The sequence below is a fragment of the Pholis gunnellus genome, assembly GCF_910591455.1.
Source record: "Pholis gunnellus genome assembly, chromosome: 15".
Classification (NCBI taxonomy): domain Eukaryota; kingdom Metazoa; phylum Chordata; class Actinopteri; order Perciformes; family Pholidae; genus Pholis; species Pholis gunnellus.
In genome coordinates this window covers 12,330,349-12,473,304 of record NC_136542.1, presented here as the reverse complement: position 1 = coordinate 12,473,304, position 142,956 = coordinate 12,330,349, and the positions used below count along the sequence as shown (strand labels likewise).

At 44.1% G+C, this 142,956-nt stretch overlaps 8 protein-coding genes across 19 annotated transcripts; 3 read left to right on the top strand and 5 right to left on the bottom strand.

The window, feature by feature from the left end:
* Positions 1-11,569: 11,569 nt before the first annotated feature.
* Positions 11,570-13,651, top strand: otx2b (orthodenticle homeobox 2b; the record flags this gene model as incomplete). 2 transcript variants are annotated; one of them, XM_079175339.1, is made up of 3 exons in its annotated part: positions 11,570-11,666; positions 12,249-12,400; positions 13,025-13,651. In XM_079175339.1, the coding sequence occupies 3 exons, from the start codon at positions 11,570-11,572 to the stop codon at positions 13,649-13,651; spliced, it is 876 nt and encodes a 291-aa protein (XP_079031465.1). The 2 variants fall into 2 exon arrangements, with proteins under 2 accessions (XP_079031465.1, XP_079031464.1); XM_079175338.1 differs by having other exon boundaries at positions 11,570-11,678.
* Positions 13,652-32,859: 19,208 nt separating this feature from the next.
* tmem260 (transmembrane protein 260) lies at positions 32,860-56,923 on the bottom strand. The gene is made up of 16 exons (XM_079175146.1): positions 56,570-56,923; positions 53,527-53,558; positions 51,844-51,995; positions 43,483-43,660; positions 43,246-43,359; positions 42,806-42,985; positions 42,623-42,663; positions 41,298-41,384; positions 40,068-40,176; positions 39,576-39,748; positions 37,792-37,963; positions 36,972-37,111; positions 36,218-36,394; positions 34,963-35,016; positions 34,610-34,694; positions 32,860-34,454 (listed from the first exon to the last, which is right to left on the bottom strand). The coding sequence occupies exons 1-16, from the start codon at positions 56,676-56,678 to the stop codon at positions 34,194-34,196; spliced, it is 2,064 nt and encodes a 687-aa protein (XP_079031272.1). The 5' UTR covers positions 56,679-56,923; the 3' UTR covers positions 32,860-34,193.
* Positions 56,924-62,903: 5,980 nt separating this feature from the next.
* Positions 62,904-74,001, bottom strand: peli2 (pellino E3 ubiquitin protein ligase family member 2). Its single transcript, XM_079174937.1, has 6 exons — positions 73,712-74,001; positions 69,366-69,495; positions 67,047-67,148; positions 66,169-66,366; positions 65,839-66,027; positions 62,904-65,671 (listed from the first exon to the last, which is right to left on the bottom strand). Exons 1-6 carry the CDS (start codon positions 73,813-73,815, stop codon positions 65,093-65,095), a joined length of 1,302 nt encoding a protein of 433 aa, XP_079031063.1. The 5' UTR covers positions 73,816-74,001; the 3' UTR covers positions 62,904-65,092.
* Positions 74,002-77,234: 3,233 nt separating this feature from the next.
* ktn1 (kinectin 1) lies at positions 77,235-94,948 on the bottom strand. Of its 6 annotated transcripts, none has more exons than XM_079174489.1 (36): positions 94,811-94,948; positions 89,963-90,654; positions 89,699-89,869; positions 89,491-89,607; positions 89,248-89,378; positions 89,070-89,174; positions 88,806-88,946; positions 88,566-88,672; positions 88,081-88,225; positions 87,257-87,353; positions 86,961-87,145; positions 86,785-86,874; positions 86,644-86,681; positions 86,457-86,547; positions 86,086-86,154; positions 85,942-85,979; positions 85,700-85,790; positions 85,489-85,557; positions 85,353-85,390; positions 84,860-84,950; positions 84,637-84,743; positions 84,456-84,552; positions 84,176-84,216; positions 83,967-84,057; positions 83,111-83,197; positions 81,544-81,633; positions 81,351-81,437; positions 81,169-81,258; positions 80,994-81,086; positions 80,819-80,887; positions 80,429-80,512; positions 79,964-80,047; positions 78,780-78,863; positions 78,577-78,672; positions 78,351-78,461; positions 77,235-78,242 (listed from the first exon to the last, which is right to left on the bottom strand). In XM_079174489.1, exons 2-36 carry the CDS (start codon positions 90,651-90,653, stop codon positions 78,219-78,221), a joined length of 3,840 nt encoding a protein of 1,279 aa, XP_079030615.1. In that variant the 5' UTR covers position 90,654; positions 94,811-94,948; the 3' UTR covers positions 77,235-78,218. The 6 variants fall into 6 exon arrangements, with proteins under 6 accessions (XP_079030615.1, XP_079030616.1, XP_079030617.1 ...); XM_079174490.1 differs by having other exon boundaries at positions 89,491-89,604; XM_079174491.1 differs by having other exon boundaries at positions 89,699-89,863.
* A 490-nt stretch (positions 94,949-95,438) lies between these two features.
* Positions 95,439-100,563, bottom strand: msh4 (mutS homolog 4; the record flags this gene model as incomplete). The annotated part of the gene is made up of 18 exons (XM_079174121.1): positions 100,477-100,563; positions 100,235-100,345; positions 99,927-100,042; positions 99,664-99,837; positions 99,416-99,588; positions 99,255-99,322; positions 99,017-99,091; positions 98,820-98,884; positions 98,556-98,725; positions 98,337-98,473; positions 98,105-98,208; positions 97,663-97,787; positions 96,797-96,997; positions 96,568-96,686; positions 96,331-96,459; positions 95,952-96,126; positions 95,779-95,867; positions 95,439-95,636 (listed from the first exon to the last, which is right to left on the bottom strand). Exons 1-18 carry the CDS (start codon positions 100,546-100,548, stop codon positions 95,439-95,441), a joined length of 2,301 nt encoding a protein of 766 aa, XP_079030247.1. The 5' UTR covers positions 100,549-100,563.
* Positions 100,564-102,861: 2,298 nt separating this feature from the next.
* On the top strand, positions 102,862-104,368 carry vcpkmt (valosin containing protein lysine (K) methyltransferase). The gene is made up of 5 exons (XM_079174220.1): positions 102,862-103,120; positions 103,339-103,452; positions 103,543-103,615; positions 103,754-103,873; positions 103,998-104,368. The coding sequence occupies exons 1-5, from the start codon at positions 102,864-102,866 to the stop codon at positions 104,100-104,102; spliced, it is 669 nt and encodes a 222-aa protein (XP_079030346.1). The 5' UTR covers positions 102,862-102,863; the 3' UTR covers positions 104,103-104,368.
* Positions 104,369-111,731: 7,363 nt separating this feature from the next.
* On the bottom strand, positions 111,732-114,245 carry arf6b (ADP-ribosylation factor 6b). The gene is made up of 2 exons (XM_079174512.1): positions 114,148-114,245; positions 111,732-113,891 (listed from the first exon to the last, which is right to left on the bottom strand). The coding sequence occupies exon 2, from the start codon at positions 113,251-113,253 to the stop codon at positions 112,726-112,728; it is 528 nt and encodes a 175-aa protein (XP_079030638.1). The 5' UTR covers positions 113,254-113,891; positions 114,148-114,245; the 3' UTR covers positions 111,732-112,725.
* Positions 114,246-116,684: 2,439 nt separating this feature from the next.
* Positions 116,685-130,824, top strand: aspg (asparaginase homolog). 6 transcript variants are annotated; one of them, XM_079175434.1, is made up of 19 exons: positions 116,685-116,835; positions 116,932-117,258; positions 118,598-118,724; positions 118,899-118,934; positions 121,040-121,151; positions 121,355-121,480; positions 121,590-121,673; positions 122,513-122,639; positions 122,741-122,853; positions 124,173-124,358; positions 124,479-124,592; positions 124,725-124,844; positions 125,352-125,447; positions 126,354-126,517; positions 127,797-127,883; positions 128,393-128,492; positions 128,588-128,653; positions 128,804-128,863; positions 129,701-130,824. In XM_079175434.1, the coding sequence occupies exons 2-19, from the start codon at positions 117,006-117,008 to the stop codon at positions 129,740-129,742; spliced, it is 2,013 nt and encodes a 670-aa protein (XP_079031560.1). In that variant the 5' UTR covers positions 116,685-116,835; positions 116,932-117,005; the 3' UTR covers positions 129,743-130,824. The 6 variants fall into 6 exon arrangements, with proteins under 6 accessions (XP_079031560.1, XP_079031559.1, XP_079031561.1 ...); XM_079175433.1 differs by having other exon boundaries at positions 116,685-116,857; XM_079175435.1 differs by adding an exon at positions 129,277-129,293 and having other exon boundaries at positions 116,685-117,258.
* The last annotated feature ends 12,132 nt before the right edge of the window (positions 130,825-142,956 follow it).

Genomic DNA, 142,956 nt, shown 5'->3' with positions numbered 1-142,956 from the left:
TGTCACTTTCCACCTCACCTTAGTGCCAGACTCATGCCAGCCTCATCCACATGGGTGGCACATCCAGACCAATCCTTGTGTTTCTAAGAGGAGTAATAACCGGTGCGACTGAGAATACACTTCAAATCAAGTGTTCCTGGTTTTGTGTTCATCAATTATCCTTCTTAATGCAATCTTAAATTACCAAACTAAAACCACCAGCAACCCCAAAAACACATGAATCACAACGTGTATTGTCCTCACAGTGAATAAAATGAGGACGCGCTACATTGAGGAATTTATGAAAATCCCTCGGCTAATTTTGCTGATCAATACCTCAAAAACAGATCAGTTTCATAATAATAAACACACTAAGGACATCTACAAAACAGCATTCCTTTAGCTTGATAAATGGATGTCAAAGTGAACTTAATGCAATTTGACATGCATTTGAAGTTGTGATCCAAAAAGGGGCCCACAGTTAATGCCTAATTAGCGTCCCTAAATAATAAAGCAACTTAGACTAATAATTATTGCATGTACCCATTCTACCAGTTGCACTGACAATTAACCTTTCTCAACTGGTGATTCGCAATTTGAGTAAATCCTGTTATCAGCAAATATAACACATGGCACACACACACACATACGCGTTTCAAACACCACTCAAGGAAATCTATGCAGTGTTTACGGTCGGAAAGCAGAACAACAAAACAAACAGCAGATATCCACTTTCAGTAAACACCACCCAACCACTTATGCAGTATCTTCCCAGTGGCTTAGAGTGGGTGGGGAATCAACTTTAGGTGGCTGCTGTGAATGTCATTGAACTACTTGTGTTTACCCAGGCTTAATATTGGCATGACAAGGTCTCTTTAAGCACACAACGACTGCTTCAGAATGTTTTGGGTCAATTCTGCTCCAGGGCCTAGTTTTATAAATGCCTGGCAAAAGAAATTGACAATTTGAATTTTAGAGCCTAAAGAGTGGTGGAAGAATTTAAGTAATATGGAGCAGTGGTGGAGAAGTCACAAAAGAAAGCGTGGTTGTCTCTGCTGCCCACTGTTCAAATAACACATGCTGTCCAAGTCTCTGATATTAGATCAGTGGAGCCAAAAACATGATTACTCGGAGACAAAATAAAGGTGAAAAGATTCAGGGTTGAGCATTATCCCAAAATGTCTCTCCCTCATCCCAATTTGGCAGCACTTGGCTTGTAGCCCACTCACATTGTGTGGACGGCCCTGCCACTGTTGCCATGGGGATGTGTGGACCTGCGCAGGCCCTGAAGGCAGAATGGCCTGGTGGTGAGGTGGGGGTTATCATCAGCAGCAGACTCCGCTGGGCCCTCATCCAGAGGCCTGGGTGCATGAGGAGCACCCCCCCCCCCCCCCCCCAACATCTCTGCAGGCCTCTGTCCCGGTGGACACTGCTGCCGATTGAAACCCAGTAGAGGCTCTGAGATGCGACGCAGTAGTGCAGGGCTCCGGCCTGTCCACTGGGGGTCGGCTGCCTGACTCCCGTAAGCCTGGGCCAGACGGGGTGGGCTGGGGTGGGTAGGGGCCAGGCGAGGCGAGCTGGACTGCGGCCCAGTGCGGTGACTGCCTGTCTGCCCAGGCGCTGGGCCACGCTGCCACTCCTCCCTGGGCTCGTGCCCCTGCACTTGGATTTCAAAGGGATGTGACAGGGGGACTGGCTTTCCCTCTCCATTGCAGGATGCCTGCCCCACCAACTTCTCCAAAGCCCCCCCTCAAACAGCTTTCAGCCCCCACTCTCCCCCAGCCCCCAAATGCCCCACCAACAGCTTTTCTGTTTCAGCCATGAACCCAGGCTCCCTCTCACACTGTGCCATTCCCACCACTGCTGCCTCACATTTGGGAGGGGAAGGGGGAGGTTGTGCTGCTACACTGCACCCATCTGCCCCATGTCTTTCCATGCTGTGGACCATGATGCTGCAGCATGGCTCTCTGGGCGCCGTAAAGACTTTGGCAAGTACACTAGGCCTTCAAGCACCCCTCCCGTCGTACTCTCCCTGTCCGCCACATGCACACACTGATGCACACCATCTGATTTAAAATGTACTTACACAAAAACTAGTGCATGTGATCATGCTCATGTCTTGGCGAGACAGATGGTGGTTAATACAGATGGATGATTTACACTGAAACTGTAAAACAATATGTTTAAAATGCACTGACTTTACTTCAAGCTACCTCAGTTACGCCCACTGAACCCCAAGCCATCTGCAAAGGATCTAAGTCGGATGCGGTGCCACTGTGTCTGTGTGGCAACCAGCTCATTCAGCAACTGGCCCGTCATCAGTAAGCATCCTACAAAACTGAAATGACACTGACAGGCTGTGTTCAATTGGCTGAGATCGGCTTTTCTCCTCTCTCCCTCTCTATCTAGGTTTCTCTCTTCATCGCTCCCTGCATGGCATTTCTCTGGCAGGTCCTCCAGTAAAATTCCTCCCCTCCTGGTCTCGGCATTCCCGCAGCCAGCCTCCCTGCCTGGGCAGAGCGGAGTGGCAGGGGCTGGGTGGGATGGCGCTTCCCCCGAGCTGGTCCCAAGCTACGGCTACAACTCCAGCCCACAACACATTCCTCCAGCCGCTGACCAGTCCCCCCAGCAACCAGGAGAGAGGTGAAGAGAGGAGGGACGGAGGCTTAGTGGAGGTTTTTATCTGCTGGGGTGCTACATGGGAATAATACGCATGTGCATGAAGTACCTTGCAGGAAACAGCTTCCACTCATCAACATGCTCATCGCTGTACATGTTCTGATCTGCATAGCTCTCTGATCATCTGGAGTGATCAGTTTCTTTGTAGTTTCTCTACAAAGATTCAGTTCAATGACGAGCCTTCTCAGAGGTTCACTGATGCTCAACAAGGTACAAATGGAAATGTGATGTTTCTCAGCATGTGAACAGACTACGCTCCCCTCCACATCTCAGAGATGTGATGGGGAGTGTAGTCCAAAGTTGCTCCTGGACAGCTCAAGTAGCAGTAGGACAGGAGCCGGACGGTCCCCTCCTCCGTTCCCTCCTACTTCTCCCCCAAGCCGAGCCAGGCGCTGTGTTTACTCTCCTAATTACAGGGGAGGGGCCGGCTGACAGGCGAGCCATCACAGATTCCCCACAGGCCTGGGGCTGGGAACGCTACAAACACCCGCCACTGTCTCCCAAATGTGAGGGCGATGTCCAACTGTCACAGGGGAGCCTTCACTGGCAGAACCCAAGGGCCCAAAGAGAGATATTAAAGACATGAGAGGAATTGGCAGAGTTGGCACTAACAGGGGGTATGCTTGAGAAGTCGAAGTGGGGAGCTGGGGGCATCGCCAAAGTGTCATTCAAAGCAAAGTGGGGTTTGGACAGGGCATAAACACTGATTTACACACACACACGCACACGCACACGCACACAACACTGCTCTCGCTCTTATCGAACTAAGGCGGGAGAGTTACATGTACCAGACAAGAAATCCAAGCAGGGAAGCCATCAAATGATTCACTCCTTCTGGACCATCTAAAACACCGTGCCGCATTTAAAGCCCCCCTCCAGTCGTAAAATACGTTTGGTTATTGATACTTCACTTGGATGGTTTACCTTCACTGTGCAGAATGATGCATGTACAGAGTTTGGCACTACAAAGCTGTTTTCTAATTAATTTGCTAAAGGAGAAACGTTTCTCCATGCTCACCTTGAGTGTAAGTTCAAGATTGTGTGACATCACAACGAGTCTGGATGTCAAACACACAAAGTGTGATGTGGAAACTTGAAACGTGCAGCGATCGAACACTGAGAATGGATTGTTGCACAAAGTAGGAGACAACTTCTGTCCAGCAGTTCAACTTTTGAAATTAAAAATGTTTTTAATAGACTCTGAATGCTGAAGTTTTCTACTTCACTGTATTAATGCAAAGTATGAAGCACACACACTTTAATAAACTGTACCCTCAGTGTGTGTGTGTGTGTGTGTGTGTGTGTGTGTGTGTGTGTGTTTGTGTACACTAACCCTCCTACCAGGGAGGTATAATCCACTAGACTAGAGGTTGTAGTAATGCACCAGTGCTGTTGGGGGGTCTTTGAGAATCCCTCTGGAGGCACGGTGGCTGACCCTATCACATATTCAGGTCCAGAAAAAGAAAAGTGTTGAGAGAAAGGTTAAAACGCAGGAATCGTCTCCTCAGCGGCTCTCCCGTCCGACGGACGAGATCTTCCCGTTCCCTGCCGGCAACACACACACCTCACCCCCGAGAGGCAAGACAAGAAAACCATTTGATAAATCATGAATAGTCACAGTTGTGCAAGTGCTGTGACCATTTCTAAAATGTATTATGGGGATTACACACAAAATCACACAATGTAACATTTTCAAATGTGTTATGAATGCCTCCCAGAATCCAATTCAAATCCTAGGTTACCAAATAAGCCTGAACAAATCCCCCACATTGAGTTCCTACTCCTTTGAAGACTTGAGAGGTCCGGTCTGCAGGGCAGGTTTTACTCGACATGTAGACACCTCAGCACACAGAGGAGAAGGCTACTGAGGGCTAAGGTTGAGAGGGAGAGAGTAAGAGAGCAGGGTGGTGGTTTGGCAATGATAGTCTTTATTTGCAAATTAGTTTTTTAATTACTTTCGAGACATTGTGGAGGCAGAGAATACACAGAACAAACACTTTTTTTTCGCAAATACAGTTACAAAATATAACATCAACTAAGAGTTTACAGGGTGTTTAATTCAAAAACAGCAGTGATGTGTGTTTGTAGAAGAAGAAAGAACTTTCCAGATTGCGTGAAGTCGAGTTCTTAACACAGTTCAAGTTTAACCTTGAGGAGGCCGAGTCTTCTTCCCTCTTACATTTGTCCTTGTTGGTTTTTCTACCAGTCTTGACTTTGCCTCCTCATTGATGATCTGAAGGCGAGTGTTTAATTGCATCCGTTTGTTTGTTGGCGAACTCCTGCACAAACAGAACACAAACAATTATGGCACTAATTAAAAGGCATGACATATTAATGGAAAGAGCACACTTGGCAAACACACACACAGCCACGGCTTTATTGAGGCACCACGTTTGAATTGACGGAGAAAATGTGTGTTTGGAAAATAAACCCAATATTTTCAGGATCAGCACATCTTTTTCATTACAGAGGCACAGCACTAAAAACTAGATTACAGACTCATTCAACAGCATTCTCTATAATCGTTTTAAGCACAACTTCGAGCCAAATCTAAATTTGTAACATTGTGAACGATTTTATAGAGATAAAATCCCAGATGCAGAGTGCTGCCTGGTGAATCTGTCTGTGTGCCTCTGTGTCAGTAAACTCTCTCCAAACTGACACTGAATGGGGTTTCTCCCTCTTTAATCCCTGGGGAGGAGACTGAATGTGTTTTGATGACCTTTAGGGTCAGTTACATGTTACATTACACAAAGGTTTAGCTCCTTTGTGATAAGAAAACAGTGTGGGGAAAGCCCTGTTTAGAGACCTTTCTCACTACGCACTGCACCTTTTTTGCAAAGCAGCAGCAGCAGTGGCAACGTATCTATCAAACCTGCCAGGCTAATTAAAATACAGCTTGTGATTATCCTACTTCAGCTTCTCTCTCTCTCTCTCTGTCACCCACACACGCACACAACCAAACACACACACACACACGCTGCATATCTATCCACAATAATACCTTCTACAGCCAGGTTTTAAAAAAGATACGTACACATGACCCAATAAATTGAATTAAAATAATTTGAAAAACATTAGAACAGCATTTAAATGTCAGTTTTTCAGTCACAATAATGACTGAGATATGTCAATCTGTAAAGATTAGTTTAAAGGTGTGCATAACTAAAGGAGGGTTTCACCGTAAGGTATAAATTATAACTTTCTTGTTTTAATAACAAAAAAAGAAAGAAGGTAAAAAAAAATATTGATAAAATCAACTCTAAAATAACCTATTGTTTTAAAGTCAAATAGCAGTATCAGGTACATTTAAATCCCAAATGCCGAAGGAAAAGCTTTGTCTTGTCATTACAGATTGTCATAATTTCTATATGAATAGCCTTTCTTGGATTTAATTCCCTTTTTTCTGGTTCTTTTTTTTTTTAGCTCAGAATTAATACCACCAACACATTCCTCATATTCAGCCATGCGGATATCAAACAAGGAGGAGAAAAAGCAGAGGAGAGTAAAGCTGCCTAGATAGTTAGAGGATATATATATGTGGTAAATATGCATATATTCTTTAAATTCACATAACTCACAATCTGGCTGGGATTTATTTAGGAAAAGAGACGAAATTTAAATGTTAATGTTGTTGTGTCTCTATTTGTTCTATTACATCTTTAGAACATGCATTTATCCATTCTATGATTTGTTGATTATTTCTTTTTATGCCTGCATGAGGCGCAGAGCAGGGGGGGAGAAGGGGCCTGCCTGCTCGGTAATTATCCAATCTTGACAAAAGATTTTTCTTTTCAAAGCTATCAAACAAGGGTCAAACATCCGTGCCTGTGCAATGCATTAGTAAAGATGCATAGGCTACGCATTAACTGGTAGAAATCACAGGTTGGAGCCGGCCTGGTGAAATCCTCGCCCTCAGGTTGAGTGTAGCAGAGGCGGAGATAAAAGCCGTCGTCGTCAATTAGCCGGGAGTCAGTGGGAGCGCTGCTCGCCAGAGGCGTTTAACTCCTTCTCCCTTTAAACGTCCTTTTAAGATACAAAGTCCCTGCGGAGGGCCTGGCTTTACACTTTAATAAATTATTTAGCAATTTAAACGGTGAGATCCAGCAGATAACTGCATCAGACGTCACAATTTTGCACGCAGCCGTTTGAAAGTCTCGCGTTAGGGTACATTACCATGCAGCTGCTAAAATATTAGCAGCTTAAATTCACGTTTTTTTAGCTGCAAGCTGACTACTCTGAAATCTCAGGCTATAAAGTATAGTAAAAGTAAGGGGAAGAATATAAAACATTTTATGTCTCTATAGCATCTCAATATAAACTTTGCACCCCGCGATAAATATGGGGATTTTTGGCTGGAGTCTGTAGGAGTCTGTTGCAGTAAAAATGTGGGAAGGCTGACCTTTGTGATGGTCATAAGACAAACAGCAACATAATTAAAATACCCAAAGAGTTGATCTTTCCACCCGTGTGAAGCTGCTCTCTGTGATAGGCTCGATGACATGAATTTGAAATCAACATAAGCAGGTAAGTTCATGTGGTTTTATTCCACTTTTTTCATCTCGTTAGCTGACAAAATACATGTGTATTATCCATCAGTAAAAACAAAAATAAAAATAAATAAATAAACAAACAGGGATACCTGATTGTGTTGCAGTTCCTCGTCTCCTAACAGACTCACAGCAAAACCTCCCCTTCTGCAGATTGGTTGTTAAAAGAAATCCGGGGTTATGATCCATTCAGCGGCTTCTTCTGATCGAAATCTGTCAAAAGAGATGTCACTGAGTTGGTAAAGTTGATAAATGTTGTACCAGTTTGTGTGAGCCCCAGCAGGCTGCAGCTCAGAGTGGAAACCAGTTCTCCCAGCAGCTGTCACTGCACCTTTGACTCATGGCCTTCCACACGAGCCACAGAGAGAGGCAAAATGACGATTCATAAAACCCACGGTCTGCCTGTGTTTATAAATCTAAATCAATATTCAAATCTGTTTGAAGTGAGCGGGTGTGTCCGTGCAAGCGCGCAGTGTGTGTGTGTGTGTGTTTGTGTGTGTCTGTATGTGCGCGCACGTGTGTGTGTGTGTGAGAGAGAAAGAGAGTGTGTAGGTGTTCCGCAAAGCCTCTTAAGAAGATACATTTACCAAGCCGTGACAAAAACCTTCGGCATATTATTTTGAGATGGGCACGCAGGTTCAAAATTCAAGTGACATAGAGGATGCTTGTTTGTCCCTTGTAGCTTTTCCTCCGGTAATTATGAAATACGATGCATCCTGAGCTAAACGTCATCATAACATCACGTTTTTAAAAACGACACATTAATATTATTTGCTTGCTATTTCAATGTTGCAACATACAACTTTAACGTTTTTTTTCATAAATTAAATAAAACAGTCCTACCTTCATATTTTTACATCTTCCTCTTGCAGAACGCGTGTCACGTGAAATAAGTGAAAATGTCCCCATCAGTAGAACCGGCCTGTATCTACCTTTCCCCACTTCATTTCTCCTCATCTCTGCACACTGCAGCTCCAGTGCTGCATGCAAGTCATCGGCTGCTTGGTGTCTCTCGGTGGAAACTCCCATGTAAATATTGTCGGTGAATTTTGGTGCAGGCCCGTATCAGGCTGATGGGAGCTGACTGACTGGCTCTGTGGATGGGAGGACAGTTTTAAGGAAATAAGTCGCTCTAAATCCCCTTTTTTTTTGCGACGCGCTGGAATGTGAGAGGACGGTGCAGCCTTCGAGCACTGCTTCAGTCCAGGCGATTTTTTTTCCCCTGCATGTCTTTTTGTCACATATTTCATTTTATACGAATACACAGACCTATAAACAGCAAACATTTGTTTTGTTTCGGGTTCATCCGCAAATTCATGTTAAGATGCTTTTATATTCCTCGATTGTCTGAAACTTTTAAAATGTGAATACATCTGAAAACAGAATTGACATTATTGGATGACACTCGAACTATACAAAAAATATGTATATGAGTAGGCTATGCATTCATACCACTAATAAACTGGACATACATTATGCGTTTAACTCTTTATTTGCGCACTTATCGCCGAACCAGCCGTCATGTAACTTTCCTCAGGTCAATGCATCCACTGGATAACAGCAATGTCGAATATAAAATGTAATAAAAATGTGACTAAACTGACTTTTCCTCGATTTAAACTCCACTTCTCGACATCCACCGGCATACCGTTTATTTATTGTCATTGTACCCTCTCTGCGGAGGGATGGGGATGTTGTCAGTCGCCCTCTCGCTGCCATTGGCTGAGGACTGTGCGTCAAAAAAGTAGCTGGAGACATTTGTTTCCCAGGAAAAAAAAAAAAAAGAAGAAAAAAAACCCTCATCCTCCCCACCGGTGTGAGAGACGGAGACAGAGACAGACCTCAGCTCAGTCCTGCGGCTCCCATTGGCTGGCAGTTTGTACAAAATCCAACTCGAACCACTTCACTCACAACACACCAACAAATCCTAAAGGCGTACATGCAGTCTCCTCCATCACTCTACCGCTGTCGCACCGCTTCTAAACCGGATGCAGACGCTCAACCTTTAACTTTTATCCTTTTATTTTAGCTGTTCTTCTGCCACTAAAGAAGACGACTGCCTCTGCTTCTACTTGGTTTTCTATTGTTTTACGCGCCAGGACGCCGTTTATCAGCACCGAGTTGTATTTTTTTCTCCAGGAGGAAACCAAGTAGACAAAGAACTTTACTGTCGTCGATACCAGGGTAAGTTTTACTTGTATTACTAGTAGTAGTATTATTTAAACTGTCGTTATTATTATCGTTATCATCATTATTATTATCAGCCTATTTTTTTAAATTATGATCCTATTTCAAAATAAGTAATCGCGAAAGAGTCAAAGAAGTAAAAATAATTAGAAGCTGAATTACACCTAGAAAAGCACATTTTAAAAGCTTTCAAAAGCATTTCTTTAAACGAGGGAATGCAGCGTTTCCACAGTGCTGGTGCTGAAATAAAACACACTCAAAAGAAATGCCATGCCAGGAAGGCTAAACCCTATCTTATAAACTCAGCCTTTTATGGGCACAGAGAAGTGAGTGTGTCTGTCACCAAACCCTTTTAGATCAACACAAATCGAAGTAAATGATGCACATGCACACAGAGCATCCGATAATTATAGTAGACTACCAAACGGATGAAGTGAAACCATGATAGTCTCTACTCATGGAAACAAAGACAGATTCAGAGCTAAATTAAAGCTTTTCTAATATTATTATTATTGCCTTTTTATAATAATGGTATGATTCATATTTTACTCATTTCATACCCTCACTAACTGAAGCCAGTGCTGCTACCGAGGACTAATTCATTGAGTGAAGTTTCAACTTAAAACGAAACCCTATTCATTTCATGCTGCACACTTGACCTCGACATGAATTTACAGACGACATAATGGATAACTGTGGAGGACTGAAAATAAAGAGCATTTAGGCCTCCTATCGAAAGAAAATGTTTCGGGGCCTTTACTCTCTGCTGATTCTCCTCCTCCAGAGACGAAACATGTCGAGGACAATAAACACATCACATTTCATATTTCACCGGTGTTTTCGAAGATCTGGTGACAGATTGTTTTTATGCGTCTAAATTGGGAGTTTAGTTTGATTAAATAAACATTTAGAATAATTAAATGTATCTCCCCTGTAGATTCATTTTTTTAGAAAAAGGGCTGATGATTATTCACGTCAGACTGAAAAAATAATTTCATTACAATTCACCACAGTTGCTGATTTTAAGGAGCCTGCAGCACTTTAGGCTGTTGTAATATCAAACTGCAGTTCCAGTTAGATGCCACTCGGATTATCTTGTTAATTCATCAACAGAAAAAAAAACTACATTTATCATAATTAATTCTTGGACAGGGTGATCATTATTGAGCGGGTGTGTGCAACTGGTAGACGGGTGTGTTTTAAGTGTGACAGATTGGGATGAGGGGGTTAAAACCGTTGGATGTTGAAAAAAAAAAATGCAGCTAATCAAGACGCGCAGTGGGGATAGCGGGTGAGGGTCACTGAAGTTGAAGTGACAGCAATCACACATATACCAATCAACATCACAGAGCACATTTATTTCTGATTAAACAACTGTTACGTGTTCACTAAGGAAGCACGAGTTTTTCGACTGAAAATAAAGCGTCTCTGCACCAAATAATGTCGTGTTTTAAATATATATATAAATAATGTTCTCTCTAAATTGCCTTGAAAATTATTACCAATCTTGTTAAAAAGATTAGAGATTATAAATTCAGGATTTCTTAAATGACAGAGAATATAATTTAAAAGGTTTTACATTGATAAGTAATATTTATGTTGACTACGCGTGTTTTATAAAAAAAGGTTCAATTCAGTTTCTTCTTTCACATGCCACTGATTTTCTGTTAACATTTCTAAACATCGCTTTAAATAAAATAAGGTCAAACTATAAAATAGAGCCAAATAAATCGAAACAAGGCGAAAATTAAGTTTTGTTTTTTAGTAGTATTTTAAATAGCCTGGACAGTTAAAAGTTTAATTGTACTTCATATACAGGAGCCACTGTCTCTAATTGAACTTTCAAGTGACTTGTTGCGATCACAGTGCCGGTGTATTGCTTTTTGTTTGTGGGAGGGGTGGGGGGTTGTAGAGACGAGGACAGCTGGACAAGTGCTTGGTGTTTTTTGAGGGGCGCCGTACGTTTTGGAGAGAGGGCTTTTTTTTCACGACAACAGACATAATATCTCTTCACAAGGCGCATCTTCATCGGTGTCTTCTCCTCTTGTTGTTTTTGGAACAGGTGCCCGGTGTAAGACGGACCACACGGCCAGCAGAGTACCCCAAGTACATATCGGGAGCTCCATCCATTTTTCAAAATTTTTTCCAACTTCAGCCCTCAGACAAACATTAGCATGATGTCGTATCTAAAGCAACCACCTTACACAGTCAATGGCCTCAGCTTAACTACTTCCGGAATGGACCTTTTGCATCCATCAGTGGGCTATCCAGGTGGGTTTAAACGTTTTGAAAAGTGATAAGGTGTAATGAAATGCTTGGGGACATAAACTTGATGGACTGGAAATGTTACAGCGTGTAATCAGGACCTATTTCAAAACTTCCAAATCTAAAGACTTAGTGAATATTGCATTTTGGGGGATACAATGCAGACGAGTTCTAATAATTGCTAAAGAAATCCAACATTATATTACAATCCTTATTTTACCAAATGTCTTGCTCAAACGCACTCAACAGTGAAGGGAACTCTCACTGTGGTGTGTGTCTCCTCTTGTGTGACTTTATTTTTTGATGTGCCTTTCAAATTAATTACTGACAAATTGCTTTGATTTCTGCTCAAACTGCATACTTTTCTTGGCCCACTAGTCTAAAGTACGTCGAGTGATTTAATTTGCCACCGGCGTCTAAGTCTCACTTGACTTGTGCGTAATTACGCAAACAATAACACATACATATTCCGTGATTCTGTTAGACAGCTGCCTTTGATTACTTTTGATCTTCGTTACTTGCTTTAACTTCTTTTTCAGATGGACATATACGTTACATGTTTCATTTACATCTTTGTTTTCATTGCAGCAACGCCACGGAAGCAGAGGCGAGAGAGGACTACTTTTACGCGCGCACAGCTCGACATTTTGGAGGCGTTATTCGGCAAAACTCGGTACCCGGACATATTCATGCGCGAAGAGGTGGCGTTGAAAATCAATCTACCTGAGTCCCGAGTGCAGGTGAGTTTCAATTGAAAATGATCAATATCGAGAAATACTTTAGTATGAAAAAAACAAACTTGGCTGTTATTTGTGAGACACCAAAGCGAAAGTGTTAACGCATGTTGTAAGACATTTAAATGTTAAGACAACTATTACATTTTATAATGTAAAAAATAGTATAGACTACTACATCTCTTTTACGGGGGTAAATTAAACAAAAGAAGCTCGAATGAAACTGGTAAAAATATATCTGATGTCTGCACTGCAAGAAACACTTAACCCGTGACTAAATCTAAAGCTTAGAATGTCGTCTTCCTTAAATCAGGAAAACTTTTGCCAGTGGGGTGAGATAATTCAACTCAAATTCCTAGCTGTTTCGAGAATTTGAGCAAAGAAATAAGACCGATCCGTCCACTGGTACCAACAACTGTGTTTGATTATTTTTAAAGAGAAGCTAGATCTCTAGACATCTCGATTCGGACTAAAATTAATTAATCACTATTTATTTATGGGTTAATAAAAACTCCATATTATTTGCAAGTGAAACAATATTTAATGTAACTGTTTGTGCATTAGATATATAATTTGGGTTATATCAAGGGATCTCAAACACTTACATGTCCCAATATGTGACTATTTCAGGTCTGGTTTAAGAACCGGCGGGCAAAGTGTCGCCAGCAGCAGCAGCAGCAACAGAACGGGGGCCAGAACAAGGTGCGACCTGCCAAAAAGAAAAGTTCCCCAACCAGAGAAGTGAGCTCAGAGAGCGGGGCCAGCGGCCAGTTCACGCCCCCCACAAGCACCACCACCGCCCCCGTCATCTCCACCACCACCACCGCCCCAGCGTCCATCTGGAGCCCGGCGTCCATCTCTCCGCTCTCAGACCCCCTGTCTACCTCCTCCTCCTGCATGCAGAGGTCTTATCCCATGACCTACACCCAGGCCTCGGGCTACAGCCAGAGCTACGCCGGCTCGACGTCCTACTTCGGCGGCATGGACTGCGGCTCTTACCTCACTCCCATGCACCACCAGTTGTCAGGCCCCGGCTCAACTCTCAGTCCGATGAGCACAAACGCGGTCACAAGCCATCTGAACCAGTCCCCGGCGTCCATCTCCACCCAAGGCTACGGGACGTCCGGCCTGGGCTTCAACTCCACAGCAGACTGCTTGGATTATAAGGACCAAGCGGCGTCGTGGAAGCTGAACTTCAATGCCGATTGCTTGGATTATAAGGATCAAACTTCCTCGTGGAAATTCCAGGTCCTGTGAACAGAGCAATCAGCTGTCAAAAAAAAGTGCACAAACAGTGACGATCACATCAGACACGGCGCTGCCACCCCTCAATAAAACACATCGGACTGGTTAAAATGTCAGCCGGGCTCGGCGAGGCAGGGCTCTCAGGGGCCTCGGGTTGTTGGCATGATGGTCTTTGATCCTCCTAGAGGAGAGGTTTAATTTATTTTAGCACTGGCTAAGAGATTTTTTCCGTTCGTTCACAGGTTGTAGCCCCTCATCCATGTCTGTCAGTGTGTGCCTCTATGCGTAAAAACACCTGTTGAGGGCAACACAGAATGGACTGAAAGAAAAGTACACCACAGCCACGGAACTAATGTTTATCCAAGAACATAACACACGTTCATTCTCCTCGTGAAGGGCTCGGGCTGGACAGACCTCCTTAAAGCTTCTTACACAACTTTGCCGACCTGCTGGCAGAGACATGAGGATGGTGTGTGGACATGGATGCACTACTTTATTTAAGAAAAAAAAGTGTTTATAAGGAATCAATATGTAGTTTCTAAGAGACAATCAGTGTGTGTCTTATATAAATGGTACATATGTGTTTTTTGTTTTGTTTTTTTATCTGTGCTAGCCTTCGAAACTGTGATCTGTTGTATTGTATGCAATTTGTGAGCCCCCCTCGCATCAGACTCTCTGCTGTGATTTTAATAGATTTCTAACTTTTTTTGAACAACGAAAGATGCTAATTGTTAAATGACCGGCATCACAAAGAGAGACGAGACTTTCCAAGCAAATGGTAGATATAATCAAGAGTTAGCCATACTGGAAATGACTCTCGGCTGCTGAGAGCTCCACACTTGCTCCCCTCCATTGATCTCAACACACGGTGATGGTGGATCCTTAACTGGCTCCAAAGATGGTGTGACCTCACCGCTGAAAAGACATGAATAAAGGTCCTGTGAGCTTACTCTTTCATCAACAAACGATCTGTGTGTGTGTATGTGTGCGCGCGCGAGCGCGTGTGTGTGGGTGTGGTGGGGAGAGAAAATGGAGAAGGAACAAAGTGACAAGCAGTGTGTGCAAAACAAAGCGTGTATTTTCAATATGCTTTATTTGAGATACAGGAATTTGTATGTGTTATTATATACATAACTACATTTAAAAATCAATAGTCAAATAATAGTGATTAAAACCAACAGAACCTCAATGTATGATGACGACAATTGTCATTGCTAAAAAATATTTGAGGGGAAAATAAAAGGGGAAAACTCACTGATTTAATAAGAACATGAAGGCCTATTTTCATAAAGTGGAGGACGGCAGTTTTGCATGTGCGTTAATTAGACCAATAATTACCGTCTCTTACTTCTCAATAGCGACCACACTCATGCATCATTAGTTACTCAAATATATGTGATATCATCAAAATGCCTATATTAACACAATGCGGATTTAAATTACATGTATCGAGTGTATTGCATAGTAATATAATGATATGGGACGATACATACAAAAATATGTTAAAGTTCTGTTTACAACAAATAGTTTAATTAGTCAAACGCTTAAAAAAATATGGGGTCGTACTTTATCCTGTGCTCAGATGGTAGAATAAAAAAAATAATCCCCTTTCTTAGTTTCCGGTAGTTCAATTCAGATCGTCTCAACAAAGAGAGTGTGCGGCTTGAGAAAGCAGAGTTTAATCCCGGCCTCCAAGAGATGTTAATCCCAATATTTTACCGGCGGGGGGTTCTCTGAGGCGCAGGGGCAGCGAGGCCTCAATCAAAGCCCACCACATGGGTTTACATGCCTGATTCTCAAATGTGCGCTCTAATATGAAGCCTGATATTTCTTCTAACAAACACACGTTGATATTTCATTAGCCATCAAGAATCTGCACCAATTTGCTTCACTCACTTACTAAGTAAAACCCTGTAATGCATCGGAAACACTGCAGCAAAGCTAGCTATATCCTCAGGGTTAACAAAGCACAAAAACAGAACTGAAAATCACTGCAGTTATTGTTTTTACTGAAGATTTTTTGGTAGCTGGCAGTGTAGGTGATACATTCTGTAAATATCATATTTACAGAAATTATCACTGCTGGGTGTGAATTTAAAAAGTGAGAAATCTCAAGAAACTTGGCACTAAAACCCACAAAGTCACTGCTTAAAGCAACGGTGTGTGCTGTATTTTTCATTTGAACCTGAACTCAGAAAAAAAATTATGATATGAGTTATCACGAGTGTAGATGAATTTGAAATAATTTAGATTACAGCTTTTTCACCTAAAAGGGGTTATTTACACATTTCATGTGACGGTGCACATGAGAGGTTCAAGCTTCTTAAAATGAATCTGAGGAGTCAGAAGGTTTTTAAATTTAATTATTTTTTTAAAAGGAGCTTGTTTGTTTGTATTTACTTTTGTTGCCCAACGTTACTGTCAGCTTGAGGAGACACAAAAGTCAGACCGGCTCTGGGATCTGTAACGAGTCGACATGGCTCTGCAGCGGGCTAATTGTTAGAAGTCCAACATTCAATTAGCATCCTTGACATTGCCAATAATCTCTCTTTCATTGGAGTCTCCGCTAAAGGAGCACACTAATTAAAAGCGTTGCTTGAAATAATCGAAGCGTTAAAGAGAAGAGCGACTTTGATTCCACTCCTGCGTGGACAGAAAAATAAGTGTGTGTGTGTGCGTGTGTGTGTGTGTGTGTGTGTGTGTTAGGCGGTTGGATTGTCCTTTTGAAAGACTAAATTATACAATAGCCCGTATCCATAACTTATTCAAGGGTGAAGCAGAAATAGCTGTTTATATCCGGTTGGTACATTTGCTCTTTTAGTTTATCACACAGGCCAATTTAAACGTTATAATATTCAAGAATCAGTTATAATATCGCCACAATACAGCGCCAAGTTTAGCAACGCGCACATGCATCGTTATGGCGATAAACAATGCGACAATTGAACTTGGAAACAATGGCCTTGGCTCACAGAAGCCTGAATATTCATGAGACGCGTCTCCTCTCGGTGTCAACAACTCCTCCATCCAGACTGCTCGAGCAAAAGAGAGGGAAAAAGTGCTTCAGGCTGCAGGGGTCACTTCCAAATGTCAGCTGTAGAAAAACAACTATTTCTATGCATCGAGTGACTGAAAGAAGAAAGAATCACGAGAAAAGTTTCAAGACTCCACCCCCAACAAATGTAGGCCTATAGCTCTTACACACATCTCTCAATATTCGGTGGTACCACATTATAAAATGATATGTGTTAAGTTCAAGTCACTATAAACTGCCAATTAGGAAGTAAGGCGCCCATAGAGTGATTTAAAGATGTAACACAACGAGTCACCGTCCGTGTCACTTTACATTTCCACGCTAAACAATGCACTCACATGGCCCTAATGAATGCTCACTGATATCAACTGAAATACAATGGCTTCACCCCGCTTGTTATTGTAACCTTGGAGCCTCGTGTCTTCAAAGTGCACAAGTCATGAGGAGGATTAGACATCCGGCCTCCACAATGCTTCATACATACAATGAGTTTTAATCAAGACCAAAGCAGCGCTAAGGAGCATATGGGACCAACAGACGCTGCATTAATCCCTCTTGGTTTTTGTCTAACAGCGCCCCTCGTCCCCCGGTCTGGATGCTGTCCGGTCGGTCTCAAACACGAGTCCTCCGCAATACATCGGCCTGTTTAAAGTTGATGCAAAGCTGCAGCGCCTGCGGGGAGGGAGGAGGGGGGGGGGGGGGGGGGGGGGGGGGGGTATTCAACGAGTATGTGGTCTGATCATCATTTATGAAAATGATATCAGAGTTGAACAGGCATTCTTTTTTTTTTTTTACAAAATTTCATTTGGAATCAATCCGCGTATCATAGTTAGGGTATGGTGATTGTGAGAGCACGATGGTCCTGCACAAGTCTGCAGGTGTTTCCCCTTAAAACCAAGTAATCCAAGTCAAACTAGGATCTACTTTTGCTGCTTTCGCTGGAACTTTCAATGAATGAAGCGTAAGTATAAGGGAGACGAGAGGGCAGAGTTATTGACAAAAAAGAGAAGGAGAGAAGGAGAGACACCAAACTGCCCAGGAATGTGGGACAGTTTGCTTAAAATGTAAAAAAAAAAAGAAGAGGGAAAAAAAAGATAGTAATAATAATTAAGAACAATAATTATTCATGGCTCTCAATAAAAAAAATCAGTCAGTTTAGATTGAAATTGCCAAATTGCTTTTAGATCTTACAACTTGTTTGGAAGCCTGTAGGGTGCATGATATATACAGTATATGCATGTGTATTTATTGTAATGAAAATAAAAATTAAAGCAATAACGTAATGATGTGGAAAATGTGCCAACAACTAATAAAAAAACAAAAATAAATAATATTTTTTAAGCTAATCCAGCAGTATCCCCTTGAAAGTGCTTATCCAGGCTTAGTCGACATTTTCTGAAATTATTTAAGTTTGTGACATCATCAATGAATTTGATAATCTTGTCAAAGATTAAATTAAAAGGGTTTTGTATAGGCTACATAATAACAGATTTAGATGTTTTAAAAAATGAAGTCTAAAGAGATTTGAAGTAAGCGCAGTAAAAAGCATGTTATTTTAATTTCTCAGACTGCTCACACAAATCCATGGATTTACAGAGATCCAAACCTGATAATGATACATGCAGCTTGACTAGCTGGGGGTCTGATGAAGCAAAGGGCCACACATTCTCTGCACATCAGCCAGCATCACAGAATCTATGAGATAAATCAAAAATACTCAAAATAGTTCACCATTTCCTCCATAACCTGCAGGGATTTATTAAAACACATTCTCGTACTGTTGCAACCGTAGGCCCTATTTTTTTCAGCAGGGTCCTTTGCCCACATAAGTGTTCTTTCAAAAAAACGCTCTCACCAAATATGCCTAAACATTTGGCTTATGATGTTCATAAGCCCCACAGGACACAGAGGGCTTATCAGTTCATTAGCCACTTGATGGCCTATTTCAAGTTATAGTAGGTGGGAGGAGGGCGATGGATGAGGATACAACCATCCATTACTGAAGCATATTTTGTTAAGCTATTATACAGAGAGAGAAAAAACCTCAAACCCATAAGAAGATTACCAGGTCTCAGCATATGCTAAAAAAACACACATTATTACTATGCTTATGGGTCGAGTTAATGCCTAGTTAGTTAAAGCTCACCTAGTTAGCACTAAGGAGGCTGTCTATGAAAGGACATTTTTGCTTCAGAATTTAGGTTTGATTTTGACAGTTTAGGACAATGCATGAAGTATAAACACACTTTCTTGCAAATGTTAAAACAAAAATAACAGGATATAGTCAATGAATTAATGTTGTTCTTGTGGATAGTAACATTAAAATGTTAAAAAAAATAGTGGTAATGCACTTTGAGCTAGCAGGTCTTTCAAACTCCTCGAATTAAATATTTACCGACCATTAATTAAAATCTCTTGAAGAGACAGATGGAAATATTTCCACTGGGGATTATGCTTCGTCCTAATGGGGATGCCCCCCCACACAGCGGGACGGTAAAGAGTAAAGTGCTGAAATATTACAAGTATAATCAGCCCTAACTGATAACTAATTCTGATTAGCAATACTAAAGTATAGAGTTCAAACTGACATCTCAGTATTAAATGGAGCAACATTAAACTTCAAAGCAAAGGACAGTTCTCACTGTTGCTATGTTGGTTTCTGTCATACATGTGTTATATAAAGCTACAATATGAAAAAACACTTCTGCCATATGCAATCAGAGTTCAAAAGTGCACCCAATCCCTAGACCTATAATAAATACGTCACTTCTACATTAGAAATATCTAGAATTTACAACTCAAAATATACACGTTGACATAGAAATCCTCAACAAAATGTCAAGCTTAATATGTTTGGTTTCACATTTCCGTGGTTGGAGGAAGATGTAAAGAAGATTTCAGTTGTTGAAGCTGCTGCTACCAGGTAAAGAATGAATCTTTAAGTTGTTTACATTTCTGTATAGTCCATCAAATGTACACTATCAAGGCGTGCTGTCGGAGCCCAAAAACTGATGGACGTAACCGCCTGTAATCCCACTTAAAATTGAAGCACAGTGAGGATTCTGAGCATCAAATGTAAATCAGCAACAATACAGTATATAATAAATGCCAGTACTGGTATTTAACAACATTTACATATGGCGCTTTTGATATTCTCTTCTGGTTTAATACATACGTTCAACGGAAACCGGGGGAAATCGCAGGAACAGCTGACATTTGACATTGCATGGAAGCCATGATCAAATATAGTTAATGGCCTCAAACACACCTTTTGATCACAAATTTAATGACTTCATGGTGAACAGAGCCAATTTCTCACCATTCTGCCAGTATTCTTACCACAGGCTACACGGTATTTCAAAAACAGCTACAGTGTATCTCCAAAGAGAAAAAGTAGTACAGTAATATCATTTACTGATAATCCCTGGCCCCATGAATTCAGCAATGTCAATGAATTCATTCATAAATGCCAAGACTTCTCTGAGTGTAATTGACCATTTCCAGAAACACAACAAAACAATAATCTTTAATTACCATTTAACATGTTTAGACTATATAAGTACATGTGGTACCTCTGCTTCTCTTAAGACACGAGTCTGTAGTTACCTGTGAAAGACCCACTTTTCTCCTCCTCACAGGCCGCTGAGCCCACGAGACTCCTCATTATAACAATTAACACAGGTGCATGTGAGGAGGCCTCACTGATCATTCACACCTTTCTAACTAACACGCTATCTCTTAATCTCCTGCAAACACTAGTCTCTTGTGAGACAGTGGGCCTATAGGAAGAACCAACAATTAATTAGCTGCATCCAACAGATTAGACCCCCCCCCCCCCCCACACACACACACACACCTAGATGGACAGTTAGACTTCAGTGCAGAGGGAGGAAAGGCAAATCAACCTAAAAGGCAGAATCTCTTCTTTGCTTATTTCAATATTTCATTGAGTGTTATACATCAATGAACTGTTCCACAGTGTCATTGCACAGAAGCTAAGCCTTTTCAATTCATAGCCCACATGCCTTCATCCAACGTGCCTCGAATACATGAAAGCAGCCGTCTCTATCGCGCAAGTTAACCCCAAAATCAAGCCGATACAGCATGCACGCCGACATCTTTGAATATAGTAGATGTTCTTACTTTTCCAGTGTGAACACATGATGTAAATACTGTACTCAAAACGCCAGTTAGAATACACGTGCATGATGGACCAGGGACAGCTACAGAGTTGGAAAATAAAGGCATGAATGTAGGCCTTTTTCATGGCAGACATTGTGGCATGTCATAGCAGGAAAAGCGCAGGTGTGATTGATAACATTAAAAAACAACCGCTCTCCTTTTAGGTGAGCTGGTTCCGGGGTTCTGGTATTGTGTATGTTGGCTCACTGGCATGGCTTACATGGGACACTTGATGGAGCTGAGCCATTGGTACATTTTCTGTTTCCCTACTGCGACAAGTCAAAATATCGGCTGTGGAAGAAGGTCTATTCTGCAAAACTACCAATCGTCATAAGGAATGTTGTTTTGCCATTGATCTACTGCACACACACAGTGCACATAAAATATACAGCTCAGGGAGAAACTGCTTAAAACACAGCTCAATATGAGGCGACTAAAGCATCACCTTTTAGAGTACACATGAGTTTCTGGCTTGAAAACAGAGCAAATTGCCTGAACACGCAAACACAGCAACAGTTGCCTGTTGAAGAGATGACACTCTAGGCTGGGAGAGACAATATGTCCGTTAGGCAAAGACAAAAAGTGCTTCCCATAATGCAGGCCAAACATTTATTATGGCTTAAGGGTTGAGAAGCTCCTCTAAGTGAAATCTTCCAGGAGATAGACAAATCTTCTTTCTTCTCATACGGCTAATTTGACAGTTTCAAAACCCCTCTATCCTCCTCTGATCAGTTTTGTACCTCGTAATCCCCCTTTTCCCCCTCCACCTGTTAGTCTGGGTTTGCATGCGTGCCTCCCTCTCTCCTTAGAGCATATGGGGCAGTGGCTGACCCGGGGAGACGTTGAGTGTGGGGACAGATGCAACCTCTTCTCTCCCCTCCCCCTCCTCCCTCTTCGTCCACCCGCCACAACCAGCCTTCCCTCCTATCCACCTGTTTGGGTCACAGACCAGGGGGATGTGTGGCTGTGCGCGTGCCACACCAGCGGCTTGGCCACTGCGTTGTTATCCCACCCAAGACAAAAGGGTATTTAGGGAGGCCGGCTGCCTGCCCAAGGGGAACACAATGCCATGAGGCTGGCAGGCCTGTGGACTCGGGGCCGTCGATCACGTGCCCGCTTTATGTGAATGAGCGTCAGGGGGCATCTGTTGTGTGTGTGTGTGTGTGTGTCTAACCTGAGGTCTTGTGCCAGACGAGGGGGCAGGAGACAAAGAATATGACGTGTGTTCATTTTTGTGTGTGTTTGTATGAGCGAGAGAGAGAGGCAATAGGGGGGCACTTAAAAACAAGTGCATCTATTATAATTAAATTAGGTCTACAATTGAATACATTGTGGTCCAACTAATAACAGGTCAACTTCTGCTGCTAATGAAATTCATATTGGAGTACTTGCCAACTTATGCTTCATATTGTATGCTTTTAACTGATTTTAACGTGCTAGAAAAATGCTATTCACTATTCAAAATGCGTTGTCTGTCGCTTATAGTTTAGAGTGGTGAACTTGAGAGTAATTGTAATGTGTCCAGAGTAAAAGTCCTAAAAATATCTCCAGAGCTCCAAGCAGGTCAAAACATTAACTTCCTTATATAGTGGCCTCTGTGATGGAGGTTAAAGGGAAGGTTTACTCCAAAAAACTAAAATGTATATTTATACCTTCACCTGTAGATTGTTTTGGTTTTGCGTTGCTTAGTTTTGGAGGTATCGATCGTATCGATGTCTGCCTTCTCTCAAATATAATGGGAGAATTTGGTACTAGACTTTTGGTGCTAAAAGCACACAAAAAAAAATGAAAAACTTTGACCCGGATTTCTCAAGATGTTCCATGTAGGAACTAATTTCTTTCTCACATGTAAGGTTTGTGGATTACTTTATAGATTTCTGGAAACACTGCTATTTGGTCTTTCAAATGTGTTGTTTTGAGAGAAGGCAGACATTTCTACGGCCGCCATCTCCAAAACTAGGCAACTCACACCAAAACAATCTAGATTCATGAACACTAGAGGCAAGAGGAAAAATACATGTATGTATTTTTGAATTTGGGATGAACTTTGAACCTCCACTTTTTCATGTACTGCTATATAATTAATGTGTTCTGACATTTTGACTATACGTTTCGTCTCAGCCAGCACTTACTGCAGTCTTTGCTCACTCATATCACTTCACAGGTCAATAAAATCGATCAGTTCAAACAAGCAATGATTAGCCGCTCCCTTCAGTTCCTTGGCGACTGTGCTGCTGTGTGATTAATGAACTCCAGTGGGGAGCGACATTTCAATCAATCCTATTTGACCTCTTTGGATTTCTGACTGACGTCGCGTCAAAATCTTTCTTATAAAATCTTAATTATTAGACCTCTTAAAAAACGGACATGTCAGCAGCAGTCAGTTGAGGTATATTTTAACTGCTAAAACGGTTTAAGTCATTTATGTGATGTTCCTGTTATTTTGTCCACCGCCTGTATGCCTATACTCTGAAAACTGATTTATTCACGCGTGTGTTTTTGTTTGGTCTAGACAATGTTACATCATTCTGGCAGGGCTGTTTGTATGTTATTGTGTCTATTGAGGCTTACTACATCGTGTCATGCTCTCTCGTCAGGCACGGTTACACATGGCTTGTGGCACCCTGACCTACAACTCCCCCCTCTTGTTTGTCAGCGGTTGTTTGGCCTACTTTCATAAAGACAAACACAGCCATTTGTTTTGTTTTGCATTTCCATGAAAATGGAATAAACAAGTGGCAGGGAGGGGGACAGTTGGAGCAGGTTTTTTTGTGTTTATGGGACGGGGAATACATAACTGCTATAGAGCAACGGTCATAAAAAAAAAGAATAATTCCTGGAACCAAATAAAGACCAGCCTCTCTAAACATTTAAAGTAACCCAACATGGTTTTGAAAACCAACAGGAAAAATATTAATTTGCTCGCTTTACTTTTCATCTCAGTGGGTCTCCCCTGACCTTCTGGCCACGAGGCCGGCAGACCATTAAACTGAGTACGCCCTCCCTCCCCTCTTCTCTCACTGGACAGTAAGGATGCTACAGTTCGTTAATGAGTGTGCTCCATAGCTCTCCAAGAGTCCCTTAATTAGTGGCACACTGACACCGGCCAGCCATGCACCAGGAGGGGCGTGCTGGGAAGATGTGGGGAGGCACACCGGGGGAGGGGAGCCGAGTTCATAAATCCACCGTTGGCTTCGTTGTTCAAAAAAACAAAAATGGACATCTAACCTATTCTGAATTATAAGTCCACCAATTGGATTCCAAAAGAAAATCAATTGTTTTGACATGAGGAACTTGATCAAACAAAATTGATTAGGTCTTTGAAAGGGTGTGACATGGATAGCACTCCAAGGCTGGGCAATGGACTGTAGCAAACACATGTGATTGAAAAGCTTTAAATGGGTGTCAAACAAGCGCGGACATAATGTTTGACTTAAATTATCAGCAGTCCCACAGGGGGCTTCTGGGACCGCTCCCCAGAGCTGGGGTGTGTGTGGAATACAAACAGGGGATTCACCAGTGACCAGTGGGTCAGCGCTGGAAGAGGGACGGGTGCTGGCTGCTCCTGTGGGACTTGGCGAAATTCCTACAGCAGCTTTTTTAATTTGCTGGACATGACCCCCCCTAGCAGGCGCTAACAGGACAGACAGCACTTTAACATACAGTCACAGTCGAGTGTGTGTGTGTGTTTGCGGGGCAGGTGGGGCGTGGGCTGTTGTAGGGTCCCAGATGGGTTAATGGGGAGTTTAGCATCAGGATTACAATGCAACAGTGTGGCTTTGGATTGAGTAGTGATTAGCCCAAGCTCACACTGGCTACCCCCTTCTACTGCTCACCAACACCACCGCTGGGCCAACAAGCCGGGCGTTGTTAGGTGGACAAATGAATAAGATATTAACATTATTGTGGCCAAAATGATAACAAAATGTAATATGTTCTCGATAATTACTGAAAAGGAAATACAATTTACAAAATGTTTTGGCCTAAAAACAAATGTATACCACCAAATGTCTTTTAACATTTGTTTTTTGGTGTACATATGTCAAAATGAGTTTAACCCAAAATATTGTGCAGAAAAACGAAAAGAAACAAAAGAGTTTCTCCACAATACCAAAAAGGTATCATGTTTTTTTAATAAATAATGTATTCTAAGACCTCAATTTTAGCTATCAGCATTAGCTACTGAATAAAAAAATATAACAATGTGCTCCCTCTCATGGCCATAGCTGGTTATTATTATTTTTTAAATCAGGATGTATAGTTATAATAATGTTTCTACTCGTAGGTGTGTATAGGCCAAAAGACATGCAGTCTTCATGCCTTTTCAGTCCTTCTCTACTCCATCCTTCTCCATCACCTCCCTGCACCAGGAACACTCCACCAGTGTGCTCGACTAATCTGTTTGTCAAACGCGTGTCCTTCCTCTGCACCCTACATCACCCCCTTCCTCCCTCCCTACCTCCTTCCCTCCCTCCCCGGCTGCTAGCCATCCCAGGTCCAGCTCCAGCACCGCCAGCCAGCCCACGGAGATTGAAATGTTAAGGGCAGGGACGACAGCTCCACTAATTAAATTCCCCAGGTTAATCCCTGCCGATCCCCTCCTCGCACTCTCCAACCAGGCCCTGCAAGGAGACAGGGGGCAGCGACCAGGGAAACAACAAACAAACATTCAACACTAACAGTGGGCACGAAAGAAGAGGCTGAATGTGAAAATGAAAAGACTGAAACGCCTCACGTGGTGCATGGATTGAACAAGCAAATATGTGGACAAACAAGCATCTGTGTGAAGCAGGAAGACAACACCAAACACACTAATGCATTGCAAGGAAAAAAACACTCATGTTGATAATTAATCTTCGTCCTACGTCTTCCTGACAGATGATGTGAACATATGTTGTTCATAAATGTAAAGTAAAACAAAGCTCCTGCTGATTACAGAATTTTTTCTTGGAAACAGACTTATTAAAGTTAACAACTAGCTCCCATGTTGACTGCCTGTGTGACGTGCCCTCACACTCAGTGTAGCCTCAGACCTGTCATTATCTCAGCATGTACAGTGGCCTTGCGTCTGACCCTGTGCCACTGTACTGACATGCTGACCGACCACTAGCAAACTATGTGACCATGGCAGCGTCAGAAGAGGTCATACATTCCACCCCTTCATATGTGCAGGGTGGAAAAATTACTTTCAAACTGGTCCGAGGGTAATATTGTGCTTTTTTTATCGTGAAAGAGACCAACAATTGGCCTTGATATCATCATCCAAAGCAAACTGACCCTAAAAAAAAGGAAAGGGAAAGCTTAATTAAGGCTGCCAATGCTTTACACCCCTTCTGGAGTACAAGAAGTTATCATAAACAGGGTGAGCAGAAACACCTTATACCATTGCACACGTCAAGTGTTGAAACATCACCTCTTATTAAACTGAAAAATAATGACACATATGTACATTCTAGATTTTATGCATCTGTTCTAATATTCACAGCAGATCCATCACGGAGAAATACAGCGCTACCAAAATAAATATGACTGTTTCAATAGATCTTTCGTAAATGGATGCAGTGGATGCAGGAAAGCAGATTTAAAAAGGAAGCGATTAGAGCAGGTGCTTTTGTACACTGTGGTGGGCGTGGTGTTGGGGAAGACGCGGGCGTATCACACGTTGTGGGCGTGCTGCGTCACTGACACCACGCGCCGGCGTTGTGGCTTCGCTCAGAGGTGTAATGCCTGATTAGGGGATTACAGGAAAGTGCTTCTTTGCAGTTCTGTGAGAAACAATTATTAACATGTTGGTGTCTCTAATCCTGGATAAACACAGCTTTTCAAGAACAACAGCGAGTCTTTCTTCCCCCCCCTTTAAAAAAAGAAATCTGTGTTTAAACCCCGTAGTCACTTGAACTCCAAAGCCTAACTAATACCAGCGGAGGAGACAGGCCAGTCGTGTGGAACACTGTCATTACAGAGGTTGTGCTCTTGGTGGAAGACATGGCTCGCCAGCAGGCCTTCACATCAGAGGGGAAATCCAAATTTAGCTTAGGGAGAGAAAAGCATTGTGCGCAGCACAGCTTGTTGAAAGGGCATTAGACTGAAACATGTTCGCAGCCTGTAATCTTTTATTTGTTTGTACACTTTGCTCATGTAATCTGCTTTCTACTAATGCAGAGATGATTTCCTAAGTCTAATGCTGGGGAACCCGTGGATAACAGATCCAGGTGGGGTAGTATCACAAAGACTCACAGCAGGTTGACGTTGCACACTATGCTGAATTTTACCACGCACACATTTTTGTCCATTAGGCCTGCTAGCAAGAGAGTTGCACTTTAATCCTGGAAATGTTGATTGGCTAGTTTAATGCACTTATTTTAGGTACATGAAGCAGCACAGCCTCTGTGGGATGCTATCAGGGCTTTTAGACCCGTTGTTGAGTTAACATTAAAGCGAACCTGAAACAGTACCCTGCAACCGATACCATTGTGAATTAGACCTGCTTGCAATCATAAAATTCCAGTTTATGCTCCTGTAATAGTAAATGAAGTGTGATTAAACACGATTAAAGAAGAGTGTCTTCCAGAGATCATAAATGTATGCATGAATAACCTTAGAAATAAACACACAAGTCTAGTGATTCACAAACTGAATTGGAGACTATTTAGTGCCGGTTGTGTGCTTTAAAAGTCGAGCAGGAAGCAATCGACACACTGCTGATTCCTGAGCCACCAATCTACCCTCTCACTCACACTCACACACACACACACACACACACACACACACACACACACACACACACACACACACACACACACACACACACACACACACACACACACACACACTTTATCATTTCAGTGTTGCCTGTGGCTCTGAAATACAGCACATCAAAACAACCTGTAAGTTTCATTTCCGATACCCTTGAACCTGCTGACTGGCCATAATGTCCACTAGCTGACACTTTGAAGAGTGCCTCATCTCAGTCGTTTCTGCTGCCGCCATTCTGAGCGGTCCTGTGAAGAGATGACTGATGACACATTTACGAAAATATGGCTGCTATGAACACGCGTCTCATTTGGTTAACCAATCTATCTATATCAATAATAAACTAAGATATAGTAATTCTAAAGAAGGGATATTCTTTAAATGTAATATAATCTATTGCGACCATTTCAATGTACTGTGATTGCAGAAGCGTACCAGTGAGTAGCACCCTGGTTCCAGTCGCCTGGTTTCCACAGAAGAAGGTGCTGGTGCTGGTGTGCGATGCTGAGTTTGTGTTGTGCCCATCTGGCAGGGCAGGGTTTAGCCCTAATCCCAGAGCCCCTCAGCAGGGGAGCCCCAGTCTGTTGATCACTGCCCCCCTGCTGGCTTGTCCACACTCATGACCTCCTCAGCGCAAAAACACACAGACCCCCTGTCACAAGAAAACAAGCCTGCACACCACATCGGCACATAGACTGCAGGGCACTGTATGCGAGATTAGTTCATGAGACCTTCATATTCCACAAACCCGTCTCTCATCTTTCTCGGCATATGTCAATATTGGGTGAAGAGTTTGGATGTCCAGTAGCGACACACAGGCTTAGGCAGCAGCTCCGGTACACAAATATAAACAAACACTGTGAAAGACAAGAAAGAAATGTGACCCCAACCAACAGGACAACACAGAGACACATATCCACGCACATGCAGAGGGCGCAGAGACTTGTTTTTGTGAGGCAATGTAGAATAACACATTTATCACACACACAAGTAGAGACCGAGTAAATATACACACACATAATTACAAAAACACAGACAGATAGGCAAACACAGAAAGACACCCAGAAGCAGTCACCCAGCCATACACACCACACACCTAACCACTGATAATCCCCTAGACACAGGAACACACTCACACGCACACATACAGAGCATCATTATGTTTATCACTGTGAACCAGCCCACCGACACCCATCACTCTAATTCCATTTGTCTGTTTAGATTCGTTTTGCTTTAATCCTCCCTTGTTTGTGCACATCTGCAAGCACTGCAACAGCACAGACACAGCGAGACCGGGAACGAGAGGGAGAGAGACAGACGGGAAGAGACAGAGAGAGGGAGCTCACGGGGAGCACTCTCTCTCCTGACATACTGGTCCCTGTAGCTCCGGCAGAAGGGGGAGACAGGCGTATCTCTTTACCCAGGGAGAAGCTCCCTGTCCCAGCCACGGAGCCGCCGCCAGGCCCGCAGGCCCCTGTAATCACTGCAAACAGTCAAACATCCAGTCACACAGGCTCTTACACCAACACAACATTACAGGCTTTTTACACAGTATTACACCACATCTTATTATCCCATTCAAGTCGCTCTATTAGCTCAATTGGATGGTGGGATTTTCATTTGTAAATTGGGGGATTTTAGATTAGCTTGTCTGTCAGCGACGAAATGCCCCCTGAGACTGTGAATTATGTGACCAATCACATATAAATCAATGCTTACGCATACTGTAGCGCATGGATGAATGGTGTCAGCAAGAGAAAATGAACAACCTTAACCTAGATTATGTACTGTATGTGTACTACATCACAGATGTTATCAATGGAAGCATCACAGCTGTATTGCTGCATGGCCACAGATTAGACACACTACAGTCCTCAACTGAAAAATGCTAAATAGAGGCATATAATTTACCCTTAATGTATCAACAAAACGTGAATGACAACATTTTTGTACCGCTGACAATGGGCAGTGTTAGCCTTTATACGGCAAATAATATTCAGGTCTAATAGAGAATTATTAAAGAGATAAATATTAGCTGCAATACACACCTAGCAGCAACATTATGCAGAACTGAAGCCGGTTGGTTGAAAGGAGGCGAATGAATTACCCCTCTTCCTCCCCAGGCCTTCCATTCAGACACGGAGTGAGAGGGAGAGCGAGGAGAGAGAGGGGAAAAAAAGGCACCCCGAGCTAGTCGAGAGACCCGGCAAATTATGAAAATGCCTCTCTGTGTCCTAAATGGAGGCCGAGCTCTTTAATGTGGCACAAAATTAGAACCTGGGGGAGGAAGTGTGGCCCGCTTGATTGGCGAAACCCCTCCTGGCCCACTACCCTGCTTTCCTCCCCCCCCCCCCCCCCCCCCCCTCCCCCTCTCAAAGCACACAGAGATATTATCCTGTGGCTGGTGGCACTCTCTTGTATTGGGGAAACTGAAGGACCCCAGAGAGAGCCCAGGGGCGTCCATAAAGGTGCCTAATTTGTCAGTTTACTCCTCAATTATTTAAATAGATCTAAGAAGGGAGCGGAGAATGGGGCTTTTTCTGCCTCTTCGCAGTCAAAGGCAGAGAGAGACCTTTCTTCACGGTAGCCATTTTCAATTGCGCTCTGCACTGCTGTATTTGATATACAGACGTGCTGTAGTGGAGAGGGGCTGTATCAAATAAACAAATGTGTGTACACAAGATAACAACGGGAACTTGGGGATAATATTCAGTTTGCTCTGAAGAACTCAAAGTTATTTCACATTTACAGATTAAAACAAACTTTACGAACGCGTGCACACAAAGTACACAGACACACACTTTAACGCGTCTGTGTCATACATGGGCGCACACACACAGACGCACACATTTGCACATCTATCGGTGAGGATTTAGGTGAGGTATAGATATAAAGAGAGTCCCCTTTGTTGCTCATCCCTCTGCTCTTCTATCCATTCACGCTATCAGGTTTATAACCCCCCCCCCCCCCCTCCCTGTCCTATCAGCATCCCCACATCCAGCAGGAGTACCAGCTCACACAGCCGGGCAATGCCAGCTCTCAGCCAGAGAGTCCACTGGAGGTATGCGAGGCCTGGGGCCAGAGATTACCAAGCGGTTGAAGATTGATCCTGGAAATGGAGATGTCGCATTCCCCAACCCTCTGACCTCTAATCCCTCACATATCTGCCTCTATTGTTTGGTTTGTTTCACTAGAGGGGTGAGGTTGTGCGGTCTGAGGAGGATGGGGATGCTCTGAAGGTGCAGTGGGTCCACACAGGGTCCTAAGGTGACCTTATCTCTCACATGCGTCTGGTGGAGGCAGGTAGAGGACCCTCTCCATTGCTGAATGCTTTGCGTCAGACCCCCTGTTGAGATGAACTCACATCTGTGCAACAACAATCACTTTCAATAAGCTCTATATCAGCAGCGATGCCAGCACTGCATCCAGTGGCAGTACAATAGTCTGGGTGCTCCTACACAAAGACGTGAGCACAAAGACAATAACAGAGTCCTTTAAAGACCGGAAAGAAACAACAAAAATACTTTGTCCATGTAGGCACAATAGACACATAGCAACCCAAATACAGGGAACACAATGGAGAGCACTACAAACACCTGGACAAATAAACTCAGGAAAGCTGCAAACATACTGTACCTGACATACAAACGGTGGCTACCACACACTGAGAAACACACACATCAAGAGTGATAGCAAACAAAAACCTGAGACAAGTCAATCATGACACAGACTGGCGTTAATAGGCCTAATTCTACCCAATACGCATCCCTGAGTCCTTAGGAAAATATTTAATTTAGCCAAAACAACAACTTTAAGTATGTCAAGTGACAGTTAAGGTTCCACTGTATTGAAAATCTACTGGTATCTAACACATTGCAGTTAACCAACTGACAAGAGTTTCGGATAAACCTGCAACTTAGCGCACTAGAATAACAACAATCCACGTCTAAAAATGTGTGTGGAGTTTGGTTGTAGGCGTTGGCAACCTTCACAAAGATGGGTGGCTCCTCGTAAACATCCTTGAAACAGGTTTCTCATGCTTAGGAAAGGGATCTGCAGGCAAAGTTTTTCAGAGTGCAAGATTCTGCAAAATCTGTGGCCAGCTGAGTATATCATGCCTCTCACACCCTCTATTCTCTTCCCAAACACTAACCAACACACCCCGGCCCTCCGCCTTCCTCCACTCCAAGCCTCCATCCAGCCAGGGAGAGGAGAGGAGATAGGCCCAGTTGCTAAAGCTGTCTTTTCAGCCCCTGCTCCCGCTCGGTCTATCTGAGATACACAGCAAGCGGAGGTGTCGCTTTTCCGCTGGCATTTCGGACAGTATCTACTTATAGACGGGAGAAAAAGAGAAAAGAAAAACAGAAGGGGTATTATCAGGGAGGGATGAGAGCAGCAAAGGCATTTTGTCTTTTTATTCCCCTCCTAAGCCCTGGGCTTTGCTCCCAATCCGATTGGTCGATACGGCCAGGGATGTAAATGAAATGCAAAGAGGAATAAGGCTGGCTTCCCATCTCCAGTGTGTGCCCCCCTAAGTCCTCCGCCCCTCTTTCTCTGTCTCACTCTGTCTTGCTCTCTGGGCTGTTTATGGTGTTGTGTTTCTGTCTCTCCATTCACAGACTTGCTGCACTCCCTGTTTCCGTCTCACCCTCCTCACTCTGCCTCCCCCCCCCCCCCCTTGCTCCTCACTCGCTGCATCCCTCCCCTCTCCCTGGCTGGGCTCACAGCTCTTATCTCCTCAGACGCCCCACATTCCAGCGTTGCCGTGGCTCCCTGCCTGCATCCCTGGTCACGGCGATTCCACGGGTTCCCACAATCCTCGGCAGCTTGCTGATTTAGGGTGGGCAACTGACTCTCAGAGACAGGAGAGAGGAGAGGAACAGAGGGGTTAGGGAAAGACAGGGTGAGAGGGGATGAGAGGGTGGGAGACAAGAGAGGGATAAAACAGGCGAGGACAGGAAGAAAGTAAAGTAAAAATAACAGGAGGGCAGGAGACAAGAGACAGCAACGGGTTGGAATGTAAAAACAAACGTGAATATGTACGCAAAAAATATAATTAGGCCTCGTCTACCGTGGAAAAAGTAGTCAAAAACGTAATAAGACAAACGGAATCTTTATTGAAATATTTGAATTTGTAGAAAAACTTCCTTCTTTCTACGAGAAACCAAACCATCTGTGCTACAGCAGGTCGAATCTCATCATCCAGCCAGCTGACAGCCGCTAACCAGGCCTGCGAACAGAGAGGGAAGATTACATTCTGAGGAAACTACACGTGTACTTTACACTGTCCTTCGCCTTCTAGTGGTGTTTCAAACAGCCGGCTCCTCCGGCAGTGTTTGATGAACCTTATAGCAATGGACTGGTTTCACCTCTGTGCAACACATTTCACGGCCGAAAGGTTCAGCCCCAGCATTTACAAACACAGTGTGTAACTGAGGTCTTGGACCCTGAACACGCTCCAAAGACATGTGACTCTGGTCCACTCGCTGCGTTTCCATGCTACATTGTTCCTCCAACAACCTTCACAGGGCTAAAAGTCTCATGAGTTGGGGGGGCTGATGGTCTTGCGTGTGTCCCTAGAGTTTGCATGATTTTGCGCTTGTATGATGAACAAAGTAATTTGCCTTTCAGTGTGCCGATCAGTTTATTGACTATGTTTATATGCAGTTCCGGCAGGGAAAAGGCTTGGGTGGAGATTTAAGCGTGTTCACACACAACAACTTGCAAACACAAATCAACACACATTCACACAGAAATGCACCTCTAAAAGGGTCCCTGGCATTGTGACATTTCACATTTCACATAAATCCACGAGGGATTACAGCCCTCACGTTAGGACGCAAGAGAGGACAAAAAAACACCCATCGAATCCATTAGTTTTTAAACATTTAAAGGACCATCTAAGATAGATTGATGTGAGGATAGAGGGGTGGGTGGGTGGGTAGGTAGTGCTGGTTATGCGGAGTGAGGTCTGTGTGGTACAGCACAAGTCTGTCCTAGATTAAACAGTCGCTCTAATCCCCCATTTCTGCCCCCAAATTGGTTTTCCCTCAATCTCGGCCTTGCCGTCCTAATGTGAGAAAAAGAGAAGTAGAGCAGTGGCTGAGGCAAAACATAATCAGCACGTTAAAAGCTGTGAGAGCAGAAGAGGACAGAAAAAAAGAACGAGATATATAACGATAAAGCAATGGAAGGGGTGATTTTTAAGGGGAGCGTGCACAGTTTGATTGGTGTCAGTCGAGGCTTCCTGAAGTCAAGCTCTGTCCCCGGTCAACTGTAAACGTTGATCAAATGAAGCATTGCTGAGTGGTAGCTGTCTGTCCTTTGTGCAGAGTTCTGCTTGATATCTAAGTCCCAGTACGTCTGCATCACCATTCACTCCAACTCCCAACTCATAAGTCAGATTTGGCCAAGTCCATTGAGCCAAAACTTTAACTAAACATCATTCCAGCCTTCTGGAGCACCACCTTCAAACCATGAGGAAAGGTACATTGGCTCAAGACTTCGTCCCCCAGGGCCTTGCACATCAGCTGGGCTCGTGGCACACTCTGTGGGCCAGCTCTATGTCGGTCTCTCTGGGTCTTGTTACGGGGTTTGCCTCCAGCTCTGGCGGAGCTCGTCCCGCTCTTTGAGCAGGTCAGTAATGGCAGAGAGTATGGCAGGTGCCTGGGGATCTGTGGGTTCCTTCTCCAAGTAGAGACTAAAGTGCTTGGTGCTGCAGGTCAGCAGGCTGTCTGGACTGTAGCCCCGGTGACCCGATCGTAGCAGCCTCTCGCAGGCCAGAGCCAAGTTCTTGTCCCAGTTTGGAGGGTAGTCCGAGTGGGCCTCCACAATCTCCTTATACAGCTGCCCAGCAAACACACAAACACACAGACAACAGATGTTACATCACAAAACAAAAAAGCCCCGGAATACGTTATACTTTGCCTCGCGTGGCACTTAAATCTGCCCCGTTCTGGTAAAGGAGAGTGCTGTTGCGTGTTTGCCGAGGTCAGACTCACGGTGTAAGACAGCTCAAACAGGCGAGCTTTCCCCTCTCCCTGCATCCTTTCTGCCAGGTCAAACAGAAAGAAAGCCGTCTTCATCCTGAAACAAAAGCACGCAGGCTCAGGGCTAAGTGCTGGATGGATGAGCCATGCAGATCCACACTCACAGACGCACCACTCCAATGGAGTGATTTATGTAGATGCCGCCACCAAATAGAATGTACATGTAGATGCTCTACCACACCAGACTGGTTTATGGAGATGTCTCTAGCGGGCTAGTATGCATCGTGACGCAGCTTTTTTTATCTGCACACTAAAGTATACAAACTCTTTAAAAGATGAAACCAATGTCAAAAAGTTGACTGTACCTGGCTTGCCACATCTCCTCATTAGCGACACACTCCCAGGACGCGGGATGGAAACTGCTCGCACGTGAAAAGAAAATGTATTTTTTTTTTAAAAATATGTAAACAGCTTCTGGCTTGTGCACAGTTCCACTAACACGAAATGATTATTTATGTGAATATATTGTTCCACTCGACTGTGCCGGTTTTGATACACTAAATATCAATCTTTGCTGCATAAACATTAAATGACTGAGCAACAATACCAGCGAGCAACATTAGACGTGGAGTAAAAACCACGTCTCCCCTTTTTCACTTTGTTGACTGTAAACACTTGACCTCTTCTTCAAAAGAATATTTTAGCGGGGTTCCCGAGCTAATATTTGGCTTGTGGGCATCGGCGGACACGCTTGTCGTGAGGGTGCGGGAAATAATGTCACAGTATTCAGTCGTGGATATCTGAGTGAATGAAGGGCTGCTGGCAACAGCAACAGAATATGGAGCTTTGACTAATTCCACTTTTGACACAGTTATTGACAAAATGCAATGAGAAACTCATTATTTTTCATCTCCAGTCTCATTTCAGAATGCTGAGGGCCTAATGTCTTGCTCTGGTTGAATTGACAAAGGCCTGGATCACAGCATGGAGAACAGAGGACAACCTCACTGAGGCAAGCTCTGTGGAGTCTTTGGAAGGCTGATTGAGGAGACCACAGAGAGACGAGGGGGCGATGAACTACACGGTGAGGACTCATCAGTTTATTACCTTTCTGAGGGAATATTTCTAGTGTCATTGAAAAATCGTGAGTTGTTTAAACAATATGCATAAGGATTCTTCTAGTATTTCCTGGAAATGACATCCTGTTAAACCAATTGACTTGCTACTGGGCCAGTCTTTACGAGCTCATACTGTGGAGCTAAACAGTGTTCAAACCGACAGAAAGTAGAGTCGAGATCCCAAAGTTTTCAGAGATAAATATGTCAGGCAGAACTTCAGAGGACGGAGAATATTTCCACTTGATGCTGCTGTAAAAAAACATGGACTTTTGGGTTTGAATATTTCACTCAGTGTTATCATATAGCTTCAATGGAGAGGAGGAACAGGTTGATACAAGGTCCCTATATTATTGTCCAACAGTGTAGAATAGTGCAATTTTTTTTTTTGCAACCTTAAAGCTACTTAAGAGGCTTAAGAGACTGAAAAAGAGAAAACTCTGATTAGGGGTTAAACCCTTCCCTGTGGGGAGAGGTTAACGATCGTGTATATTTGTGTACGCACCTGTTGTGTGGCTCACTCCAGTTGTAGATGTTGCGAGTTCGATGGGCCCACCTTTCAGGGTGAAACTGCCTCTGAACTGGCACCAAGTAGTCACACACACCCAGGGGCCAACGGGAGAAACTATGCTCCCAGCTTGGGTCTCCTTCAGGTAGCCCAATGCAGGCAAACACATCTCTCCTGCAGGAAAACATCGGTAAGAGGTTTTCTCACTCCCTCTTTTATTATCCATGTAAACACCCTTTCTTTCCCCAGGTAACTGACGGCGAGACAGAGAAACACCATGTAGACAAACCTTTCCTCGCATCTCAACACTTTCTAGCGTCCCTCCAGTCACCAGAGACTCGGACCTTGAGGGTTAATCCAACAGGTCAGCGTTGCCCCCACTGAGAGACTGGCATGTTGGCCTGGCAAACACTGCCCCCTGGTGGGCTTGGTATTAACAGGTCTCCAGGAGTGAGTGATGAGAGCAGGGAGCAGCAATGAGTCCACCAGAGACTGTTTAACCAAATCAAGTAGATTAATCGACTTCTGTAGTTCATCAAACTCCTTTTTATGGCCTCAACAGTTCTACGGATTTATCTTCTCCCCGCACTCATCCCACTGATCTCTACCTCATTAGATCACCCACTTGTTCATTTGGGCCATTGTTGCACTCCCAATTCACTCTCTCTCCATTTTACACTCTTCTATTTATCTGTTCAGACCACCCTTTAGTTCTCTCTCGGCTCTCTCTCCCGGTGACTCGGTGACTCACTGTGTGTTGTGGGACAGAAACTGCTCCAGATTGAAGGTGTCTCTCTTCTCGGGGTGGACTGGGTCCAACCAGCGGCCAGGAAAGTGCACCCCAGGGTGGTGTTGCGCCAGCTTGGCCACATACCAAGCATACGTCATCATCTAGAGTGAAGAAAGAGTACCACCAACTCTGTTCAATTCTTTGTATGGCTATGATTAGCAGTGTACAATTCATTTAAAGAAAAGGGCGTATTGACTATTTCAGTGGCTTTTACTCCACGTTTGAAGTTATCAAAGGGGTTTTTCTTACTTAAGCGTCTAAAGTTGGAGGCTCGTGTTTTCACTAAAGCCCTTTATGATTGCGATGCTGAAGAGATATACGAACGTATGATGTACTAATGACTACATACTAAACTCAAAAAGCCTGCAAAAGACTTCCTGACGTCTGGCTGTAATTTATTTGATTTTTGTATGAATTTTAAACAGTTATGATACAGCCAAGGTATAGTTTGCCAAACAAATCTCCCTTTAATTTTATTTTTGTTATGTACAGAAATCATCCTTATCTGAATTCTATCTTTCTTACTTGACAACCAAAAGAGACTGAAGCAATTTTGTCAAGAACCTTGAATTTCAACACAATGCAATAATGTTTAACTACTGGCTGGCCTGTAAGTATTCTTGTTTTTTTTGCTACGTTTGTAATACAAACTGAACTACTTGAGTTGATTTTATTTTACTATTCTTATTAGCACTAAATTCTTACTTTAGATTTGTATCAAATATCAAAACGCCCATGAGAACATTTCAACAAAGACAAGAGGAGAAATCACAGCTCTGACCTCCTGGTCGACCAGACGTACATCGGGCCGCACACCCTGGCAGTAGTACAAGTAGCGCAGCGAGTTTCCGGGCAGATCTCCTCTCGTCAGGATGATTGAGTCTGTCGGGACGGAGGCCAGAAGCTCCCTGCCGAACCTCTCGACCACGCTGTTTCTGCTCTGGTCGCACTCCCTTAGGATTATCAGCACACACACCATCATACTGTATAACATCACCAAAACACAAGATGTGTTTACTTGAATTTAAAAATCGTGTCGAGTGCATCCTTTACCCGTTTAGAAGTGTGCGATATGTGTACAACTGTGTGTATGTGGGTGTTTGTAGGTACGCTTTCAAGGTGCTCTGAGGGTAAGTTGTCAGTGCCCCCGCCCCTTCCCCTCTGCACAGTGTTCTGGCTGCCTATCTAATCGTGGGGAGACAGGTGTGATGGGTCTGACAGCACAGGCCATGCTCTCCGCTTGATCAAAGCCGCTCAGTGATGGCTGTCTGGCACTCCCCAGCACTACGCTGGTGTAATCTGCCTTCTCGGACAGCTAACATCTCAGACTGAGCTCTGTGAGTGGAATCTATGTGCTAACCGTGCCTCTCTTTAGCCCCTACCATGGGGTGAGCAGAGAAAAAACCTGACATGTGGAGTTCAGACCTGCGGTATGAAGCTCAGAGGAGAAACAAATCAGGTTGACTCAGGGAAAACTTATGCATGGGGATTTCAGAAGGAACTAGAATGAGAAGGAGAGTTTTTATTTCACTTTAACTTCACTCATCAGAAGTATTTAAAAGAAACTTAGGACACATTTGGCTCTAGTGTAGTTATTGCAACAAGGACAGTGTAAAGTAAAACTGATTCCATAGATACATGCAGGACAACCAAGCAAAACTCTACAACAAGAGCATCTTGACACACTAGTAGAGCTCGAAATCACTAACATCATGAAGAAGTACAATGCAATGCAGCTAAAGTTATGTGTGAGCATTTTGTGTGTATTTCTTGTCAAGTTCACTGATCACAACACTTCCTGTTGTACAAAACTGTCCTGTGTCCTGTGTCTTAAGTCTTAGCCCGAACAGAAAATGGTCTTTTAAGGGCAGTTGTTTTTTTGGCTGCATTTGATTTGAAATGAAACAACCCGAGATCAAACAGTATGGTGGGCCTGAGAGCTCAACGCACTGCAAATAGACACAACACAAGCAAATGAGGAAACAAAATGAAGCATTGCAAGAAACTCACATACAACAGGAACTGTTTCCAGGGACACTAAAAAGTGATGCACATGGCTGAGACGTGTTAGCCTGTTGCTTATATTAGACCGTCAATTCAAACTAATTTATAGCACCATAGGACAAAGTTATCTAACTAGTATTAGTATCCGCCATTGGAGATTAGCTAATTGAAGGATCGGCAGCTAGGGTTACCTAATTGTTAACTGATAAGCAAAGGGATAGAATGTTATTCGTCATGTCAGCAAAACCTTCCGGTAATTTAACTTTCTTGTCCCTATTACAGGTTCTGAAAGTAACTATTAAATAGCCAGCTAACATAAGGTTAACCTGTGTTTTAATGAATTGTGTTCATTTTGTCTTCTTATTTGAATTGGCAGTTTAATAATAAGCCACAGGCTAACAGGCTAGGCTAACCGCAGATCTGTAATTTGCAGTAATATCTGAATCAGGGGATCACAGTGGGAAGATAAGCCAAAATCGACGTGTCGCAAGTTGGTGAAGACGTTTTCTGTTGTTCACACCCAACAGGAAGTTAGTTACTGCGACTGAGTGCCATGCTCACCTGTGATTGGTGTGCACCATATGTGCCAGCAGAGCCACGGTGAGGACCCAGCCTGTGGTCTTCCACAACCCCCCACAGCCCAGCCTCCTCTCCAGCTCAGTGTGTGTCCGGCTCAAGCCGAGGCCTGCCAGCACACACACTGCAGCATCACTCTGGAGCCAGAAACGCTCTACCTGCAGGAAGTGAGCGTACATGTGAATACAGACATGCACCAGTGTTTCCTGCAGTGTTTTTGTAGTTGGTTTTTTATTCTCAGTCCAGTCCTGGGTTTACTAATGGTCCCATTTCAGGATCAATATATACTTCTGTTTCGGTGCTTGCATTTCTAAATGTGTGTAGCGTCTACTGTACATAGCTCTCTCTCATATATTGAACATTGAATTGTAACTCAATGTATAAGCACTCATTTTAGCCCACTTCTGGTAAATGAAAACAATAGAAACACCTCGACTTAGAAAGGATGTAAAACGGAATTGAAGTCTTATAGCTCACCACTCCAAGCAGTAGCGGTCTGCTGATGTCCAGGTTGGCTCTCCAAGCAAAGAACAGTGAGTAGACCACCAGCATGGCAGCAAACAGCCAGGACACTGAGCAGCACGCCCTAAGATAAGAAAGGTCACTAGTTCAGCGTAGACATTATTATTCTCATTTTCATTATCACTTCATGAATTTTGTTCTGTATAGTCTTAGACTGACATTTCCACATATCTAGCCTAACATATTATAGTCTGTTTACTCTGTAAAAAATATACTTGTTTTGAATAAGTCCATGAAAACATTAATGCGGGGATGGAGATCACAAGCCTGAGAGCAAATGTATACTCCAGCCCGCTAAGAGGTGCATGATTGATTTTCTAATGCAGACTGAGTCATAATGAGCTGGTGCCAACCCGCTGAATCACAAACTCATTACAGTACGGCTGTAAAATGTACTTATGCACAAAAAGAAGAACGCGTTGGCCTTGTGGCAATAACAAATCATCATCTGAACTGAAAGAGACACCTTCAAGCCAGAGAAAGTAACTTTTGATTTTCCTACCAATGAATTGATCTGATGCGTTCCACGGGCCACTAACACATACCGCCAAGACCGTGTTTTTATTTTATGCTTCACATAATGCGCGGTTAGTAACACACAAAAAAAATCTTTTTGTAATAAAATGTTCTGATGTTCTTCCACACTCCATAGTTCAACATTAGGTAAATTAGCATTTGCATGGCTTCCTTTTGGCATCCTATGAAATGACCTTGCTCTTTTTCATCTGTGTGTGTGTGTGTGTGTGTATGCAGCCAAGTTTATCAAAGTGCGCCCCAGGAGAGGGGGAAGCGGGGGGTGGCCGGTGCACTAGAGAGCCCAGGGCTTCGCTAGGCTTTATCAGCTCCACCCCACAGACCCCAGAAAAGGCGCTGCTGTAATGAATTACTGGATCACACTGCCACATACAGATAAATACAGGCAGCGATTTACTTGCGCACACAAACATGTCTTTGAAAATCCAAAATACACATCAACCTCTCTTGATTTGAATGTGGAGCGTTGCGACATCTTGACAGTTAGGTGCCTCAGTGGCTTTTTGTGTTCTCCTTTTCTAAGATCAGCATTTTGTCAGTAGTTTTGTTCCCCGTCTTTTACTGCAGGGGATTAGATTTTGGTTGAAGTGGCTGCTGGGATGCGTCTGACAGAGTTTGGTGTTTTGTATGCCGGCGTCTCACTCATCCTACCTGTCCCATGAGGAGAGGAGGAGGCCTATTCCTGCCAGCACCAGAGCAGGAATTGAAAGGTCTTCCAGGCAGTGGTCCAACTGGGCCCTGCACACACACACACACACACACAAACACACATATGACTTACAGTATATGACGGACACCAAAGACAAGCTCAATTACCCTCGCTGCTACTGAACTCAAGGACACTAATTATCAAATGCCCTCCATCCCCTGTCAAAACAAACTCCTTGGACTGTTTGCTCCTTCATCCAATCGGATTGACAGATAGGAATGATTGTGTCATCCACCCCCCCGCTGCCCCATCCTCTCCTCACAGTGCCTGTCAGTCACAGAGCGCTTGCTCAGAGCAGGGAGATAGTTTCCTGCCTCTTCCTTAATACCCATCTCTATTTGACAGCTTATTGAGTCTCTATATCTCCCAATGTACACTATGTGTGAATGTGCTCACCAGCGTGTGTTTGTGGGTGTGTGTGTGTGTCAGCTTCTCCAGTGGGTTTACGTCTCCAGTGCGACATGCCTGTCATGTTCGCCTCTCTTCCCCATCTTGAAGGTGTGCTTGTCCATCAAGCAGCAGGGGTGATGGGAAGGGGTGGGTGCCTGGCAGAGAAGGGGGGTGGGGGGGCTGGTAGTGGGGGGTCTTAAGACGCACATGCACCCACATCCCGTCAGCTGGAAAAAGATACCAGGAGTGGGATGACTGCTGTGGTGGTGGAAGCATGGAGCAGGGGAGGGAATCGGGTGGAGGAGGTGGGGGGGGGTTGCTGGAGTGGAAAAATACAATTTCTCCAGCTCTATTGCAGTGTCTGTCATCACAGCTTGTCACGCTTAAACACCAGAGCTGAGTGATCATTTCAAACTGCTGGAGAAACAGAACACAGCGATTTGGCCCTCTAAGCAGGTTCAGTTCTGCTTTGATGGGAGAGAGTGGAATGGGAAAGAACAAAAGCTGCTGGGGAGAAGAGAGGGGGAGAGAGAGAGATGGGCTGCAGGAATGATTCTGTCTGTGGTGAAACACCAAACCCAGCACAAAGAGCGGTTGGGTCCTCAGCCTGTAGTTCCACGTGTGCCCTCACTGTGCAGCCCTTGGCTCCTAATACTTAGGGTGGGTTAAATGCACAGGCTGAATTTTGCTACACTATACTGTGTTCGACTGTATGTGATGATGTAATAGTTTTTTTTTTTTTATATCAAGTCCCTCTCGAGTTTACCAATTCAATTCAATTTAAAATATGTGATGAATAGTTGCGTTTAGTATTTACAATGTGTCTACAATTAAGGAAAAAAGGACACAAAACTGAAAAAGGGCAAAGCAGACTCACTTCAGCATTGAGGTCAGGTTTACCGAGCTCTCCGTCTTTGCCTGCAAACAAACAAAAAAAAGAATACAATGAAAACAATTGGTATACGCGGTGAAATGTGACAAGAGTACATGTACGAACTAATAGCACATAATAAAAAAAATCTATAGTGTGTTTTATTATAGCAGGGCAGGCTGCACGTACCAGACTGAAGGTGCCATACTCGGCCCTCAGCAGGTGAGTTAGCAGGCCTGACAGCGTGGTCTGATCCCCCCAGCTCCAGCGGGCTGTGTTGAGGTAGGAGGAGATGGGCAGGTAGACGTACGGCAGAAAGCCAGCGAAGAAACACGCTCCCAGAGACACGAGGCCACGCAAAGTCAGCTCCTGTTGATGTTGTTTGGAGAGAAATGTTCTCAATGTTCTTATATTCTCCAAAATTAAATGTAAAACTGACCCACATTCAAAAAAGCAGCATCCCAAGAAATTCAGATTTTCATTTTCCACCACTTCATATTTAGTATAGAGTATGGCAAGTGCCTACACTATAGATGGGATGGCAACAAGACGGGGAAAACTACGTCTTTAGGTTTCTTAAACACCCATTTAGACTCTGTTCTCAGTGAGCTTGTATAAAAAGAACTTACCCTGAGAGAGTAAAGTCGGTGAAGCACCCAGGGAATGATGAGCAGTACATACAGCACCAGGGTGTGCTGGTTACAGAGCCCCAAGCCACAGCATAGCGCCCCCCAGTGTGCAATCTGACAAGGTCAAGCATTGGAGTACAGCACTGTGAGTTCAATTTGACGTCATCTTAAGGAGGCATCTAAAGAGCGATCAGAGGAAACTCAAAGACGGGTCCACAAAGTGGGTGGAAGAGTTACCTTCTGCCTCTGAGTGGCGTTTTCAGCACAGTGGAAGCTGGCAGTCGAGAAGAAGAGCAGACCAACAAAAAGGTTGTTGAGGGTGAAGACCTCTGCCACCATGGACCACTGCCAGCTCAGCCTGGACACAGCGAAGAGCCCTCCAGCCAGCACGGCTCCGGGGCCGGGGCCCGCCAACCTGACAGAGAGAGAGGAGACGCCTTCATAATTATAAAACAACAAACCACATATATTTAATACCACATACAGTAAGTGGTTCAATGCAAACTGAGTAATCAGACAGCCCAATGTTCAAATAGACCAATCCAAGCCTTACTTGTTCTTTGTCACTTTTAAAGGCTACAGAACTTCAAGTGATTTTTTTTTGTATTTTATTTGATCCAAGTCACACTTTTCTGACACAAAAGGCAAAACAACAAAAGTCAGCAGCTTTATACAATTTTTTTTACTTTTACCGTAACAAAAGCCACCACTTCCCCCAGACTAATTTGGGGACCCATTATAATCTTCCCTTGACTCAAGTTTGCTTCTCGGACAAGACCTTGAAAAACACCCAGTGAATTGGGCCATTCACATATCATGAGAACTCCCTCCCCAGCAGCTGATCTCGAGCAGACTGGCGCAGAAACCACCGTGGTAGAGATAGTACTTTATCCTCAGCTTCTTAAATATAATGTGTGCACAAAAGTTTCCCCTTCCTCCTCTCCTGTACTGTCTCCATCTCCTTTGCGGTAATTGAAGCAAACTTGGGATAATCTGTCATACGCTAAGACCCACCACTTACTAAAATGAGAGACAGAGGGGGAGAGAGAGGGAGAGAGAGAGAGAGAGGCGACAAATGATGGGGAGAAAAGAGAAAATAGTGCAGAGAAGTGTGCGTTAAAGGGGTGAGACAGTGTGCGGGATAAAGGATGAAATATAGAAAAGGGAAGAAAAAAGTTCAAGAAGAGAGAGGGGAAAAAAGAGAAAGGAGAAAAAAAAAAAAAGCAGCCCAGTCCCCGGCATGCTGGCTCTGAAATATGAGCAGGCTCGACAATTAGGGAAGTCAGGCAGTATGGCCCTTTCCGCCATTGTGTGGAGTGGCTTAGAGTCCTCATCAGCCTATCAGCTAACTGACAGGCAGAGAGCTGCTCTATTCAGCACCGCAGATACAAGCTGCAGGCCAAACGGCTGCCAGGTCCCTTATGACCCCACAATCCCTTGCCGGTGACAGCTTCAAGCTCCATAGCAAATTAGGCGCTCTCACATTACAATCGCAGAAGACAGATTCCATTAACGGTATCTGAAATTGAGTAGAGAGCAGGCCCGTTATCAGACCTGACTCATAAGCACCGCCATTAATCACAAGGCATGATACCATTTATACATTTCCAGCTCTCTGCCTGCCGCTGTGATAGTCAGCCACAAAAGGCCTGATGAGACTTAGGCTAGGGGAACAATGGAGCTTTCTGAGGAAAGCGCGGTAAATCAGGAAAAAAGAGGAGAGGGAGAGCGAGAGCAGGGTGGAAAAAAGACTCTTGCTTGCTGACTACTTCCCCTTTTTTCTTGGGTTTTCACTCTCCTTCCCTCCGCTATTTTTCCTCTGTGTTCACTGTAAGGCGAGCTTGGTGAATGAATATGTATATATGTGTGTGTGTGTGTGTGTGTGTGTGCACTTAAAGCGGGGGTGGACTGTGTTGATTGGGCGTCTAGGAGTGGGTCTTAATAAGAGATAGCAGCGTCTTTCTCCCTGCACCGCTCCAGGAATTAGTTGGAACTTGAAGGAAGGATGAAGAGGGATGGGGCAGATGGGGACTTTTGTTGAGGTGCAGAGACCCCCCGCACCCATAATTTTACCTCCCTGCATGACAATTAACCCATCGCTCCCTTACACCTAGCAGGGGGGCTGATTTTTGGGGCGGCACTGGGTGCGCAAAAGTCGTGGGGATGGAGGTTATTACACCGAGCATGTCCCTGCCTCCGAAGCCTTCGTCTGACAGTCAGGAAGCACTCGTCACATCTTCAGAGACACACACAAACATGCACACATACACATTCCTGTTCTTCAACTTCTTTATTCTCCCCAAGTGGCTGACAAATCTCTCTGTTAGAGCCTGTCAGTGTGTAAGAGCCCAGTGATGTGTGTAGAGTGCAGGCTGTAAATGACCTGTCTGTCTGCGCGGGACCACCTGGGTCCCAGTCAGCCTCTCAGCCTCTCCGCAGCTCATTTTTCCAGGCTGCTCCCAGGGCGCGCAGATAAAGCAGGACACATTCTGACACCAGTGTGGCCGTGTTCGCCGTTATCACCACTCAATGCGGTGCAGGATGCTGCTGTGCTGAAATGTTGTGGCTCAGTGACAATGGCCTGGTTGAGACGTGGCAGAAGAATAACATGGCTGACACAACGAGACCATTCTACCCTGAACTGATCCGCCCTGCCAAAAAGTGTCAGTGTCATCACTTGGGTAATTAACCCAATGACAAATAGCATGCATAAGGCCTGGAATGAAGCACAAACTTGGTAATAACGTGAGTTGTTAGAAAAGAAAAAATTTTTGTGGCTAAAAATCATACATAAGGAATGAAAATGGTGAAATGGAAAAAGAAATGGAAAATATTTAATACAAAACAATTTCTGAAAACGGGTTCAAACAGAAAGATCAAAGGTAAATAGAAAACTAATGAATGACAATGATAAAACGGGCTCTGGTAAGCAATGCTCCCTTCAAGGACACAACAAAAGCTCAGCACAATCACTTTGAAGTGTCAAAATGGGACCTGCCTCATTCACCCCTCGGTTCTACAGTACGGGCCAGAGTCGTGCCAGCGCCAGTCGTCTGTGCTAAATAACAGCACACAAAAAGCCTACACCAGCACTCTGCACTATAGAGGCTTTCACAATGGAGCTGGCCAATGGAGGCACTGTCACACACCACCCTGGGGAACAGACAATACCACAGCTGTGCCATCGCGGATCAGCGCCGCACTGTTTCGCTAACCGAGTGGTGGTTTGGGGGGGAAGCGGCGCTGGAAAAGAATCACACATTCCTGAAGAGGGTAGAGAGCCCGAGAGAGGAGGTGGCCTGCTCGGGCTTGAGACAGAGGTTTCCAGCTGGCCCTCGCTGACACCCCAGGGCTCTCCTCTGGCAAGGACACCAGGCAGGGTACTTAGTAGCTGTTATGTGACAGTAAGTGTCTGGTGCACTGCTTTGACATTTCAAAGCCAAGCAGCAATTGATATAGAAATGTAAGCTTTTAAATAATACTTTATGTATATGCGTCACAAAACCAAATGCTAAATAAAATACCAGAAAGTCGGTCAACGTATGGGTTCGGGCTGCGCAATAACGTCTTTCAGTGGGATTGTAGCAATATGATCCTTTTGTGTTTTTATTTTAGCAGCCTGTGAAAACAGATGTGCGACGTCTGTTTTGGTGGCTTGACGTCTAGCTGCCACTAAAAGTCAAAATATCTCGGCCTTTGCTGCTTCTTTATTCTAATTCATCTCTAGAAGTGCGACAATAAATTACTGGAGTGCCCCTTTAATGATTTAAAGCTTATTGTAAAGACTTACAAAATGATACGTTATTAATGCGTTGTGTGTGAAGAGCATGAGAGTGTAACAATTAATTGCCGTGACTAATATGTAGTTTTGCATGAATTTGCCATATCATGATACCTATTTCAAAAAATGGTTTCTTACCAATATAATGATCTTGATTTCATCCATTAAAAAAGCCATCGTTTTATAGATGTATTATGCTTCATTACATAATATTTTGAACTTGTTATAGTTCTATCTGTGTGACATACCCAATGAATGCTTCTACTCGTTTGCATCATGTTGTTTTCATTTTTCAAAATAATTCGGTTTGAAATAATCTTCCTAAAGAACCATCACCAAAATAATACATTATTAATACTGAGGAAAACATAATACATATTATATCCCTCTTTAGGTATTGCCCAGCCCTGATTCTAGTTTATAACTGACTTATAAAACAGTATATTTGAATCTGTGATGCCACAGCCTAATATTCAGCAAGTCACCAAAGCAGCCACTTCCCTGTCTGTCCTGCCTCATCCGCTGTGCGAAGAAGAGGCTGTCTGCTCGAACAGAGAGGAGGGGAAATAAGGGTCCCGGCGTCTCAGACACCCCTCCTCCAGGGGAGAGCTCCAGTGCTCCAAGTGCGTGTAAAATTAATCACCACAATTCTGCTCAAACAATGCAGCCACTGACATGACAATTTCTTCCAGAATGCCATCTTAATCTCCACCCAACACACAAAAAAATTACAGGAAGAGGGGAAAAAAAAACAATTTACAAAAACCCTGTGTTTATGCAATTCACTGAATGCCATTTTTATTGCTGCTTTTTCCAACAGAGTCATTAGGCACACACCAGTGATACATAAATGTTGCTGTATAGATTCCATTAACTAATTCTGGGTGAATTGTAATTGCCGAGTCTGATCCGTCTCCGTGCCTGGTGCCTTATTAAGACTGCCTGTGGTGGGTGAGGAATGTAATATTGACGTCCGAGGCAGACACAATCTCGAGCCCACGGGCGAAAGGAATATTAAACTGGTACTGTATTCTGCTGTCTATCTAGCCCTCCTCCCTCCTCCTCCTTTCCATCCCCATCCCATAACCAGTAATGAGGAAATAACATCTTCATTAGACATCTGTTTAACTGTATTAGAGGATGAGTCCTGGGGGAACCATTGGTCATGCTGAGGATGGGGGGAGTAAAGGAGGTCTGTTGGACTACAATATGACGGATGAGATACAGCAGAAATGGAACAAAAAGGTTCACAGATTTGGGCCTTTTTAAATAGACAAAAGTAAAATTCTCTTCTGCATTTTCAGGAGAAAACAGCAATGGGTGTATTCTCTATTTCCACTTGGGACGAAGATTTTAAAATCGGACCGCAGCGGATGTGAGAGGGAGGGGCAGCTTCGCCACCTGCAGGGAGAGGTGAGAACGTTACCCGACAGAAACTCAGCCGTTTCCGAGAACAAAACAAAACTGGGCAAATGGCTGCGAAACAACGCTCCCCACACACATTGCTCCCGACATGACCCCGACAAGTTACATGCAACCCCACCCCTGTGGAAAAACAACCCACCTGAGCGAGGAGGGACGGCGCCACCGGGACCATATGGTGAAGGTCCTTATAAGGAGCTGGGGATGGCACCACGCCCGCCCCCGGGTCCACTAAGGTATCAGCTGTGCCACATGGGCCAGCTCTTGGTGGGGGAGCCTCTCGCAGGTGTGCATTTTGTTTTCGAGAGCCGCCAGGGAAAGGGGAGACCAGGTACATTTGGTGCGCTTCGACAGCCCCCCGTTATGTAATCGCGTGATCAACCAAAAAGTGCTGATGACTGAGCGTCGCGAGGCTGTTTTGCAGCTCCCGATGGCTGTCGGCGCGCCAACGTGTCTGCTCCGGGTTTCTCAGGATAAGCTCGGGAATGGAGAGAGATTCTTCTCAGGTAGCAGAGATTCAGAGCAGCTTTAGCAGATAAACTGTGAAACGAGAGAGCACCAAATACCGAGCTGTCCGGATTATCCCGCTACGAAGGGCGCATTCCTCCAGAGACTCACGGCTGAGGCCTTTTAGCATTCCTCAGGCAAAAATGTGTCTTTCTGTGAACCTCCCGAGTGCAATCGATAGTAATTATCGTTACGTCCGCCATCCTCAAAGGCTTGTCAGGCCATGGTGTGAAAACATAACAAGACATGCAATTTGGCCATCAAACCATATGATCAAGCCAAGAGAACTGTAATTGACAAATCAAAGGGAGGCTAAGTGCTACATTTAAACTTATGCAAGAGAGAGAGAAGTGGCTTCCAAGCCTATCAACTTACATTCCCCCACATTAAACACGGCAATCTGGCCGACTAATTTAAATTGATACATCAAAGGCTTGCCATGTTGGGTATGCTCCAGATGAATTTCAAGGTCTTACAATTTACTATTTGAGAGAACTGCCTTCAAGTACCCGTATTAACTTCAATACATTTTGCCATCTGAAAATAATCACACAAAGCAATGATTTGTTTGCGGGGGGGGGGGGGGGGGGGGGGGGGTCTACTTCTCAGCTGAGGCAAACCTAAAAATAAGTTTATGCGGGCCTCATAGGGACAAAAACAACAAAATATAGATCAGAACTTAATTGTGTCGGGAAAAGACAGCAAACAGGCATCACTGCGAGGACAGAGAAGGTACGAACGGGTGTCAACTAGTCAGTTTTTGGCATTTCATCTGAGGGACAGGCCTGGCCAGAGGATCCCAGCAGGGATGTGGCATGGAATCTATGCCAGTCGTCTGGGTAAGGTCAAAGCACCCAATGCCCTCTGTGCCAGAACCGAGAGGGAGGTCTTGACCATCCGGAAACCCCACTCTTTCGCCCTCTTCATCTTTTGCCCTCTCCAGTAACCCCTCACCAGGCAGAGTCTGCCAGCTGATCCACAGCCACAAGCTCATCCCAAACTAGGCCCTGAGCAGATAATGACTAAAACCTTTTATGCTTATTTTTCAAATTGAAAGCTTAGATTATGCGTTCATACTTAAGAGCTTACACGGTGTGACTGTGTACTCTGGCTGAAGTCCTCACTACCCATCATCCCTTTTTTGAGTAGTGGGTGGGGTTGGAGGTCCTCATAATGACTTTTTACTTGACCACAATCCAAAATTGGATCTAAATCCCCGGAGATTACAAACAGGGCTGCAGTTAACATGCACTCTGTGAGCCAAATATCACCCAGACTGCATGGATATTTTCTGGCCTCAAAAGAACTATCTGTAAACGTCTGGCCAAGAACAGAGTCCAATCCACCAATTGACTGGTAACTCATCAAATGTATTAAGACTAAGGGGGGGGCAGTACAGATACAAAGGCAAAAAGCCCAAAAGAAGCACCGTGTTCCTTCCCTTTCTTGCCGTCCACTCTTCGTTATGTTCCTGTACTGTCCTCGGAAGAGCGGTTGAAGCTGGCAAGTTTTGATTCACCTCTGAGAAGCAGTAAGGCCCTCGTCTTACTGCTTCTCAAAGATGAAAAGACTGATGCAGTCTGGGCTTCGGGCCAGTCCCCTGGGGAGCCCTGCCCTAGTGCAGCAGGGCTGACCCTGAACCCTGACCTACTCCGGACCACCTGCCCCCTAGCAAACACTGGCCAAGCACACAGGAAGTGTAGGCCCAGTGCTGAGCTCCATTTTCACCTGCTCCCCCCCCCCCCCAACCACCACAACTGGGTCCTCACAGCCTGCCAAGATGTACAGCAGGACACAATTACATCACATTCAACAATTCCTATTCTGGAAGAGTAAATTACAAGTATATGACATGCTTGGAAATGCCCCAGTATGCATAAACGGTGACAAAAAGGAAAAATGTTGACACTAAGCTGCCACCAACAATGCGATGTGGAAAATGACTAAGATCAGCAAAAGGGTGATGTAAGGTAGTCCAGCCAAACCATGGGAGATAAACACACACACACACACAAAGAGGGAAGGGGTAAAATACTCCTTACATGACAGGGTCAGCAGCAGGCGAAGCTGCAGGGTGGTAGATAGATGGCAATGCAGAGACCGTAAACTGTGCTCATGACTGAGCAAGGGGAGAGGTGGTTGAAGAGAGGAGAGAGGGAGGAGCAGAGTTAGGGATCCAGGAGGCAAGAAGGGGGAGATAAGAAATCGTGCCATGTCAGGATTGGGAGCATGCTGGGCATTGGGAGGGGGGGGGGGAGGCAGTAGAACAGGGACGCCGGGGTGGGGGTTGGAGGGCACGATAATTGCGATATACATACACACACACGCACGCTCACAATGGGTGGCTGATGGGTAAACAGGCAGGGCAGGGTGGTGGGAGGGAGGAGTGCGGCTGGGCTCTGCTCCTGAATACTGAACAGAGGATCAGGGGCGACGCCGTCAGGACCCAAAAATACCACGCTCTGTTCCAGACAGCATCAAGATGCAGAACGCCAGTGAGGGAATGTTTGAAGACCCCCCCCCCCCCTCCACTCAAGAAATGTCTTCTTTTCATTGCAACTTCCGTTGGATGTTTGACTTTTGCTGTACAGATCGACGCATGTGCAGAGTTTGTCGCTAGACGCCTGCTGCCAGATTCCTCTGCTGAAGGGGTGAAAGCTTCTCCGTGCTTTCCCCAAAATCTAAATTTGAGACATACACACACAAGCTTGTGACATCACAGCTTGTGTAGATGCCAATTATGAGAGAGAGAGTCAGGACCACTTAAAATGGCCTGTCGGGGCAGTGTTTTTACTGACGCACATTGATTTAAAAAAGCAGAGGAATAACACAAATACGACAACAAATTGTGGGAAATGACATTGGAAATGTATATTTTACGTGCCTACCTGCAGACTGTAATGCAGAGGGTACCACAAGCTGCAGCCCCCAGCAGGCTACTCATCAGGTTGACACTGTGGGCTGGAGAGAGTGAGGGCAGAAGACACATAGCCAGGCGAGCAAGTAGGGTAAAGACGGGGTATCCTGGAGGATGGGCCACCTAAGAACAAAACGACAAAGTATGAGATTTAAATCCCACGATGCCATGAGAGATACAGTCACAGCGAGGTATAATGCCTCACTTAAGATGCACTTGTGTGGATAACAGGCTAAGATGGCAAAAGTGCAGATGTTGTACCTTATTCTGAAAAGATATGGGAGGAATGAAAAGAACTGGAGAAAAAGGAAGGATACAAAAGCCAGAATGACAACATAGGAGGTGAAGCAGTAAGGATGCGTTAACTTCTGCCCTCGGTAGATGCCAGTAGTGGTGTGTGCTGTAGAGCTGCAGTCATAGAAAAGCAAGACACATCCCTTAAGGCCTGACAACAAACGGCCTGCTATGACACCAGAGCCCTTGTCTCCCTCTCTTTCTACATCTTCTCACTTCTCTTTCTCTGGCCTTCTTCCCAAGGACAGTGCAGCTCCCTGGAGCCCGCGGCACAGCACGTGGTGCTCGCCAGCCCCAGCCCCCCAAAACCACCTCCAAGCCGCAGTCATTCTCGCCTGGGGGATCTCGGCAATCACAGCAATTAGCCGCTAAGTCTCCTCCACCCAGATAAGGGCTCAGTCATTAAACACAGACTCATTCCCTGGCACTGATAACACGAGCCATGCAGGCAGGGAGAAGGGGGCAGCTCTTCAAATGAGAAAAAAAAAGAGCTGAAAGGTGAGAGCGCTACCGCCTCCCTGGTCACCTCAGACAAAGCGAAAGGCTCCATGGCGGCATTCAAACATAGAAACAACTTCACCCAAATCAGAGGGATGGGCATGTAGGTCAGAAGAAGTCAGGTGGGCAAAAGAGAATAACTCGTGTACAGAATGAAAGATAGAAATAAGGATAGCAGACAGCTTGGTGAACTACGTGTTGGTGTCAGACAGGTAGGTAACATCAGTTAAGAGGAGGGACTGTGTGGCCAACAGGGATGGACAGACATGCAGCGAAAGCACAGCTGGGGGACGGAGGCCACGGGGAGCATGGGGAAGCAGAACTCTGGAGCTCTCGGGATCAGTAGGGGGGGGGGGGGGCAGCAGCCTGGGGCCCGGGGACGAACTGCGAGGCCCTGGGGAGGCCTGAAAGGCAGACAGGCAGGCCACACGGACTGCAGCACTAACGGCAGGATTACTGGCATAGTGACACCGACACAGCCTCCCTAAAAGGATCACAGCAGCGTAATAAACTTTATTAAATAATAAAACTTATTATAACTGTTAACCCGATTTAGTTCATTCTTCGCGGCTTACACACACACACAAAAAAGAGGGGTGGATATAATAAGCCTTATACCGTACATAAGGCAAAGCCTACAAAAGCCATCGCCTTACCATTGACTTTAATTGGATTTGAAAAACGGGTTGCAAATTATAGCATTCTCTACATGCAACTTAGTAAAATAAGTGTATAGAAAAGAAGGGGAAAACCTGTGGACTGAAAGTAAATTAATCTGCTTTCTGCCCATGCTTAATTAAACTTCCTTAATGCGTATAAGAGTTAATGAGTGAATTGATTAAACAATACAGCTAATACTTACCCCCAGCTCACAGGCAGTGGTGATCAGCTCTCCTGTGGAAGAGAATAGGGGAGGAAATTAATGTAAACCCAATAATTATTATTAACAGACAAGTCTGCTCCCAAAGTTTTCCCAAATCAAATACTTGCACTGGGGTTTTGCATTAATTTGCCAGGATCAAAACCTACAAATCTTCCCAGTGTGACATTTCCTAAGCGGCACGCTCATTCTCTTCATCTCTCGCTTCTCCCCTGATGCCTCCCTCCCCGCCTCTCCAGCACACACACACACACACACACACACACACACACACACACACAAACCATTAGACTCCCTCGCCAATGCTCTGTCACACAAAGACACACATATGCTGATGTGAAAATAATGCTTCCAGTCCCATCCTCCCCATGCATCAGGGTCCTTTCCCTTCCTCTTTCTTCTGCTGCTCTATGTGCCGCTCTCTCTCGCTCCCACACTCCCAATGCCTCACTGTCTCCTTTAGTCCGTCGGGCACAAACAGAAAGGCAACGTTGGTGACAGTCACAGAATGAGGTAAGCTGTAAAAAAAAAATAAGAGCCGGTTGCACAATTTTTTGACAAGCTCTGTGTGAGGCGCGGCACAAAGTGAAAAGAAAACCCCTAAAAGCTATTTGAGGAAGCTTTAATGTATCTGGGCACAAACCCATTTGTGCCAGAATACACCCGGAGCGTTTCAAATTATACTGATTTCTCACCCAATGTTTGCATCTCCCACTCATGGAAATTGAAATTTGGTTCAGATTAAATGACATTGATAATTGTTTGGGTTCAGGACAGCTCCCTCTACTGGTACGAGATGGGTACTCATCATCTCCTCCATCCAGTACAGCCAATTAAGCAGTGGCCTTGTTTCCCACATCAGCACTGCTGGGATATAGTCAGTCTATTCCCAGCATACAAGCTGCGAATAAGACGCAGAGTAAATGAATACATAGTTGCATTAAAAAGGTAAAAGTGTTTTTAATGAGTTTTTAACCAAACATTACAAACAGCAACAGAGTAGAAGCGTTCAAAATAAACATGTGAAGAGCGAAGACGCGAGCCCTGATGCAGCACCAACCCTTACAGAACAGAACGGCTGAGTTTCAGACGGCATTGGCTGCTTCACGTATTTTGCAGCCTTGCCGATACAGTGAATTATTATGCCTACATTTCTGCCACACGAGGAGCCCCGACTCTTATCACTCTAATGGACCATGAAGTCAGAACTCCTGCACCTGCACAGCTTAAATGTTTTCCCAGCTCCATTTCACCTGGCATGAGCCGCCAGCGAGCTACCCGCCATCATTTTACATCGCACTTTTCTCATCCCTCATCAGTTTCTCATTTCACTTATTTTCCCCTCAGTCGTGGCACACTTTTACGCCATTCAACACAGGGAAAACTCAAACTAACACTGAGCCAAAACATCCATCTCGGTGCCACAGAGATGCAGTTCTGCAGCCCCAATACTGAAACGGGAAAATATTGACTCGACGGGGTAGCGGCATGGGTGCCAAGAGTCTTTGTGATAGTGGAGCATGGGCACCCACACCAGTCTTCCCATAATCCCCATCATTTCCACACTCCACATTCCTAGACAACAGCGTACCCTCGGGGCTGCTGCTCAAGCCTCTCCAGGGCACATCACACCTAAAGAGATTAGGACACAGAGACGGAGACCTGGAGAATTCAGAAGGGTGTTCAGCTGGCACTATCAGAGCGGGCATCCTGCATGGTCCCTAAACACTGTGGAGAAGGGGCTGGCCGTTTTTTCAAAGGCCCCGTTTGCAAGGCGGCAGCACAACCAGCAGGGCTACTCCGCGCTCCAATTGCCTGCTCTCTCCTCGCTCATATCTGGCCGAGCTTTTCACACGCTTTCATTCTGCGGAATGAGCATTCCCCTCCACAGCGGCTTGTATGCCAGAGCAGCGCAAACCTAACAAGCACAGCCTTCATGCCCTCAAGTCCACATTTACAAGTTTGTAACCTTGCTATCACTTCTAAACACTGTTTGTAATTGTGCGAGGCGGTCCTTCATAAACTGCATTACAAGAATGTTGTAGAATGTGTTGGCCTACAACACAGGACGGTACTGAGTGAAATACATGTGGGACCACCGTTAAGGCTGGTTACGGACGAGAGCAAATGAAATGTATGCACACACACATGATATCAAATGGAAACAAATGGAAACACGTTGTTTATACGTCAAGGGCTGTCAACAATACTTTGTCATTACAAATAATGCTCTACTATTGTTTTCTGCTTGCGGGGAAGTTGTTTAAAGAATAGTTTTTGCAAATATGTAAAAGGAACAACATTTTGACTGTGAAAGACACATGTTTGATTTCAGTGCGGGAGACTGATATTAGGTGTGGGTTAAATGGTCAAAGTTAATATTGTGATAATTATCAAGGCATGAACTCTGTTTATCCTGACATCAGAGCATGATTAAAACATTTTTAGATTTCAAAGACACCGTCCCCTCACAACCTTTCATTCAAAAGTAACACTGAATTCCTTCTAAAAGCGTTATCTACATTTTAAGACTCTTTAAAAACTCATCTTTATAATTGAATATATAAACTCAGTTGCCCCACCAGGGCAGACAATTCATCAAGAATACACTTATTTTTCTTTAATGTTTGCACAGCAGGCATTATCTCAAATGTATTTACTCTTCATTGAATTCTGCCTTCAACATTCATTTAATAGCATTTAGTAGATTGAGAAAACAATGCTGGTATGTTTTTGAATCTTAAGTTATTAGCTAATGATGTTGAGAGCTTTCTAATATGTCTCACGTTTCAATCATATGTGTATTTCAAAATCAATGTATTAGTGTGTTTATGTATGTTGTTTTGAAGGCAAGCCCTTTGATTCTCATATTGGCAAAAGTGTGGCTTTGTACCTGCAGCACCACGGACAGCACCCGTTTAGCTGCAGCAGCTGTCGTTACAACAACGCGCCACGCGATTGGCTGGCTGGCAACACAACAAAGCCACGTGACCAGAGGAGCACGAGCTAGCTGGCTAGCACCAACCTGAGTCTCCACCGGGGACCGTCCTCTGCACACGGGGCACATAGAGAGCGGTGACTAAAGCAGCCGTCGTGCCCGTCAGTATCCAGCTTGTCCTGGGCTCCGCAGACATGTTGAATAGCGGTAGTGTTCAAACAACTGCTAATGTCGGCTATCTAGACGGCTTGATACCGTTAGCACATAGCGTTAGCATCATCCTCTGTATGGTTAGCATCGATACAATTAGGCTGCTGGGGGCTGTAAAAACAACTGTCCGCTACCAGCTACTTCAACACCGACATTAGTCGAGAGCTGAGGTTACAGTAACATGAAGTACGGTACGCAAAGTAAAGACCTGACTTAACTTTACGGTTTTAAGTGTGGCGGCTTAACAGTTAACGTTAGGTAAAATGAAAGTCTTCTGTTCCCCGGGAAGAAGCGGCTCAATTCACGCCAGTGACATAAACTCGCGATACTACCTGACGCAGTCATAGAAGTAGTGATATTTTACAACATTATGTTTATGTTCGTTGCAGTGGTTGAAGACGAGTGTTTGTTCAACGGTCTCAAACCTGACTGAATGGCACAGCCCTACTCCTTTCATATTTAATGTAAGGCTAATGTTCTGTTGTTGTAGATGCAGTCAAAACCATTTACTTTCAGTGGACTGTGGTGCTGTCGAAGAATCGGGTGTATGATGCTCAATGCGATACAAGGGGTTCGATAAAGGGGGCCAGCTTAAGAGTGTTGACATTCCAGGTAAACCCAAACTCAAACATAGATGCCTGTCTCACCCGATTTGGATTTGGCGATTTTGAGCCTTTAAAAAAAAAAGCTCCACGTCATATGTAGCCCTCCGGAAACTCCTGGGAGTATAAGTATGAGGGATGGATTTGTCTGAAATTGCTAATAGTTGTTTTATTATTACCAGTCTTTTCTAAAAGGGAAGAAAAGGCATTTATTGTGTGGAACACTTTGATACTCCTTTAACACTTTACATCACAACCTTGTGATAAGAGTAATACTACTTAATTTAAAACACTATCCTACTACAGCTGTTACTTTATCTGCAAATACACAATTAATTGTTGCAGGAAAGCGGTAGATTATAAGTGAAACAAGATACATGCACCCATAAATGTCTCACAAGTGTCCATATTTCACAGGTTGAAGGGTGACTGTAATAAAGAAATTGCCCTGTTGAACTGATAATAATCCCAGCCCAGCATAAATGAGTCTGATCCCTCAGTAAATTGAGCCCTTGGTGAGGTGGAGTGGTGTCAGCACCTAGCCAACTCTCAGATGGCTCTCTAATCCTCGCTTCCCTCTCACCACCACCCTCATCGTCTAATCAGTCTTGAACACACACACATAACGCTCACACCCATCTGACACACACACACACACAAACGCACCCGAGTACTCACCCTTCCTCACACTCGGGCTCAGCCATCTCTTCAGTGTGATGTCACTACTAATCCACGCTTGGTTATCCGCCGGGCTGCAGTGCTGCCAGAGGGATATAGGGAGGAGATGGAGTGAATTTGGGGAGGTGGTGGTGGAGGGGAGAGGGGGGGGGGGGGGGGGGGCGTCATAAAGTTTTCTTGCTAAAACCACCGCTTCCATTAGCCCCCCCCACCACAACCAAAGTCTTGCACCCAGCCAAACTGAATAGCATATGCACTGACAAAGGCTCAATAGAGTGTTAATATGAACACATATTACAGCTCTGATAGGAAAGATAAAACACAGCTGTGGCGCCAGTATATTCACAGAGGCCTGTAGCTCCCATTCGAGGCACAGAGGAATCATTAGAGAGTCTGCTGGATTAAGCACATCCTCCGCCCCCCCCCCCTCTCTACCACATGCATCCACAAAATGCGAGGCCTTTTTATTGACAGCTTGTCCAAAAAGAGGAATTACCCACATGGTTGAGGCCCTCGTTCCATATGGCACCAGGCTATTAACAAACATTAGTTGACTGTAATAGTGGTGGTATTAAATTCATTTTTTTTTCTACGTGAGGTGTGTGTGTGTGTGTGTGTGTGTGTGTGTGTGTGTGTGTGTGTGTGTGTGGTGCTAGAGTGCATGAACACACACTCAATGTGTGCCAGTGTGTGTGATTAGAGACTTCTAATGTTCCAGCTCTGGGGATTTGTAGCATGAGATAAGAAAGGGCATTAATGGTGAATTGTGACGGTCCAACAGAGCAAAACTGTTGTTTGAAATGTGCGTAGGTTTCCTTTGCTGAATCGTTTTTTTACCCTAACAATCTACATACTGTCTCACATAGAAAGGCATCTGATTTTGTAGCTCAGCGCCCCACAAAAACACACAGGAAAGCCATGCATGAGCAAGTGGCTTACGAGAACCAGTGAGTGAAATTCAATCTATTTGATTTTCTATTTTCCTCACTTACCACATATCTGTTTTAATCTTACCTTAAGCATCCTTGAAATGAGTTGTAATCCAGTTAAGCCCTTTTGAATCTGCTTCACAGCCATATTACACCTATTCATAGCACCATAAACATTCACACTGCCAAACAGTAGCTCACTGAGTGACAAAATTCACATACTGTAGATGTTAAAAGATCAAGCACTGGTGTTTGCTTTCTTGCAGGCACTGCAAAAAGAAACGGTGTTTAGTCGACGTTCCCCAGGTTAAAAAGGTTAAAACAATAAGCAATATCACAACACATAGATTTTAGGCGCAATACGATCCTGTAGACAGTTTGTCAAGTCACTCTGGAGAATCACTGCTTCCTGTCATGCAAAACTGTCACCCTCTCCTTTTACTCAGAAGACCATGAAGCAATATTCTGGGCATAAACTGCCACGCGAAAGCTAAAAGACACATGACAAGTGTTTGTATTAATATTCCAAACCTTGGATCAAATGCTGGGCCGACAAAAATCAACAAAACAAGTCAATTTTCCTCCATTTTCTCCAGTGAATACGTCTTCAGAGGGATTAATTCTCCTCTGTGATCCTGTTCTCATTACAAGAAGCAGGGAAGTCAAACACACGTAATAACAGGGCTGACTGCTGTTCCTTTGTAACATGTGGCTACCTAAATGATCCTAAATAAGATAGATGACAAGGATAAAGCAAATCATAATCGGCATTTTGCACAATGGAACATAATAGTCTGAAGAGAACAAGGGACAACATACAGAGCTCCTGTTTCCATCGCCTGGAGCAGCACACCTAGTCGAGAGCAATTAAAATGAGAGGATTCAATTTTGTCAAACACCGGGAACCTAAGATAAATCTTGTATCTCATTTTCCAGCGGAGGACACCGCCTCACGCCGGTGCTATCATGTTTGTTATGGTATTTTGAAGAAACAGCTGGCTACTGACAGAGTTGGTAAAACAACCCCCTTCCCCCAAATGATGCTAATCCCAATCATTTCGAGACCCAGGGGTGAGAGAGAGAGAGAGAGGGAGAGTCGGGTGAGACTGGGAATAAATTTGATTTCAGACTGAAAATGTAGACAGAGCAGGAGGGGGAGCAAGACAGCATGGTTTCCATGTGGGAGAAATCCACTTACTTGAACTGATAAAGACTTAATCAACACATGACTCTGCAATTACTCCATAATTAAAGTAATTTGTCCCCTTGTTTGGATGAGACGCCCCATGCCTCTGTAAGAGCACATGAGAGGAAGAGGGCATCAGAGGCTCAAAGAGGTACACTCGTAATGTTTGAATTCAATGCTTGATTTTCCAAACCTGTATTTCCCCCCCTCATATGTTCTAATAAAATATTTGTTCCAGCTCCTCTTCAGCCTGTGTTTATTTGCCTTTTATTTGACAACTCATTTGTTATTCATCGAGAAAGTAATAAGCTGAGTAGGCTGAGTACAAAGTATCATCAAGAGCCACATGAAATAGTAAATAGGCCCGATATAATCATAATCCTCTTCAAACTGCACTGCATACAGCTTCGATTGTGTAATGTTGGCGCTACAAAGCTTGCTGGAAAGCTGAAAAAAATACCTCCGAAAAAGTGATGCTTTAGTTTGACGAGATCAAATTGCATGAATCAAAAGTGAGATTCAGAGAGATGTGTGAGGTGTTTGACCTTGGGCATGAATAAAGAAGCGTCCAATACACTCCACCACGGCAGTCCAATTTATCGGGAGATTTTTTTAACTATACTAAAAACCAGGGCGAGCAATGTGTCTTGTGTTTGCTTCTAAAGGGTTGTTACTTAATTTAAATGAGGGGAAGAGCTCTAGCTCTTATTTACAGATGATGATCTGCATATAATTTGCCTCAGTTGCATGCTGGGTAATTGGGGTAAACATCGCAGCCTTCAACTTGCCATCTAAGGTGTCTTGCTGATAACTTGGCTCACAGCCCGCAGACACCTGTGGCATTTCACATGTTAGGTCTCAGGACAAGGAAACACATAGAACTAAGGCCCAACTCTTTAATTAAAACGGACAATTGAAGGTATCCTCTGGTATTTCACAGCTGATGTTGCACATTATTATCTAATCTATATTGCTGGCTGTTGTCAGAAAAACCTAAATATATTTTTTAAATGCTTACCCAAGAAAAATGCTTGATCACTATTTCAAATTTTGCTGTTGAAATGTTTTCTTAAATGCAAGTCTGACAGAATGTTCTCATCTCATAGAGCAGACTGGAGTCTGAGATTAAAACAGCAGTATTGGGGTAACTGGACTAGATAGTCTAATAAAAGATGGGAAACGTAGGATTCAGCGTATTTTACCCATCCTATAGGAACTATACGTTTTTCCAGCTTTTATTTTTTCTCTCCCTTGTGGGTTCCTTGACTTTATGAAATTGCAATACTAAAATGCTGGAGTATCCCTTTAATATCACAATTGTATTCACTGTATTGAATTCAATTTTCAGGCTAAATAATAATGAATGTGTGTGTGTTACTTATCCAAAGAGGAACTTTTTAGTAAAAATAGGATGCAGCTGAAAATAATGATCCTGTAAAATTGAGATGTGTGGCTGTGAAAAGTGTTAAAAGTTAATTAGGCTTAAAGAGGTTATGATAGAAGCATTGAGATGTTTGTCTGTGCTATTCCTGACCAGCGTCAGTATAGCACATGAACCTTACTTCCTCATCCAGGAAGCTGGTTCAAGAAAAAAATATTGTATCATTCCACTTTATTTGCATAACCCTGCCCTGCTTAAGGCAGGGGAGTCACCGAGTGATCTCAAAATTAGCATGCTGTCACCTTCAGAGTCTCTTCTGTCATTCAGAAAAACAGGCAAGTGTGCAGACATGAACCCATCTCACATCTACTGCAGCAATGTTAATTAGGAAGCATGGCATCCCACAGCTCCATTCCTCTCCAAACGCCTAACTGACATGTTATGTATTTAAATCCCTTTCATGTGCCCTTATTATAGAGGAGATGAAGTCACATGCGAATGATGGAAAATGTCATCATCATCGCCGTGCAGTATTTTTGCATGCACATAAAAATAAAAGCTACATTACTCACTACTGTGCATATTTGTCAGCCATGTCTTATGTGCGATGCCAGGATTTGAATCTAGCATAAATCTAAGAACAGTAATTAATTAAAAATGTATATATGTAGAAAAACGAGGACGCATTGGATGTTGAAGATGAATCAGTAAATGTCGAACTATAAATGCATAGCCTACATATCTCCTGTGGTAGCGTAATTATTGTCAGGCATCTATGGCCATGCACATTTAGTCAGTTCATTTTCTCTTGCTTCAAATGTATTTATACTGAGTATATTTCATCATTAACATCAAACTTCCATTTCTTTGCTCTGTGTTTTCGGCTATTCAATGCCGCGGGCTCAGTGGTTTGGTGGGCATATAGTGCCCACCTCTCTATTGCTGAGGAAATAGTGCCCTCCTGTGGCGTCACAGGGAGACTACACTCAGCACTGAACACCAGCGAAGGTTGCTCATGCACTCATTCCCTCTGGTAAATATTAAGATGAAGCTGATAAGATGCAACGTGAAGTGCGAATAAAACAGACTTCAAGAAAAATGTGTCGCTTATCTCACAAAATACTGGGTTTGATAGAGCTATCGAAATAAAAGAGCCATTTTGGCAACCAAGATAGCGGGGAAATGCTCACGCTGAGGAGTGATGAAACACATATGTAACTGTGATTAAACATCACCGCTATGTTGTGCGTACACAGCTGAAGACATCTGCAGTTCAAAAGGCAGAGGCCTCACAAAAGTAGCTCCGTCAACTGCACATGCCTTTCATAAGCCACTGAATCACTGGCACATCCATACCGCACCAGACCGTCAGCCTAAAATCAGAAGCAACTCACTTTAAGACATTTAAAAACACTTTTATTCTTTGCAAAGGAGGCATTGGGAGCATCAGTGTGTTCTATGGCTTGTGTACAGACAAAATCATGGAACAAGCCCTTGGGTGAACCGAGAGCCCCACCCATGTTTACCAAGGAGGAATGTTTGGGGCCGCTACTCTGCAGCTGTTACAGAACATGGTCTTAAGCGGTGGGCACAGTGTTTGAGCTGAACGTGTTGGAGAGGAATGCTACTGTACAATATGGGGCTTAGTACTTGACCCTGCTCGGAAGTTACATCAAAATCAGAAACGCTCTGTGGTGCGAGTGAAGCATAATGCTGCGGATAGGTATGTTTCTTTTAAGAAGGAGCCAACAAGGACAAATCCCCCAGCAGCCCACCACTGCTATTGTGATCATGTGGTGTTTTTTTTTTTTTTTTTTGTGTGTGAAGCCCTTAATCAAGGTGGTTTCCGCCCCTCTCTCAGTTCCATTCATCCTTAATGCAACCTGAAGAACATTTGAATGCTCTAATAGCAACGCCACCCTCAACATCTCATAATGTTAACGCTCAGTATTGTACTTGATGTACAAGAGGCAGAATGAATGCCTCCAACTACACTCTGCATATGGGCACAGTCTGGTAAGCTAACATCACAGAAGAATGCACGATTCGTCCCAGATTCTTCAGTTTCAATTGATCTGCTACTTGGTTTTTGGACAACTTGACTCATCCACACACAATGGAATTTACCAAATTTGGCACGGTGTGTGATAATATCATTATTCCCTTGGAGCTGGTTGCGAGCAGCTGAACAGCCTCGACTATAATCCAGAGCTGTCAACATTCCACCGTAGCAGCAGTTTGGGTTTAGGATTGTTTACAGAAACACTCTGGATCGGAGAGAGTGGTCGTTACATCTTGCATGTGGAGGGGAAGGAAAAAAAAACAAAAAGAAAACAGCTCCTCCTTATATTTGGTATAATCTCTGGATGCTGCTGAGACTGTGCCCAGGTTTAACAGCGTACAAATCATTGGATCAGACCCAGCATGGGATAAAGCTAACAACAGTGCAGATTGAATACAGTACGTGTGTGGGGCACGGCTAGCTAGCAAGCGAGCGAGCGAGCAGGTGCGACTGATGCATACGGTCGTACGGCTCTAATCTTTCACTGCCAATAGGCCTCGCCTGTAGCTGTAACAGCACAGCCATTGAGAAAGTTAGTTGCGTGATTAAAGTACCACCAGTGAGGAGAGTCGATGTATTTCAGTACATTCATTGTCAAAGCCTGCGAGGTTGGTTTGCTTCCTGTTCTCTCTGGTAGTGTTTTGGATGGTGGGCGAGATCATAGAAAGGGGATCGGGGTGAAATTTAAACAAACAAAGCCCAACGGGAGTCCAACCCACATACACACTCACACATGCACACACTCGCAAACATTCTCACACACACACACGTTATTTATGCAGGAGAAAAATATATTAACATTTGCATTACAAAACAGTACATGGGCCTCAGTGTAGTAAAATACCTCTTCTGTCAGATACAAACGTGTTGAAGAATCCATGTGGGCTGTCATTTCTATATGTCTTATGTATGCAAAACTATCTCTCCCTTTGCCATCTTCTCTCATTTATTAAAAATATTCCCACCGTTTAATGGGATTTGAGGCACTGGATTATATCTCTGTACATTAAGTCCTTAAAGTTTGTTTAGCAAACGGAAGCGCAAATCTGGAGAACTACATGACCTAGATGCCATTAGGGGGTTCAGGGCCGACGGGGCAATGGGGAGCACTTAACTAGTTTGCCATTAGACCCAAAGTTTCTCTTGGCTTTTCTCCCAGCCAACAGTCCAGCTGTCTGGCTCTGTAAAAACTTTAAATCATTCTCAATTTATTCCTTCAACAACCTGAATTCTCCAGCCCTCGGACGGAGAACCAGCAGTCGTTGTACTTTAAAACAGCTGAAACAGTATTTCATTTTGGAGGAGCAAGGCATCTGTGGTCCAGTGTGCTTCACGTCTCTGTATCCCACAGTGGCCGTCCAAATAGCCACACAAGGGCCCTGCACAAGCTGTAGTGGCTCTCTGTTGTGCAGAATCCACAGTATATGACCGGAACGTGAGAAGACTTACTTCTTCCCACAGCTGGCTTACATGAACAAAAGAAAGCACAAAATAATCGGAACAGTTTCACAGCATGTTGGCATTCCTGTCTAATCTTCTCTGCCGGAGCAGGACCCTATGGCTCAGTCCACCGGGCCCTGGAAGATTAGCTTGGACCAGCCCTGAGTGAGGCCGAGCTGGGTGGCACAGAAGGGGCAGGCGGCGTGGAAGGCGTGGGTGCCGTGGGGCAGAGGGATCTCGGCCCAGTACTTGACCGACTTCTCCGAACACACGTGTCCGCACGGCACGAAGGCGTGAGTGGGAGCGCCCGTGTCCACGTAGAAGGCCGGCTCACAGCCCAGCCACAGCGGCACGTAGGGCCCGACCACCCGGCACATGGGACACTCTCGCTGAGCGCTGGCCTCCTGCTCCGAGCGGTGGCCCCAGTTGTGGTGGCCGTGAACGTGGCCACAGGCCAGGTAGACCCACGGCTGCTTGTCCTCCAGGGAGGAGAGGGCGCGGCTGCGTTGCATGCTGGGGAAGGCGAGCGTGTTGAGGCCCACGGGGCACTGCGGGCGCCCTGCGTTGATCTCCTGCCTGAGAGCCTCCAGGTGCTTTTGGGTGGGAGTGTGAAAGAGGCCTTCTGCAGTACGCCACAGCAACGTGGCTCCGCACAGATCCACCAGGGAGCCGTCCTGCAGTATATTATTCTCATGCTCCACCTGCAGACGCACATTTAGTTTCTGAGAGAACGCTTTGGACATGCATGCAACCGTCACAGACATATTTGTGCATTGAGAAACATCTGCCTGATCCTGCATCTGCTCCACTTAAGTCACAGTGACACTTCTGCTGTGTACGTGTATAGCGCATGTATGAAGCTACTGACCAGTTTGCCCGGGGTCTGTGCTGAGCGGGTCTCTCTCAGTGTGTAAACATCCCCACAAACAGAGATCTCTCTCCATACGCCCGGCTTTGACTCCTCCGTGAACCCGCCCCTCGGGTGCATTACCAGCACACCATTGGTTGTTAGTCCGTCCATGTGACCGTCGGGGTTCTTCCATTTTGCGGCTTTTTCCTGCAGGCGAGACGGAGGACAGATGAAAGTGAAACAGTGACAGGAATTTGTTTATCTGATCAGAACTCGGCTAGAACTAGAAACAAACTGGACATCCAGCCCATCCATTAGGACAGCAGTGCAAGTAAAACTGGTAATTACCCCGAGGAAGATGTTTTTGGAAGAATCAAACCCAGCTGCGTAGATGCGAGCAGTGAAAGGCGGGTTACGCTCGCAGACAACTCGGCACGCAAAGCGGGAGATGGTGCTTTGTGTGATGGGAGTCTCCTCTCCCTCCTGGACTCCTGCTATTGTGTCAGTCACCACAAAGTCTATGGGACTCTCAGTGGAACGCCCAATCTACAAAGCAACACAGAAACCAATACATTTCATGCTATATTATTATATTGTTGCATGTGATATCAGACACCCCCCCCCCCCCCCCTGAAGACAATGTCCAAACGGTTCTTAAACTGGAGGTGAAAATAAGCATTTCCTCATTTCTAACATCTAAAAGTGTAGCTTGTATCTTAGTTTCCACTCCTCTGCTGCTTGACTATTTATTCAGCGTTGTTTAAAGACACATGGACACAAAACAGAGCTGAATGTGAAGCACGTGTCTGCAGTGCTGACTTCCCCCTGGTCATCATCTCCTCGCTGTACATTCAGATTAAAACAGAAGAGTGGACAGTACACATGCACAATCTGGAGCAGTGTTAAGTTCAGGAAGGGAGATATTTTAAGGCGTAGCTGCAAATATTGTTAATTAAACGTCAATCACACTATTACTCAATCGACAGAGAAGCCTTTTTGATAATCCCTTCATGGTCCAAAAAATGCCAAACAATTGATTACACGTTTATTAATGTCAGGTGTTGATGCTTTTCTTAATCATATATAGTATTCAATTATATATTTGGGTTTGGACTGTAAACAAGTACAGTAAAACAAGCAATCTGAATACATGGGACTCTGGGAGAGGACGGGTTATTCTAAACACAATCCTGACAGGTGACCGTGTCTCTTCCTGGGGTTCTCACCTGAAACATGTCAGTGTCTTTGTCATGGCTGTACTCCACCACCACCGTATGGTTCCTGGACAGTGTGTAGGAGATGCTGTGTTGGCCTTTACAGTTCACCGCCTGAAACACAACAACCAACTCGTTACAAACATGCTACCCTAATGTGATGCCACATTAAAACACAACAAATATATATCCTAACAATTTAGGTTGAAGCACTGAGCACACCAACAACAAGGGGGTGTTTTACGGTGTTGCGTTATAGTGACGTCAGTAGAATCCCTTTCATGTCTTGGTTTGTGGCTTTAACACCAGATCTGAGTGCCAACGGTTCACAAACAGGAGCTGGAGAGAATATATATTTCCACCCTATTATTTACAACAACAAAACATCGGCAGGCATTTTATTACAATGGATTATTACTGGGTTTCTTCATTATATTACCTACAAGCAAAGATCAGTGGCAGGAATTTCTGGTAGAGGAACAGGGAAGTGCATGATAAGTCACACTCCCGTGACAGTGACCATAAACTGGCCTCACTTAACACAAGCTCGCCGACCAGCTGAGCTGCCTCGGTCAGTGTAGTGTAGGCAGGGTGGGTCAGAGCCACTCGGGCCCCACTCCCATCAACACTTGACCACATGTGCCACTATCATCGCGCTCTAATCTGCAAATTCCATTTCCCCAAAACAACCCCCCCCCCCCCTCATTCAAGAGGGAGAGAGAAAGTGGGTCATCAGCGCTTCCAAGCACATCAGAGACAGATGTCACAAATGTCATCACGCAGTCTCGTCTCGACCGCGCCGCTACAAACAAATGCTCCACTGAAAGAAGTTCATGCAAACATATATTTTTATAAACCCCCAAAATCTCACACACACACACACACACACACACACACACACACACACACACACACACACACACACACACACACACACACACACACACACACACACACACACACACACACACACACACACACACACACACACACACACTCGAAGGATTGGAAATAAAACCACTGGTCATCCAGTCCCCAAAGGAAAGGCCAATGTAAACAATCACACTTGCATAAATGGCGTGATTGAGATCAAATGGGGAGGTGAGAAAAGCCAGGGCTGGATCTGAACAGGAGGCTGGCAGCGGCATCATGGGAGCTCCTCGTTCTGTCATGAACACCAGAGTGTGCACGGACACGTGAGCATCTGAGCCACAGAGCACTCTCAGTTCATTCGTCTGAGACTGAAGCTGGAGTGAGTTGGTGGACTGCTGAAGAAAAAAGAAAATAATAAAAAAAAAACAGGAGATGGCTTGGTTGACTTTACTCTTTAATCAAAAAGAAGGCTCTCCTAAAATCAAGCTCACCACCCTGCTGGTTTCTTAAGGAAAGGCTATATTTGGCCACGTGTACAGCTGAGGGTGCAGGGTCAGGCAACTGCAACAACTTCCTCTTCAGTCGACCCTCCTGATCCCAGGCCTGGTAACAGGGTGGCCGAGAGGGACAGTACTGAAAGGTGAAGGACGTCACAGCAGCTCCCATCTCTCAGACGGTCGTGTGTCTAATTGCGTAAAGGGCACTCTTTGCTAAGTTGAGCTGTGCAGCAAAAACGTTCGGGGTCCGGTGCAAACATTGTTTTCTGACTGAGAAACGACTCGTAGGCTGGAGCGGCAGAAACATTTAGCCAGACTTCATACAGGCCACGTTTAAACTCAAACTCAACCGGAACGATGCACAATCTCTGCGATGAAGAAGCCTCTTGTCACAGAGAAAACCTCAGAGACCAGGAGTCAGGTTCCACAAGGTGAGAGTAACCTGAACCAGAGGGCCTTTTGCCAGCGATCTAAACGCCCAACAAATGTCTGGAATATTGGCCTCCGAGAGGTGCAGGGGTAAGCAGTTCCTCTCGCTTGTTTAGCAGTTTTTGCTTGGGAACCAAAGGCAGGAATGCAGACGTGTTATACTGGACGAGGCAGTTTCTGGCAGGCAAAGAAAAGCTATGAGGCCCAGGTAGGAACTACAGTTATTGTACTGGAAATGTCAACATACGGGGCTGCCAACAATAATGCAACGGCGCTCACTGCGAGTTCCATAAGCTACTGAAAGCTCTGAAAAAGCTTTTTCCCCCTCAGCTGTCGTTCCTCCACCTTTAATCTGCTGAGGTCAGTTACAAAGTGAATTAAAAACTGCACACGTACATCAACAAAATGACTCAATCTGTCCAAGTTATTCACCGACATGCTTGTATACATTTAGTCAAAAACATACAATAAAAAACAAGCCGACAGCTTCTGTTGAATAGATCACCGTCTCGTCCTCTGATGCGGTCTGTACCTTGCTGGCCTGCGGTGTGTTGAGGATGTGCACAGTGCTCGGCTTAACACCGTTGGCTTTGGTCCGCCTGTACAGCGCAAATCTGCTTTTCCGTCTACCCCGATCTCCATTGGGCAGAGAGCCATTGTACCTGTCACGGGAAGGGCGGTGGAGGGAAAGGACAGCAAATTAGCATTTAAAAATGTTCATGAAAATGCTTCTCATCATTAGCAGCTGCAGAAAGATGTGTCCAATGAGATTTAAGTAAACAGGGAGACTTAGAAAAACATTTCCGTGGTTTTGTGAAGAGCTTTTCCGTGCATTACATCATTGGCAAATCTAATGCCCCCTATTAGCAATCTAAGCGTTACATTGGATAATGTCTCTTATTACATAATGCACTCTGGTACTTGTGATTTCAGTGAGCCAACTCTGTGCTGACTGCAGCTGTTCTTTTGTTCCGTGTTCCAGGCAGGAGCCGGGTTTTAAGATGCACGTCAGGTTCACTATCACTTTGGGAAAGCACAGTCTGGGCGGAGAGCTGGCTCACGCGACTGAAACGCGTTTTCTCATAGTTGGGATTGTTTGTTTTTTTACACACACACACAAAGTTCTAAGATCTCAATTTCAAAGCCTCGGCAACACCGGAAGAGAATCCTCTGTTTTGCCCCTCAGTCTGCAGTGAGGCGCCGAGCCTCGGCAGCTCCTCGTGAATGAAGCAGCCCCCCCCCTCTCCGTTAGGACCGCTCCTCTCCCCGTCCACCAGCTGGGACACCCCATGCTCTACTCCCATCCAAACACACAGGCCGTCTGCCACACACTCGCATGTAACAACAGTGTGCTGAGCGGACACTTTGCACAACGCAAATATCGCTATCTAAAAGCCTGGCGTTTTGCGTAACAATGCATTATCACGAGGGAGTGAACTCTTCAACCACGACATGATCTGCAAATCTTTGTTGCAACACAAAAGCAAACAGTCGCAACAAGAGATCCCCTTTCTGCTCCTCCCTGCGTCCCCTCCAAAAGCGAGTCCACCTGTCCCGAGTCTCCTCACGGCTGGCCAGGCATGGAAACACATGGTCCCAGTCAGCACAGTGCACAAAGCTGGCCTGTAGGACAAGCCACCCAGAGAGCGAGAGAGGCACTGAATGAAAGTACTACCAATACACCGACGGCAGCAGGGAAATGACTAAATAGTAGTGGATACATAACTGTATTAGTGTTTAGATTGTTCACTGTTACAAAGGCTTTTAATTCTAATGTGTATTATTAATAGTGGTTGTCTTTTACATACACTGTGGTAACAAGGTACAGGACACAACACCTCAAAATTAGAGAAATATAACATAATATGGTCCAAAAAGATCCATGTGGAAAAGGAATACTGATGGTCTATTATTAATAAACACACTTATGAAGCTAAATTAACAGCATCCTCCTGACTCTGTACTACTGAATAAAGAGCGACTAGACATAAACAGTATGTCTGAGTTGGATACCTGCCTTGATGTCGCACACATTTACAGCACACAATAAGATGATATGCAGTTTAGCATTTCTCCATGATGAATTCAAACCACAGAATATAATCCTGGCTCTTTAAAAAACTCTTTCTATTATTCAGCATAACACTGAGGAACAATATTGTCATTTAGGAAGCGCCACCGTCACACTAGCTCGGCTCAGGCTTTTTTTAAAGCTGCCCTCCAACCGTCCCTTTTGACCTGTGCCAGGCAAGACAGCGGCTTTACCCTCCAATGTTTAGGAGCCGGGATTAGAAGACTCTGGCACATCACCTATCGTCCCCGGGGCTGCTCGGAGGAGCCAACAGCACCTCCTACCTCTTATGCTAAATGAAAAGGCTAGTGTTCGCAGAAGGAGGAGGGTCACAGAGGCAAGATGACGCTGCAAAAGTAGGAACACGGGCCGCAAGAGCTTCGGGTGGGTCAATCTAAACTGTGCAAATATATAAATCATCACTGCACGGGAGGCAGCCAGATGGCACGGTGAGGGAGAAGAGCATCGGTCTACTGACTCAGATTTAAGTACCCGTCTGACTGATGAACACCACATCAGCTCCACCTGCTACACTCGACCGTGTTGAGGAGCGGAGGGTGGCAAAAGAAGAAGTCCTCTCTTTCTTGGATGGATGAAATTTCTACAACAAAAACGGCATCGCATCTAAACAATCGGTGCCAGTTTTTACCAAAGACGTTGATTTGTGTACTTGCTTTACCGGGTGGTTCTTTAGGGGGAGACATGTACAAAGTTCAATCAATAGGCCCAGTCTCCCAGTCACAATGGACAGAGGAGGCTGAGTCCTGATCAATCCATCCTTTCATTTCCAGGATACCCACACAACCCCCCCCCCCCCCCCCCCCCCCCCCCCCCCCCGCCCCCCCCCCCCCCCCCCCTCCTCCTCCTCCTCCTCCTCCTCCTCCTCCTCACCCTCACTGACCAGCACCAAGCCAATCCATCCAGGCAGAGATGGGGGGGGGGGGGGGGGGGGGGGGGGGCAGCCATGCAAGTAATAAGAGCCACCACCACGGTCATGGCAACAAACCACTGAGGGAAGTGCTGCTCAAACAAGCTTTGTTCCGTGCCGTCAGCTATCTTGTCTACCATCAGTTTTATCAGCGGGGATGTGATGTCATGGCAGTGATTATACACCCGTCACATCTGATTCAAATATGTGTCTTTATGTCGGGGGAGAGAACAAAAGTATCAGCTACACACACGCCATGCGTTCAGCCCGGGGTAATAAGCAGTCTGCGCTTTTTTTTCGTCCCCTATAGTTAGCAGTATGGCTGTGAGAGTACACTCCACCACGCTCTGCATGTATACGCTTTATAAAGGATCTAAATACACGTCGTCTCTACAGCGTGTTGAGCACAAACACCTGAAAATGCTCATTTCAAGTCGGTTGCAGTACTGGACAAAAACCCAATCACTGATGACACAGCAGGTGTTTTCCGTTATCTGTGGCCGCCGTTGGCCCTGACAGATTATTCATACAAACATGATTGTTCAGAATGATAATTGGTCACAGTCTCCTGAACAGATCCTGGAAAAAAAATAACAGCATTGGTTTTTGAAAAAGCTCCGACATAAACAAAAGGAAAAGACTCACCAGCTTTTACTCAGTGGCAGGATGAGACACGTATACTAATGACACTATAACTACCTGGTTTTTAACATCAGCAGATTATGGGTGGGTAATGTTTGAGATGTTGCAATATTAGTGCTAATAATATGATATTTTCAGTGTAAATGGCAAAACTTGAAAGCTGACTAAACACAACGCAAAGCTTTGATCTAGATCTAGGTTATCGGAATAAATAATAACTATTTTGATGATTGTGAGTGATGGTTTAAGTATTTTTTGTTATTGTAGTGTTTAGTTTGCTGGATTACCTAAGAACAGATATGTCATGTTTGGCAATTTAATCCATGCAGTTACTCCACATTTCCCTATTATTATTATTATTATTATTATTATTATGACACGATTTACATGGATATTGTGAATTAAAATTGTATATCGTGATAAAAGGACTGTATCCTAGCTGATGTTGAGCTTTAGTGGTGGAAAAGCCAACAGTTAAGGTCTCCTACCTGACCATGTGGACAGGACACGTTAGTGGAGAAGCAAGGTGTGTGATTATAAACTATTGAACGCAACAATGGTCCATTCCAGCACCATGGACACCATACAAACCATGGCCTACAGTGTGAAGTTATGCGGTCTGAGCTACAGATAAGTTTAGAAAATAGGAAGAAGCCTGGAGGCTGGGGGAGGGGACCACCACCACTTCCGAATTCCTAAAACCCCATGAACCCAACTTTTAAGATCGGAACGAGCGCCCTGGTCAGAGTTGCTGACCGAGTCTGGGTTTCCGGGTTACTCGGGTTGCCCTGAACCAACCTTGGGACACTTTGGTTGGTTCAAATGTAGCTACAGTGTTTTGTTTTTTTTCATCCCAATTGTCTGGAACTGAAGCACTGTCACCACCTCGGGGACGCGTAAACGTACACAATTTCGGATTGCGCACGTGCCTTGATTAGTGGAGTAACGTGAGCGCGTGAATCTAAAACTGGGCTCGGTGTTTTTTCCTGAATATATATATATATATATAAAAATGTAGCCGTGTACAAGTCGATGTTTGTCTAAAATAAAAACACAGTGAAAGAGTTCACACCATATTTTAACAACTTACACTCAACGTTGCTACGTCACCTATGCGGGTGTCCTCTTGTGAAACTTCCTCCAGATAAACACCCGCCTTCACGTTCTCGTACTTGAAGTCTATACGGTTATGTTATCCAAAAAAAAAATATATATATATATATAAGGCTGAACTTACCCCAGCACCACCAGCTCCCCGTACTTCACCGGGTCTTTGGACGGGGCGCAGTGCTCCTCTTGGCTCGAAGAAAACATGAGGCTTCTGGCTTCACTGACTAACATTAGCTTTACAGTAAGAGCAGCGGCTCAACAATCACCGGGGATTATCTTCAGAAAACACGACGGGCTCTCATTTCAGACTCTGTATCCAGCTGCGTACGTCTCTGTGCCCACGACAATCCCGTTTTCTATCATTAAAGTGGTCTCAAACTACTTTAGCGTGACATGGCAAAATGTAACTTACTTGGCGGTTGAATCCGCTCTGAAGCAGATACAAAAACAGCGAGGAGCAGGGCCGGAATGTACCATTCCCTTGTTCTTTACTTTGTGTAGGGGGTGCGCCACACCAAATATTTGTTTAAAATAGTGTTTTTGCCCTGAGTGTGCTGTGTGAGGTGATAAATGTGCTTAACTACATTAGATGGAAGTACTTTTCGTTTACTTTATTGTTGGGTAAAAAACCGTTATGGTACTTGGAGTAAAACTCCCTACTTTTGTCACCTCACATGGTCAATGGATCGCACCCTGTGTTATGTAAACAAAGAGTACAATCTGGGAATTCTTAAAGGATCATACTTTTTCTGATGTGTGTTTGTGTAGAGTTTCCAGTTTTCCATATCTAACGAGAATAAGGGTTTACTCACGTTTTCTTCAAAATATCCTTTGAATATTGGCATCACGTGACTCGCTTTTCGCCCCCCAGCACAAATGTATTGAGGATCACATAATTGTATTAGATATGACTGCTTTTGTATAAAGTTACACAGGTCTAAGTGAGCCTACAGAAGGTGGGGCAGCAATAGTGGGAAACGCATGAAAATATTCTTCCTGGTACATTTCCTGATTGTGATATCATGTAGAGTACATTGTACTCTAAATGATATCACGGATGGTGCAATCAGGTTTGCTTATTTTATTGTTGACCCCTTGGGCCCTTTCAAGAACTTTATTTGATTATGACTTTATTGCAGTTGGCTAACGCATGTGATTGTTTGTGCAACCTAATGACGTGACTTTTTATCTGGATGCCTGGGAGTTTTATTTTCACATTACTATTGCTCATTTTTATCATTTCATTTAGTTGTCTAGCTTCCTATTCTCATCTTTCCTTTTGTTGGTTGCTGGCCTACAGGTATATCCTTATTTCTTAATATAATACCTTATTATTCACCTGGCTCCATGTGAGAAGATGCAAATCAGTCTAATAATAACACCATGGCCTAGTAATCTGCTTAATTGCTTCTTCTGAGAATGGCTCACAGAGTGGCTCATGTAACCAAATGTCCACACCCTATAAGAGGATGTCAAGGAAAATCTTAACCTTCCAATATCCCCACAAGTCCAGTTGTTCTCACGCCTCTCTGATGAATGTGTCACTTCTCTACTTTTGTCTGGCATTCTCATCAACATTTTATTGCCCCTGTCTTGTTTTCACAAGGAGCTTCATGGCTGGAGGTGCCCTTACTGCTTCAAGCCCCTCCAGTGGTCCTATTGCCTTTGCAATTATGGCCTCCTGTTTGAACTGGTGTTCAGTTTCAAAGTGCTCTCTATCACTTGACACAAAAACAAAAGGTAGCAGGGGGTCACTGGGGCCCATGAAGGAAGCCTCCCCACCCTTCAGTACAGGAAATTCTGCAGTACAAAAAGAGACATTGTGTTATTCCATTTGTAAGCACTACAACTCAGATTAAACCAGTGGCATTGGTTGGTTCCGTTCATGGCTGTGCATACTTGTCCATTAATAGTACAGAGGAGTGAACTTCAGCTCCTCCAGCACTTGTGCACAAGGATCAAGCGGCATTAGGCCTTTAACAGCGGGCCTGGAGGCTGGACTTAAAACTGTGGGTATAATGAATGTTTACTGCTCTTTTGTATCAGTGTCTTTCCGCTTGCTTTCATCCATTGGGCATTGTCTGTGTAAACGAGCACTACAGTCTTTTCTATGTCTGTCTGACTCACCCTCCCGCATGCACATGCACACACAGTAGAGTTGGGGGGGGGGGGAGAGATCAAAGGCTCTCTAGCACATACCACACTGATGGAGAGCAGATGCAGGGAGTGGGCTCCTTTGCTGAAAGTTGTGCTGGCTAGTCTGAGTGCAAAATGTAGGAGGAGGAGTTAAGTGTTACCAGGCAAGAAGCATGCAGACCAGAGGCCTACCGCAACAGGCCTAATTGCGCAATTGAGATCAACAGTATGAGCAATGATGACATAGGAAAGACAAAGCCCCTATGAACTTCCTCACTGCTCGGGCTTTACACGCGAGGCTGTTCTATGGAAGTCATGAGGCTGTCACAAAGTGCAACCTCAGGCAGATTTATTGCTCGTTTTCCCCCATAATTTGAAATCGTTGAATAGGACGACAGGCTATATATTCCAAGAACTGAGAGACATAAAATATGGGATAAAAGGGACAGAACATCATACACTTGTAATTTTAGAGATCACCATACAGTGAAATGCATTGCAAACAGCTTGTTTATTTTATTCAGAGGGATCAAGACATGTAAGCCCTCGCCTCTATATTACGAATGAGCTACATTACAGGGGACTGTGTGTATATAACAGCAGGCACTCCCTGTGTAATCCAGTTAATGACGTGTGTGTGTTGAAGATACAGAGATGCTCGTTTTGTCGCGAAGTTTCCATGAGGGTAAACGGCAGATCTCCAATCAGCTGACTGCAGCATGACGGTGTGGGAGAATGCGAGGAATGTGCTGATCCCATGCTGCTCACGCCTCTGACCTGACCCCCCCCCCCCAACACAATAGTCCTGTAGTTTCAAAGGCCATTTAACATGCGAAAGATGACAGCAAGAGCTTTCTGTAAAGACACCCAAAGTCAAGTTACGGCCAGTCATACAGTGTGTTTATCCTTTCAATCAAATAGAAAGCTGGTAGTGGTGACGATGACTCTAAAACACTAAAAAGGGAAAAGCCCACCCATGGCACATCTGGGTTTACAAAACTTTCACACTCAGCCACTCACAGCATCAACAAGTGACCACAAACAAGTGTCACACATTGCTCTGGGTAAGCTTTTGATTATGTCAGCAACCAGTTGAGACTTCCTTTTAGGTCTTCTTACTGATGGAAAGTATTGTGTAAAGCAGAGAAAACAGCCTCCTGTTCTGAGAGATTATACAGCTTGCTACCATCACGGGAAACTGGTCACACCCCAAACGTTTCCATGATTTAGGCTGCACAGTGCGTCGCCTCCCCTCCGGTTATACAAACCACTTACCTGAAATAACAGTACATGACAAACTTGTTTATCACGTCCAGGGAAATCAGACTAATGTTCTGCCAAGCAATATTTCCACCTGCCAGCATGAGCAGAAGCTTTGTAATTTCCCTGTGCAGTCAGGTTTTTCAAGGTTATGAATCAAATCAGTGTGAAGAGTCAACTTAGTTGCATGCTGCCCCCCAGTGGTGGGGAGAGAGAAGTGCAGCGGAGGAGAAAGATTAAACACAGGATGCAGGTCAGACTCATCAAGCATCCCTTTTATTAACATCGCCGGTTACAAAAAGAACAAAATCTTCAGTGTTAATGAACTTAGCAACAATATAGCGAGTGTCGATTACAAATGATATGGGACGCTTATTCCTAGAGTAGTTGCAGAAGGATTAAAAACCTCTACACTGTTGACCTGGCCTTCTCTTCTCACAGCTTACTTCTCTCTGGAGCTGCAGTACAAACCTGACTACAATATGTCCATGCATCTCCATAGTTAGTCACGTAGTGACCCGTCTGATATGCCGAGACCCCTTTTGACCTCCCTTCTCCCACCCAATACTGAGCCACGGTATGCACGGAGCTATGAATTCATGAATGCACAATGATCCACAGTTTGAGATAGTTTTCTGGTCAGGAGGCAAACAGAGCAACAACATAGTGTATTTCAGCAGGTCCTAACTGATACATTGAAACAATACATACCTTTAAGTTAAGAAAAAAAAAAGGACTGAAACCACAAAGTTGGAAATTTGTATCACTGCCCTCTCTTGACAAATAACAACAAATACTACTGTAGTATTCAAAAAGGAGGTCATTGTAAAACAAAAAAAGGTGTTTTTAAACAGAGGAATGGTTGCCACACAGTTTAAAAATATATTGGATGTCACTTTTAAGTTAAGAATAAAAATTAACTGGCGATGCTGCTGAAAAAGAGGAATGTGGTGGGAGTGGAGTAGTGTGTTTTGGTACAGTGTCTGGAGTGTTTGGAATTAACAGTAACCTCTACCTGCTCCCTTACGGCCAACAATGAGAATATGAGTGGTTTGCCAGCGCCGCGGCCAGAGGCAGCTGGCGGCTGCCTCTAGTACAGGTGGAGGTGAAGGTGGTTGGGAAAAGGGGACGGCTGGGTGTGACAGTATGTGTGACGGTGGTAGTGATGAGACCAAAAGGTCAAAGGTGGTCTCTGTAGTGCAGTCAGGATGGCTGCGTGGGCGTCTGTCCTCCTCTCACTATACCTTGGGCAGGTCAGCCTCCTGGAGGAAAGCACAACATGTATATTGTTCAGATACACGGTTGTGAGTGGAGAGCCTATGACACGAGGTTCTATTGGGCTGTGAGAACAGCACAGTAACAGGCCTTACCCCCTCCTGTCTCTTGGTGAGTTGCCGGCTGACGCCTTGTAGCAGCTGCTGCAGTTCTTTGACGGTTTGGTTCAGTCCTGCAGCCATCTTCTCCTTTCTGTCAATCTCTTCCTGTCAAGAGACACAACAGCGGGTTTAGGGCTCAGTGTGACCACCTTACTACCATACATGCAAAGATAAATACACCACCAACTGTTACAACACCCGCACTGCCGCCGGCTCTTACTCTCTGTGACGACAGGCTGCTATTCTCTATCAGGTCACCAGCGTTGTCCGTCACCTTCGAGAGCTCCCCCTGGATCAGATCAAGAGACTGCTGGGCCTGGGAAAAAGATAACCACGATAACTCGTTTACAACGTGGCCTGGAGTTGGACTCATATCAGCAGTGTATCATAACAGTTTCATCAAATATAAACAAGTATTCTTACCGTAGACAGGTCACCAGCCACCTTTTGCCTCTCATTCTCTTCGGTCTCCAGCTTGGACAGAGTCTTGGTGAGCTGGGCTTTCAGCTGGAATCAAAACAGACACTTAGCACATGCTGTACAGCACATTACAGCCTCCCCAGTCTCACCTGTGAATCCCGTTATACATGTACCATTTCATATGTACAAAGAACATTTAGTCAGAGCCTTCTGTCAGAATTAAAGAGACAGGTCACCCCAAAATCAAAAATACATATTGTGAGTTTCAACAAGGTCTGTGGATTATGTACATAAGTAATAACTGGGTCATGATTTGGTCGATTGGTGTGGACATGTTGCTAAAAGGTACAGGCGAGAGGATGACTCGCCATCCCGGAAGTCCAGTTTGAGAAATACATTCATGTTTTAAAAAAGGCATTTCAGATGCCATAGTAGGGTCATGTAACAGGATCAACTCTATAAAGTTATCACCACTGCAGTCATTGTGAAGAGTTAAATGACATCATTCACCTTACAAACACAAACCGGACACTGTAGTAATGAAAGCAAAAGTTTGGCAACCCTGTGTCGTTTCTGTTGACCTCGCAATTAAATCAGGAGGCTACATTTCTGATGGTGCCATCGTCGGTCCGAACACAGCCAATATTTCGTCACTAATCTAAAGACGACTAGCACTTCACAAAAAAACAAACACAGAATGAGACTAACAGACAGACAGACATGGTTTGTGAGAAGGCTGAAGAGGGTTTAATAGTGTGCAGTTCAGAGTGTGGAGTCAAATGAAAGCAGACGATCGGCAAAATGAAGCCCGTTTCTGGACTCTGTAGAAGGAAGGCAAGTTGACTAGTAAGCCATTTGTTAGATGCCTGACAAGTCAAAGTGAGATGAATTGGAGTGCCAGTATAAAGAAGGAAGAGTTAGTCTTGTAAGTACCACAGAGTGTGAAGGCGAGTCATCACTCTCAACCTCTGATGTTTGCTACTTTACAAAGTGTTCTGGCTCCTAAAATAAGAGAACACACTCTTGAAGTTACGGGGAGAGTAAGTTCACGGAGGTTATGGACGATGACCCGCACAAGCAGAAGATGGAGAGCCCCATGTTGTAGCAGTCAGTGTAGAGCCACTGTCGAGTGCAATAAGGGAAAGGTTTAAAAAAGGAGCTCTAGCTGGAGGGTGAGCCACGCTTACCAAAGTCAGCTCCTCATTCTGTCTGACAGCCTCTGTATATGAGCCATCGAGTCTGGTCTGCAATTCAGTCAACAGATCTTTGAGCTGAAATTAAGTTTGAGATTATGTGTTTAATGGGAGTCACTACCAGCACACAGTGTACGCAGGGAAAGCTCCGACTATTAAGCAGAGCCGTGTCGTGATAAATAAAGCACAGGATCCTGTTGTGCATGACTGTAAATGACCAAGAGCGGTCTATTAAGTTAGTCTGTTGAGCGGTGTAACCAAGTCACTGCAAGAGCCGACTGTGTGAAGATTGTGTGTGCTTCCAGTTCGACAATGTTTAGTGTCCGTGTCGAGTGATTTCATATGCCCCAAATAAACAGGATGTCACAAAACATGCCGTGAACATGAACACAATGGAGCGCGTTCTCTTATGACGTGACGGAGGATCACAAAAGGTGGAGGAGTCGTGTTTCTGCTCACCTCTCTGACTTCTGTTACATAGGTGGCACTCTCGCGCTCCGCTCTCTCCAACTCAGACTCCAAGTGCTGCTTTTCTCTTCTCAGCTGCAAAGCACAACAGAGGTTCAGAGTTACTCACGACCGAGACAAACACGAGTTAATATGGCAGAATGTTTGAATTACAATAAGTCTTAGAAAAAATGCGAGTGTGTTAAGCTTTTCCTTGACCTCATCACATCATGAGGTCTAGGTAAGATGTGAAGGAGAATTCAGAAGGGCTTAGGAAATGACAACCGCAGGGCTCAGAAAATCCAGCTGCACTTACACTATGTGGTGTTTTTCTTTTAAAGAAACTATAAATAACACGTTAAAAAAAAGAAAGAAAAAGAACTGTGTTTTAAGTGGACTGACATTTTCCAACTCTGCTCCATCAGTTAGTCTCTCGATCTCTTGCTCCAGAGCTGTGACTTTCAGGCTCATCTAAGGGAAGAGAGAAGAATGATGCAATGAATTGAGCACACTGTGCAATAGTCAGTGTTTTGGTATTCAATCTGGGAGTTGGTTCCTGCTGAACCTGAACACATACCTCTCCGAGCTCTCCCTGTGATAGCTCCAGCTTCCCCCTCCAGCGAGACTCCTCCTGCTCCACGCTGTTCTGGAGGCGCTGCAGGATGCCCTCCTGTGGAGGCAGCAGGAATGACGGCTCAGTTTTGGCAACAGACACCGCTTTAGAAGCACAAACGTTAAAAACCTCATCTCACCGTCTCCGCCAACACCTTCTTGTACGTCTCACAGTCCTTCTGTAGAACCCTTTGGGTTTCCTCAGCTTCTTTTATCTTCTCAACCAGTCCCTAGTGTGAGAGAGAGAGTGAAGTATTTGTTGCTAAAGATCTCTTCAGTTTCAGAGGAAAGATGTTCAAATTTACATTTCCACTTTATTTACCATAGAGTCCCCTGATGCAGGGGTGGATTGCGCAGCTGAGCATTCAGCTACTGCCCCCTCAAAACTGTGGAGCCACTCCTGATGGTTCTGGTGAAAAGAAGAGATCAAGAGTAAAGCGGGACATCATGACACAGGGTGAGAAGTAACACGGAGTTAGATTTGCATGGAGTTCAACATCTAATACTAAACATACCTGCTCACTGGGCAGAGGCACATGGGGCAGAGATCTGTGCAGAACTTCTCGACACTCGGCCTGACACTCTGCCAGAGCCGTCTGGTTCTCCTACAAGGAGATAGAAAAAGAGAGAGGAGGAGAGATTGAGCACCGACTGTTCAAATAGTTGAGTCTCTTCGAAGACGAGGTCCAGTGGTCATCAGAGAGAGATATGACAAGCGCTTTTCCTTCTACTCTCCATGATATTCATCCATCGAGCCGCTCCAATCAATGTCACAGGAATGATTCAGTTAACAATCCTAAATTAGAATTTTACAGCATTAGGATAAACGCTGTCTCGCTCCTACTTTCAATTAGCCCGAGAAAACCTCAGCATCGTTCAACAGGCCACGCCTCCACCAAGTGTCAGCAACCTCGGATTCAGAGCACATCACATGCTTCAGTCCTCCTTTAACCACAAATACATCAATCTGCTTTCATGAAATTGTACAAAGTACCTTGAAAGTCTTCAATAAATAAGAAGGTAGCTATCAGTCCTCCCACAATAAGCAAGCCTCATGCACTGTCACTCTGAGGCCTGAAGGGAGAACGTATGCCAAGCACAAGCCAGCTGGCACTCCAACCACTATTCACATTAACACAGCGTGTCAAAGGCAGCTCTGAGACGACTGTATAGAGTTGAATACAGCCGGCGTGCACTGACAGTACAAAGCAGCTGCCAAGGAACTCCCTGGCTCAGCTCTGTGAAGGTGCTTTCTACTGTACTCAAATGGCAGAGGAGCAGCAGCTGTGCCGATGGTTCAGCGTGTACCTTCCCTAATGTAGGGAGAGGAGGGCAAAAATATACACTCACTGAACTGTAAATAGACCGGCTATCTGGTAGCCCACTCTATGTCTAGGATCTGCAGCTACAAGAACTACGGTGTAGATCACGCTTCACGTTCTTACAAAAAGATCTTTCAGTCGTGAAAACGGAGCATTAAAAAAACAAAAAACAGAAGGCCACTGTTGCATGTTCATTCAAAAAAAAAAAAAGGTTTGAATGATCACATTTCCTTCAAAAAGAATAAACCACATTAAAGTCAAAGTGAATTAAACAGATTTTCATCGATTAACTGGTGATATTGAGAAAGCAGAATGGGGGGAAAACATGCTAGAAATGAGTCACATGACAGAAAGACAGGAAGCGGCAAAAAAGATTACCATGAATCTCAATCTAATGGCATCTAGTGAAACAATCTCTAGGTCACTGCACACTCATTTCCTAGCATTAGTCTGAGCTGTGGGAAGTCTTCTATATATTTCAGAGCTTACAGCCTAGAACTTATATTTGTTGAGTTCGTAAAGCCTGAGATTTAAAAAGGGGAGTAGCTTAGATCAACAGCTCAACACAAAGCCAATTCACGGCAAACAACAGAGGGGACAGTGAGGTAAATGAGTATGCAGCTTTGTTATGGATGGTGGCAAAAAAAAAAAAAAGAAAAAAAAAATTCTCACTGGGTCAATTATGGCAAAAAAAAAAAAATCTCAGGGGGATGCATCAGATTGGAACTAGAGTGAAGGAGACTGAAGTGGGGTGTCGAACCTTGACAGCTTTGCTGAGTTTCCCTTGAAGCATGGACTCGGTGGCTGACAGAGCTTCCATTGCACTCCAGTTTTTCTCCCGAAGCTCCTGTTTTGATCAGTTCCAGAGAGATACTACCTTCAGTTCAGCCTCAGGAAAAATGCATTCAGTGACCCTTCACACAACACTGGTAAAGTAACAGAACAAACCGGATGCATTTCTCATTTTAAGATCGCTACACTCAGCTTTTCACCAACAGCTAAAAATAAGAATGCAAATAGCCTCGAGAGTCCCAGTCTCGCACCTTGTGTGGGTAAAAGTACGCAATACGCAAGATATGTATTGTAACAATGTTCTGGGAGTAGTTTCTATTTAAAATAAGGTAATGTCTGAAGATATACACGGTAGATACAAAAATGTAAAAACAAAGTCCAAATATATATATGCTTAGGTAGGTGAGTTTCTAATGCTCTGAATCACCAACAAGCACCGACAAGCAGGCCGAAACAGTCAAGGCCAATAGAGAGCATAACAAGAGTAGGCTAGAAGCCCTGTTATGCAACACGCAGCGTCAGCAATCCAAATCAAAATAGACATCTGTACTAATGTGTACAATCGTGTTGAGAATACAACCGCAGCGAGAGAAAGCTTTCCATTTGTTATTAAATGAACAAAAAGAAAAACAAGTGTGACTAAGTGGAAAAAAAGGCAGTATGGATGCATGTACGCAGTGTGCAACTCCAGTGTGTGGGGGGGGGGGGGGGGGGGGGGGGGGGGGTTAGGATACCACACAAAGGGAGGGGGTGATGTCTTGCAGGGCTAGACCAGAGCAGCTATTGGTGTTACACAGTTCAGGTAATCGCTGCAGGAAACCTACGTTGTTCTTCTTCCTATGAAGCTCCAGGGAGTCCCTCAGCTCGGCCAGCTCACCCTGCAGATCTGAGACCTGCTTCTCCTTCTCTGACAACCTGGTAGACAACAACAAGGACATATGTATAACATCTCATTATGAATTCTTGTGTAGTCAAAGGGCCTTTTAAAATGAAAACATGTGGGAAAGATGTACTTTATCGTAACATTACTCACGCTGTAAGAAGCTCTGGGCTTGGCACTGCAGCGTGAGACAGCTATTTGGAGGGAAAAAGACTCAATTAAAACGATGAAGGAATGAGGATTTTATCTCTTCATTACTCTCATAGAAAAAAAGAGGAAATTTAAGAACAATTCAACCATGAACTCTTTGGTCTTTTCTGAGTCACTAGCCAAAAGAACTAACTTCCTCCAACAAAATGTGTTCTCCTATGTTAACCATCCAACCATAAAACATGCCACACTTCCAATGAGTGAGCGGTTCTTTGTTCCTCACCTGTTGATGGACCTGCTCCACCTTCTCACTCAGCTCCTTAGTTCTTGCCTCCAGCTCAGCCTGCAGCATCTGGATGTCATGGTCCTTCGCCGCTAGCCTGCGGGTCAGATGTGCTCATCATTAGTCTGATTTGCGAGGCAACGCTAGAGGACTACATGTTGAAGTGTGGGGGTTAACTTACAGAGCCTGGAGTTCTAGGAGCTGGGTACGGGTCAGCTCGTCTGGCGTCTCCCTCTGTCTCAGCTGCTCCATCTCCGCCTGCAGGGCAGCCAACTGCTGCTCCAGAGCCTGAGAGACAAAAACCCGTCTCAGACAAGAGCTCAAAGTAGGACAACATGAACAAAAACAAGGGAAACGCTTCAAAATGCAAACCCAGTACTTTATTAATACAGAAAGGCCCGCACCTCTACGGTCTTCTCTCTGGTAGAGCTGCTGTCTTGTGCCGTCTGTAGACTCTCCTCCATTGATTTTAGCATCACATCCTTCTCTTTGACCCTATAAAGCAAAGTGAGCAACGGTTCATCATACAGAACAGTTTGACGTCACACAGAATCTGCCGATTACAAATATAATGCTACCCCCTGCAAGAGGACATTTAACAATACTCAGCCTGTCGTGCTAGTGGACAATTACTATCAGGGGTGTGTATAGGGAGCGGCCTGGAGTGTCAGGAGGAATTTGCTTTGAAATGCTTACAGTAGAGTAAGTAATGGCCATTGGTCTCATAACATGTACTTATGACTTGAGATGAACCAGCTAGTTGGCAAAGCTGCTGCCGCTCGCTGACAGACATTAAGGAAACGAAAGTTAAGTGTCTGTGTGGGTGGGGTTGGGTGATCATACGATTATGTACCATTACATTGACATGATTCCAAAAGTCAACTTGATTGCTCTTACATTATCTGGAGTTCTTCCACTATGGACTCTGATGATCCCTGTGATTGGTGGAGAAGACAATTCAAAAAGAAATGAGTACAAAATAAGTTGTGGAAAACCAGAAACTCCTTTCAGTGAAGATTTTAAGACAACTCGCCTGTTCTGCTGTCTCTCTCTTCAGGGCCTCGGTTTCTTCTTTTAGTGCCTCATTTTCTTCTCTTACAGCCTGCATCAGGGACAGAAATGACTTAAAGATTTTTGCCCATTAGGGTTTGTGATTACAAGGCAAGAAGTAAAATGCAGAGTGCCTTAAAGCATGCTGATGTCAGTTAAATGAGTGTGAGGCAGCACAAGAGAAAAACAAACACCTTGAGCTCTTCTTCCTTGTTGGCCACTTCAATCAGCCCCTTCTCGAGCAGGTCCTCTATGGTTTTCATGTTGTCGTCCTTCTCTCGGACACTGGGTAGGAGGCAATGTTTTAGAAAGTAATTCAGATATTCATTCGGACTAATTAGTAACAAGCCTAACCAGCTAAACCATTCAAAATATGTTCCAGTGTTCCACACACACACACACACACACACACACACACACACACACACACACACACCTCTTCTGGAACTGGTCCAAAGCCAGTTGGGAGGCAGTCTGCATGGGGAGAGTCAAACAGAGAGGGTGTGTCAACCAGAAGAATGCACAAATGCATACCAGCCTTTTGTATTTGGAAAAACAAGGTAACGGGTACACGACTAACCTGATCAGAAATCAGTGCCTGCAGATTGTGAACCTCTGCCTTTAGGGACATGTTGTCATTGTGCAAGGCCTGCAGGTGAACAAACAGGAAAGAGAGACGACAGTGCATTAGTTTGAGCAATGACACAGCACTCTAAAATCATGTCTTAGGTTTATAAAGCTGTGAAATAAATGATATCCGTTTGGCAATGCCACTCAAAATATCTGCAAATGTGAACCAACATGCCCCGTTTCTAGCAGGATGGTGCACATGGTCTTCAATCCATATTCCCTCTCAACACAACGAGAGGCCTAGAACATGGTTCACTGAATTCCAGCAGACTAATGAACCAATGCCGTGTTAGTGTAGGAAGCTGTAGATGGTGACTATACCTGCATGTTGGTTTCTCTACCGGCCCCACTGCTCCTCTCAGCATTTAGAGAATCCTCCAGACTCTTTCTCTGCAACTCCTTATCAGCCAATCTGAAGAGAGCAGGGGAAGAGTTGGGAGAGCACATGAGAAACGGTTTCACTCGTAATGCAGTCGCTATGTCTGAAAACATCAAAATTGTTTCTCACAGCTTCTGAAGCTCCTCCATGTGAGAGACATGGGTGACCTAAATGAGAAAAAAACAAATCTTATTAGCCTACACACACACATTGTAAGGCAGGCTGGCATCTTTTTCTTATCAAACAGATAAATGAGGTTGATCCATTTACCTGTGAAGAGATCTGGGCCTGCAGTGTCTCATTTTGGACTTGCAGGGTCTCACTCTGAACCTGAAGACCGTTGTTTTCATTCATAAGGTCCTGTTAAACACACACACACACACATATAATTGGATCTAATACAAGCAAAGACGTACTGTAACATCATTGTGTAGGATGTTGCTCACCTGAACCCGGACTTGCAGCGTGTCATCAGGCATACTGTGCTGGGACATCTCCATAAGCTCCATCACTCTCTGCTCCAGCCGATCCTTGGAAAGCATGTTTTCAGTCAGATTGCCGTGTAGGGTCTGGATCTCCTTGTTCTTGTTGTTCATCTCCGTCTCCACTGACACAAGCTGGCTGTGAAGCTCTGCAGCCACACAGACACAGACAGACAATCAGCTGCTGAAAGTAGCCTGTCGATTCACTTCAATATAGTGGAAACATTAGGTTATAGGATCACTGTGATGTATTTGCTCACCTTTATTTGAGGCCTGGAGTTTCTCTCTCTCAGCATTGACATTGTGGAGGAAATTCTGCAGTTCTTCCCAACGTCTCTTAGTATCCTGCAGTTGGGCCTGGGGATGGAGAGATATATCCAATTTGACGATCACTATTCTCCAACAAATTATAACACACAAGTGCTGTACCGCCACACAACCTCAGGTAAACTAACAAATGACACCCACCAATCTTCTTCCCTCTCACTGGTTGATTTGCATTAAGGTCATCTGGATTTCTACGAGCCTGTTATTGTCTCTTTTTCCTCAAGAATTCAAACACAACTTTGGATCTGCCAAACTAAGTTACGGGCAAGTCCACATTACAAAACATCCTGTCCACGTTAGAATTGTATTTTGTAGTTTGTGCAATAAAGAAAAACGGATTTCTGTCATCAAAATATCAACTCTCGGCATGGCTCCCAGGTTCTTTGCAGAGTCTTCTGTGTAAAGCCAGCAACTTAAAACTTCCGCCTTTGATTGTGGACAATGAAAGGACAGGAAAGGCTGCTCTCGGTGTCTCACAGGAAAGTGTTTATACACAGCACAAAAGCCTCAAACGTTCTAGCTTCCCAAGCAAACACAATCCTCCCAACCCAGGTTCTGTTTCCCACACATCTCCCACCCCAGGATTTACACTACAACCTCCTCCCATTTCCTTGGTAATGCTTCCACACCCGGCTAATCAGATCTGAAGCCGTGCGGCATGGCCCAGGTTTTGCACGGCTCAGTTCATTTTCATCTCTCGGCTGGGGAAACTGAAGCACAGGCTAAATAAACATATTGTGCATCTGGATTAGTGTACCTCCAGCTGGGACACATTCTGCTTGTAGTTGACCTCCAGTGACTTCCTCTGGTGCTCCTCCTGCTGCAGCTTGCTGTTGTTGTCTGCCAGCTCTTTCATCAGACCGCTGTACTCAGAACGCAGCTTGTTCAGCTCTGCTGAATTCCTATCAAGGAAGAAACGCACACAAGCACAAATGAGTGACGTGAAAATGGTTAATGGGGGCATTATTGTGGGATGTTGTTGATGAATTAAACTACAAATAGCCTGTATGGGGCATTTCATATGCTGTTACTGTGCATACAGATGGATCTTTGAATGTGAGCAACACAGGCAGAAGAGACGGAGGATAATGTTCAGATCTGAGCTAAAATGCATAGACGATCTGACATTCTAATATGAATAGAATCCCTAGGACTGTTTCACCAAGATGAGCAGATGAGACATTTATGACACTCTAGACAGCATGACCAGTAGGGTATTGTCTATTGTAGTGCAACACTGACTTGCTCTCCATCTGGTTGGTGGCAGAGCTGACTGCGTCCCTCAGGATGCCGTTCTCCTGCTGCAGCCGAGTGATCTGGCTTTCCAGCTGCTCCCTCACCTGCTGGAACTACACATAAACAAGAGGTTTAAGCCTTGAGAAGAAGGCCAAAAGAGGTCTGGGTTCCTTCACATTTCCCCCCCCCACAGTATTGATAATAGAGCGTTGTCTAATATAATGTAATAACTGTACTGTTGCAAACCTTTATTTGCATGGTCTGAAGATCCTGGTAGCTTCCCTGTGCTTTGCCTTGCATGCTGCCCAGTTCTTTCTCCATGGCGGCACGTTGATCTCTCATCACGGCCTCCACCCGGCCCGTCTTTTGCTTCTCAACCTGAAGCTCCTAAAGCACAGAAGTAAGACGGCATATGAAGCTCTTCGCTGAAACAAATGGAATTACTCTCTACAAACAATACATTGGGAATTAAATGATTTATCACATCACGTAGAACGTAGGAATCCAGACCTGGCTAAGCTGTTTCACTTTGTCCTTTGCAATGGAAGCCTCCTCCTGCAGAGTTGTAAGAAGTCTCTCTCGTTCCTGTGCAGCTGGGTCAGGCCTAGCTGCAGACTGGTGGTGAGAAACATAACGTTAAAAAAAGTCCAGCTACAAATACCAAATGTAACATTTATTAATCTCTCACTTTGTGCCAGGCATCCAATGCATTGGGGCTCTTCTCCCGGAGGAGAACCATCACGCTGACAGCCTCGGCCTCTGACAGAGGCAGGCAGGACAGACCAGACAGCAGCTCCTTCAGCTTCACCTCCGTGTTCTCTGTTAAAAACACACAAGATAGGGAATGCAATTTAGCACATTATTGTATGGCTGGAGAGTATATATGAAAAAAGAAGCAAACACTTTGTTCAGACTGGGGTTTTTTTCTTGCCTTTTTCAGTCCCATTCTTCTGCTTCTTGCCACTCCCTTTGGATGGCACATCATCGTTATGGCCCGCTTGGTGGTTGGCAGGAGTTGCATTGTCAACCAGAACATGGGCTTCATCTACTGGATTTACAAGGTGACAAGTTTAGGCTTTGGTTTGTGTGCAAGCCCTCATATTTAAAAACAAATGTAGCATGTGGGTCCGCTGCATCACCATTAGTATGCTCGGTCTTCTGCTTCTTGGCGGAGTTCTTCTTCTTGCCACTGGTAGCTGCTGGGGTTGCACCGTCCATAACTCTGGTTTCAGACATAATAGGGGCCTCCTTCTTGACTGGAGCTGGATGCTGCTCAGCTATAACCTCTGGCTGCTGGTCATTCACTGCAACTTAGGAGAAATTCATTGAATTGTTAGTCTCATGGAAAAGATGGAAATTGCTATGTGGCAAACCCACTTTTAACTGCACCATTAGCTACTCACCAGGCTCTGCTTTTTGTTTCTTCTTCTCCTTTTTCTTCCCAGAGATCTGGGGAGGTGTCTGAGCCTGAACAGGAGCCTGAGCGGATTGGACCTGGACCTGAACCTCAATCTGAGGGGAGGAAGGTTGCTCTGCTTTGCGACTGACCGCCTGTGAGCCGTTCACTTCAGGCTCCTCAGAAGGAGCTGCTGCAGCAGCGGCGGCGGCGGCAGCAGCAGCTGCTGCTGCTGCAGCTCTGGCAGCCTTTTTCTCCTTCTTCTTTCTCTCCCTCAGACCAGTAGGTGCCTCAGGCGACACTGAAACAGGCACATTGGGACTTGGTGACGGTGGAGCAGGATCTGGTGTAGCTACTGGTGCAGGTTCCTCCTCTACCTCCAGAGTGGAGCCGTTGGCGCCATCAGCAACATCAAAATCCCGAAGATCCTCTTCTGACTCTCCTCCACCTCCACCTCCGCCGCCGCCGCCGCCTCCTCCTCCGCTGGCACTCTCCTTCTTCTTGCTCTTCTTCTTTTCATTCTTCTTCCGGGTTTCTGGCTTGGATGGTGGTAGCTTGAGGTCGCGTTTCTGCCTGGCCAGAACCTCATCGTAAGAGGTTTCCTTCATGAAGAGCCAGAAGAAGAGGAACATGAGGGCAATGACCAGGGAAGGGGCCAGGATCAGCAGGTACTGAGAGTCGTAGATATCCAGCGCCATTCTGAAGACAAAAGAAAGAAAAAAAAAAATGTAGGCCACTTGGCAAACAGTCAACACAGTCTGGCATCTGCCAATATCTTCCACATATTTAATGTATGATATTAAGGTAATGCTTCTGCCAACAAAGGCAAGAGGCAGAGGCTGCTCAAATCCATAGATCACAAGAACAGAACATGTATCTATTTGCTATGGATGAACTGGTGAAAGCATGACATATGAGAGGTGGAGGTGTTAGTCCACTAATGGTGTTGAGAGGGTGTGAATGAAAGGACTCTCACTGATACCCTGTCCTCTCTTAGTGACATGATCCAATTAGATTACACCACCCCAGCGAGACAGCTTAAATTCCACAACTTTATATGGATTCATGTACAATAAGATGTGTGTACTCTGCACACAGCTTGGTGAGAGCCAGATCGAAAACTTGGTTTAACAGGGGACAATATAGGTCAACAACATCAGAGAGACTAAAAAGAAGATGACTTTCACTTCCCTCCTTAAGCCCCCATGGAGACGATATGGTGGTATTTGAAACTCATAAGATGGATTTGCAAGAGGCAAAAATACACATGTAAGTGTCACCCGATGAGGTCTGCTGCAGCTGTAGTTTAACCCCTGCCTACATCAAGCCATGGGGGGGGGGGTTCTTCTTCCATTGCAGGCAAACAGAGTAAAGAGGTCCTGAGACTTAATCAAATTAGCATCTACCCAAGCTAATGTTTGTCTCTTCAATGCTACGCAGTAAGAATGTAAGAGACACAATGAATCATTAGAAGCCACTATAAACCAAACCAACTGTAATAAATGACCCTAAGGAGACAGCTGCTAAGATAAAGTGGACTGTATAGGTATATCAATTCATGTGACTACTCAGACAAGTTATCCGATTAGTCTTAGACAAATGTCAACACTGCTAAAAATGTTCAAACAGGGAGCCTTCAGTTCTCTTGATTTCCCTCCGTTATGCCCCATCTTTTTCACCGGAGCATATCAAAAATCACTACGGTGTTGCTGCGATGTTTGAAGAGACAAAGTCAATAATAGAGCCAAGAATTCTTGTAAAATAAATAGATCTCTTTCTAAACATTATTGCATCTGGAGAGAATGCCTTGCAAACTTACAAACAGCAATGCCTTGAGCAAACTTATGCACTTATTACAAAAACAAAAGCACTGTTTTTGAAAAACTGGGACAATTCAAGCCCTGGGTTACGACAGCAGCGTTGTGTTGTCAACAATGTGAGTGGCACCGACAGTGAGTGACCTGAAGTGCTGCACAATCCCATCCTATACCTCGGATCTGTGGCAGTAATATAGTGTAGGAGTCGGCGTCGTAGACCAGACCTCTTTAGTCATTTGGATTAAGCAGATTACCCATGATAATACATTTAAGAATAACTTTCCACTGCAGGGCTTCCTGAGGACTGACAGACTTAGCTTTATAGTCTAATGTTGACCCTGTTTCACTACCATCTCAAAAAACCTCCAATTACATCTTCCACAACACACAAAAATGTACCAGACCTGTTTTAATGTTTCATATTTGACACATTTTACTCTGAAAAAAAAGAGTAAGCCGTTTTTTGAAGAGCTCATGAACACATGGGATTGGCTGATCTTACTAGTTTACTAAATGTTTATTTTTCTTTATACATTCAATGCTAACACTTCTTCTGAGGTGTTTGTATGGCATCTGTATCACAGAGCACGCATTCCTTCACACTCCATAGGCTACGCCGGGGGTAACTCATACTAAAGTATGTGACTAGCAGTTGGCTTATAGAGCAGAGTGGAAACTAAGCAGAGTCAAAACATATACCATCATGAAAATATTGTCTTATCTTCTGCAGTTTACTTCGTTGGAAAGTGTGTCATATTACAATGACAACACACACTAAGGCCAATGAGCTGCATGCCAAGAACAAAGGAGCCTTTCAGTGGCCTGGAGAGAAAGACTATAATGTCTAAAACGTAAAAATGAATCAACTGGGACAAAGTTTTATAAAGTAAGACCAACGATATAAAGAAGCCATAGTACACTGTGCACTTCATACACACCACGGATGAACTGGGCAACACGGTTCTAACTGCTACCTTTCAGTGGCTACTGAACCGGAAAGTTCTTTGTTACGTCACATTCATTGTATGTTCCAGGAAACGCCCATGTCCGACCAAATGAACCTGCGAAATGATTCTTAAAGCAACATTGCTTCTTGACATGTTAAATATGGGTGGAGTAAGTGGCGTAAACGTTTTGAAGGCTGATTTCTTTCTTTCTTTCAGTTCCAGGCCTCAGAGTGGAAGGTGCAAGAGTTTCCTTGTGCAGCCGGAGCCCTGTCCCAGCATCAAAATGAGCCCAGAGGACAAAGCCCTCTCGGGCTGTTGGCTCCCCGGAATCTAGCCACTTGGCCAAGCCTCCTGATTTGGCAGACGAGGACAGAGAGAAAACTCCTGATAACTATCGGGCCCAAAAAGCAGTCCAGACCGTACTTGAGAACAAGTCCATGCGGCACCCTACACGTAGACTATGATGGTGCTAGTGCTTTGCAAAATGGCTCAAAAGTGTATAATTATTCAATATGTCATATCAAATAATAATTTGTTTACAAAAAAACTATCTGCTCTGCAAGTGTAAAGGTCATGTGTGTAACAAATACATTGTAGGAATGATTCCAAAACAAGACCATGGAACTACATTTACTCTCCGATAACAGCACCATTTATCTTTAAAGTTTCAATGACTACAGATAGTTAAAAATAATCTAGTTTAGAGCAATGGGTGAGCGAATTGGGAGATGAGTGTCTGAATAGTTGGGCTGTAAGGATGACAATCTAATAATTTACCACTATCAGTATTACAGTAATAAACTAAACAGAAGGGAGCAAAGTACACAGTGGGGCATCTGATTATAAAGGGAAAACTCGTCTGATCTTCCTGGTCAGACCGCAACAAGGAAACCTGAGACTGTGGTATGGAATCAAGTACAACAAGACACCCTAGAGCTTATCTACAGACAGACCTCAAGGAAATCGACAAAGATGCCAACAAGACAGAACTGACACCACGCCAAAAGACAGGAGCAGCTCAGGAATAACTTTATGGACTCTTGAAGCCAAAGTTTCTAAAAGTGGGATCATGAGGTGTTTTGACAGATTCGGACACAGTGTGACGGTCATATCTTTAGTCACCACCTTATTGCAGAGGTAGCAACACAAGTTTCATTTATTTTAAGTACCATAACTAAGTTACAACAACGCAACTTGTCTGTGATGTCCAGGAAGCCTCCTCAAAATCCAACAAGGGCAGTTCACAATGGTAGAGTACCAAATGTCCCAGCACGCTCGGTCATGTCTAATCGCCGGCCTTGTGCACACTATTGGACCAAGATACGTAATGGCAGCTGTTCTTACACCAAGAAAAGACTGCTTGGTGATACAGCCTGCAATCACAGATACAGCAGATCTGATCTAACACGAGCTACAGCGTTAATCGTCCTTGCCTAAGTTAGCCTAGCTAACTCTCAAGACACACATTAACGCTACAATCAAATACACCTTAAAAGCGAAACAAGAGGCATACATGTCGACGACAGGCTCACTTCACCGACATGACTAGCAAAAAAAGGGTGTATTGGAACAGTGGAGGCTAGCTAACGGTACAAGTAACGTTAACCTAGTTGCTACAATAGTTCTTGTTAACGATATATCCATACAGGGGGAAAAAGGCTTCTCGACACCCAAGTTAGTCTCAGCGTGTGGCTCGAGCTCAGCGTTATGAATGAGCTAGCTAACGTAGAAGCTAGCCAACTAACGTTCGCCACGTACTACCGTCCCCCCACCAAACCAATTGTGAGTAACGTTACATAGGAAGTGTTCAGGGGTGAAACCGACCAGCTATAACGTTAACAAAACACCCAAGTGTATTTCTTTCACAAACACGCAGCCCGTATGGAGGCGTGGACGTCTGCCCCCACGGGCCTCGTCTTGACCCAGCCTCCCTCTCTCCTGAAATCTCTGACCCGGTCTGCGGCTTCATTCTTCCGTTCAAGTCCTGAGGGCCGTTCCCAGGCCCGGGTAAAGAGCTTAGCTGTGCTAAGAATGAGATGAGCGGCCATTCGACAAGAAATAAACAACATATCGCCGATAAACACGGCATACCTGTAGCGTCAGTTTGCTGTTCCCTTAACTGGTGGTGAAATGGCGTTGTTCTGCGTTGACTCTTGCAGACTTCCGACTTCCCGTGGCAGCTCCAGCTTGGCTTTCTTCTGCGCTATCAGTCAGACTATCTCCTGTTTCTGGTTCGCGGGGGCGGGTCATAGTGAGGCTGAAGGGGAACGCTTGTTTTGTGACTCCGGGTACACCGTCAGGAGACGTTATTACGCAAGGGAAAAAAACAAGCACCTAGCTCCGCCTTTCCGAGACAGCCTCGGCTCATAAATCTCACTTTCGGCAAAATCAAAGAGGGGAGTGGTCATTGCACTGCCCCAAAGTCCATAAAACACGAGCACATTATATGTGTACTTCCACTATAACTGTTGTATATCTTGTGACCTAACCATACTAAGTGTATTTTAATGTGTTATGGTGTAAGGGCAGTGTTACTTTAGGGATGTAACATATTTTGCGACCATGTTTTAGATAACATTTTCCAAATTCATTTCAATAGACTGTCCAAAAAGAAACCCATGAACACTGAAATTCAAAGAAATTAATTTATTATTAAATATGTCAATCTCAACACAATATGCCCAGTAATGATACATCGACATTTATTTTTTTGAATCAGTCATTCCTCTTCTGTGTCAATAGATGCTGGCTGCCCGGCTGCCAGCAGCTCTGCCTCATACTGCTTCTTTAAGCCCTTCAGATACATACGCAAGCTGTCACGGTCCAGTCTGGAGTTCCTGGCAGTCTGCAGGAGGCGGGTGGCCAGCTTGTACACCGCTCTCTGCCTCTGTGTTCCCGGATCACTGTGATGTTTGGCCTAGAACAATAATAAACCACACCATGGACACTGTTTCTTTACTTTGCACTTCTCTGGTACAAAGCAGGATTAAATATTATATCTGTCACTGTATAGCATTTGACTCTCAGGGTCCAATATGTTTATTTTTCAGGAATCATACCAAAAGCTGCTGGCTAACTTTGGAGGCAATCATCTTTGCCTCTTGGATTATGTTTGAGGGAAGTGCCGTCATTTCTGCTGCTCTCAGACCTAGAAGAGCAAAAACGAGCTCTGTAACCTTTTTTCATGACCAGTTTCCACAGGATGGTAGTCAGATTTCACTGGTTTCTGTACCATAGTGTCTCTCTTCAGAGCATCCTCGATTCAGCAAGTATGTATACACAACACTCTCTGCACCAGTGTCACCACTGCGTGTGTGCTGAACCTCCATGTGCTGGTTCTCCGCGTTGGGATAAAGAGACTCTAGTTGGCACAGCTCGAGAAAGTGCGTGGCAAACAGGGTGAACGCCTGCAAACAGCCGGGAAACAGCACACACCTTAGAAAACTAAAGACACAAGCTATTCCTGTATTGACTTTACTGCTGACCTAAGAGGTGTAACACAGCCGACAACAAGTTAAACAAGTCATACAGAGCATACGGATCTGATTGAGCCGGTTTTCATCTTATACAACCCTGCCCTACACAATCCTTTGTCTAAGTGCATACTCTACCTTGAGGCTAAGAAGGAACTCACAAACTGAGTGGCAAATGCCGATGCCCTCCTCGGCACTGGTACCCCGCCCCAACTCGTCTATGATGATCAGGGACCTGTCGCTCACGTTGTGGATTATGTAAGAGATCTTTGGGGAGTAGATATGCAGTCAATCATCATTTTTGTGATTTAGTTCCCTCATATATGTAATTAAAGATCATTAGCAGCCCTAATGCTAAAAGGGACACAAACATACCTCCTTCATTTCCAACATGAAGGTGGAAGAATTAGTTTCAAAATCATCATCCACACCTATCCTGGTGAAAATCTGGTCAGCAACACGGAACGAGGCGTACTCCGCAGGGACAAAAGAGCCTGGAATAATGATGTAAGGGCGTTACTCAAAACATCCAGCCAAGTGCATGCCTAGCACTGTGCAGCTTTGGACCCCAAATTCATGCGAGGCTGAACGGTTTGCCGCTGACCTATCTGAGCCATGATCTGACACAGCGCCACCTGCTTGAGGTAGGTGGATTTGCCGCTCATGTTGGGTCCAGTGATGACGACAAAGTTGCTGCCCTCGGAGATGTAGCTATTGTTCGATACAGGCTGCTGTCCAACTATCCGCTCCAGAATGGGGTGACGACCCTGCTTGATGGCCAGTGTGTCTGTGAACTCAGGGCGCACTGGCAGACAAAGCAATGGTCAAAAATGCATCGAACTGTTGGAATTTTGTAAATATAATAACATGGAATGATCAAAACGCATTCAAATACAGCTGCACTGTATGAGTTAGTATTTGGCAATTTTGTTGCAAACCTAAAAAGCCAGTAAACTGTGACTAAATGATCAGGTATATGATTTCATTTTAAGTTCTTAATTGCGAGCTGTTTAACTGAAAAGTGTCAAAATACAATAAAAGCTTAATTCTGACAGAGGTGTGTGCAGTTGTTACAGCCAGCTATAGCTCTTCTGCTGAGGAGATTTGTCTCTGTGAATACAGCACATCAGTGCTCACTTATGTAACAAGGGTAATCTGAGTACACGCTGGCAGGGCTGGGGGGGGGGCAGGCAGTCAGCACATGTCTATGGAGATATGCTTTCAGACAGCTGAGGGCCAGCGCTCACCACCCACGTGGCTGATCTGGCTGGTGTTGCCCACGACTCACAAAATAAAAAAATAAAAACTGAGGCCAGCAGAACTGCCAGCTCAGAGGAGCAGTTTCCGTCTGTCATGTGTGACGTTGGCTGGGTGCTGCCTTGTGTGGACACATCACTCCCTCAGACAACATATCGGTCTTCTTATTTAAGGTTCATTTGACAAGTTTGGATGACAGTGAGTCATACATACCATAGTCTGAGATGGTGCATGCATTGGCCAGTGACAGCAGCATGTCCAGCATGGATACGGCATCCGAGAGCTTGTAAAGGCAGTGAATGTGCTGGTGGATAGTGCTCAGCAGCTGACATATCACCCTGTAAGGAGACAAGTCAGACGCTACAGGGGCACTGTGCAGGAGGGAAACTAGCTAACAAATAGCTCCCCCTGGTGGACAGAAAGTAGTAGTCAATATTTAAAGATGATCTTTGAATTTAGGCACATTTCTGCACAGTTGTATTCCTTTGTGGAATGGAAAAAGTGCCAGAGAAACAATTAAGACAGATTAAATCAACAAATTACTCAAGGAAACTCTATGATCATTATTTCTTTCAATATTCATTACAGTGCCATTAAGTGCCCACGATACATTCCTGTGCATGTTTGTAAGTGATAGGTTCATGATCTTTCTTACACATAGGACATGTGAAAGATCTCCCTCAGGGCCTCATCACAGCGGTCATTCATCTTCATCAGGTCTGCAATGGTGAAGCCATAGTTGTTCTTGTGCTTTGTGACCTGCGGTGGCATATGTTTTTTTTTGTGTTCAATCGTTTCATTTAACTTTATTGTCCCGATTGGGGCAATTCGTGTTTCTGTTCTTAGTTAGTCTATTAGCCCCGCCTCTAGTGGACCATGATAAACACCTTGATAAACTCAGAGGGGAGTTTCCCTTCAGGTAAGACCACTCCCTCGAGCTTCATTTGAATGAAGAAACCTCGAGCTGTGCTGTAGCTGGTACGCATTGGCAAACCGTACTTCTCCCCCATCTGGTTCACTAGCCCTGTGCAACACAACGTATGTATAAATAACATACAACAAACATGGCAAACCAAAGATATTAACCGAACGGACAGACTACACACCTGCAATGTCGTCCACTATCTCAGTGTAAGCCCTGCGTGCAATGTCGAGGAACTCGTTGATGTTGGGGCGGACAGCGTAACACTTCTGGGTGCGCATGTTCAGGCTCCCCTTCAGGTAGGTGGTGTCGTCATTAATCACGGTCTTGATCTGCTCTAGGATCATGTCAAACCTGATGCGGGCACAAATACGGTGGCAGAAGTCTGTACACAGAACACGATAGTAAATGTGTATTATATTTATAACATAGGCAGAAAGCTTGGTACCTGTTGTCTTCCAATGCGGTGCTGTAGGCCTTGAGCAGAGCCGTGTTGCAATTCTTCAACCCCATCTGTTCATAGAGTGCGCTTTAATTGACATTCTAACTAAAAAACGACTAGTACAATACTTGTTGTGGGGTAAAAAGCTTTTCATTCTCATTCTATTCATGGCTACGGGATGATGTTGAACAAATTTCACAGACCCTTAACCGCGGCACCAGGTCCAATGTGTGTTTCAGCTGAATGACGTGTGTAATCTTTGCTTCAGCAACCTGAACCTGCAAAAACAAAGCAACCGTAATGAAAAAGGCAAGAAAAGGGAAAGAAATACCACGTGTCTTTAAGCATTTGAACACACACACACACACACACACACACAAGACATTCCACTGCAATGAAATCATCTTATGCAACTGTGAGTACTGAAAGTACTGTACGTACCGTTTCCTGCTTTGGGATTTGGACGAGAACAGAGAGCAGCTGGTCAATGTCAAGGAAATGAGCTATGGCTAAGGAGGGCAAAAAGTGCACATAGTCAAATACTGTGTTATGCTCCCAACTCCAGCATGCACTTTACATTTAACGTAGGATTATTTCCTGACCATTCTTCAGGCCGAAGAAGAGCTCCTCATCCCGCAGCAGCTCTTGTATGGTGTCCAAGCGTATGTTGATGGTGTCCACATCAACGAGAGGCTCCAGAATATTGGAGCGCAACCGTCTCGCACCACCAGATGTTTTGGTGTGGTTAAGCACCCCTAAAAGAGTATGCTCGCTCCTGTAGAGACAGACTGAACACTTTACTGTACATGATTACACAAGCGCTGCACGTGTCATACTCTTGCCCTCTTACCTGTGGTCTCTGTTATTGACAACCAACTCCAAGTTGGCGGCAGATGTAGAGTCAATCATTGCAGTCTGTTCACTCCCTTTAAAGCTCACTTTGAGAGACTTGCCAGCGTAGACGGAGTTCTGGATGAATTCTAAATATTTCAGCAAAGCAGCGGCTGCTGCTAGGCAATAGTACCTGAAAAAAAAAAAATCATGATCAGTTGTAACAAAAGATTTGTGTTGCAGTATATCTATTTTTATACGTTATTGTACTCAGTGGCGTACTTAGCTTGCACTTCCATGAGGACTGTGCCAAATTCTGGAGCACACAGCTGCTGGATGTACTCCAGTCCTTTCCTCTCATTAAAATACTTCCTTTGGATAGCAGTGAAAGCTACTCCCTGACAAAAAAAAACATGTAAACATTAACATTTAACAAAACATGTCAATAGGTGGGATGCGCCATACACAGTTCACAGTAGTGCCAACCAGGAGCGAGTGAGTGAATGAGTGAGCCACCTTCTTCTTTGAAAGTATGCATTTGTTTCAATGAATTGTGTGTTTAGCTTATGACTCCTATACTGCATTGGTACCGGGAAGTTCTCTGTGATGAGGTTGAACAGCTTCGTTCCTTTCCCCTTCTCACTGGCTGTGTCTGGCATAAGTATTTCCAGTGGCACCAAGATGTGAATCTTGGTTATGACCTTCAGAAGAGTAAAATAATGAATGAGACAGGAGTTGCCTTTATTTCAGAGTCTCTGCTGAGCATAGCCATGATTAACAAGCCAATGAAAACTGTAGGTTGTACTGTAGATTTTGACCATGAACTGGTTACCTTGGCATATGTCCCAGTGTCTGCAAACTGCGAGAGTATAAGCTCTGGACATTTCAAATTGAGACTGGCCATGCCAATCTCTCCCCGAGCCAAACCGCGCCCTTCAACCACTGCCACAATCACAGAGGCACCGGAGGTTGTGGTCGCAGAAGAGCTGCTTGTTGCTGCAAAAACACAGGAATCAGAATGAGAAACACAGCTTCAGCCATGTTGACATGTTCAAACATGATGTAGGGCTGCAGTACCGGTGTGATCGGTCGATGGGGTGCGTGCTGGGTGTGTGAGTGTGGCCCCAGCAAATCCTGGTGTCCTCCTGAGTTTTGGTGTTCCTCCATGGCTGCGGAGGGAGGAACTGTCCGAGGTAGATGCAAGGAGGGATGAATTGATCCTGCCTAACAGGAAGCTTTGATGCAACTGACCTATGTCGAGACAAAACATGAGGAGAGGGCCTGTGTCATATTATTACTGCCGTGCCCAGAGGCAAGGTTTTAAGAATTACAAATGTGGGCCCCATTGCTATTATTATAATTTCTCTAATCTCATTTTGTATGCCACTGTTGTGACAGTAAAAGATGCTAAGTGTTAGCTTAAACTAAACTCACCTGAGGCCGCTCGGGGGAGTGATGGACCGTGGCTGGAGCTAGTACTGCCTTCATCTAAGCATTGGTGGGACGAACCGGAGGAGGCTGATCCGGGATCGTACGAGGTCGTTTCATTTAGCCTGCTTCTGTCCGTTGGGGACGCCCCCCATGTCTGTCCACATTCCGAGGTGTCACCGACCTCCTCTGTGCTGCTACGAAACATGTTAGACCCTCGCAAAGGCAGAGCGGTATATTACCAAACTAATGAATACATTTGAGAATGCTAGCAACAACAAAAAAAAACTGCAGTCAACTGAGCCCTAATTTGCGAAAAACCCGGACGCTTTATGTGGAATGCAAAGAAGTCTCACAGCTAGCTTTAACTGTTAGCTAACAAAACCGCCTCTGCTAGCTACGCGCGCGATCATTTCAGATCCTGTAATCTGGCGTCTGCGCAAATCAGTCACGTGACATTTTTAAACCAAGACGATTGACAGATTGATTGACTGACATTACTGACATAGTTATTTAGCCTTTATGTTAAATTATTGATTGATTGATTGATTGATTGATTGATTGGCTACACACTGCAGTGTGCACCTCAATTTTAATTTATCTAATTTTGGAAATCAAACATAATACAGTAAAAAAGAAAACGAAAGATATTAAGAAGAAACAATTGATGTGATATTCAGAGTAGACCACGGTGTCTATGGGCTCTTTTCATGGATAACAAGGTTATACACATTATAAAAAGAAGAGCTCAGAGATCTCACATTAGTCACATGATAGTCTTTTTTATTTTATTTATTTACTTAGTTTTACCAGGTTAGGGTCCCTGTTTATTTTTGTTTAGGTCTTGAGAACTTTCTGAAACAACACAGATTTTGATTTAAATGTTCAAGTTACATCTGTTACACCTTAATTGTAGACAAATGCCAATAGGAGGCACATAGACAGTGAAATGGAAATTGTCTTGATGAGAACAGTATATGCAGTGAAATTGATTATAGTATGGTTTGTATGACTTATCATTTGGATAGTTTTTCATTTGGATGATTGATTTAGTTACTTTTGGGGATGTATGAATTGGAGTATAGATTTTAAAGCAACCCTCAAACCGGGAACAAAACCATATCAGTTTACACAATTCAATGTTACACAGAAATACCCTATACAAAGATGTGTTCATCATTAGTTGCCACTAGACCATAATGTCATAAAATATAGGCTGGATAACAGCTATCCAAAAGGTTAAGCGAAGCATGACTTGACAAGAAGAGGAACTAAAACGAGTGAAGAGGAAAAAGGAAAGAGGAAGCAACTAGAAGTACACATGTACAATGATAATACATGGCCTGAGGAGTGTGTTGACAAATTAGTTTTTCAAAGCAATAAGCATCACGTGTTTGAGGTCAAGATCCTGACCTTATAGTCACATATAATATTTGTGTACGTGCCTTGTGGTGGAGGCCTGACATACCCATAGATTGTACATAGGACATAACTTATGTAGTCGATATATCGATTCGAAAAAGAGATGTATCACTTTATATCTTAAAACAATTGACAGTGCTGCTGAAGGGCCTCCATAACTTTTATTAAAATAATGATTACAGTATTTTACAGAATGAACAGTAGCATTTTGCTAATAATTTGTTCTTGTGCAAAAAACCCACAAGTTTTCTACCTTCTGTGTAACGTCTGTTCATTCAGTGCACTTGCCGTGATATGAAGAGTTTACCCTTTTATTCTGGAAAAATCAAACCGGAAGTCCTCTACCCGTTCCTTCCTGCCGCGGCCAACATGGCGGCAGACGCAGACGAGGGGGATTATTTTGTGAGAGAAGTTGAGAGAAACGACGGGTGTACCCTGAAGGTGAAGCAGTGCTACCTAGGAGACGTTGGCTGTGTGGTGTGGGATGCGGCCATCGTTCTGGCCAAATACTTAGAGACGAAACAATTTCATGACCCGTCCTCTGGAGTGAACGTCTGGGCGGGCAAGAGGGTTGTGGAGTTAGGAGCTGGGACAGGAGTCGTTGGTCTGATGGCAGCAACACTGGGGTGAGATGACTGCTTAGTTTGTGTGTTCACGTGTTACTCTGTCCTTAAAGCATCGATATACATGCAGTTAATACTAGCTTGCTAGCTGAGTGAACGACAGCCATGACATCCTTTTATTTGTGATTAAAACCACAGACTGTATATAAGAATGATTTAAAACTAACAACATACAGACAGCCAAAGGGCAGTTTTCATTGCTTTTGTATTAAATCCCATAGAGCTGCAGTTACTGTGACGGACCTGGAGGACTTGCAGACCCTGCTAAGAGTGAACATCCAGGAAAACCAGGCACTCATCAGCAGTGGATCAGTAACTGCCAAGGTACTGAAATGGTTTGTACCTATGTTTTGTTTTTTGGATTACATTTGTATATCCAAGCCACTGTTTCAACCCATTGCAAACTGTTTGATTTATTTTTATAGGGGTGAAGATGTGTCTGACTTCCGGCCTCCCCCACATTATGTCCTTATGGCAGATTGCATCTATTATGAGCAGGTCATTTACAAGAGTTTTCTCCTTTTTAATCTAAACTTTTGCAAATTTGCACTGCATCACCATCATTGTATATCTGAATAAAAGCTGTGTGTATACTGCATTTCTCTTTGTAATGCCTTATAATTTATTTCCACACAGTCCATTGTTCCGCTGGTGGAGAGCTTGAAGCTGCTCTCTGGACCAGAGACCTGCATTATTTGCTGCTATGAGCAGCGCACGGAGGGTGTCAACCCAAAAGTGGAAAGGCAGTTTTTTGAGGTGAGAGCCCAACTGTGTGTTCCATTTGTTAATACTAATAAATAAGTAAATGCACATTAAGAAGCTGAGATATACATGGCATCATCCCTCTGTAAGTATGTGGATTTTTTTTGTTATCTTTTAGTTGCTTCATCAAAACTTCGACTGTGAGGAGATCCCTTCAGACAAGCAAGACCCAGAGTTTAGTAGTCCAGACATCCACATCCTGCACATCCGGAGAAAAGTCTGATGTGCCCCTAATCGATGTATCTTCATTTTTGCACTCTTGGCTCTTATATATGACTGTGCTGGTACAGTGACTGGAGTAAAACAAAACGGGAAATTAAAAAAACATTGTAAAATGTATTGTTTTCATACACTATTAAATCAAGTTTATGTAATATCCGTTTCATTGGTCTGTGTAATTGTAGGGCTGTGAAGGTAGACGGCAGACATGACAGAAAAGGCTCATCTTTAGTCAAATGTGTTTAAGCGAGAGGGGTTCACAAATAGACCAGGAAGGGACTGAACCATGTTTTTTTTTGTGTTCATTTGTATGTTTGAGTTTGAGGATCAGTCTTGCAAATGTCTGTGATCTTTTTTTAAACATTTTAATTCAAAACAGAGTGAAAGCCCAGCGTTACAGCTCAGTAAACTGCAGGAAACTACAAACACGAGACGTACTGTGCTTTTGCTCTTGAGCGCTGCCCTTTTTCTGCTGTGCATGATTATATAAACATTGTTGCAGGTCATTACATTTGGATAATACTCGCAGTCACATGAAAGATTGAAAAATTGTTGACTTTCCCCCAGAGATGAGCTACTGGCGGCCATGTTGCTGTAAGAGTGGTTTTCACTGCAACTTAAAGGATTTCTTCTAATTGTGAAATAAGATATGTCAATTCAGACATTGCCCATTTTGAGCACTAGGGGGCAATGGTTGCTTTAGTCCCAAACAAGTATTCAGAGGTGTGTAAATGTTTAGTCTGTGCAACAAAAAAAACTGCAAATAGAGTATTAAGCCTAAGGTGGTTAACTTCATTTTGATTTAAGTTGCAAATACATTGTTGTTACATTAGAATTGATCACATTGAGAGGGGTGAGAAAATAAATCATGACTACGTTTCTCAATCCATAGTCTATGTTTATGTAGTTTACCCGGCTTTTTAAAAACTGTGTGCTAGCTCCTATGAGCCCGCGGTGCATGGGGAATTCCACCCCAAGCCCCAGATTAGCTGGAAGATTATGGCTCTTTTTCAAACATAAACCATGAAGTACGCCCGTCCTCCCACAGGCATGCAGGGGCCCCTCGCAGCCTTTCATGCCGCTCTCTGTTTACACAGTGGAGCTGTAGCGTAATGAGCAGGGTGGCCTCCAACGCTCAGACCAAATAAAAATGATAATGTTGACGTTGACAGGGTCGGGTCAACACTGAACGTCTCATTAAAATCATCAAATCGTGTTATAGAAGAATGCAGTAGGAGCGAAGTTTGATTCTGCGTCAGTAAGACGCTCCTCGTGCTCGTCCTCATATTTTCTCTATATGGATCCTGGAGTGCAAAGCTAACCTTGCCTGAGATGTGCGTATACTGTGCGGCAGGAACACCTGTGACGGGGTATACTGCCTCTAGGTCATGAATGTTTTTGTGAAATTAATGATTTCATTTTTCATTTTAACAGAAACTCTTCATAATTAATGCGAACTCATCGTTTAAATGCAACATGAACTGTTTGCTTGTATACTTGAACCAGTAGAACTCTTCCTGTCCAAACTAATAGATTCATTATAGTAAATGTTTAAATGTATGACGGAGAAAGACATGAGGTGTGGTTGAATATCATAGTTTAACAATCTGACCCCTGGATCTCGGTTGATGATATGTGGCCTATCACAAGAGAAATAGAGAGATTCATGTTTTTTTCTTTCCTTTTTACAGTTGCTAGAATAATCACATCGGATCACTTACAATAATCTCTCCCTGCGGCCCTTCTCTGAACTCTCACTTCTGCCTGGGCCAGCTGGACTGCTACAATCTGAGTCAGCCTAATATTGAGGTCTCCTTTGGCTGGGACCAGGATATGTTCAGCTAATTAAATTGACTCGCAGCTGGTATTAAGCCCATGTCCCCCCAGTGTGGCGAGGACGGGACCCAGAGGGGTTATTGGGAGATTAGACGCTATTGCGTGTCAACATTTCATCCTCCTGTCCACCCATAGCTCTGTCAGTCGAATCATTTACAATCTATTTTCCAGTCTCTGTTAACCCCAAATCATTTATATAATATAGTCTTCTTGTGGTTGGCTAATTAGGCTGGCACTACAGGGGAATCGGGGAGGTTCGGAGTAAATGAGGACAGCCCACAGTGAAGCAGAGGTGTCGCTAATCTGTTATCATATACGCGTATACCAGTAGATTCCCGTGACCGTAAAGATTCATTGCTGAACATGTGGCGTACATGCTGCATGCACCAAGACAGAATGGGGGCATTTTCTGCCAACAGATGGTGCTATTAGTAGAAATAGCTCTTACCTGTGTGGAAAACCTGCAGTAAGAACACAGTTCATGTCCTCATAAATAGGCCACACGGAGCGCTTTAACATAGGCCGTTGATTGATCACGGCATGGGGATGAAATTCGTTGTGGCTGTTTCTTTTCTCAGTGTGCTATTAGTTCACCTGAGATTCATGTGCAATTCAACACCAGGCCAGTCTGCACTTTCTGCACTCCAAAACATCTGCATGGACTCCATAATGCGCACGTATCCCCCCCTTTGGTTCTTTTAAAACCAGAAAACATGAGGGAGCAGTGCAGCTCCCCTCCAAACCAGATGGGTGGAGGAGAGTCTGACTCCGTGCAGCCTGTGTGGTGTGCACCACTTTGCTGCATCACAGCCAAGTGACACAGAAGATCCTTTGTGTCACCATCATCACGCTGCCCGGAGCCAAGAGACGCTGTTCCAGAAAGGAAGACTCATTTTCTCGCTAACTATTAGGGAGTGGCTCAAGAATAGACATCAAACTGGGCTGATTAAAAATAGAAGACGGCTGCATAAATGTGTGACTCCTCTGATCGTGTAAAGGTGTCGAACCCTCCACCTCCACACACACAGATCATCTTTTTCTCTTTATGCTTCACGTAATGCTTCACTTTAGGCGACACAAAGAGACAACAGGCCAGAGCTCCATTCCAAAATAGAGCATGTGATCAGCCTGCAGGGGGAACAAGAGGAGGGCGGGGGGGGGGGGGGGGCTGTTAAGACAGCTGTGCTGCAGTTGAGAGGGGACACAAATCCAGTACTGTGAGAATATGGTGCACACTTGCCCCCTTCCTCCATTACTGTAAATAAAGGCATATTAGCACTGCGACACACCAGTGATTGTCCATATCGAAATTAAAAGAGCTGAACACAAAGCTGTATAACTCCTATTAGTCTTTGTAGGCATGTGTTAGGTCATAATAAACGCTGCGTATAATATTAGTGGTATAGGTTCAGTGTGGCTCCAGCGTGGTATCAGTAAAACTCAAATGGTGTATTGATTCCTTGCTCAGGTTTTGCGGAGACTTGACTGCCTGTGACTGCTGTCCCTACGGCATTCTAGTGCAATGATGTATTTGTCATCATTAGAATGTGTGGCAGCCCAGCACCAAGCGAAGGACTGCAGAATGGTGGGTGCAGCATCTCTCTCTGTGTGTGTGTGTGTGTGTGTGTGTGTGTGTGTGTGTGTGTGTGTGTGTGTGTGTGTGTGTAACCTTTCCCTAAGTCATTACCTCTCAGTAGTCTGAATCTGCACTGTGTGTGTGAGTAGTAGCACCTGACTAGCCTTAGAACTGAGATTTCTTCCCAAACCCAAACTGTCCATACATAGTGTCACTGTAAACACTGTCTCCTCAGTAATCAACAGTGATTGTGTCATATGTCAGCCAGTCATGGTGCATGACAGTGTGGTGGCAATCTGCTAAAGGTGGCCTGACTTTGAGGTTGCTTTGCGTGCATTCTGTCAGTCAGTGTGTAGGGGCTGTGCGTGAATACATTGTGGCTGGCGGATGCTGACTCCTCTCTATGTTACTGTATACTTTGGTATTAAAGTGTTTCGGTGCGTGCTGAGGTGGTTATGTAAATCCAAATTGAAGATGCCACAGGGCAAAGGTCAGTTCATGCTCTGCATACTGTGTGAAGGAGAATCTCATGAACATCCAATTGATTTCATTTTGCTTCAGAAACAGATGCACTTAGATTTCCATTCCTCGCAGCACCATCCATAATGCTGACCCCCCCCCCCCCCCCCCCCCCCCTTCATATACATAGCACTGCTTACATCTGAAGGCAAGATGGTTAACCCTCGGATATGATCCTCTTTACTCTCTGTGTGTTACAGCTGGGAAAACACAGCACATGAGTCCAGAGACAAACTGGTTCACACTCAAACAGCTGTGTCAAACATCCGGGAATTCTCAAGAGGAACCAAGTGGACAACTTTCAGAGTTTTCACATAATGGAATATAAATAGAAGCCCCGAGGACTAAAAAAATGTAATGGAACTTAGATTGGATGGTTTTTAAAGTGGAAAAATGTGATTAGAGGACAGTGCGACTCTACAAACAAAACTGTACGGTTAATGGCTTAAATGATGTAGTTAATGCTTGTTTAAGTACTTCATCTATCCATGGAAAAAAACAACTTGGTTCTGTCGTGTGGACCCCCAGCACTTAATAATAATTGTATGCTTCTCTGGGTTTTTAATTTCACCACAGCAAGTAACCTTCAGTTGCAGATATGAATGGAATGTATTTAGGATGGTGCCCAGAGTGCACCTTGTACTTCACAGCCTCACAATTTCAACCTTATTTAGCTGGCCCACACCCCAGCATAGCCCCTATTCAAACCACAACACTTTTTTAGATTGTTTCTGAGTTAAAACCTGCATCGACACACCTGCAATTAAAACCAACTCAAACCACACCTACAATATAAACAGCTAAGAGTGCGTCTGTGTTAGGGGTTTGCATGCAGCGTGGCATTCAAGAGCGCTAACCACAGCAGGAAACCTGAAACAACTTTCAGCCACTTCCGGACTTGTTTCACACTGAGCTCTGCGTAAGTTCATTATTTAACAGCTCACTCAAAGAGGCTACTGAAGGTGCAGAGAACTTAACCAGCAGACGGAGGGAGGAGTTTTTTTTTTTTTTTAACTGTCCTGCCAAGCTGTGTGAGCTGTGGCTTAGAGTAGGTGTTCCCTCCTACCATTTGGCAGATAAATAAACCGCTTTAGTAACGTTGTTGGCCAATGTGCACAAGAATATCTGTGACTGCAGGTATCTCGAATCCAACAGGTATTCATCCAGCTGCGTGTGGCTGTTGAACTGTAGGCCAATGTTGAGCCACGATGACTTCAGTCAGAGAGGAGTATTACATGAGTCCTACCTGCGCAAATGCTACACTGCAGCTGGTGTTATGAGGAAGTGAAGACAGTGAGGAAGACAAACCACACCCCTGAAAACCACAAACATTATTCAGGCTGGGTTTGGAGGCATATAAGGCGTGCAGCTGTAACGCCAGTCACCATAGTTATTCCTGAGCTGTTTTAAATCTTTGTCAAGTTGACGCAATGACTAGGCGTCATTGCGTCAAAGGTGTGTTCCAATATTGCAGAACTCTGCTCACAGAGAGTGGGGTCTCTTTCAACTTCTCCCCACTCTTCCTCTTTCTATGCAGAATAGAGGAACTTACGGGAAACCTGTAGCACAGTCATCCTCGTATGTGATGATAAAAGCACCAAGCCACACTGTCAGAGATCTCATCAGGTCGTTGTCATAGGAACTTCCCAAACAAACAGGCGTTGTGGCCGCCCGAGACAAACCTGTCATAGACATTCTTGTAGAGGTATTTAAGTCTTTTACCTTTTTTACTTTTTGAGCTATGCCACCAGTGAGTTAGGATTGTGAAATAATCCGTTTGCATTGGTGAGATGCTAAATGAACACGTCGCTAAGCCTATTATACCAAGCAGGCTCCTATTGCTGAGCTTTCCTCTGTGACCTTTCCTCTCAGAAAGTGTATGGCATTCCAGCCCAGCCCAGAGGGAGTAGACATAAGGGCCAGGAGGTCTCATCTTTACAGAGGAGAGGTCATAAAGCAATGCTTACAGTCTCTGTCCTTGCCCCCAGGGGCCCCAGTGTTACCAATAAAGCTGTGAGGATCATATGGTTGTAATGAAGTGGTGGGAACCAAAGCGGCCATTACAGCCCAATTAAACTGACATCAGCATCTAATGGAGGCCCTTGACCAAGACCTTATAGAAGGCTAGTATTTACAAATACCCTTGGAAGCATGCATACTTGCTGGATGATTTAGATTATAGACCCCTTTTTTTTCTGATGGGGAGCATTTATTTAAATCACAGCTGCAAGAGTTGTGTGGGTTGTGCGAAACATCTCAGCGTTATATCTGTCTTTGTCACCTGACCTGTATGACGGAAACCTCTGTGGTGCTAAAGCAAACATCCTGAGGCCTCTTACAGCAACTTGCTGAGCACCAGATTCACCACACAGCGAATCTGCCGCCATGATTATACAGCCAGTTGCTCGTAGATGCAAACATTTGTAGGATACAGTGTCAAACTGACAGAGTGTGCAACCCATTATTAAAATGCAGACTGTGTGCTTTTTGAGCAGCTTACATAGTGCCCGTTTTTATGTGGAGGTGTAAAACACTGGAAACAGAAAAATCTGTGGAATATTACGGACTAATCTTCTGTTGCCCTAAACACAGTAGTCGGACCATTTGTCACCATTAATCCTGTCTTTGTCAGGAGGGCAAACACACTTGTTAATCAGCTTTAATGGAAACTAAAACATTCTTTCACTATGTCCGAATTACTAGTAAACATTTCAACTTTTAATGGAACATTTTACGAAAATACCTAAACTGAACTGATTATTCAGCAGTAGCAGGAATGAAATGTCAGCATTTTAGCAGAGTAGAAAAGGCGAGTAATACAGACACTCATCTTCCCAACATGTTGGAAACACTCTAAAGATTACACTCACTTTAGAGAGATCATATAAAAACACAGATTATGTATTACACACACATTATGCTCCTGATTATGTGGAAAGAGTGCAACGCATGGTTGTGAATGGCTCCCATGTTTAAAAAGGTGCAGTAAATGGTCTCATTAGCAACAGACATCTGTTCATGTAACTCATAACTCAAGTGTTTATCCTATTTACAGTTCTCAACACCAGCTCTGCATTAGTCAACTTGAACACAACATTCCCACTGAATCAAAACTACTGAGACTCGCTTTTTGATGCCAGTCCCAACTAAAAGCAAACTCAGGAAGTTACAGCTGACAGCTCAACATCAACTCAACTGTGCCTCGCAACCAACACGCAACATAGACAAATAATTCACAGTTCAGCTGTATATCTCCGCTGCAAACTATCATGTGGCTCTGTTGTTGACCAGCAGTTGGACTTCCTGTTTTGTACATTTTCCCCCTCATTTACTGGCACGGGAACTGAGGCCAACCACTTATTGAGGGTGGCCATAAACCCGTTATGAAGAATCTGCCCACTAGCACTAAAACACAAGCGAATTCTAACAATACTGACTTCTACTTAACTATGAGCATTCTTGAAACTTTCCCAGTTTTTTTAAACCGCTGTTCATATGTTAAACTTCTTACAAATCGCTTAAATGAAGAACACTTTTGGCAGATCACTCGCAGCCCTAGTTACTCCAACTGCCTTTAATCCTTGAAAAAACAAACAAACAGACATAACAGATTTAAAATCACTTTTTTAATAAGACATTACAATGACATTGTTCTGTACATGGTTCCCCCCCACCCCCCCCAGTCAAAATAAGAGTAAGAGCTGCACCACAGGGTGTCTTCAACATTTCACCAGTACACAGCTCCCTCTGACTGCACAACAGATGGACTCTGATGTAGGGTTACTGTACTTTCGTACTCATGCTACAGATATAGGCTATCATATAATGTCCCGATACTGAGACTAATCAACTGTGGAATCAGATTTAGAGAGCTCAGAGCTGAATGACATTCCTTTGGAAAGATTGAGTCAACTTACTACGCGTCAACCCAAAATCAAAAATGCATCCCAACAAGCATGTTTAAGAGTTACTGGAGGCCTATTTGTTGAATATCGAGCACAATTAGGTAGACATGACACAGAAGGTCAATCAGTAAACTATAAAGCCCACCGAGGGGGATTGGGAGGGGTATCGAAACACGCCTCAAGTAGTTTTGTTCCTCTGATGTCAAGACTGATGACAGTGAAATGTAAGCAATGGTGATTTATTTCTGTTTTGTTTTTCCCTTGCAGCAGTCAATACCATTAAGAAATACTTGTCATCACAGTACTGTGTTCAAACAGATGTCAAAGTCCATCAAGTATACCGTGACGTTAAAGATCTCACCTCAGAAAGAAAGGAAAAAAAAGATCAGAGTTCAATGCAACAGAGACTGAAGAACCTTGAATAAAAGTTTTAGTCCAAGAATGAAGACAAATGCTTCAGCTTCATTAGGAGGAAAAAAAAATCATCATACAAACAGGGCAAAGAATAGGCAAAGGCGGTGATCTCTCTGGCTTTAACATTAGGACCAATTTATTCAATATTCATCGAGCAAACCCCAAGATGATGAATGTGATATAGGCCTGCTACAGAGTACAAGCGAACTATAAGCCAGCAAACCCAGTTAAAGATAAATTAGTCGTGGGGTAAACGTAGTATTAAAAATAAATGGGAGATAATCAACTTCTTCTTCTTAACCATATTCATTTTGAGAAGTTATTTGTTACTTGCAACGGTATTATAGTTTTGACCTAAAACAGTCAGCACTCAATCATTAAGATTTGTAATTCGAGGTTAGCCATGTCAAGCCCTCATACAGTCCATCACCTGTGGTCGCACAGGAGGGCTGAACGTACCAATTCCTATCTCTGATGCGGGTCAACCCGAGCTTCTCTTGGATTTCGTGTGGCTTCATGGCGTCCGGAAGGTCTTGCTTATTGGCGAATATCAAGATGATGGCGTCCCTCATCTCCCGGTCATTAATGATGCGGTGGAGTTCCTGCCTCGCCTCGTCGATGCGATCCCGGTCCGCGCAATCCACCACGAAAATTAACCCCTGGGTGCCCGTGTAGTAGTGTCGCCACAGAGGGCGAATCTTATCTTGCCCCCCGACGTCCCAGACGTTGAACTTGACGTTTTTGTAGGTGACGGTCTCCACATTGAAGCCGACTGTGGGGATCGTGGTGACAGACTGTCCGAGTTTCAGTTTGTAAAGGATTGTTGTCTTTCCCGCAGCATCGAGTCCGAGCATTAATATTCTCATCTCCTTGTTGCCGAAGATTTTAGACAGCACTTTCCCCATTTTGAACTCTTGTGCATAAATACTTCGATCCTAACGAGAAAAAAAGTCTGTTATCTGTGCCGATGATGATACACTTTTGTTATAGCTTCAGTTTATGGGCTTACTTCTGAAAACATGACTCAGGGAAGAGCATATGTGGTGAAAAAAAGTCAAAAATGCACACCTAACTGAACAGTACTTAATGGCTTTTTACTTTAAAGTATGTGCCTCCAGTGAAGTTGTGAGACATTTACGTTCAAAGTAGCACAGTGTCTGCGGGCCCTACGCACAACATGGCACGGTTAGACTAAGAACTTGGCAGCAGCTGTTGCTGGACGTTCATTTTGTTGCCCAAATCAACATAAAGCTGTGTGACAAAGACAGGCCGTGGCGATTAAAATGTGCCGAGAGCAGACGACGTGTGTAGATAAGGCCCCGAAAAGGCCGCGGTACTTGTCAGTTCCTTCTGGTGTCCGGTCCTCCACATCGGGTGCGCCCTTGTTCTCTTCACCGCTACCGGATGAGAAAAGCAGCTTTCGGCGGCTAGTCCATAAAGCGTCGCGCCGGGTAACTTCACCCTGCTGCCGGCGTCTTCGAAAGAAATCCTCGGTGACTCAGCAACACGTGTATCCACTCATGCAACTCCACTTCTTATCCCCCTGAAAGAAAAGAGATTTAGGAGGAGGGTCAGACATGCCAAATTAGCAAGCTATCGCTCATGGCTGCTAAAGAGGGCTAGCAAGCTATCATTAGCTAACTGTTAGCTTGTTGCCTAGCAAGCTAGCCTCCGGCTAACAAGATAACGGTACTTAGCTGTCGGAAACTGATAATATCTGGATACAAAATGCACGCGACAGTCGCAAAATGTTTGACTCACATCTCCCTGAGTTAAACATTAAAATATGATCAATTCACCTCCTATCTCCCCCTCCTGTCTCGATAAATACACCCAGCTCTCGTCTTTCTCCTGTAAGTCGAGCTGGTCGCAGTGCTGCTACACCGGAAAGGTGTGGAGCTGCATTAACCGCCACTTCCTCCCGTCGACTTCATTCAGCTCATTCAGCGGCTGCTGCCTCGTACGCGCTGTCTAGGGAACCCACGATTTCTAGCATTAAACAATAAAATACCCAAACCTACATGAAATAAAATGAAACGTTATTTATATGTACACCATGTATCTAGTTATTAGTTAACGTACCTTGTGACGTGAGGATTTATTTGTATAGCAACTTTGCCCGCTAACGACGTCACTGCCTTCTTGTATGTTTACACATTAAGTAAACACATTAAATATGAAAATATTTTGTTTACATAATAAAATTGAATATGGTATTGGTAATGTTTCAATATCTAATGTTGTCGTCTGATTAGAGTGGATCTCTATGCATGTAAAGGGTAACACCACCCCCTTGTGGCAATTACAAGGCTTTATAAATTCACTCAGTCCCATGAACAAATCATTTTGTGCATTTAGTTTTTTCTGTTTTGACAATCCTCTGTAGTGGGGGGTTGTCAAGCTGGTGTTTTGTTAAACTTGTATTAAACCATGCCCAATCATTCCTCCACATTGCCCCACTGGTGCTTTTATTGGTAGAGTTTACGGCTAAATGCCAAATGTATTCATCATCTGTATATGTATTTCAACCATTTTTTACATTTTCTTTTGCATAGACAGTGAACAGATAGACAAAGGCACATGAGTATGCAGAGATAAAGAGTAACAAACTGGGGATGTTTGATCATCTGTATTCAGCATTTACATTTTCTAATCTGTTTAACCAATCCTAACCATATTGCTTGTGGGTATAACGATGACTTTAATTTTAACAAAATATAGAATCATTTTTACATATCAATCATCTATTTAACTGGTATAATATAATATTAAATAATAATGTAATACTCTTAGTACCCTGGCAAAACAATATAATAATATAATGAGAAAACACTATTTTAATCCAATCCAATCATTGGAACGTAGTGTGAGGTCACTATAGCCTGTCTGACTCACAAACTGCGACTGACTGACTTAACACTTATTTTTACACTCGCATTTATATTTAGACTTTTTCATATCTTCACAACACTGTCTTGTATTGCCCTGTATATTGCACATGTTTTGTACCAGTTTTGTATATTGTTTTGTACCTGTTTTGTACCAGTGTTGTACCTGTTTTGTATCTTGTTTTGTACCAGTTTTGTATATTGTTTTGTACCTTGTTTTGTACCTGTTTTGTATCTTGTTTTGTACCAGTTTTGTACCTGTTTTGTATCTTGTTTTGTACCTTGTTTTGTATCTTGTTTTGTACCAGTTTTGTACCTGTTTTGTATCTTGTTTTGTACCTTGTTTTGTATCTTGTTTTGTACCAGTTTTGTACCTTGTTTTTTATCTTGTTTTGTACCTTGCACTGTGGTCTGAATTTATCCTTCACTCCCATTGAATGTTGCATCATTCATTCTTTTGTTTTGCACTGAAGACCAGAATAAACACACTTCTGTTCCTATTGTACTGCACTGTGTACAGAGAGATGACAATACATTCTCTATCATAGTATCCCTTAATAAACATTCATATAATTAATAAACAGCTGGACTGTATTGGTACATTTTATTCTATGTCAGTATCTCAAGTGTGGGGAACTGGGAGACATACACTGAAGTTAGGAAAACCTGATTACGGGACATTTGTTTCTTCAAGGGAACATATAGAAAACGGTTCCTATTTTTCTAATGATTCTGTTCTCAGTGTATAGGATTAAGGGGAATTATTGGCAGAAATGTAATAAAAAATATGTCTGCAATAGTGTATAATGACCTGAAACTAAGACTCCTTGAGTTTTAAGTTACCTTATAATGAGCTATTTATATAGAGTGTGGGTCATCTACACGGCCACGTTTTTGCGGTGGCCCAGGACGGGAATACCAAACAATGAGCCTTTCGCGTTTTTACCTTGTCTGAAGGCCGCTATAGTTATCCAACATGCTTGGAAAGTGAAGGGTGAGCAGAGGGTTATTCAGTTAGATGCAATCTGCAACCTCACCAATAGATGCCACATAATCACACGCTGCTCCTTTAAACACAGTCGTATTGCAAAGGTGGCAGTCTGACATTAATTATACAATGAACACACACACACACACACCAAATGGGTCATTGCGAGAAAGGATCCGAGTTTTTAATGTAGGGTTTGTGGTCATTGCAGGCACTTCATCAGGCAGCCTTTAGGACTCATTGGGTAATGTATCCACCCTGCCCTCGGGCCCCAGTGCAACTGCTCTGTCTGCACTAGTCTATAGTTATACAAAGCAATATGTCATAGGTAGTGAGGTTACACTACTTTATTCAAGTATTTTAGCTGCTGCATTCACTTACAGAACTCTTGACTATTACACATTATTCAAAACAATTTCTAAAAATATATTTTATAGTTTCATTGTAATGCTGACCCACATACAGTAGTGTGGAGGAGGTTTGCAGCAACTGTCCATCAAGCGTGTTGCCCTTGACGTCTCACCCACATCTCTGACGTCAGAGTGGACACTGTCCATCAGCACCTCAAGGTGAAAACTACGGACAAGGGGTCCTGGGGGAGGACGAGACAAGTACTGTGGGCTACATTGATTTGTAAATATCATTAAAACCGTGGCACCGCCCACTCTCTAATCACATGATAACGATGGAATCTGCTTTACTTTCAGCGTGCCTGCAGCTCCTGAAGGACCACGTTGTTGGTGTTGAACAGTTGCAACCCAGCGCTCACTCGTAAGCCGTCATGGCGGACTCCAGCTTCAACAACCTGACATCCCTCGCGCGGGCTTTATCGCAGCCTACGCTGGATCTGACAGAAGTGACCGATGCCGTCTCTCACCAGAGAAATATACAGCTGCATTCACGCCGGAGGAGAAAGTTGTCGAACTGCAACTCGTCTGAGTCCGTCGAGCAGGCGACTTCCCCCACCGCCGTCGAGGCGCGAGTCCTGGTTATAAACACCGGAGGGACCATCGGGATGACGCTTCATGATAACGGTATACGGCCAACGGAACAAAAACGGATTGTTTTTCTGTCCGGTGCCCTGCAGCGTGGCAGCTCGTTAGCACGGCAGATAGCGTGCCGATAGCAGCTTCGATGCATGTTCTCATTTTACTGCCAGCACGAGTTATGTTGAGCCCTGCGTGACAACATCATGCGAGCGCATCCCAAAATAGTCCCGCAAACAACTTATGCTAATTGGAAACTACGTTGGTCCGTCCTACTGGACTCCTAAATCCAAATATAACACTGACTATTATTTCAGTGATGAACAGTACATGCACATTGTGACTCTCTCAGGGAGGAAATGTTAAAGACAACAACTTTACAAGCTGCCCCTCTTGATGCAACTGTGGTGGGATCACATATTCTCTCAATGAATAACTAGATGTTGATTTAAGGGATTGGGCAACATCTGGAGCAGGTAGTGAGGCTGTTGTGAGTAGCCTAACATCCAAAGGTCCGATCAGACTTCTTCATCCAAGGCCATCCATCAGTGTTTCACTTCCTGTGCACTCCATGTTCATTTACTCTGTGGTATTTACTCACCTCTTAAAGGTTGTTGTTTTGACAATGCTATATAATTACATTGTATTGTGATTGTAGGCTTGTATTTTAATCTTACAATGAAATGGCCTGGAGATGAATCACACTTATGTCTGTGGATATGCAGGTCCATAATGTATACGCACACACCTCATGTGTCTCTCACATCACAAGGCAGGGGGTTTCAAAGTCAGAGACTGTGGGCCTCCCCTCAGACAATTACCCCAAACTACTGTATCTCTTTAGCCAAACCACGCACATGTAGGTTATTCTACGTGAGATTTTTTGAAAACTGACGTAATAATAGGTAATGCAATATTTTTCCGTTCACTCTTTTTCCCGCCTCCCACAATGCAAAGCTCTGCTCTACGGTTGTGTTTGCCGGGTGATTTCCCCTTTACTGTTACTCTTATCAAGTCATCCTGTCTTGATTCCTGATGGTATGATGACTTATGCACACGTGGCTGTCAGCTGCAGCTGCAGCGGTGCTGTGCTCACTGTATTCACAGTTCTTCACTTTGACATTGTGACAAGTTCAGTGGCCTAAAAACTATTAACTCATTGTGTGTAAGAATCATCGTTCGTGGGGATTTTTCAGCCTCTGCAACAATGATACTTCTTACAATTACCACTAGGGTTCAGTATGAGACTGTTGTTTGGTGTTGAGCAGATTGTAATGCCTCATGTGCTTTTTCTCCTAAATTGTTACTGATTAACAGTAATCCCACAGAGAGCACACTAAGAAATATTACAATAACCCCCTTTTTAAAATATTTTTGTAACCCACAGTGCTTGCCCCAAAAGCCAATTCTTTTGTGAAGGGCCTGCGCAAGTTGCCCATCCTCCACGATGAGTTGTATGCCCAGCAGACCTGCCTGTATCAGTACTATGGATCAGAGAACAGCCTGGTCCTGCCGTAAGTCAACCCAGAATTCTTCCCCGCTAAATCAGCATAGAGCTATAACTTTATTTAGAACATTTACAATAATACATGTTCTGCTCTTCACACAGGATTCATGCTCTGATTGTGTGTGTTGTATCATCTACTCCAAGGCTTAATGACTCTAAACTGCTTTTGTTGATTTAACAGGAAGCCAACGCCCCATTCTGACCATCTATTTCATGGGTGCTGTAGCACTGGTAGCATTGTTTGTGCCTGCTTTGTGCTTGAGAGTGGTTGGATGTCTCTGCAGTCCCTGAGACCAAATGTTTGGGTGTGCTTGCCTGACAGGAAATGCATGCCGACGTGGCCTTAAATACCAGGAAGGACACATGAGCACGGAGCTGTGTAACGCCTGAAGTATTTTTGTGTCTCTTACTCTCCACTTGCTAATAACACCTCTGTCATCAACACGCCAGCTGCCTTAAAGTATCCCAGCTGAGATAGCCTGATGTTTCCTGGAGGGTTTATTTGTGAAAAGCTGCTGTTGGCATACTAGGAAAAGCAAAGCTAATCTACTCTATTGCTGTTTGTTTAATCCAGGTTGTCTTGATCTCTGGTGCATGTGCTGTGGAGCCCCTTGTGTACAGGTCCCCCTCAGCGATCAACAGCCTCTTAATGGTCTTAAATGTCAGCGATAGCGGAGGTGCCTCTACCAGAATCGTACCCGTACTCACTCATTTCCATACTTCCTTCATGTTGACTGCCACTGTGAAAACCGACTGAGTGGCAGCAGGATGTGCGGTAGAGATAAGATACGTCAGGCGGTGGTAGACTGTTTGTAGGGCTTATAAGAATTATTTTAGAGGACTTCAACCTCGCAGTGCTCCCACACCTTCAGCAATGACACAAGAGCTTCCTGTTTATACACCGGCTGCTCGGTAAATGTCTTAAAATGTTAGCAATCAGTTTACTTTGAATAATATTAAAAATCCTTTGCTAACTTAATTTTTTGGGGGGTGAGAGCATGATTCACTTTTTAATATTTGCCCATCCTTGAGTTGTTATTGTGTTAATATCAACTGAAGCATAGGCTCACATGCAAGTCTAATCCTGTTGATAGTACGCGGTTGCAGTCTATGTTGAAGGAGGGAATTAGTTTATTGATTTATTGAAAAGCTTTATTCATGTGATGTTGAGAGGCAACGCCACAAGGCTGTTTGCCGCCCCCCCCCCAACCTCCAACCCTCTTCTTCGACTTCTTAAGTCCCCAATCATGCACACGCACAGAAACACACAGGCATTCATTATTCTTAAGCTATGAGGCATCTCAGCACGGGTATGCTAATGTGCAGCGTTGCTACACCTTAGGGTACACTGCCAGATAGATGAATAATTGGTGATTTGAATAGTGTTTTCTTGTGGCACTTTGGCTTCAAGATTACCAACAACATATGTTCCAGGGTCGTGTGTGGACTTAAGGCTAATTAGAAGAGTGTCTGTAGGACCCCCGGTTGGGTGAACTGGGGCTCGTCCTCCCGCTGGTCCATTCAGCTCCTGTCCATGTTAGAAGGCTGCCCTATGGTAATGTAGGGGGGGTGTCCCACCCTGTTTCTTTAAAAGGGAGATTAAAAAGAAAATCTTTCCATGGCTCTTCAGCCAGTCACGCTGCTTAATGTGGAGTGTCGCAGGTGGAGCCGTGAGACGCCTGAGTTCAAATCCACATAGAGGCGGCATGAATATGTATACACGAGAGGCTCCTTCCCTTGTAGCTGGAAGGAAAAAAAGAGACATGGACTTTCGCCCCCTAACCTGAACTGGCTCACCGAATAACCCTCAAGTATTGTCCCTCAGCTTTGCCTGTGTTTACCATACACAGTGGCGAAGCTCCACAGAACATTAAGTCTTTGCTGTGGACAGGGGAAATGGCGAAACAGTAAAGTGCTGCTCTCTTTAACAGTATGCAAACACGCCCCTCCCTTTTACACTTTCAGAATTCTCTGTGTGTGTGTCTGAAACAGGTTTTGGCACCCTGCTGCTGAGACAGAAGGCCCGGCTAAATAGACTTTGTCTCGCTTCATAAAGTCAGCTTGGTTTTTAGCATTCCCCTATCCTTCTTTCAACTCACTTCCCAATTTTAACCAGAACATAATCCAACTCTGTTTAACACGCACGGTGAAGACTAATGATCATTTGTCACAGTGAGGATAATAATAATGTGTTTAACCGTGTGTCCTTGATGTGTTTTGGAGTGAACGTTTTTGCCTGCAAAAACTAAAACCACTGATTTATTTTGGGCTGTTGGTCCCGTTTGAACTTGTGTATATAATGACAGAACCTCTCTCTTGCAGGCTGAGTAAAGACAATAAGAGGATAGTCTACACTGTTATAGATTACAACCCTTTGCTGGACTCCTCCAATATGACCACAGATGACTGGGGTAGAATTGGAAAGGACATTGAGGTACTTGCTGTTGGATCCATTTCATTGTTAGGTTTCTGATTGCCCCCATTTCCAATACAACACCTAATGATTTATGCTTTCAATCCTATAATATTTATATTGCTCATCAAATATACGATATATTATTGTAGAAAAAAAGATAATTGTCTTTATGCTGCCATCTAAAACGATCCACAATATGTGGTCTTTTTCTTTTTCTCCAGAAAAACTACGAAAACTATGACGGTTTTGTGATCCTCCATGGCACAGACACGATGGCTTACACAGCCTCTGCCCTGTCCTTCATGTGTGAACATTTGGGCAAACCGATCATTCTCACCGGATCGCAGGTAAGAGCTGCTGTCTACCAAGGGCCTAACGGGACAAAAAGAACAAAATGTGTCTGCGGCATTTGAAATATTCTCTGCCCTCTGAAGACGAGGCCCATTCTGTCTTCAGGTGCCGATCTATGAGATGAGGAATGATGGCAGAGACAACCTGCTGGGGGCGCTGCTGATCGCAGGCCAGTTTGTCATTCCCGAGGTGAGGAAATGGAGATGGGACATAAATGAAACTCGGCTACTGTATTCGATTATTAGAGACATTTGGCAGCCTCACGGAGAAAACATTAACAATTACCCTATTTGTGAAAGAAACGGAGAGAATAAGAGACTCTAGATGATCACCAATAGTGACTTAGATTTCATATGTGGGGTTTAATAAACGTTTTAAATGAACCGCAGAATGAGAAAAAGAAATCTTGTAATATTATAACCCTGTATATTTGTTAATAAGTTGAGAAATACGGTGCGATCGGCAGAGAAAGGTGTCACTAGAGGCATGCAAGAGATAACAAAAGCGACTTGCCCGGTGAGAATACTCTCGAGTGTTTCGCAATACCGAACAACGTATACTAGAACAGGAAGAACACTGAAAAGTGTTTTCACACATTCATCCGGGCTGCCACGCAACGTGCAACCTGCCCATCAGGATCTAAACTAATGCTCAAACACACACATGGCTCAGCCTTCGGGAGCGATTTAGGGTTCAGTATCTTACCCAGGACACTTTGACATGCGGACATCAAACTGCCAATCTTCTGATTAGTGGTCGACCTCCTGAGCCAAAAACCACGTATCCACAACCCAAATGCAGTAAAAAAAAATGTGTCCGTTGAATTTAATTGTGCTGCATTGAGGGTTGTACTTAAACCGACTAATATGTTTTCTGTGACAAGCATTTTGCGATGAGTTTCGAGAAAGCCGTTCCATCTGTAGACGGGTACGCACAGGTTTTCATGCATATGTTAAGTCCTGCAGCGTTAAAAGGATTTCGTTGGAGCAAATGGTGTGCAGTAAATGTATGTCTTTATCTCTATTCAGGTGTGCTTGTACTTCTACAACAAACTCTACCGAGGGAACCGTGTGACCAAGGTGGATGCTGGGAGTTTCAATGCGTTCTCCTCTCCTAACTTGGCTCCTCTGGCCGTCGCTGAAGTGGACATTACAAGTAGGCCGGTGGCGTCATGGGTCTGTCTTCATGGGGAAAATAAACGTTGCGTTTCTCCACTTTTAATCTGTTTTTTTTTTACCCTCCGTCTTCTCTTTTAGTCAACTGGGATACAGTGTGGAGGGCGAACACCACAGCAAAGTTTCAAGTCAGCACCGAGCTGAACAGGAACGTGGGCCTGCTCAGGCTGTTCCCAGGAATCACTGCTGCTACTGTAAGTCGCTCAGAGCCTGAACCGGACCAGAGGTGTTCCCTTTGTCTCTGTCACAGCCCCCTAATGACCAGAGGTGTTCACTCGTCGTCCTTGGTCTCCGGTTGATGTGACTCACAACGGAATAATGAATAAGTGTTTTTTTTCTCTTCAGGGAATTACTCAGCTGCTCATAGTTTGATGAATTTCTTCTTGCACAGACTTGACTGATATGTCCAGACTGTTTGTGGTGCACTCCAGACAAATATACCACATAACAGATTTATTAGTATTTGCGTAATACTAAAATTCACTTTATTTCACCTGATGTCATTATTTATGGATAATTACAGACCAATCCAATCCACACAAAATGTATTTAGTGAAATGATGATAGGTAAATGAAAGGTAAATGAATCATTTTACCAGCTTGGTGCCAATTTCAAGTTTTCCTTCACAGTGTATTAAAATGTAATTAAAAATATGTTCTTCCAAGGTAACCGGCTGTTCAAAAACTACTGTTTTGTCTAACTGCAATAAAATATAGTTAACTTTAATTTAATCGTGCTATTACCCGTCTTCCGTTACCTTCCCGGTCATGTAAACTGCCATCAAAGCTCAGCCCAGAGAAAGATGAGAAGGAGTTATGGGCCATGACCAATCACCCTGTAAAGAGGGAGGACTGGCGTAGATACTGTAACATTTAGCTGCACCTCCCCCTGCAGAGGCTGCCGGGAGACTGACTTTACTGTCTCAATCTGCTCACACTGCCCAGCTCGGCTATCAAGACTTTCTTACAGCCTTTAACTGCCTTTTATGAGGCGCTGTTTTGATTATGCACCAGGCTCTTGTGTGCCCACTGTCTCTGCCGCACGAGAGTTTCATTGGTAATCTGCGTCAAAACTTCTTTCGTCAAACTGCTTATCGCATCAGAAAAATACCGACCCAACTTGGCACTTTTAATGTCACCTTCTTCTTACATTTTATGGTTACTGCTTTGGTCTTGCCAAGTGACTTTATGCTTGCTAACACCTTCAGATTAATTGCTCTCCTTCCTGTCATTTCAGTCATCTGCCATTCTAGTCATACGCCATGGCTAATGATGTGGTATAGGGCCTCCCGGTGCCAGCCAACCGGTGACTGAGATACTGGTTGCATAGACGGCACCAGATGGGCTTTTAGGAGAGTGAATGGTCTCATGCATTAGAGTGAGAGGGGCTGCAGGAAAAATAACACGGAATACTAATTCCGCAGTTTGATTACACACAGCTGAGAGAAGCCGGTCCAGTTGGCCATGAATCTTGGGCGTTTGTAATGTGAATCCTTGGTGTGTCTGTGTCCAGGTGAGGGCTTTCCTGCAGCCGCCCATGGAGGGTGTAGTCCTGGAGACCTACGGCAGTGGAAATGCCCCCGATAACCGACCTGACCTGTTGGAGGAGCTGAAGAAGGCCACCGACTCTGGTGTCATCATCATGAACTGCACCCAGTGTCTGAGGGGGACCGTGTCCGCATCTTACGCCACCGGCAGGGCACGTCACTACTAGTCAACTCTGACCCATTTCTACTACATTTTGTGAATGTTGAATTTCCCAAGTACAGAATGAAGAGACTGTACATGTATAAATATATATATACCTATGACTTCTCAGGTGTTGACGGACGCTGGGCTCATAGCTGGTGGAGACATGACTCCAGAGGCGGCCCTGTCAAAGCTGTCCTACATATTGGCCAAGAAAGAGATGAGTTTTGATACCAAGAAAAAGGTTGGTTTCTACTTTCCAAAGAAATATTGCTTTAATAGAAGCACAAGAGGATCACCATGTAAATTACCATAATAATCTTAAAAAAACCCAAAATGAATGCTCAGGTGTGTGTGTGTGTGTCACTCTGTCCAGATGATGGGTCAGAACCTGCGAGGTGAGATGGTTGCAGACTTAGCCGGAGCCAAGCTGTGTCTGAGCGACAGCCGTTTCATCCAGGTCATCGCCAAGTCTCTGAGCGTCAGCTGCAAGGAGGTGACGGCACCGCCACCAATACACAGACTTAAATAGTATGACTAAGAATTTCCCTGAACGTTAAGACAACATAATCCTGGTCAGGGTAAAAGTTATTTTCAAAGCATCTTGGCCCTTAAGAGAGACAAATATTCTCCAATTGCCGAATGACAGTGAGTTAATGAAACTGATGACTGATACTGATTAGATGGTGCAGGGGTAACGTTTGTGCTCGATCTCACTAGAGATAGAGACATCTCCCGCTCAATGCAAAAAAATGCTATAATGCCAGAAATTACAGGCTAAGTTAGGAGTTCTCTGAGAGTATTCTCTGAATGTTCGTGAATACGGCCCCAGTTTCTATGTTTGCCTTACCCTTAAAAAAAACACTCAACTCACATAGACGTCCAGACATGATTAGACTCGTGCATGCGGTGTTGAAAGTCTATTCCAAAAAGGCCAAGTTCATTAATTTCAACCTATTCAGAATAGCAGCAGTTCTTTGATTGAAGTCCGTGGTGTCTACAGGAGCTGGAGGCCATCCGTGATGCCCTGACCCCCCCGCTGGCATGCGCTGCTGCTAAGATCGGAGACATAGAGGCCTTCGAAGCCCTGAAGGACATGGTAAGCAACCGTACGATCGCAACTACGCACAACCCTTAAATTCACACAGCCTGGGGTTATTATTGTTTGTTTCAGGGAAATGTCCTTTGCACTGTCCGCCTCTCCGTATTGCTATTAAAATACATCAACCCTCTGAGGCTATGATACACAGCTTAGCGCTAGACTTCCAAACCAGCGGAGCAGCATATTACCAGGCTTATCTCGATCATGTTTGTTTTGTAGGGTCAACGCACCCAGGTTAACCTTTCACCTTGATGGTTCACCAACAAGTTTCCAGGGTCACTATCCTGTATGAGGGGTATGGGAAACACACAGCCTAACAAAACATGAGGCTCGACTGGTAAGGCAGGCCTAGAGTTGCCCCAGCGGTCACGTGTACGTGTTTGTATGTGGCTCGACTTGTATGCAGTCACTTCTTGGATTAGCCTACAGCCTCTGTGGACAAATGGAAAGTATAATTGTGCTATGGTCACACCCACACAGCGATCTTTGAATACATGGTCCCTGCTTGTAATGAGCCTTTTCTTTTTTTCACTTTAATTTATCCTCCTACGCCGCATTTATTTGTTTGCTGCCTCTACATGTGCTGCTGAACAGTAAGAAAGAAGGTTAACGAACTGGTAACTAAAGGATGAGGCTATAGCGGTTTTCTGTGTTTTTGTCCCATTAAAAAAAAAAAAAAATCTCTCAATACATTCCAACACTGTCTGTAGCGCTCAGTCTCATTCATTGTAAACTACAGCGCCCATGTTGATTGTAATCAAAGACCATGTCACCCAGTGCGACTGTGTGCTTTATTGATAGTGTTTTTTTAATCGTTTATTTTAGGTTTGTTGACAATAAGACAACTATAGAATATCACCAGACCCCCAGGTGAAGTACACTGTGCACGTTTGTCTTTGGCAGGGCAGTAACTTGTGTCTGAGCGACTACGATGGACGCACACCCCTACATATTGCTGCCTGTGAGGGCCACCTCAAACTGGTGGACTACCTGCTGAGTCACGGAGCCACAGTCTATGCTAAAGATCGCTACGGGGACACACCCCTAAGCAACGCTGTACGCTTCAGGTAAGACTCGAGCAGTAAGGGCGAATGTGTTCGTTTTTATCTGTCTGTTAAAGTAATAATGCCCTTTATGAAGTTGCAAACACAACATTTAAAATCCCCCTTCGGCCATTATCAACATTGAGTATGTTGTTAATAGCTGCTATAGAGGGGACTTCATTAAATGAGCCGCTGCAAGGGAGGGAATCTGGCTCTGCTGAAATGACAGGAAGGGAGCAGCGGCTGTCAGAGGGGGGTTGAGACCAGGGGAGCAACTCGTAATGGAGTTTAGAGACCAGGCAATAATTATAAACTAATTAGGCTAATTGTCACCTGACCGTTTAGACGGTGTTTATTTTTACCAAAGCAGTTTTTTGAAATTTTACTTTTTGTCATTCGTTGACTTTGCCGTAAATGTCTAACAGAGAAAATCCGCTCTTAATGTTTCACTTTTAGTGCTATGTTGAGCCTCGGGGTGAAAACGTTGTGTGTGTCGGAGCTGTGCCAAATGGCTGTTGTCCTATTTTAACGGTTGGCACTGCAAGTGTGGACTTGTTTCCTTTTGTGATGGTAGAGGGATGCACTGGAGCACTAACACCTGTCGTTACTCTTCCGATGCTACACTCCTCTGCGTGCTTTGCCCCTCCTGAATGGGTTTCATGAAATGACCGTAAGCACGGGAGCTTTGTGTTTGAGCTGGCGGGATGTCAGGATGTCACTGTGTCCAACTCTACTTGAATGTCTCTGACATTTCACAGTGCACTGAACTCCCGATTGCCCATATAAGGAGTGGCAGAAAGCATAGAGAAAGAAGGGTTAAAGTACAAATGTGGGGAGTGTCCTCTGAACCAGTCCGACCAACCTGCTCCCAGTTTCACAGATGAGAGATACTGGCTAGTCAACAGGAAGTCTTCTAAATGCTTTTAATAGTTTTCTTGGCTGCGCGTTGCTCTAAATACCTCTACGTGTCAATTATAGGCTAATTTACCGTATAGCATACGCTGTTTATTTATAAACTGAGCAGTCCAGTGGTGAACACTTTCAGGCCCTTTAGGTTTCATCGAAAGTTTCCTGTCGCCACAAGTGTCACTGCAGGTGACTCCTGCGTGGGTGGTTGATTGCAGGGGATGAGGAACTTGTTCTTACATGCCAAAACCGCAGCCACTGCCACACAGACTGTCAAATCAAACAGATCATATAATCTAAGTGAAACGTAAGACGGAATGATATACTTATAGTATTTATATGTTACATATAAAGTCAGAAGTATATAACTCTATTGCATGTTCTCTGAATAACGTAGGCACAAGGAGGTGGTGAAGCTGCTGAGGAAGACTGGAGCGCACTTCTCCAGAGACGAGTTGGATGAAGCAGGAACTGAACTGTGCAGGTGAGGCGCGCGTAGAGCACGTCTTCAAACAATTTCCACACGTATGATATAAAGTGACAAATTTGCCGGTTGCTTCGCCATCATTACAGTGACCCATCCTACATAGTTGACACAGGCTCAACCAGTTGTCCCACTGTTACACAAACGGTAGGAATGCTCCCCGGCAGCATAGCTTCGCATCTGTTCTGTGTCGCAGGTGTCCCACACACACACCGGTTGGCTCCTGTTATTTATCTACCTGAGACACCCGACAGGTTTTGTCAAGACAAATTACAGTTTCAGAAACACGCCTTTTGTAAGGCTCGATGAGCATGGCTTGTGTCGCTGTTAAGATAAAACGAAAACATCTATAGGTCAGGAGGTACAACGTTATCAATTTCTTTCCCTTGATGTGCTGCCTAGTTTCAGAAAAGTGTCTTTACACAACAATTTGTCCTTCACCCAATGGCTCTTTGATTGTTGATAACTCTGTGTTGCAATAACTCTGTTGTGTACCTCCTGTGTGCCAGCCTGGCAGCCAGCGGTGACCTGGAGGGCCTAGAAATGTGGAAACTTGCTGGAGCTGATCTGAATAAACCAGGCTATGACGGACAGACGGCACTTCGACTGGTGGGTCCTCGGGACATATATTCCACTTTTAATAACAAAGTTCATAAGAAAACCCTGTTTTATTCATTCGTTCTCTCATTGTTCACCTGTCACAGGCCCACGCTATCGGCAAAAAGGAGGTGGTGGCATTTTTAGTCCAACTCATGGGCAAAAAATCCAAGGTAACCACTATTCTCCACTTTAGCTGCTTCATATCTCCATTTCTGTCACCAGCTTTAACTTTGATATGCACACTAGTGCAGCACTCAGATTGGTATAATTCTCTGTCTATAATTGCCTCTCAATTACATGTTTGTTTCGTTTGATTTCAGCCAGTATTTGGTGAATTTAATGAGTATGATGAATATGAGGATGAGGATGATGATGATGAGGTAAATGAGATGTGGTGTGTTTTCCAAGTCTGTGCATTTCCCAGATTGAGCATGAGCATGCCTGTTATAGAGCCATACATCCATCCGTTTTGTAAACCACTCATCCTGCTCAGGCTTGTGTATCCCAGCATGCTTTGTGTAAGAGGCAGATTTCAACCCTGGTTAGGTCGCAGTACTAAAATACACATTTATACTTGACTAACCCTTAACAGCAGTCACACCTACAGGCAATTTAGAGCTGCCAATTCACCTGGCACCTGGAGGAAACCCATGCAGTCAGTGGGAGAACATCAAACTGCTCATAGTAAAGATTTCTAAGTAAAAAAAAGTGATGAATCGATTAGTTGATTGACTGGAAAATTAAACAAACAATGTTGAACCCTTTCTAAAAGCCAAAATGTCATCATTTACAGGTTCCAGTTTCTTAAATGTGAGTATTTCCTGTTTCATAACAATGTAAATCAATTTCTGGGAAATTATGACTGGCCTGTTTCTCTACTTTATGACGTTTAATTGATTCATCTTTTTAGTCTATAAATCAAGAAAACAAATCAACAGATTCATTTATAATTAAAGTAATTGTCAGTTGCGGCCCTGCTTTCCAGAAGCAACCGTGATCTCTGAGATTTCAGCTAAACTGTGCCTCAGACCTCTTTGTTTTTCAATCAAACTACACCAATACCTGTGAGTGCTAAACCTGTGCAGCCTGCTTTACACTCGCCTGACATGTGTGTCTGTGTTTGTGTGTGTGTGTGTGTGCACACACTAGTAATCAACATCTCTCACCTCCCCAGTGCTTCCTGTTAATCCTGTCCTCTTTTTGTCTCTCCGTGGAAGAGCGGAGTGATTGAGTTTACAGCCGCCCCGACAGGACCGTGAGCTGACGTTGTCTCAACCGACAGGAATCGTTCCTCGTTCAGCATCCACGTCCCTCCCCCACGCCGTCCTCTTCACACCATCCACAGCACTATGATATACTTCAGTTACTGTGACTTTGAATGTTAGATTGTCATACCTTCTTACAGTCTTTCCCTCCAAACCCATTCATAGCTCAACTTTGTGCAAGCACTACTTTGAGTGCAAGGTGAACAAAAAGGGGCAGCTCTACATGTATGTAGATGTATCATTGTTGCACAGTAGTATATGTATGTGAATGTCCAATCAGGGATTGAGGGTGAGCTTCACCTGAGCTGTTTTAACATGGAGAATGCTGATACCCCCCATTACATCATTTTGTTATATGTACTAAAAGAGTTACAGAACTCTTGACTGCAGTAACGTTACTTTATGAGATAATATAGCAATATATTCACGACATCTGAAAGTACAGGGTACACTTACAGATTTTATTTTTACGGTTATTTTTACAGTGAAATGCTGCAAAGTTTCAAGTAAACTAATAGAAAATATATTTGTATTATCTGTGATGTTATTCTATAACTATAACTATAACTCTGCCCCTGAAGCAGAGAACTTCCTGTTGCTCAAACAGGTACTACAAAAACCTGTAGTTATCTTCCAGACTCATCCAGCCTGTTTCTTGCACTGACTAGCAAGATGGAAGAGTCTGATATCTCACTTTGAAATAGAAAAGGAAAATTCAGACTATTGTGTCTGTTTTTTGATGTCAACTTGTATTCTTTGTGTCCACGATCACAAACAAATGACTTGATGTACTTTCCTTATTTTTATTGTGCGACAAGTAAACAATTTCAAACATCACTACTCTTGTTTGATTTGGAAAGGGCAATAAATCAATCTTGGTCCGTGTAGTTTACACTGTAATGTTAACATCGGTCAGGGAATCTTCTGATTAATGTGACATTGAAGTGCAAACTTTAAATGACCTTAAATTGTTGATGCTGTTTCAAATGTTACTGTCCCACTGATATATTCAAAAAGGGTGTTTGTGTGTGTGTGTGTGTGTGTGAGAGAGAGAGAGAGAAAAAGAGATTCGGTGGTCTTCTGTGGAAAAAAAAAGCAACAGAAATAAATCTCTTCTTTCAAAGCATTGTCTCCTGTGATTGCTTCTGAGTTGCTCCGAACACTGAAACACACATGAAACTGTGCTTATACTGCTCCTGGCTAAGGACTCCTGAGCAATTTCCAATTTGACATGGTTTTCTATATGAATTAGCGCGGGTCTAACCAATTGTTGAAGGTCATTTCTCTTAGTGCGCAGAGTCCCTTTGTGTTCTCTCAAGAAATGTGTTCTGAATAATAATTGGATTCATTGCGGTTGCTGTAGGCCTTGGGGAGAAATACATCAAACCCAAACGTGGCTCTTTGTGTGTGAGTTTTCACTGTACAATCAGACGGAAATGAGACAAACTTAGAAGACAAAGATGACATAGAAATGCCTTATGCCCATGTGACTTCTCAGCCTGCAGTGGCTGGTATTTGCTATCTCTGTCTTGAGGGCGGCTGCCCGTCGAGCTCCTTGCTGGTGGAACCCAGTTCAGCCGGTCGGACCAGCATGGGCCTCATTCCTGCCTGAATGAGAGGCTTGTATGAACCTAGCCCCAAAACAGTATATAAAAGGCAGTTGACTCTGCAGTCACTCAGTCGGGCTGGGATGACACCAAGGAAGCGCCGCAGCGAGAACAGAGTTCACCTTCTCCAGGTAAGCACGCTTACAGAGAGCTTGCAGTTTGCCGCTTGTGTTGGTAGATTTTCTTCGTACTGATGCTTTTTACTACCAGCAAATTATTTCAGGAAACTAATTCTAGCTGCTGTTTTTTTTTTGTCCTTTCAATAGTGGAATCAACAGTTTGAAGGAAAGACTTTTCCCCAAAGAAGCCTGTGGTCCCTCTGATTAAGTGGTTCTCAACAGTTCAACAGTTCTTTGAGAAAATTGTGAAATGTTTAGGACCACTTGACCAGTCAGACAAATGCTGCCAGCTTGGGGGAAATGCTGCCTTTGAGTCGATCTTTAACAAGGAAAACCTCTCTCAAGGCCTGACTTTGAATGATCTTAGAACAACCGTGTGATTTCCACTGTTTCCTAAATGCCTCTCTCTGTCTTTTACTCCCATTGTGCCCCCTTGTGTTACAATGCCAACTGCAGTCCAGGAACCGTAGGGGGCTGTAAAAATCTCCAGGCTTCAGTAATTTCATTCTGCTGGCACACATACACATTTTTAACAGCTCTGCTGCTGCAGTAACACCCGTCTTTTTGCTGCCTTACTGTTGTCACTATTCAGAGGTACTGATTAAAACAAGTCAATAAAGAATCATTTGCCTCTGTTGAGTCCGTGTGGGATGACGAGAAGACAGTCTGCGGGGACGGCGCTGTCCAAAGTACTGAAACTTGCTGCAAAATCAGTGCATCTATTGTATATCTAATTTTCAAACTAGAGAAGAATTATGTATATTTTGTATTCAATGTATGTTAATGATTAGACATGGGCAGTGGAAGTAGTATTCAGATTATTTACGAAGTAAAAGTACTAATACCACACTGGGAAAACACAACCTTACTTCAGTAAACGTGTGTAAGTATAATCAGCAATTTACTTTAAGTACAAAGAGTAAAAGTACTCACTAAAAGGGTCCCTTATTAATGTTTTGGTATTGTTATTACTGCTGTGGATGTGTATGGTTGTGCTAATTTTAACTACTTTATGTACTTTTAACCCGTGAAGGAACACTTCATCCTTCAATTTAGCAATAAAATTCTATTTCAAAGTCACCAAACTTGGAGATTCGTGCTTTTCACTGGACAGGAAGACTTTCAAAAATCGTAATCTGAAAGTAACTTGTTACAGCTGTCAAACAAGTGTAGTGGAGTATAAGTATAAAGTTATATAAAATGGCAATACTCAAGCTAAGTAGGCCAACCAGTATATCGACTTTGTACTTAGGTATAGTATTGTAAATGACCAATTTCCTGGACTTTTGTTCTCTGTTACACTGATTAAAGTACTTATTAGTCCAAAGCTGCACTCTCTTAGACTGTGAATGCCTTCATTAAATTCTAAACACTCATGTTTCCATTCAGATCTTTTATTTTTTAATTAAGTTTGGTGGGAAAACCAGACCTAAAGACTCAAACTCTGACACAAGAAAATCCGGGTGCCTTTTTTCCCAATGTATAGGCTACTTTATGCTCATCAATAATTCATGAGAGCACTCTGCACCGATTATTCCGAGTCTCCTTTTAGACAGCCCCTTCTACTTTTCCCTTTGATCTCCTCCATGCGCCAAGAACTATCAATATTTGCTAAACGTTTCTCACAAAGGCTGTCCGTGCACCGGGAGAAGCCGCAGACAGAGGGGTCTCACGGGCAAGGGGGATAAGACATAGGAGTGGCATTAATGAGATGCCCGGAGCGATTCCCCTGTGCGTCCGCAAGGGCAGCAGATGTAGCACATGCAGTCCCAGGGGATCCCGTCCTCGGAATTTCATCAACGGTCGGGGGAGACCCAACCTCCTCCATCGGGGAGGGCTGGGTGACGGACGTGGTAAATCATCTTTACTATGGATTGTAATTATCGGTCTGCTGACAAACCCTCTGCCTCTCCCCTCTCACAAAAAGTGCGCGCGCGCGCGCGTGTGTGGGTGTGTGTGTAAGTGAGACTAGGGCGTGATGAGTCGCGTGGATTGCGAGGTGCTTGTGGGATCAAAAAATAATTTATTCATCCCTACAATATTTATTATTTATCCCCCTCTGCTCGGCTGTTGTTGTTGCGTGAGTTTAAATCTTCATTCCTTATAAATCATCTCTGACCTGCGAAAAAAAAAGAAATGCTGTAAAAGCACATCAAACTTTTTTAATTCTGTCCCACTGACCTGCAACGGAAACATTGAACTACATGAAGTAACTAATTTTATTTTTTACAGCCAACTGAACTCAGCCTCGTGATCAGAAGTGTGAAATGATTAAAGTAAAACCCTAAATGTATTTCCCCTTTAGCTATTCCACTATGTTTTCTTTCAGTTAAAGAGGTGCTCCATCAACTTTACAGTCAACCTGTGAAAACAGCGCGTGTGGCTTTGGAGGCAGGACTCCACAGTGATATCAAGCTTGTACTTGGACACTATGTACTTTTAACAGAAACTGTGTTACACTCTGAGGGCATTGGGTTTGTAAGATGTGGGCATTTGAGGGCAAGCAGGAAAGTTCTAATGCATTATGGGAGATGTAGGATCTAGTGTTTTTGGAGCCTGGCCAAATAGTAGCAACTATAAGTCAGGATATCTGCTCTGCTGCTGAGATTTTGGAGTCCTCCGGCATTAAGGGAGTGCAACACTGAATCCCACAAACCTGGAACGGCATTGATTCATACAGTTTTGTTGTTTCAGTTGTCACAATTAACACGAGTTACTTTATTTGAGTGCATTCAGCTCAGAAAAGATATCTCAGTAATAGTTGTGTCATATTTTGCCCCACTGTTCACCGTCTGTGGAGCGACTCCATGGATGTTGAGCTTCAGGAGAAACTGGTTCAACTGAGCTGACAGAATGATCTGTCAATTCTGATTTAGATTGAGCTTTCCATATCAAAAACACAGTTATTCACATGTCCTTTAATGCTGCACAGTCAGCCTATTATATATCCACTCAGTCCTTCAATCTATGGGAGCCTCAGCCTGAGATATGATGAAGGCTATTCATTGAATATCGATTACCAATCATGAATTTTAGACACTAGACACATTATTTAGCATCAATGGCTACAAATATACCTTAACCCTCATTCTACCAACACACTTAACATACAGGGACTGAATAAAGTACTGTAAGAAACAAACAGGAACACATTGGTTGGAGTGACAGAATGAAGCACCTGTGAGATATGACAGAATGTTTACCTCAGGTGTTGATGGGGACCCCAGTCAGTAGGATTAAGGTTAAATGATCAAGTTAAGAGGTCACAAAAGAGTTTATTCAGTGGAAGGTGATTATTTTAAAGCACATTGTGTGTGATTCGATTTTGATATGGCCTGCAATAAAGTACATCAAAATCAATCAAAATCAAATCAGTTTTATTTGAATTGGAAAAACAGTTAGTCTTCATCATCAATAAGAAATCAAGTGTCTCCATGATGTCCCATGTGAAAAATACAATGTTATAAAGCAACACTATGACCATATACAGTATATTTTATAGTACATCAGGCAGGAATATTATGTAGGAGAAAGACATAAGCCATGATGAGGTCATTACTGCGTGCCACAGACACACCCTAAGTCATACATGAATATTATAGGAATATTACAGGGAATGTGTCGTTAGGGGTTATGGCCAAGGCTGTCATTGTGTTTTACATCTTCTTGTGGGGGGCTGACAACGACGCACCAGCAAATCGGGAGGGAGAGCAGGTCATCACTGTCTGACAGGGGGGGGGGAGTGAGTGAGTGAGAGAGAGAGAGTAGAGAGAAGCGGGAGTGAGAGAGAGCGAGAGAGAGAGAGAGAGAGAGAGAGAGAGAGAGAGAGAGAGAGAGAGAGAGGGAGGGGGGGAAACGGGAGTGTAAGAGGGAGAGAGGCTGGAGAACAGAGAGCAGCACTTGCACAAGGTGCTCTTTTCACTCTCAGACCTGCAGCTGCTCAGAGACCAGCCATGACCAGCCTCGGGATGTCTTAGAAAAGTATTTAACTTGGACGTGAACCGTTTTGCATGTCGGATGGATTGTATTGCTCCATTGTCTTCTCGGACTACCGGCAACCTGAGAGGTTATTTTACGCACACGTGCCCACAGCGCTCACCGTGAGTCACTGGATGTCCGGATTAAAAAACCTGGTGGATCTTTTTGGAGGGAGGGTACGAGAGAAATGAATTAGATGGATATACAAATCAAATAGGTTTCCCGAGGAGTGGAATATTTTCTAGGCTTAACTCGCAGCCCACATGGCTTTGCCAAACTCATCGGGGTCGCCCGGAGCTGCACCCAACCCCAGCGTCATAGACCTGGGTACAATCTTCGTTGACTCCGACATCATATTTGGATTTACAAGTCATCTGCTGAAGAGAAAAGCAAAGGTAAGAGGACCCTGAAGGGATGACTGAAACACAGGTTATAAAAAAAAGAATGATGTAATGGGTTTGTGTTATCAAATGTAAAATAGTGAAGAGACAGACAACTGATGTGCGTTTGAAGGCTCTTACCCCGTGTTCAGGACCTTGAACAGCACCTCGCAGCATCCTCAGTCCCCTCGCTTGCCCTCAAACTTCATCTTTGCATCTCGCTCATCACCAGATCGGCGTTTTGAACACTTTTGGAAAACGGAGCTGCAAATAAAAGTGTCTTTGCCAGCAATTAACTTTTATTCTCCTAAATGATTGCTCGGCGCAGAGCTCTATGGTCATAATACCTCCGAAAGGGTTGACAGAATGAAATTTCAAGCTGCTCTAATTGAACACCCAGCTAATTTAAATATGGTTGATAACTTATTGTCGGGTCGTTGTGGACGATGAAGATATACGATGACTAATCATGATCTTAGTTTTGTGTTTTTTAACATATAGATTTGCATTTCGTTCAGACAATCCTTTTACAGCATCAAGATTTTTTTGCAGCCCAACTTGAAACGGCTTTTAAATGACAATAGAACATATATTTGACCGTTTACACTTTTCAATTCGCCCCTTCACATCGTATCATTTGGCATGAGTTGCACAACCACAAGACAAAAGACTGCGGGTTTCCCTAAATAGGTCGTTTGAGGGCAAGGAAAAGAGGAAGCGGTTCAGAGCACGAGGCCACTGTCGCTTACATCACCCACATGAAATATTAAAAGTTTACAAATTAAATATTTAACCATTGCAGTTTGAGAGATGCTATTCTGCATTTCACCAGAGGATGGCGGCAGACACCAACAGCACACAGAGGCAGCGTTGCGTCTTGAAGGAGGCAACAGTTGCTGACACTGAGCGGACACAGCTGAAACAGAACCCAAATGATCTATATGATTCTACTCTATTCTATTCTAAAGGGTTACAGGATAGACCGAATGAACACTTACACTAATCGGGATGTAATGAGCGTAAAGTACCCTGAACTTAATGTATACCTTTTCTGTGGTAAAATGACTTAATGTGCATTTCAGCCAACAAAGTGAACAATATGAAAATCTTGTGATCAAAGTCTTGTGATCTTATTGGAGGGTACACACATTTATAATGCTTGTTACCTGTGATCACCAAGAGGAGCCCACATTTTAACCTCCTTAACACAGTAAAAACTCCGTATTCAATCCCACAGAATGTATACTATAATCCAAATGCAGACCCCAGAGTTTCCAAATGCCCCTAAAATTTCAGGAGGAAATTTGGAGAAATGTGTATAAAATGTGTAAGACATCTACAATATTTCCATTTTATGGAATGATGACGCCATACAAACGTGGAGTCTGGGGTTTAGCTGTTTTTTCTTAGCGTAAGCATCACATATAGCTTCAATGGAGATCTGGAAAACTGATAGTGATAGCCTACTGTCGGACTGTGTGGAATAGGATGATTTTCTCAGCCTTAGAGCAAGGGTAAATATTTTATGGGGTTAAATTAGTAGACTAATATATCACTGTTGACCACACAGACAAGTCAGTGATCTATGGTATAATAAGAGCTCTGAACCTTCATATAGCCCCCCCCCCCCCCCCCCCCCCCCCCGCGCGCAAGAAAAAGTTTTCTTCAGCCCTCCCATTCCAGGAGTAACACCGCCTCCTGTGCACCTCCTCTGCCAAAACTCCTCCGCTGTAAACTTCATGGCACATACTCACCAGTTGCCTCTTCGACCAGCAGCTACTGGTCTAGTACAATCTGTCAGATGACTGGTAGCCCTCAGTCAGGTCTCCAGTCCGGCCTATGGCTCTGCCCTGCGTTGTGAGTTTTGGTGTTTTGACGAAGACGTTCTCCTGAAGGTGTAACCTTGGTCTGGGAGAATGAGCTCAACTGGGTGTAATTCAGCTCCCGATGGAGGGGTCCCCAACTACCGCACGTTCATTGTAAGTGTCTCACTGCACGCGATTAAATGTATAAATAATGTATAGATAAGATCACGTAGGTTGTGTCGGTTTAAAAGCGGCAAAACTCGCATCTCAATGGTGCGCGTGTGGACAGGTGCGCACTGCGTTTAAACGCGTCGTCAATGTACGAACAGTTTCACTCTCACACCTCAGCGCACTGGAGGTGTGACCTGTTGTTATTCCTGCAGTCGAAGTTAACCAAACTTTTCCCCTCATGCTGAAGGTGGAGGGATGTCCGAGTGAAGGGTCTCCGGTAACCCCCAGGAAACGACTTCCCTCTGCGGAGGACGCGCGGTGCAGTAGCCGGCCTCCCCCCGAGGGCGCCGGGTCTGTTTCCATCTCCGAGTCGGAGGAGAAGGGAGGCTTCTGCCAGCAATGTCAAAAGAAAGTCACAGAGCTGAAGAAGCAGGCGCTAGCCCTGGTAGACCAAAACTCACTGAAGGTTGGTTTAATCACTTTTTTTCACACTCTTTAAGGCCATTTAATATTCACAGTTTTTGCAGCAGTTCACACCTTAAAGTTTGAAACACTGATATCACCGGAGCTGCATTGCTATTTCACAGCATGTCTCGTTAAAAAAAGAAATTGGAATATAGAAAAAGGATAAAAAAAATCCAAACATGTGAGCTGGTCACACTCTTTGGCAGCAGCCTCTCAGTCTGAGCTGCTGTAACATTTCTATAGCACTGCTGTTGTCTTTTCTTGTCCACCTGCACCTGCTCCTAATGCTGATATCTATGGACAATGACACTCAATCCTCTTTATGGTTTATAATTGTACCAAGAATGCTCCCGCCATCCACTTGTAAAGTTGTTTATTGCATGCTTGACTTCAAATGCTGGCCTTGGATGTGAAAATGGAAGCCTTTGAGACTTTGAAAGTGGCCCATTGTTTGGCAAAACAATGCTTATCTCTTTATTTTGCTGTTGGGTGTGTGTGTGTGAGGGGGGGGGGGGGGGGGGGGGGTTGAAATGAGCGAGCTGCTCACGTTGGAGACTGAGGAGGAAGTTAAGTCCCAGTCGACCTTCGCTGTGCATTGAAAGTGTTCCTGTATGGCTGCTCCCGCAATTCCCACCGCTGTTAAATATAGGCCCTGAGACTGCTGTTGTTGTGGCGGGCCGGGTTTGCCCCCGGGTCGGTTCTCCTTTGTTGTCCCATTTTAGAGAGAGAGAGAGTCCCAAAGTTGGATTGGATTACAGCTTGTTAAGGTTCACCCCGAATCCCACAGCACCCGATGTTCATACGGGAACAGGTAGACAAGGGACAAGGGGGCATTTCTGAAGCACCTGGGCTCTCTGTTTCAGACGTCTGCATGTGTGGTCTAATCTTTGTTCTAAGCATATCAGATCTATGTTCAGGTATCAGGTAAGTCCACCCTGTAAACACATTAAGCCCACCCCTTAACTGCCATTATCTGCCATGGGAACCGACCTCCCCTTTTTAGTGTGGGACCCTTCAGCACTGCTTTGTGGCCTTCACCAGGTGCTCTGTGTTGTAGAAAGAGACGGGGGCAGCCCCCCCCCCCCCCCCTATTTTGCTCTTGTTGATGGCTAAATTGGGCCTTAATTCTGGGGTGACAAACAGTGATGGCAGGGTGCTCTTATTGTACCAGAGTTATGGTATGGAAGGATAATAAACCCATTGTCTTTGTGAGCTTGAGCTGCCCACCTGTTGGGACTCATAGGATGGAGGCGGTTATGGATGATCGCTTCCAAATTGCTTCCTTCTTGGAGGGAATAAGGTCAACAGGGTGACTCAGGTGGCCTATTGGAGTGTCTCGGATCAGGATACCTGCAAAGGCTCGGCCAGTGTTGTGTCTGTGGCTGTCATGGGAAAAAACGAGAGCGGAGACTGTTTACCCGAAGTCGCACTTCCCCGCCCTCCCCATCCGCTGGCCGTCCCGTTTTTGTGGAGAGGAAGTCGGCTTGGTCCCCAGACGTCCCTCTCCCTCTCACCCTGCTGGCAGACTTATTGTTTGAACATAGTAGTTGTAGCGAGTGGATAAAAATTGAAGGAAGAGCGGTGGGGTAGAGTGAATGGGGTTTTCTACATGAAAAGTACTGGAGGGAAAGTTCACTGTTCACACACACACACACACACACACACACACACACACACACACACACACACACACACACACACACACACACACACACACACACACACACACTAAAGCCCTCCCAGACAGCTTTTGCGTTTTCCTGTTTGGGTTTAGAGGAACCTGCTATGCTATGTCCTGCAAGTCTGCAAAGATAGGGAAGTGAAGGCCTTTTCCCTCCACATCATAGCCTACTTGTGTATGGGGGAACCCTAGCAACGAGGAAGTAAAAGTTTTGTACAGAAACCACTTGGCCAGCATAACAAAACTCAAAATTAAAAATGATTTCTTTATGCGTCCACATCCACTGGCAGCAATTAAATATTTGTCATGCTTCCTGCCTCTAAGTGCCTGCCTCATTTCAAGAGCAACTGGGCACATGGTCTTGTGTTTGACAAGGTTTTGAAACTATTTAAACTATGCATGCAACTATACTGCTCTTTTATGCACTTAATTTGCAATGATTTTCTAATTATGAATATTTTATGACATTGTGTTGGAAGGGCTCAACCCCAAATTAACTTTGCTGAAATGATGTCCTTGAGCTACCACCCTTAAGTTCCAGCTGCCGTTTGCACATTTTATGTTATTCAGACAGCTGATGATTAAAAAAAACCTGGGAAAAAATGCCCTTTGCTAAAAGCCAGGCAGAAAGAGCAGATAAACTGACAACCTTCAGACTGGATCTAATCGAGGGAATTCACCTACTTAATTTACATAATTAAAACCTACACTAAATAATACCTCCAGTAGTGACTAGCAGACAGTCTGGATTCAATAATTGCAGACTGTGTTTGCTGTGGCTGGACACAGTGGCTATGTGAGGTATGATATGAAGAAAGACGATCACTTCAACCTCAACTTCAAAGAAACCAATTAGCTTCTTCCTGTAATCAGAGGCTCTGGATTGGATCCAACCTCGGTTTACATACATGCTAACTGTTCTCTGCTTTTTTGTAAGTCTCTGACCTGACTGCAGGGTGATACTTCGTATGTTGGTTGCGTGTGTGCTGATGAGATGACATGATGATGTCATCAACCATCTCATGAAAAAGTTAAGAGAGTTTCATTGACAACAAAAGGCGATACGGTTTGTAAGGAGCCAGTCGCCTGGAGTCCGTGTGACCTGTGAGGACTATAATTCCTCGCCCGTGGCCAGGCTGCAGCAGCTCAAACCCCTCAGTCACAGCTTAGACAGAAGCTCTGTCACTTGATATCTGTGTTTTTTAAAAGGCTAACCATAATTGTATTTGCTGATCCATCGGAGAGATGACATTAGGGGGGAATGGGAGCCAAAAAGAAAATGCAAGGAGGTGCATCATAGCTAAGGTTCAAACAATATTTCAAGAGCAAGTTGTGCAAAACTACTTTGGGAAATGCGCTAATTCACTTTCTTGCAAACATTGATGTCTGTGCGGTTAATATGTAGCTGGAGCCAAGAGCCCGTTTTCCTAGATTAGCATAAAAGCAGGAAATAGGGGGAAACAGCTATAGCCTCGTTCTGACCGATGTTCTAAAGCTCAATAATTAGCACACTACATCCAAAACGTTTAATCGGCACGAAAAGCAAAGAGTGAAAACGACACGTTTCGGTTATCTGTTCTATAAGCTGCAGCCACATGTTTAGCGTACAGACATGAAAGTATCAACCTTCTCATCGACTTCTCTGCAAAAATAAAAGCAAATAAGCACATTTACCAAAATGTAAAACTATTCTTTTAAAATGTCTGCAAATATGTGTTTGTTGCCCTCAAAGGCGATATATAAAGTATATATATTTCTACTGCTAAAACTAAAGTTTGGAACATGGAAACATATAAAGTCTTTTCAATTTTCAAGCCATAGGTCGAGAGCAGACACATTGGGGTTTGGTATGTTGCAGAGACTGCAGGTCAGTAATAATGTCAGAAGAGCTAAAACCCACTCATAAATACTCAGGCCTATGAATATACAAGCACTCTTGGACCTTGTGTGCTCCACCAGTTCACTGACTGATTAACAGAGAACGTCCTGCAGGGCTGTGAGGGCTTGAACATTTGGATTAAGTTGGAGGTTGAGGTCAGTTGCAGCCAGGACTTACCTATCTGATGACCTTTGCCCTCTGCATATGGGGAAACTGCATTTCGGACCAGGTCCCTTTGAAGATGAAGGTGTAATGAAGTAAAATCTTCGTGACAGAGACTGAGCCAACCACCAGCTAATCATGGATACCGTGCACTGCTGATGTATGCACAATGTGTCCAAGCCTATTATGGATGGTGTGTACGAGTGTGTCTATGAATGTGGCTGCAGGAATTAATTTGTTCCATGAAGCCTTTTGACAGTTTTTTTTTCCATGTGAATTCATAAGTTATGGGACCAGTAATTCTCACAAATGACTCATTTGGATTCATGTTTGATTTGTTTCCGCGTTGTTCGTCATTTGACCCTTGATCTACTTTACATGCAGAGTTATTAGTGAATTCATGGAAATGTGTCAAATCCTGTTTAGTCTCCTGAAGCACCGAAGAAAGCTAATTAATCATCCATGTCATGCACAAAATGCCAAAAAGTCAGGCACATCTGAGTTTGTTTGACTTTGTGTAGGAATAAATTATTATGTGTGACCGGTGCCATTTTTCTAAAATATTCTGTTCCTGCTTGCCCACTTATGGATTTGTAAAACTGTCAAAGAAGACGTGAGTGTTAGCAGGAACATTGCTGTGTTGATAATGTCACTGTGCAGAGATGAGTGTCTGAGAGAAGACGAAGTGGGTGCTGCTGACTGGCTGCTGCAGATCTACCTACCTGGCTACTGTTTCTCAGGCGAGTTGGGAGTGTTACTTCTCCTTTGTTGACTGACCTCTGACCTTTCTGTCAGCTCTCCCACTCTTTAATGGTGGGTTAGGGTTTCAGAGGGCCAGCCTGGGCTGGAACAGGTGTACGCTGCCAGGTTCGCTGCAGGAGGGCAGACGACAGGACAGAGTGACTTGCAGACGGACGGATGGAGAGAAGGATAGAAAAAAGACTGTGTGAGAAAACCCCTC

Excerpts from the sequence above, each read along its gene's own strand:
- tmem260 (XM_079175146.1), bottom strand. The coding sequence starts at position 56,678 with ATGTCTGCGGAGCCCAGGACAAGCTGGATACTGACGGGCACGACGGCT. Across the intron at positions 42,664-42,805 it reads AGTATGGCACCTTCAGTCTG|GCAAAGACGGAGAGCTCGGT; the intron begins GTACGTGCAGCC and ends GTTTGTTTGCAG. Across the intron at positions 41,385-42,622 it reads AACCTGACCTCAATGCTGAA|GGCCCAGTTGGACCACTGCC; the intron begins GTGAGTCTGCTT and ends GTGTGTGTGCAG.
- peli2 (XM_079174937.1), bottom strand. The coding sequence starts at position 73,815 with ATGTTAGTCAGTGAAGCCAGAAGCCTCATGTTTTCTTCGAGCCAAGAG. Across the intron at positions 67,149-69,365 it reads ACACACCGCAGGCCAGCAAG|GCGGTGAACTGTAAAGGCCA; the intron begins GTACAGACCGCA and ends GTTGTGTTTCAG. Across the intron at positions 66,367-67,046 it reads AAGACACTGACATGTTTCAG|ATTGGGCGTTCCACTGAGAG; the intron begins GTGAGAACCCCA and ends GTTGCTTTGTAG.
- ktn1 (XM_079174489.1), bottom strand. The coding sequence starts at position 90,653 with ATGGCGCTGGATATCTACGACTCTCAGTACCTGCTGATCCTGGCCCCT. Across the intron at positions 89,870-89,962 it reads GAAACAAAAAGCAGAGCCTG|TTGCAGTGAATGACCAGCAG; the intron begins GTGAGTAGCTAA and ends ATTTCTCCTAAG. Across the intron at positions 88,947-89,069 it reads AAGTGAAACAGCTTAGCCAG|GAGCTTCAGGTTGAGAAGCA; the intron begins GTCTGGATTCCT and ends TCTGTGCTTTAG.
- vcpkmt (XM_079174220.1), top strand. The coding sequence starts at position 102,864 with ATGGCGGCAGACGCAGACGAGGGGGATTATTTTGTGAGAGAAGTTGAG. Across the intron at positions 103,453-103,542 it reads ACTGCCAAGGTACTGAAATG|GGGTGAAGATGTGTCTGACT; the intron begins GTTTGTACCTAT and ends TTATTTTTATAG. Across the intron at positions 103,616-103,753 it reads ATTGCATCTATTATGAGCAG|TCCATTGTTCCGCTGGTGGA; the intron begins GTCATTTACAAG and ends ATTTCCACACAG.
- arf6b (XM_079174512.1), bottom strand. The coding sequence starts at position 113,253 with ATGGGGAAAGTGCTGTCTAAAATCTTCGGCAACAAGGAGATGAGAATA.
- aspg (XM_079175434.1), top strand. The coding sequence starts at position 117,006 with ATGGCGGACTCCAGCTTCAACAACCTGACATCCCTCGCGCGGGCTTTA. Across the intron at positions 122,640-122,740 it reads CGCTGAAGTGGACATTACAA|TCAACTGGGATACAGTGTGG; the intron begins GTAGGCCGGTGG and ends CTTCTCTTTTAG. Across the intron at positions 122,854-124,172 it reads CAGGAATCACTGCTGCTACT|GTGAGGGCTTTCCTGCAGCC; the intron begins GTAAGTCGCTCA and ends GTCTGTGTCCAG.